General features: G+C 40.6%; 4 protein-coding genes across 8 annotated transcripts; 2 read left to right on the top strand and 2 right to left on the bottom strand.

Annotated features, from left to right (window-relative positions):
- Positions 1–45,565: 45,565 nt before the first annotated feature.
- Positions 45,566–48,976, bottom strand: LOC124074822 (stathmin-like). Of its 4 annotated transcripts, none has more exons than XM_046418102.1 (5): positions 48,862–48,976; positions 47,120–47,164; positions 46,846–47,012; positions 46,478–46,669; positions 45,566–46,384 (listed from the first exon to the last, which is right to left on the bottom strand). In XM_046418102.1, exons 2-5 carry the CDS (start codon positions 47,133–47,135, stop codon positions 46,322–46,324), a joined length of 438 nt encoding a protein of 145 aa, XP_046274058.1. In that variant the 5' UTR covers positions 47,136–47,164; positions 48,862–48,976; the 3' UTR covers positions 45,566–46,321. The 4 variants fall into 4 exon arrangements, with proteins under 4 accessions (XP_046274058.1, XP_046274059.1, XP_046274061.1 ...); XM_046418103.1 differs by having other exon boundaries at positions 48,797–48,939; XM_046418105.1 differs by lacking the exon at positions 48,862–48,976 and adding an exon at positions 48,404–48,495.
- Positions 48,977–65,260: 16,284 nt separating this feature from the next.
- pkib (protein kinase (cAMP-dependent, catalytic) inhibitor beta) lies at positions 65,261–87,667 on the bottom strand. 2 transcript variants are annotated; one of them, XM_046418106.1, is made up of 4 exons: positions 87,352–87,667; positions 81,157–81,253; positions 68,280–68,433; positions 65,261–67,224 (listed from the first exon to the last, which is right to left on the bottom strand). In XM_046418106.1, the coding sequence occupies exons 2-4, from the start codon at positions 81,241–81,243 to the stop codon at positions 67,142–67,144; spliced, it is 324 nt and encodes a 107-aa protein (XP_046274062.1). In that variant the 5' UTR covers positions 81,244–81,253; positions 87,352–87,667; the 3' UTR covers positions 65,261–67,141. The 2 variants fall into 2 exon arrangements, with proteins under 2 accessions (XP_046274062.1, XP_046274063.1); XM_046418107.1 differs by lacking the exon at positions 81,157–81,253 and having other exon boundaries at positions 87,352–87,646.
- A 5,954-nt stretch (positions 87,668–93,621) lies between these two features.
- serinc2 (serine incorporator 2) lies at positions 93,622–100,985 on the top strand. Its single transcript, XM_046418100.1, has 10 exons — positions 93,622–93,777; positions 95,525–95,686; positions 96,040–96,227; positions 96,364–96,443; positions 96,689–96,826; positions 97,256–97,425; positions 97,688–97,778; positions 97,976–98,135; positions 98,536–98,748; positions 98,847–100,985. Exons 1-10 carry the CDS (start codon positions 93,739–93,741, stop codon positions 98,983–98,985), a joined length of 1,380 nt encoding a protein of 459 aa, XP_046274056.1. The 5' UTR covers positions 93,622–93,738; the 3' UTR covers positions 98,986–100,985.
- Positions 100,986–101,048: 63 nt separating this feature from the next.
- Positions 101,049–141,786, top strand: hivep3a (HIVEP zinc finger 3a). The gene is given in 8 exon segments (XM_046418099.1): positions 101,049–103,475; positions 126,224–130,463; positions 131,351–131,529; positions 134,303–134,472; positions 134,559–134,633; positions 136,153–136,484; positions 136,486–136,776; positions 140,240–141,786. Coding segments are annotated over 7 exon segments (5,418 nt in total). The 5' UTR covers positions 101,049–103,475; positions 126,224–126,605; the 3' UTR covers positions 140,753–141,786.
- Positions 141,787–144,179: the final 2,393 nt, after the last annotated feature.

The following is a 144,179-nucleotide window of genomic DNA, read 5'->3' as shown; positions in this document are numbered from 1 at the left end:
TACTGAGTTTTGCTATCGCTGCTTCTGTCCTCTGCTGTCTGTCTGTGTCAGAGTTTGGTACACACGCAGGGACAGGGACTTCATGGTGCATTCATGGACACCTTGTACACTCTGAAATGTACGCTGATTTCAAGTATATCGAATGCACCTCATAAACTCAGAGATCTATACTCAAATGGCCAGGAAGGTTGTTTAAAATAGGAAAGTTTTCATTTTTACATTTGATAAAGGGGGCATTGTGGTGTCCTCTTCTTCTTCTCTTTTCCTCTTCTTCTTCTTCTTCTCTTTTTTTTTTAGTTTAAGGCAACCAGCCTTCAGGTGTATTACAACCACCTGCTCTGATAAGGCTAAAACAGGAATGTGTGTGTGTATGTATTGTTAGCATACTATCAGTATTTCATTTAGTAAATATCACAGTTTATTGTAACACACCAACTTAACAGTAACAGATGTTTAGCACTGCAAGTTTAACTGCACGTAATGTACACGTAACTGTAACCTGTCGCTACCGACCTGTGGTTAAACAGAAGCGATACATGGAAGGACTGTTGCCGTTTCATTGTGTACTTGTTTTACCTCTACTCTCTTTTTAGGAATACTTTATTTCTATACGAATCTAATTCAATTTTGCTGAGTTAACATCGGCTCCATGGGTTGAGTGAAACTGCTTTAATGTTTCCAGATGACTCAAAATGAGGAAGAGCCTTTAATATAAATTTATTGTTAAAAGCCTGAGGTCAAAGCTTCAAAAAGTCAAGTAAACCCCATTTAGAAGGCACTGAATAAAGAAACATTATTTCGTTTATCATATTTTAGAACTAGTTAGTCCTGCAGTGATACGGAAAAATTGAAGACCATACTTACTTCTTTTTAATATAACCCTGTTTGGCAGCTTAGCTTACATTTGGCTTGAACCTTCTACTTATTTCACGTCTAATGTTACAAGGTTAAAGGACATTTCAAGATGACTTTGACATGTTCTTTGACTTTTTGATTTGGCCCATGTCCCCTCTGCTTGTACACTCGTTTTAACAGCTTACAACATTTGAAAATTTTTTTTTCCCGCCCACCAGGCTCAGCTGGAGCGTCACATTTTGCAGAAACCCATCAGTACTTTTCTTCATGTTGCCTGGTTATTTTTCTGTAATAGCACATGCGTGAGGACAAAAGCTGAAATGGGCCCCCAATGGCCAATAAAAACAGCCTATTTCGGCCGGTGAATGAAGTACCACCCCCCACACCCCCAAAAGATGGCTCCCTCAGCCCCGACGGCCAGGCCTCTAATGCATTTACCAGCAGTGAGGAGGAAAAGGCACACTGACAGGAGAGAATCAGCTTTCTCAAAGATGGTAATGGGGAGAAGAGGAGCCTCCAGCCCAGTTCCAAATCCTAATGTGGAGGGTAAGGGCTGCCAGAAAGGAGGCAGTCATGGTGAGAGGCTGTGGGATTGGTGGGATTATAATGGCTTTTGGAGAGGATAAGAGGTGCAGATGGGCTGTGAGAGGAAACCGGGTCCAAACCCAGTGCCGACAGTAGACGTCAATCGTGGAGGTGGCGGCGTTTCACTCAGCAGTGCATCATAAATCCAATTAAGCACTCAAATCCAAATTAACACATGCACAAACATGCACAGAGGCACGAGCAGACAGCCGGACCATAATGCAAGTACAAAACATTTGTTCTGAGATGCAATGAAATTCACCAACCAAAACTGGCATCTGTATTTCTCAAGTATTGAATGTGTAAGTGCCAACAAATGTTTTCTTCTGTCTTTGTGGCCTTCTTACATAAAGGACAGAGTTGTTGCTTTATCATAAAGTCCAAACAAACTGCAGTTCTAAATCAAGGATATGCACAAGCAGACAGAGACTCATAAAAGTGTTTTTTTTTCCTTGCACAAAGCCAAAACAATCAAATTCCAACAGTTTCATCTCATCTGAGATCATAAACTGAGTAAATGCGAGTGGCGGATTTCTGTGTTGATGTAAACCTGCAACATCTGGGTGCTCCTGATTCCTCCATCACAAACAAAGATCTCAAAACCTCAAGAGAAGTGGTTCAGGACGTAAATCCAAATGTCACTGACCATATGAGCTCCTGAGCTGGAGCTCCCCTCACTGGTCACTGAAAGGATGAAGGATCATTCTTGGAGTTATTTTTGTAGTTTTTATTGGAAATAATAACATTGTATTTATCAGTTGCAAAGGAGCGTCAGCCAGGTCGTGAAATATTTTATCTGAGCAGTCAGATGACCAGACATTTAAATAAATTAACCAAGTTAACCAAAGTTATTTACCAAACAAACAAATGTTTTTACTCACACCGTCTGTTGTAAACATCCATAGTTTACAGACCAACAGTTTGCATATGACTGGAGACCTTTATTGCCTGACATTTCCAATCTACATTCATCTTCATTTCCTATCATCTCTCTACCGTCAGCTACGAATAAAATGACCAAAAACTGAATTTTGAAGAGGGATTATTATTACTGATCTGCTCGCTGTGTTTACCTCCAAATAAAGGGGTTAAAATAAGCTGACTGAACCGCTAAACTGATTTCTGAGTTTGTTGTTGTCATAACTGATCGGATGAATGAATATATGACTCAAGTTGAAACAAACCAGATTTACTGTATCCTAATAAATGGTAATCCAAAAGCGTCTGCATTGGGTTTTAGAAGAAAACTATACCCATGTAGCATTGCAGTCCTTTAACATTACATAATGGACAGCAGCAGAACCAGAGATATCATCTTCTTTTACACACATTCTTCTTTCTTGTCCAAACCTGCCATCTACATTATGAGGCAAAAACAGAAACAAAATTCGGCATTGAAAACATTTTTAAACACAACAAAAAAGATCTCACTTCTCATTCTCACATATATCATTCCAAAGCCACGCTTATCTCTACACCGATGGTAACCGATAAGTGATGACGAATGGTGTGGTATTTTGAGGACAATTCGAATCACAGAGAGGGGAAGCAGCTCAGATCTTCCCAGCCAGCAGCCAGTTATTCTCCCATCTCTCACGTCTGTCACAGTCACTGTATGGTGTATGCTGGTGTGCCAGGAAAAGATGCGCGTCTTTATTGCCTTTCCAACATCAATTTAACGTCTCAGAAAAAAAAACATGGCAAGCATAGTGGGCTGAAAAATCACCTCAATGCAAAATGCAAAATATATTCATGTTTAATCCCCCTGCCTCCTCTTGGGTGCTTTAGAACATCCAGTCCTGATGTTGGAAAGGTGTTTTGCATTTCGAAAGCTAAAAAAAAAATTTAATAAATAAAAGGTACTCTGTCTCTGTTACAGAACTGGTTAGATTGATTGTACATATAGGGATAATGCATTGTTAGGTAAACAACCACTCTGTCTGATGCCTCGCCAGCACTGCAGTTTAATCACACCAAGAGTAAATATATGAATTCCTGCTCCTGAACACTCATTAAAGATGCTCACCATACGGCTCCTTCCTGGAATGAGGCATTTGCAGCTTCGGTAGCTAGAGTAATGACCATCATTCATACTGCCAGCTTTCATTGCCTGGTGGCGTGTTTAGCTACACATACTTGAGATTTGGAGGAAGGAAAGGCAATTGTATTTAATCATCCCCAGGGGGAAATTTGCCTTGAAAAATCACGTTCAAGTGATCAATAGCTCACGCAGACAAGCAAAGCATTCCATCCAGGCATTACTCTCCTAACATCTCCTTCCAAGTACTTCTGACACCCGTTTTCATGTGTACATATTATGGGATGAGATAACTGTGCAGTATGGCATTATTTCAGGATAAGATTAAACCTTTGTACAGGAATTTAGCTTTTTACAGCTTAAATTAAAACAAAAAATCAAATTAAAAATAGCAATAAATGAGACTGATATTCTGAACTCAGAATGGAAGCATATCATTAAAATAGATCAGCGATAATGACTCAGTCATTAATGACCGTAATTACACACTTCACCCCTCGATACCTCATCCAGAAGTGTAATGCATGGCTTCTTCAGCAAAATGTTCTGTCAGATGATTCCTTCACTTCCTCCGCCCCATGTTTGAAAACACTGACTGATGTCACCTCGTTTGTTCTGTATCTGTATGGCAGTACTGGTATTTTCTAACAAGCACATGAACAAGGCTGCAATTAAAGCCCCAACAGCTGACAGTCATGGAATTAGCTTCTTGAACTCAAAGCTGTTATTCATTCCCTGTGTTTCTGCGTTAATGGCATATTCCCTCCATGTGGCAAGCTAACTGACATATATTTTCACTTGTACTATGTGTTAGAGTACTAACAAATGGCATTAACTAATACACTATATAAACAAAAGTATTGGGACACGTCACCATTACACTTACTGGGACTTTAATGACATCACATTCTGCAGTAGAGCAATAGTGAGGTCAGGGGCTGATTTTGGATAAAAAGGCCTGGCAATCTGACAGTCTCCTTTCCAGTTCACCCCAGGGGTGTGTGTGCATATATATATATATATATGCATATAGCAACTGGCTTACCTTTACAGTTACTTTTTTACTGTTACTATTACAGGTACTGTGAGCCAGTGACCTCAAGGCACCACCTGTGCTGAGTGACTTCTGTAGGGCACCCCCTTCCTTAGTGTTTCATTGATTCAGGCACATGACATCCCAGGATGGCTCAACAATAGAATGAGCATCCTGATATTACCCCCGTCTGCTACTCAACTCTGTGATGTTTTCACCAGGTTGGTTCTGTCAGGCTCGTGCCTGATCCACAGGGATGCCACCTCTGTCTGCTTGGTGATTTTTAGCTATGTGTCATATGGTGTTAGGGAAGTTGATGATGGTTGGCTTGTCCAACACATTATAAGCCCAGGCTGTCAGATACAGACACTGCTTTGTCACACTTTGGTGTCTCATCCAGACACCCAAGTTAACCATTACCGTCTGTTTCTGACAGGGAAATCTTTCCTACCTACTGTGTCCAAAACATGGAAAACATGAAATGGTACTTTATTTTGGGCACAAAAGCTACATGATCAGGTTTTGGGAAAGATCTGCAACATCTGATTTCATTTTCAGAACCCAGTGTTTGTATCGGTATTTGTTGAGTCGGAAGATGATTTGTGTTTGTATTCAAATAACAGTGGAAATTAGAAATGGGCATAATAGTCCTGTTTTAGTTTTTGTCTTCGAAACTGTTAAGATTGCTGATGTAGAAGAGTCATTTGCAAGGATAGGACATGACTGTGTTGTTGAAGTGGTACTTGTGAGGGATTGGGTGGATACTAGGAAACACTTGAAAAGCAAGTGATTGTGCATTGACATTGTGATTTTAAACATCTTTTCCTCTGCTGAATTTACTTTTGGATAATTTACAGATCATCTTTGTTGAATACTGACTGTGAAATGCTGCTCGGCAGTTCTGAAATACTGCATGAAATAAATATTTATTGAAATAAATATTTATTGAAATAAATATTTCTAAAAACACATTACTTGTGCTTTGCAGAATACCATATTTGAATTTAGTTCCTCCACTATGTGAGTGACCTGCCACTCAAACCAACCTCCACCCCTCTTGGGACTTTGTGACCTTCTAAACTAAATTGTGCAGTTGCTCTAAATGTTTTCGCACAGCCATACATTGGATCTGGTTTTAATCCTGGTACCTTCTGCATCTATATGAGACACAGAGGGGCAAAAAAATGGAAGTATTTGACACCCTGGGAATAATACCCAGCTGGTTTGTCTACCATTTTGGTCCACACTGAAATATATTAAGAAGTATTTGATGGATTGTCATGGAATGTTGTGCAGACATTAATGCTCCTCAGAGCATAAAGAATAATGACTTTGATAACCACACGAATTTACCTGTAAACACAAGCATTTCAGCTTCTCAGTTGTAAGGATTTCTGATTTTCTTTGTCTTACAAGATTCAAAAACTATATATTACAGTTTCTCATAGCTCAAACAAAGAATCAATTAATTGAATGGTTGGTAAAATGGTAAAATGGTTCCTCTTGCTATTTTGTGCTAAATGTAAAGTTGGCAAGCTTTTTTGTTATAAACCAAAGCTAATATTAACTATTATTATGGTTATGATTACTGTTACAGTCATGAAATCTGTTGAAGACATCTGTGTTCCTGTCAGGATCAGTTATTATAACTTTTATGATCTCCTGACTTTTCATTCAGCACTGAATCAGTCAGAATTTTTCTTTATTTTATTTTTCTGTTAACAAATACCAGTCTATTGACATTCTCATCGATATCAACCATACTTTTTTTTTTACTTTATGGTACCACATAACTGCAACATCCCTGTTTGATTACAACTGTTCTACCCAGTGGTGAAAATAAGAATTCAACTTTACGCTTTGTACTGCATCACAATTATTTTTACATGAACTTTTACTTGTTTTCTTTTTTTTCTATTTTGTTTCAAAAAGATTCCCTTGGAAAATACGTGATAAACTGTGTGAGAATGAAAGAAGAAGCAACCTTCATTTTGAGTACATTTACAAGTACTTTACTTCCATCCCTGGATATATCCCCTTCTCTCCACACATTTCCTGTCTGCTTCTGCACTTCCCAATATTCAACAAAGGTGAAAATGCTAATAAAATTTAAAAATAAGAACAGAGTTTCTTGAGTTAAGGTCATCCTGTAATGAGAGTGCAAACTCACTGCACATGCTTGAGTCAAGGCTGAGTGAGGGAGGAAACATAGAGCTGAAACTAATTTAAAAGATTTGCTCTCTTTGATGCTTCAGGACAGCCTTTTGGCTTGCATGTCCATACAATCCATGTCTGATGGCGAGACGGAAAGAACAACCATTTCAGTTCTTTCCCTTCAGTCCTTTTGGTTAGAATGTGATGCTTTAGCCTTTCTTCTTGTGTTACCTTTAAAACATGTCAATACGGCACCTGAAGTGTTATATGTGATTTGGAGTTGTTTTTCTTAATTTTGAACGGAGGCAATATACATAACGCCTATCAGGTGTGTACACAGGGATATGATACATTCAGTACCAAAGTTCAGCACCGATCCAGCTGGGAAGTACTGGAGGTGTTGGATATGCATGTAGTGTATCCAGCAGGGCCACCAACTCACACACTGAGTGTGAAACCCAGTTGACACAGATATGACACTCTCATGCCATACATACCTTTTCTCTCGCAGTCGAGATTGCTTTTTTGTTTAGTTTTGTTTTGTCTTGTTTCACTTCAGGGCTGAGCATAACAAGGTTAAGCAGCATTTTTGTGTTAGGATTGTTTCCCTGTTTCTCTGTGTTTCTCCTGATCCCTGCCTCGCCTACCTCCTGTTGTGTTAGCGTCCATGTGTGTGTGAGAACTTACCTGGTCCAATCCGGAGCAGAGCTGCCCACATCATCATCTACTCACCTGCGCACCTGTTCGTCATCTCCTCCAATCAACTCAACTACCTTCCATGGCTACTCAAGACGAGCTGTCCCTCGCCCACATCACCAGATTGTACCAAGTGGTATTCGTGGTATCTTTTTTGGGCCAGTTTTTCACTAATTCTTTGCTCTCGCTGTTTTTGTGGATCTAACTTTGATCTTTTCTATTCATCTTCATTCCCTCATCCTGCCTGCTCTGCTCAGCTCTGGCACCGGTCGTTTGCTTCCTGCTTTGTTTTCTGAGTTGATTTGTCAGCATTATTGGATGAAGGTAGTTGTTGGCCTCACTGGCGTACAGACCTGTGCCTGGACTCGCCGTGGGATTCTTCAGTGACTAGCATTGACAAATGCTAGTACAGTAAGCATTTTAACTGGACATGCTTCATGGTAAGTGCAAAATAATTTTGATTTTTCTGTTTTGCAAATAATAAACAATAAAATGTTTTACAGTGTATGGCTACACATACCGCCAGAATTTCCCGCGGGATCAATGAAGTATCTATCTATCTAGAAATCTACGATCTAATAACCAGAAAACATTTGAGTTGTTTCAACATCACATGTATGAGTATGAGTTGATTTGACTTTTCTCTGAATTTTTTGGTATTTGTGGGCACTCCATTATTTTGTAAAGATGCGTGTGTTTGTTTTCCTTGCTCCGAGCTTGACCTGAGCGGCCCTCCACTTTAACAGGGATACAGTATTTGGAGGCAAAGGCTCAAACTAAACAAAAAAAGTAAACAGGGAAGCTTTTCTGAACACAATGTACCACTGCACCTGAGGGCTGTTTTCATCTCCTCACAATGTTGTTTATCTCTCTCTGCAAATCTGTTTTTATATCTGTTTTCCTCCATGAAACCGTGCAGCAGCGTTTTTCAGCCCTGTTGTGAATTGCCTATATCTCTAGCTGTAACGCATGTGATCCATAGAAATAAAGGCAGGGTTTACTTTTCCTGATTTTTATGTTGCAGGTTCTTGTCATCAGGCAAATCTCAGTAGAAATAAATCTTTCACTGTCTTATTCCTCTGCTTGATTTCGTCAGGCGCTGTGCTTAATTGTGGCTGATTGATCTATTGAAGAACAACACTCTTTATTCTTTTTGTGTTTGCTATTTCTGATGCCAGCAGAGCCGCATGAGCTGTAGAGAGGCATTGTCACAAATCTCCTGGAGCATCAACAATCTACTGGCAGGCGATCAAAATGCCTCCCCCGGTGCCCCCCCCTCCCAAGAGCTATCGTCAGAGAAAGTGGGTGTTGGGCAAATGGAACAAATGTGTTTCAAAAAGCTACCTGAGAGCTCTGAGCACAGCTCTTTCAGTTCTTGTCCGCGGCTCCTTGAAACTTTTCTTTGTAGAAGGGCACTTTTTACACAAGAGAGGCCACCCACGCTCTGCATTGGTACAATCCACCTCAACTAGGTCACCAGGGTTAAGATCACCAATCAGAGAATGGTGATTGAGCACTCGGGAAGAGAAACAGTGAGAGCATCCGAAGATCCAATCAAGAGTCCGCAGGCAGGATGAAGTCTGTGCTAACTCTATCACACAGGGATTGAATCAGGTGCTTTGTGGTGAGATGGGGAGCCCTCTCATGTCAAGGTTAGGGATGGTGAAAGAGAGAGAGATGGATACATTTGAGTTGCTCTTAAAAGGTGTTAACAAGGAGCGGCTGAATCTTCCTTTTGAGCAACATCCAAATTGGCCTGCCGTTATCCCGGAGTGAAGCCACATCAAAGTTTGCCCCTGGGCTGATTGACTCTCGAGACTTGCATTTGAAAATTATCAACGTGTCCCTTTTCTCCCTGTCTCTCCCTCCCTCTTCTCTTTTCCATCTCTTCCAGGCATTTTGCTAAGCTGGACAGATTGGCATGCCCTTAATTCCCATTATTCTATGCATTTTCAAACAGCTACATGGATACTGCAGGTGAATTTCAACCACAGCCACGGCTGCCAAATGCAGAGTGCTAGTTCTATTGATTTCCAACTTCGGAGTTTGCTTTGTCGAGGACTGAGGCAAGGAGTATCAAGGACAACCAAAAGCATGTTAAGGGTTTCCATGACAACAAGCACTAGGCTGGTCATTTTTCTGCCAGCGGTATGTGAGAATGGGCAGGTTGTCACAGATAGGTAAACCCACCTGGTGTTGGGATGATTGTTGTTCAAGCTTATCTTTATTGTTTTTGAGCACCAAACTGCAAACTGCCTGTTCTGTGTCGCCCAGTAACCACTACAATTGTTCCTCACAAAAATCCCTTTGTTGTATAAAGTGATTTATGACAAAAGGTTCACAAGTTCTGCTGTGGGGGGAGTAAGTTGTTCATCACAATAAATTTCAGCAATCTCAGCTTGTAACACAATTATCTTGCTCCCACATTAAGCAGTACTATACAAATGAAAGCACAACAAACTCAGATTGACAAAGAAAGTATTGCTCACGCGGTTCATCATTGAACCACACATCTCTTTTCTAAATACAGCTACCTCTTACTGAAAGATCACCCCAGCCAATGTCCTATTACTGGACAACCATAACAAAATGAGTTCAAATTGTCAGTGCCAACTCACAGCCGAGTGCAGTCTTAATTGGGTGGAAATGAAGTCCAATATTCCCAGTCCGATTCGGTGTAGATTTTTTGCACTGCCAGCGTCACAATCAGAAAGGCTCCTCGGTCAGGGCTGGAGCAGCTCCAGTAAGGCATGAACAAAAAACAGAACAATTTAAGTGACCTGACCAGAACATTGAGCACAGAGCTGGCAGCGGTGGATGTCAGGGATGGAACAGTAAATCCCAGCAATCCCAGGAATAAGGCAAGCATTGGGCAGCTGCTCCTCCAGAAAGGCAGCGAGATGTTCAAACCATTCTGTTGCCACCGCGGATCTCTGTCCAAGTGAGCCCAAAACTGCTTGATTCGTTCTCTTTTAAAGCCCCCTCGAAACCAGTTCCAGGTTGATTCACCCATAATAAGACAAAGACAGTTCACTGTGTGTGACATCGCAGCATACACACAATGTTTTCCTCAAGCTCAGGAAGACCAGGTCAGGCTCCAGATGAGTTTAATCGTTCATGTACAGCAAGGGTCACCAACCTTTTTGAAACTGAGAGCTACTTCATGGGTACTGAGTCATACGAAGGGCTACCAGTTTGGTACGCTCTGCTGAAATAACACATTTGCCCAGTTTGCCTTTCATTATACATTATTAATAATGAATAATGATACTCATCTATGTGAAGACACTGATCACGTTAATGATTTCTTACCTAAAAAAATCTATAATGAACATATTTTTAAGATACTGTTATTTTAAAATCTACATAAATGCAAGTGTATAGCAACAGAACAAAATTAAATTTTAGACGCAGCTCACTAGTGAGTTGTACTATTTTTAGAACAGGCCTGCGGGCAACTCATGTGGTTCTCGAGGTGACCTGGTGCCGCGGGCACCGTGTTGGTGACCCCTGATGTACAATCAGTAAATTGTCTATCATAACACATACAGGAAATTGAATTTCATGACACAAAAACAAACAACAAAACAACAAACTAATGATAATTTTGATGGTTTGAATCTTTTAATTAACTGAGTACGTGATTTTTAAATTAAGCCACTTTTGAATACTTAATTCTTTAATTTAAATACCACTGAATTAATTTTTAAAAAAATGTCTTTTCAAAGTCTTTTTCTTTGAAAATCATTCATGTGGAATCATGTGGATTTGAATTTCCCTCTTGCCATTTAATTTCAAGATTCTTGTAGGGCTGACAAATGACTCTTTCAAAAAACTTTACTTAAGTTCTTGCTTTCAGTCAAATTCTGATCAAAAACATCTAGTTATGATTGATTGACTGATTGATTGACTACTGCTCACCCCAGCTCAGAACAAATGATAAGAAAAACCTTTTTTAGATGTTTTTAGAGAAAAGTTCAATTGAACATTTAACCAACTGATCAGTTATTATCATTATTTTACCTGTAGTCAAAGACAAAACTCTTTCACATCTTCATAATCAAAATGTTTAATTACCAAAACAGGTTTTTGACCAGGTTTTTATATCTCCTGTTTAAATGTTTGAATTGTACAAAACGTTTGTGAAAGAATATGTGTTAATTATGTTTAATTATATGCATACTCCAAAACTTACACCAAAATTCTGCTTAAGACTAAAAAACTTTAAATTAATAGTCAAAGGAATGTAAATATAGATGATGTATGTAAAATGCACAAAGTAGCCAAGCCATAATGTCTACATAAACTGTCCAGAACATGTCCTCCATGGAGCTCACAAGTGCAGAACTGAGCTTCTAAGGATATGTAACTCATACAAAGTGTCCATAGCGAAGTAGTTTGTCTGTCCAAAAAAGTTTGGCATTACAGTTCAGTTTCCTCCTTCCTCCCTCACTTCACTGCGGTTTGAAAGCCCTGCTCTTCGTATTCCTATAAATTTAAAGCAAACTCTGAAGAGAAGATCAGCTGCTCCAAAGTGGAATTAGCCATTTAGGATCAATCCATTTTTATTTGCTGGCAATAATTATAGTTGCTGTTGAGCTTGTAATGAGGCTCCTGTAGTGTGAGACAATCAAAAAGGAAAGTTTTGGACTTGTCTTATTAGTTGGAAAAGGACATGGCAACAGTCCTTTTCAGAAAAGTTCCGAAACACTGAAAAGGGAGTACAGAAAGAAAAAGGACATTTTTCACCTCCAGGGATAATCTTCTCTTCGCACAGCAACAGTTATTCAGCCTGATGAGGTTATGGACAGAGTAGAGGACACACGGAAAGCCTGCCTTCAGCATTTTGGAAGAACAGAAGAAGCTTTTCTGTGCTCTGCAGTCTGCATGAGTTTTTGTTCCAGCACTTGTTTATTCTGTCGCAAGCCTCTGAACTGCCTGTGAACACATCATGCAAACATCATTGATATTTGTTACTACTGACTAAGAAGAGATTTGAGATGAATAGGCTTTGTCTAATCTTATACCTGAGCAGAAGATAAACAGACATCGGAGGGATAAAAGTGATCGAGGTGTTTCTCACAGCTGAATAACTCCCGCTGGTTTACCCAGTGGATAAATTAGAATGAAAAACATTTACAAGCGTAACAGATATTCATTATTATCAGGCTTTGATTCCAGGGCTACTGGAGTACATTATATTGTGTAACGGTGCCAAATGCAGAAGTTGAGCATGATGTTTCACAAAGAGATAGGAGCGTATGGTTTGTGTGATGTGACAACGTCATGACTGGGTATGAAAGGGGCATCCTCAAAAGACTCATTCATTCACAAGCAAGGATGTGGTGAGGTTCACCACTTTGTTGAACACATGGTTGTACAAACCACATGGGTTTAGGAACACTTTGTAGAAACAGTGTCAGTAAACGGAAATGACTCCATTCTGTTTTTATTTACATTTTATACAGAGTTACAACTTCATCAGGGTTGAACAAGAGATAAGTGTAACATATATAGTTGACTGTTACAGGTTACACTGTCGAATAGTACATTAAGTCATGAGCACCTTGACTAACTTCAACATTTGGATACAGTTTACATATAAATACATTAATAACAATGGCCTGTGATAAAAATGCTATTTGTTGCTGGTGTTTTATAGTATGGTAATGCTACATTCATTTAGATAATTGATTTTAATGCTTTTTCCACAGCACGACTTCACACATAGTGACACCTCATACTGAGTAGAGATTGCTTTGTAAAAGCCGAAATCAGTAGGGTCCTGAAACTTAATCACTGCTTACTTTATGTAATGTCATGGCAGGATGTTAACAGTGAAAGATATAGCCATGAAACTAGACTGTGTGGTACGTTTGTGTAGACTTCACTGGGTTTTACTTTGGTCAACTTATTTGTGCAGTATGGCGTCAACGTCTTTGGTGACATCTGTGTCATGATGCAGCATTTCATGATGAAAATCCAGCTGTTCTCCAGAAAGCAGCAATTTTATAGACACAGTTTTGTGTGTATTTAAGGTCTTTCCATAGACCAGGGGTTTTCATAGTCCCAACAGACAAAAATGAGACACCTGCACCTCCCAACAGGTTATGATGGCTATCATTATTGTCTGTTGTCATTAGCACATGCAGAATTAGCTATGAGCAGTAACACGAGGTACAGACAGCTGGATTACTGGGTTACTTTGATACTGAAGAAAAACACCTGATGATTCTCAGGATTCTCAGGCTTCTCAGGCTCTGTGTGAGGACGTGAGGATTTTTCCTCTGATTCCAAAATGGATATCTTAACGTTTATTCACTGTAGTGTTTTCAGAGATAATGACGTCACCTTGAAGAGTAAGTCTCGCTGAATATAAAAATGCATGTATCATGTTTCTGTGCTCGAATTTGGGTTATGACTAAAAGGAGTGCTATTCTCAAAGCAAATAGCAGCAATCAGGCACTAAGGGTTTTAAAATACCTTAATTGCCTCTATGAATTGTGTGTCACAGCCAACTGTAGCAGTTCCAACTACTGATTAACTTCCTGTTGTTTTTACAGTTACTTGCACATGTCCCTTTTGCCTCAGCACAGTATGTTCGATGCTTGTCTCTCTTTCGATGCCCCCCACCCCCCTCAACTTTACCGTACAGTTAAAAAACCTTTAACATGCAGTCTCAACTGAACAAACAGCATCCAGAGATGGAGACGATACAATTGGGTGAAATTGCGCCAGTCAACTCACTTTTGGGCAAATATCGTTCTTTTCATAGGGGTTGAGGGATGACTGACAAATGTCCTACAGTGTATTTCTGTCACACACATAATGAGTGAACTGCATTTAGCAAAAAAATCTGCTCAACCTTCAGCACCTCACACTCCATTACTTGTTACGTGGCTGTTTAGTCTTGCTAGCAAACTCTAGGAAGTTTGTCGGTGAACAAGTCAGATGCAGCCATCTTGTCACACTCATCCAGACACACAAGGTTCCATTTAGCAACTGTACAGCATGTTGCTTAATTAAACACAAAAACTATTTGGTTAGAAACAATCGGTTGTGTTTGGTTTAATGTAGGATGCAAGCTCCAGTCTCCTGGGTGGAAGATGCGTGCGTGACCCACCACTCGACCCTGACTTCTCTTGGGACCTTCTCACTTTGCAAACTATGTCAGGTTGGGCAGTTGCTCTGATCGTCTCATATTGACAGACATGTGTTTGCATCTGAGTGAGATGCAGAAAAAAAAATGGCAGTATTTGATGTCGTGGGAATGACACAGGTTTAGGTGAACGCTATTTCTGGCTCTCTTTGAGGCAAGCTGTGAGATCTACTGAAGTAAAGACTTTTAATTTACGCAGATTCCATCGTACTGACCACTGCCCCTATCAGTACTGGAGTCATTCTTACTTCTTTGGATAACTATGCTAAGCTACTCCTCATTGAAAAAAAGATCGACTACATGCAAACTATCTTGTGTAAAATTATCACAGTCTAAGTCTGAAATCTCATACAGTTACACAGAGGTACAACTGAAGTGGCAGAGTAAGTTGTGATAGTGTTGGGTTCAGTAACAAGAGCACTGACATTGTTGAACACTGTGTTTAATTAATCTACTGCCTCCTTGCAGTAGTCTTTTTTCCCGTTTCCTTGAGTTTCCCGTTTATTTTAGCATAAAGCACCGGCCTTTGTCTCTGGGTTAAATTATACATTCTTTTCTTTTTTTCTTTGCTTTAGATAGCTTTCTCTTTTTTCATCAAAGATGTGTTCTCTATCCCTGTCAGTACATGTCAGGAGATGAATATGCAACACGCAACAGTAACCCTTCATGAGAAAGAAATGGTCTGGAGGATGATCAAGGATTATTTGGCAGCTGAAAAGCAGGCAAAGGTGTAACTTAAGCCACTGCGATTACCATCGCTCACTTTGAAATGATATGGATAAAAGCTGTGTGCACTTTCCATCATCACTAAGCAGGGGTATGATTCTTTTTCACCTCCACATAAATTTTACTGCACGTTATTTGAAGTGGTGTCAAGACCAAGTAGCACAACAGAAAGCCATGCTGCACCAGAGGCAACATATTATCATTTTGTCAGCATACGAGCGCACTCAAACTCGTTTGTCTCCGGGCCAGGAGCCATCATCGTGCTGTAGAGGAGTCGCGTAAAGCTCACACTAACTCAAGTGATAGTCTCCCTACAAGCTCTGACAAGTTCATTTGGGTATAATTACTTGCCCCGCTCAGGTATTCTGTCGACATTTGTCACAGAGACACCCACATTATCCGATGAGATTAATTTGTCATATTCCTTGTGTTGAATATTTTTCCTTCCTGAAACTGATCTAATCCCCAAAACTCAGAAGAGTACAGGAGCACAGGGCCTTCCTTTTACCTGCAGAGCTGTGGTGCTTTTTTTTCCTCCCAGCTTATTTATGTGAGTGGTCCCTGCACCCGTAGATAACGTCATTTAGCAAGACCCAAGAGAGTGGCCCCTCCACTCCTGTTCAGACCTGACACCGGGCAGACGGATTTAGCTCCTCTGCCCTGACTCTGCACCACTTAAACTATGGGCCATTCCAGTCTCCATTAAGAGAATCGCTTCCTAATGAACCCTCTTCCTCAGGAGGAAGTGATTAATAGGAGTGGCCATCCAGGATTGCATTACCCAGCAACACAAAATGGGGCACACACAGGAATACAAAGAGAGTGGAGTGCTAGCATACTAACAATCATCCCAGTGTTGTCAGGAAAACAGAGGTAGTTTTATTTGAAACACGTGTGTGTCTGAACACTCTATCACAGCTTTGGACGTCCCATTTCTACTTCACACAAAATGGCAAGTTATCTGGCAGTGCTTATTTATTAATCCTTTGATTCATAGTTTCTGTTTGAAGTCTAAAACCACACACATCTCAATAATGATCACATGAGACTTAACTTCAAGCACAATTGAGATGAAGGGATTACGTTGGAAAGGATCATTAGGTCCTTTTAATCAGTTTCACTTTCACTAAAGAAGCTGCTGGGCCTCAAAACAAAACAACAGTGCATCCTTTGGAGTCTAGTGTTGTACAGCGACACTCCACAACAATGGAAGCCATCAGACAAAGCCACAGGAGCCATATGTTTGTGACAACAGGACACCATCTCCACTGCCTACCCTTCCCTGGGGCTCAAATCATGCCAAACTCAGCAGTGTGCTGCCTCCATTTTGCTTTAACATATGGCAGAGCAACGTCTGGAGAAGATCATGTGTTGCACAGGGGAGAGTTTTGACAGTCGCACAGCTCTATTGGCTCTGAGGGGCTTTCATTTGCTGGCAATGATACAGACAAGGATCAGGCAAAGTCTCCCTAGGAATCAGCTCCGTGCTGTGGCGAAAAGCTGTTTTCTACAGTATTAATCTACTGATCTATGACTTGGACACAAGCGTCACAAACTCTGTGAGGCCAAAAGACTGCGGGAAAATACATTTAAAGGTGCAAGAGTTTTTAACAGACTTAACGATGTGGTTGTCTGGTAAACTTTGGTGATTCTTGATGTCATGACCTCGTAGAGTCTCGCAGGAAATGAGTGAAAACCTTTGCCCTGGACCTTTGCATGGGGCTCTGCCATATGTACACCTCCATGGATGATTTCATCAAAACAAAGAAGGATATGGACAGCCTGATCCCTTGACATCTTTGATGAGGTGGTGAGAAAAGCAGCAAAGACTGCTCAAGAAAGTGGAGAGGCACCAGAGAGACTGATTACAGCGACCGCTGGGGCTTTTCAAGTACATCTGAGCGCACTGGCAGCCGTTACATACTCCATGACCTGCAGCACAGCAAGAAACGACATGAAAAACCTGCTGCTTCACTCTAATTCAACAGTGACCTTTAGCCTGCATGCATGAATAGAGCTGAGTCTGATAGAAATGACACATCAACCTGTTGGTGGCTTCCGTGCAAGAGTCATGTAGGTCACTCCGGCTGAGGTTCTGATAGAAATGTTCATCGGAGGAATGGAGGCTATTGTTCACACTTCATTTTCTGGTCAGTTGGCATTTGCTCTCTGATTAGCTCATTATGATATTCAACGAACAGCAGCCAGCGAAGGTGATGGAGTGCACTGGGCCACAAAAAATGGCTCCTTTCACAGATGTGGGTGACAAGACATTCTTAGGCACTAGCATGCTGTTAATGAGCTGCAAATGATTATGACGCTGATGACTGTTATTAAACCCATTTTGTACGTGCATGTTTGCCCACAGAGGGGAACAAGCAAATGATCTGTTGCGCCTAGGAGGAAATGGCACTCTGATAAAGGGAGTAACTCTGTAACAGATCTTTATAGGGTTTATTGTAGTTATTGCATGGTTGTATGCTGTATTACTACAACTTCCCCAACCCCTGACCCAACATGCACAAGCCCTCATTAGCTTTAGTGAAGCATAAATCGAAAGCAGCACTCTTAGCCACCACAACTCTGTCACTCTCTGAAGTCATCTGCTTGCCTCAAAGGAAACATTAAGTAATTGTCAATTCAGAATACGGCCTGCAGTGCTCTGTGGTCTTAACAACATCATTTTCTGCTTTTCAATTTGGATGAAGTGCTTTATCACCACCGAAAACTGTCAAGGAGAGCCATAAACAGCGCCTCATTGCGCTTAAATGTTTTGTTTTAGCACCTTAAGTCCACATTGAAACCCAAAGATGAGCTTAAACTTGAACTTAAAAATATCAATAAATTAAGGGTGTCGATCAAACAGCGTCAATCCACGTGTGATTGATTGCCAGCGAGCTGCTGGATGAAAGCTGCAGCACGAGCACAGACGAGTCAAAACGGCAGATCCGTCCTTGGACACTGTGAGGGCAGAATGAGTGATTTCGGTTTGACCTCCACTGTTTTTGGCACAGGGAAATATGCTCTGCTGTGTCACGAACACAGAGCCCAAAGTTGTCGAAGAAGGGAAAATACCCTCACTTTGACACCTCACTGAGAGCTTAGCAGTGGAAATATAGATATCCCTCTGCAAATCCTTAAATGACAGTTACTCCTCCTCTCCAAAGTGAAGATAATCCGCTCCTCTCGGCCCACTGGTCGCTGTCTGGTACATATTAGCGCTGCCTGATCACCAGCATAGGTGCCTGCTGCTGCTACTGCTTCACAGTCTCAATAAAAATTCACATTTATTCAGCAAGCAGGTTACATAAACTGAGAAGCTGCTTTTCAGAATTTGTTTTTGAATGTAATCATGAATGCATGAAAAACAAGTTGTATTCAAAGGAATACATAATAGCTACCCACTTGAACATACTGGTTCACTAATAAAACCAAATGATATTTATCAGATACTGCAAAGGTCTAATAACAGATGGCAAACATGTCTATCAAAAAATAATGAAATATGGTGTTTCTGGCTTTTCCCAGTACAAGCCATTTTTCATCACCTGTTCGTTCTCTAGATATTGTATGTTCAATACCTTGTTATAATGCAGTGTTTGATTACACATTAATTGTAATCACCACAGCAGTTGTTGCTGAAAACACTTGAATGGAGTAATACAGTTTAATGAGGTTACACATGAATAAATGTTAATATGGTTAGTATTAGACCTAGAAGTAGTGGTGGCAGTGGTATTATTCTGGGCAAATAAAATCTAATGATCTGTTTTCCATGTTGATTTATTTTATGTTTTATCTTTAGTTACCAGCAGTTTCAATTAAAATCACTTAATAATTAATAATAATTGCACACAATTATTATGTGATTGTGGGGATGGAATATGTAATATTTACAGTGAGGCAAAAAAGTATTTAGTCAGCCACAAATTGTGCAAATTCTCCCACTTAAAAAGATGAGAGGGGCCTGTAATTTTCATCATAGGTACACTTCAACTATGAGAGACAGAATGGGGGGAAAGAATCCAGGAAATCACACTGTAGGATTTTTAATGAATTAAATGGTAAATTCCTCGGTAAAATAAGTATTTGGTCATCTACAAACAAGCAAGATTTCTGGCTCTCACAGACCTGTAACATCTTCTTTAAGAGGTTCCTCTGTCCTCCACTTGTTACCTGTATTAATGGCACCTGTTTGAACTCGTTATCAGTATAAAAGACACCTGTCCACAACCTCAAACAGTCACACTCCAAACTCCACTATGACCAAGACCAAAGAGCTGTCAAAGGACACCATAAACAAAATTGGCTGGGAAGACTGAATCTGCAACAGGTAAACAGCTTGGTGTGAAGAAATCAACTGTGGGAGCAATTATTAGAAAATGGAAGACATACAAGATCCCTGATAATCTCCCTCGATCTGGGCCTCCACACAAGATCTCAAAATGATCACAAGAACGGTGAGCAAAAATCCTAGAATCACACGGGGCAACCTAGTGAATGACCTGCAGAGAGCTGGGACCAAAGTAACAAAGGCTACCATAAAACGCTACGCCGCTAGGGACTCAAATCCTGCAGTGCCAGACATGTCCCCCTGCTTAAGACAGTACATGTCCAGGCCCGTCTGAAGTTTGCTACAGAGCATTTGGATGATCCAGAAGAGGATTGTCATATGGTCAGATGAAACCAAAATAGAATTTTTTGGTAAAAACTTGTTGTGTTTGGAGGAGAAAGAATGCTGAGTTGCATCCAAAGAACACCATGGCTACTGTAAAGCATGGGGGTGGAGACATCATGCTTTGGGCTGTTTTTCTGCAAAGGAACAAGGACGACTGATCCATGTAAAGGAAAGAATGAATGGGGCCATGTATCATGAGATTTTGAGTGAAAATCTCCTTCCATCAGCAAGGGCATTGAAGATGAAACGTGGCTGGGTCTTTCAGTATGACAATGATCCCAAATACACCGCCTGGGCAACAAAGGACTGGCTTCGTAAGAAGCATTTCAAGGTCCTGGAGTGGCCTAGCCAGTCTCCAGAGCTCAACCTCATAGAAAATCTTTGGAGGGAGTTGAAAGTCTGTATTGCCCAGCAACAGCCCCAAAACATCACTGCTCTAGAGGTGATCTGCATAGAGTAATGGGCCAAATTGACCAAATACTTATTTTCCACCATAATTTGCAAATAAATTCTTTAAAATTCAGACAATGTGATTTTCTGGATTTTTTTCTCATTCTGTCTCTCATAGTTGAGGTATACCTATGATGAAAATTACAGGCCTCTCTCATCTTTTCAAGTGGGAGAACTGACTAAATACTTTGCCCCACTGTATCTACTCTCTCTCCCAGGTTTTATTATTGGTGATGATAAATTTTCTCGTGAGTTATATCATTCATTTTACAATACATTCTGCTGCCTATTTTTTCAGCGTTGCACAGCGCAGAAGGACAGAATAGGCATTCAGACATGTATTCAGTCTCTCTCTGTATGTCAAGCTGTGTCACTGTAACCTTCATGTTTATCTGAGGAAATGCACCTCGAACTTGGGCAACAACTCTTCCAAATGAAATGACCAAACAAGCTGTTAGTTTGTGAGCTCTGTTTTTCTGGTCCAATGCCACTAATGTGGTTGTTTCAAAAGCACATTTAGTGTCCGAAGTGACAATACTGTGTGTCAAGGATGGTTAAGGTTAGAGAAATATTGTTGTTTGGGTTAAAATGACTACTTTGGTTAGAGGACCCTTGTTGTTGGTTATGGGTAGGGAATGATTGTTGTCATGTTAAAAGAAGAGGAATCAAACAGTGGTCCCTGTGATATTGTCCTGTACCTTTTGACCTGTCCGTCAACCCAACCTCTTTCCAAAGCAAACTCTGTCACTCTATAATAACTCTCTTCTTTACTCCCAACCGACCAGAGTCACAGTTACTATGACTACTAGAGGTTTTAGCCACTTGAATATAAATATGCATTATTTGGGGCAAGCCGCTGAAATGATACCTGGAGCCTTACCAGCACCACATTTACCAACCTCTGTCCAATTTCTCAACCAAATTTCCTTTATATCCAGTGCAACCACAACTTCCATGCCACAAATTTAAGTTTTTAGTAATTTATTTAAACACAACTTTATCTGGAGTGTACAGAAGCCGAGAACAGCCAAAGGTGCATTTTATTTTTGTTGTTGTTATCTTGGGAGGAAGGTTTGTTTTCTCAAAATTACAAGATAATTTATCAAACAACTTCATAAGATTCACAAGAGTTGATTGTGTGACATACAAACCCAGTCTGTGGGGTGGGTTTGGAAGTTTGAAAGCAACTTTTACATGAACTTTTACCATTTGATGTAAGTATGTTTCCTCTATTGATTTGATTATTATTATTTATTGTCATTATGGTCTGTGTAGAGTGAGACGTGTTAGGAGCAGCTGGCCTGAATGTTTTTTATGCCATGTACATAAACCTGTGACAGATATATATATAGACAATAGCGTAAGCAGTTGAAAATGCTTTAATCATTGTCTCTGTATAGTGTGGTGTCAGGGCAGAATGAAACAATAGCATTTCAAACAGTGGTCAACCTAAAGTGTGTGTTGCTGTCCAGTAGACAACCACACAGGATTCATTTCCAAGCCAAATATACTTAGCTGTTGCAGATTACCTTCAATGAATCAAATTACAAAAACAAATGACCTGCGTTTTTGTGGCCCCACTGTGTCTGCGACCCTTGGGTAGAGTCCCCTTGACAATTCAGTCTTGAGTTTGACCTTGTAAGATTGTCTGTCTAGTGCTCCCGTCGTTATTAACACGCACTTGATGTTAAATCGCTACATTTATGTAACAGTTACGTGACAATATGCATGAATGAAAGGACTTACAGGTTGCCCTTTTATCTCTGTGTACCTGCTAGTCTACCAGCATACTGTAGTATTACTGCCACAGTGACCACCTCAAGGAGCCAACGGACTAAAACACAATTAATATTCTACACATGAGGGCCGTAAAGGCCTACATATACAGAATCTTGTACCATCCTACAGCCGGTGCGCTGCACAGTATGCTGTCTGAAATACAAGTAGCGAAAGGGATGAGAAGAACAGAACAATGAATCCAACATTTTTCACACAGTGTGTTGTAGTACATTCCTCTTGGGGCAGTGACAGCACCCAGCACAGTGACCCCTACCCCCCCCCCTCCACTCTGAAACAGTAAATTATTACTGTCCATTGCATAATTACAAGGCTAAGTGCAGTTATTCCAGTCTGCATGTACTTACCCAGAAGACAGCACTGTAAAAGTCGGGTTATGCAGAGTGTGCATGCAGCCTTATGTCTGAGGAGAGAAGACGTGTGCTTAACAGTACTATTGTGTATGATAGTGGGATCAGATTTCCTAATCAGGCAGCTGTGAGGGAGTATCGTGTGGTGAAACGAAAAAAGGGGACAGAGAGAAGAATGGGAGGATTAAAAGAATAAGCTGAAATGTGATCAAATGTAAAGAAAGAGATGAGATAGAATGGGAGCACAGAGATGAGGGGAAGTAGAGGTTTGTATTTGTGAAGAATTTCTGACAGCAGCTCATACAGCTCTTATGGGATAGGGTAATAAATCAGAAGTCACCCGGCAAGTCCCCTCTATCAGTGGACTTTTCTACATGGCCAACTTTGCATCAATGGGGGAGCCAAGCATGGAGCAGAGCTGAGAGTGTCATGATGGGATGGCAGGTCTGCGTTCGCAAGATGACTGATAGGATGAGCTCCCTCATGCACTCAAGTTACACCTCAGTAGGTGGTGTTGACTAGCTGGCGGAGGCTGCGCTACACTGCTGTACTGTTCGGTGCAAAGGTGTACTCACACGCGCTCGAAATAGAAAGACAGTTCAACACATACCTGCTTTTGTAGTTTGCTGTAACTTTCTTTATTTACACCCCACATGAGAGAGGTGGCACAAGATTAAAGTGATAACTATAAGCATTGGGAAGCAGGGGTGACAACAAGTCAGACAGCATCAAAAAAAAGCCGCAGCAGCTGTGGTCAAAGGCAAAGACACAAAGACAGCCGAGGGACTGTGAGGATTCAGATGCTGTTTGATCGGCCACAAAGTTGCAGAAATCCTCTAACAAGCTCAGCAAGCCAGGCCTGCGGAGTATTCGTTTTGAGCGAGCCGATCACTGAATGTTAGCTCGCAGATGGAAACAAAAGGCGATGAACTGGGAAAAGAAATGAAGATGCTCTTTCCTACAAGCCAACACTACAACTTTTTTTTGTGATATTTTTGACCAGTTGCAGATGGTCACCAGTGGATACTGGTGTGTGAAGAATTTGATTATTTCAGTCAGTGAGCCTTTCTCAAAGCAGAGTATGAAACTAATATGGCGCCTTTTTTTGGCCTCTAAAAACCTGCTGAATGTACAGCAACATTGTACTCCTGTCTACATAAGAGCACCTTTAAAACACAGCTCCTACAGTGATTTGATTGAATGATTTAATCACCAAATCAGTGGTTCTTTCAGTTCTTGAGAGCTCTCGAGTGGGACCCCCAGCTCAATTATACATCTTTTCAGTGTAATTTAATTCATAAGAGATGATCCCAAATCTGGAAGAATGACTACAGCATCATAATCATCGTTTTCACCCTCATCTCTGTTATCTTGCACAATCCTATAAAAGGCTAAATAAATCTATCACACATGAAAATCTTCTTACAGATGTATGGAACCAGCATTGTCTATCATGCAGGGGTGATGACACTAATGGGCTTTATGTGTCTGTAAAACAGGAACAAACCAGGACCAAAATAACTAGTCTGCAGTGGATATTAATGTGTTATGATTAAATCATTCTTACCCTCCGATGAGAAAGCTTTGACTCTGCTACAGCAGAGTACTGGAGGCATATGACGGGGCTCAGCTGTGTATACGTGTCCAGCTACTGCCCCCTGCAGCATGTAACAGGAGATTTCTGCATTGCGACTGCTTGTTTTTTGTTTTTTGTTTTTTTTGCTGTGCTTTTTTCATTTGTTGGGCAGGCAAGACAAAAGGCAACTGTCTTAACAGGATTAAGTAAGGATGCAAGTATTTTTGACATTATTAAATGCTGTTAATGAATCAGCTAATCATTTATCCTACAAGATAAAAAATAGTGACACATACCAGTCACATACTCATCCCAATTTTACAATAATCCGAAAGTGTGAAAAGAAGAGAATTTTCATAGCTGAGGTGCTAGACCCAATATGTTTTGTATTTTTACCAAATAAATACCGAAGAAATGGTTCTTTACATTATTACATTATTATTATTATTATTACAGCCACTACAAATGAACCTTTTTAACGTATGGTGCTTTAAGAACTATGTGTTTTATGATTCTCTAAGTTACAGGATGCAATTGCAACCAGCTCAGTGAATCTGTCTAACATACTTATTTCTTTTTTTTTTTTTTTAAGATTCCTAAAGAGGTAAAAATTCATTCAACTGCAATTCACATTTCATCCTGTCTGCCATGTGTGCCATGCTCAAAGAGACACGGACCTAAAGTTCCCGAAGTCACAGAGGCACAGGAGACATGGGGGGTGGGGGGGCTCATATGTAGCCACATCATCAACAGGAACCTTTGTCAGGTCACAGGTTTCTAGTTTTTGGGGTTTTTTTTTTTTATTTTGTTTTGTTTTGTTTTCAGATGAGATTTGAATAAATGAGGGACACTACTGAAAAGCCTTTATCACTTTGACATAATTGTGTTGGGTTTTGACAGTTATTGAGACATTCTAATTCTGTGTGTCTCAACTATTTTGACTTGTGGCCTGGTAAAATGATTAATACTTGAGACCCTGGTGCTGTGTAACAGACACAGATCTTGTCTGTTTACTTGGAGGAACTGCCTGTAAAAACACAGTACGTGAGAGGGAAGTCACATCATTTGGCGCATTCTTAGTAATGCCCTAAATTCAGCTCTCCCTCCCATAGATTTAAGACACAGTGACATGAAAAATACATTTTCCAAGTCATAATTTTGTGTCCCTGTGTTAACAGTTGATTGATCTCTTATAGCTAATTATGCTAACAAATAAAAATGTTTTGATCAGTCTCTCCTTGAATTCATGCTGTTGCATTTGGTTGTATGCGTGAAACGTGACAAAAGAAGAAGAATCAGCTTTATTGACAGTATATATATTTTTACATACTGTACACACACTGAATTCGTCTTCTGCATTTGACCCATCCTTAGTTGAACACACACATGCAACACCCGGCAAATTACATGCAGTAAAACACACACAGGAGCAGTGGGCTGCGTCAAGCGCCCGGGGAGCATATTGGGGGATTAAGTGCCTTGCTCAAGGGCACATCAGCCAGCTAATGGAAGGGGGAGCATTTTTCACATTAATCACTCCACCACACCCAAATTTTTCCTGCCCGTCTGGTGGGGGAATCCAACCGGTGACCCTCCGATCACAAGCCGCTTCTCCAACCTCTAGGCCACGGTTGCCCCCATGAGCATCACGGGTTGTCCTTGTGATGGCTAAACCCCTGCTGAACAATATAAGACCCTGAAGAATTAAAGTGAGATAAAACAGCATAAAGCTTTTCAATATGGAGAGGGCCAAGATGCCATGAAATGTACAAATGTGGATAAACGTCTCTTCTCACTGTTGCACAAAAAGTGACTGAAATAGTTGTAGTAGAAGAGCGAAAAAGAAAAGCTTGAGAGTGACATTCAAATTCGACTTACCCTCACACCTTCACGCATGTGGCCAATCAGCATGCAAAATGAGTGGGCGTGACTGTTGGATTGTTAGAAAAATTGTTGGATGCAGCCTCAGATTCTGACATTGACTAGTTCAGACCCTCAATGTCAAACAATGTCAAACAGAGAGTTTGAGATACTATTATACGTTTGAAGCGTACTGACAATATTATCTTTGCTACATGAGCTATTTGATAAAATAGTACAGAAGATATATTTACACCCTGCTGATGTGGGCCATTGTCCATTGGTGTTATTTGTTCCGTGGGTAAAAAGAGATGATACTAACTCCCTGTGGCTTCATTGATGTTTCACACCTCATTAAATGCATTTGAACAGATGATTTCTGCTTGAAATGGCAGGCCTTTCACAGGCCGCGCATCTTTAGATTAAACCCCAGCTGATGCACTTCACAATAGGCAAGCCAAATATACCTGCTTAATCTACTCACCAAGAAATTTGTCAATGGGTAGATTTACTGCAAAGGAAGAATATCTTCTTCAACACCTCAAGTTCTAATCATATACTTTTGCAACCTTCCTGATGGTCCATTCATGTTTCCAATTTGCCAAATATATTCTAACCATGGAATTCTTTCCCTATGGCGTTCCTGCCTCTGAGGAGGCAGAAGTTGGCAAACTTTTGGTTAGTGAGAATTTTAGCCATGACCACTGCGGTGTCATCTCAGTCCAATCAAAATGTTTCATTTTCATTCCCATAAGAAGTCAGCCTCAGAGGACGCGGTCACGGATGGGAAAATAAAATAAAAGTGGTTTGAATTGCATTGGTGATTTTTGTCTTGATTTGCTTGTGGCCACCTGAGTCAGCATTTGTCACAGCACATTTTGTTACAGACCCAGTTGAATTTATCTTGCCAGTAATCTAATTCAAATGTCGTGGGAGGAGAAAGAGGGCTCTGTGGCGCATACTATCATGGCCCGAGTGCCAAAAAGTTGATATTCAGACCCAGCTAAGGGGACAAAGATAGAACATAGGCATTAATATTTCATGAGGAAATGCCATTTTCTTTGTATAATCAAAAGTGTTCTTATTTTGCAATGGCATATGATAAAGCATTATCAGAACTGTAGCTGCCATGCATAAAGAGATATGTCTCTTGTGTGCATCTTAATTACTGTATGAATATATTACATCGCTTATGTTAGAAATATTCAGGGGAGAAATTATGAGCCTTTCTCCGCAAAAAATGTCCTTGCATGGTCAGAGGCTTCGCGGCTCCTCCGAGAGAAAGATTTAACACTCGGATGGATTATTCATTCACATGATGAGTTCATCTATTGATTTAACTATGAAAGGCTTCCATAGATGGAAGGTGACAGCATTTTCATCCCTGAAGCGAGGCAACTTCAGCTTTAGGTCACATCATCAGCTCAGTAACAACAGTTCAACTTGCTGATTGCGATGTTTTTAAAGTCACCTGTTCACAGCCTCTGCTGAAAGCTTTATTGGTTTGAAGTTTGATCGATGACATGTTTGTTGTTTAAAGTGTTGGGTAGGTGTGTGACTACAGTGCATATTGCTTCTAGGTGCTGAGAAAAAGGGGGGGGTCAGATAGTTTATTGGCCCATCGCTGGTAGTGCAACAGTATTACATTCCATTTGCATTCTAATTTTGTACAAATCCGTTGCTTGTTCAATGAGCCTTAGTGAGATGGATGCCCAGGTTTATAATAAACAGGGGGACATCATTATGTAAATGAAGGAAATATTACACCCAGGAGTCATAAAAACGTCTGTGATGTGTGTTGCGGGCGGTGGTGTCTTGAGAAAGCGTGGCACAACGCTGTTCATTGCCTTACGCAAATGTCATTATAGTCAGATTAGAAGGCGAAGGGTACGGAGGGCAGTGAAGCAGCCACTGGCTTGGATAACAGACGGATAGGTTCGGCATGGGAGTCTATCTGTACTACAGCATCGGGTGCTGATTGCATGGAAGATGTACATGGCTTTTAATAATCAGATTTACTGAGCACAAAGTAGCTCTAATTGGTTTTAAATTTTTGCTAATTGGCATTTATGGAGAACTGCTCAGCAGGAAAGAGGGATGGCGAAGAGAGGCAGGGTTGTGAATGAGCCGCTGCGTTTGTAGAGGCTGTCTGTCAGCTCGGTGACTCTCACACATTAACTCCTCTACGGTGAAATAAATAAATAAGAATAGCCAAACATTCAGTGGAAGAGACACAGCGGTACTTAGTTAAGAGCCCCTAGTTAGTATTCTGAGAGAAAAGTGTCCATTAAGGTTAATTTTTAGTCTTTCCCCTGAGCTAGCTTAATGGACAAGAGCTCCCAAACTGAACTGAGCTCTGACACAAACACACGGCTGTGTGAGAAACTTAATCTGCATCAAACTGTGTGCCTTAAAAGCAGCCAGAAGGAGCCTCCTGAGACTTTATACCCTGGGGGAGGCATGCTGCTGCTTTTAGTGGCTTTACAGTACCTCACATTATAGTCACAGTTCATGAAAATATACACACCAAGATAACCTCGACGCAGATTGCTTATTCACTGCTTCTATTAAAACTATCAGTCATGTTGTCACTGTTTTCTTTTAACACATTCATCTTCATGGTCACAGTTGAATTGGTCTATATTAGTCTTTATTTTAGCCCACCGTGTTCATGTTGTATTCATACATCTCTTTATAAGCAGTGCAGCAGGGGCCTCAGGCTTTCTTGCTTGGTGGGACGGATGTGATGAATGGCTGCCGGGGGCTGGCACTACCTGCTGATGGATGGGGGGGGGGGTATGCTAATGGCCTATTGTTTTAAGGCCTTCACCCGCAGTAACTTAGAACATTGTGAGAGCCTTTCACCACAACCCCATCAATTTGTCACAACTCAAAAGTTCAGAGTCAGAAAATAAAAAGGGAATAGGGAGAAGGGCTGCTGGGTGATTTAAAGTCAAATGTGCAGCAAGAGAGCACACAGAGTGAAGTAGGATATGCTGGAATGCCTGGTGTGCCATATGTTTCATGGCCTGTGTTAGCATAACATACAGCTTGCTCTTGTAAAATGGAGATTTTGTTTATGGTGTGCTGAGTGCCTAGCTGATAAAACATCTGTGCAGATGGCTGTGGGTGATAACTCAGTGGATATATCATTAGAAGAACTCAGAAATAAACCAGAACATTATATTCTCTCTGAAGTTTTTCTTACTGTGCAGTATGTCACACAGTGTATATGCCACGGCTTATACATTAGCCCCAGAGAAAGAGGGGTAGACCGTGTAGGAAGTGGATTCGAGTTGAAACCTCTTCCATTCCAGTGTCAGTGTTGTACCTGCAAGGAAGCAGGAACATTCCGGAGAGATCAAGTCTCTCTGTCCTTGGCAGGCCTCCCTGCAAATTTTATGAGTGGCAGTACATCTACCTGTTCTGCAGCTCTCATTATTACCACAGCGGCCAGCAAAGTCTGTCTCTGTCTTTTCGGGGTTGACATCTGATCACCCTGCATTTTAGACAGATGAGATTCATAATTTAGTCTTTTTAGGGGGCTTTTATTGCACTTACAGTACTGACTTCATTTCTGCTCTTCTCTGTATATCTGTTCAGTGATACAGACAAGCTTGTTAGGCTAGTTAATAGTCTACCACTTACTAGTGAGACTAACTTCCAAACAATCTAACTACTAAAGCATAAAAAAGCAGGCCTAATAGGGGTCATACTAGAGTTTACATCATTTGTAACAGTCCCTCATAGGAAACCTATGGCAGCAACACTGAAATTTGACTGATGGTTAGGCTGTCTGGGGTCCTTATTACCAATAAGAAGGATAGATAAATTCATTAGCTTCATCAGCTCTCCTCATCTCGTATCGCACTGGCCTTGCTCTCACATCTCGGAGAGACAGGGTTCCATAAAAGCCTCGTGACTACTCATCATGACAAAGAAAAATCTGCTAGGTTTGGGAAGTTTGTCTCCAGACTACATGTCAGTTCCACTTTTGGCTCTTAGAAAATTTGAATGGCTGTCTGAGCAAACTACCAGGCTTGTTATACCAGGCACAGTGTGTGCAGGCCCATTCAGCTGATCATGCTGTACTTGGTGATCTATGACATCTTGACTTCATTTTCAATTTCCACCACTCTCTGAAAAAAAAAGTGAGAAAAGAAAAAAAATATCTGCTTCTGCAAAATTATCCCTGCGGAGCTGCAGTGTACAAGGTTTCAGTGACTAACTGGGATCACATCCAGGAGAAGTGAAAATCATTTCAGTGGTAAATTGTGTAGCATTTCACAGCTTTCCATTCTGCAAGAGAATATGCTGCCTTATTTCTCCTAAATTTATCCCCTCCTAAATCTCACCTCCTTCCGTTTCCATTTATTTATTTTCTTCTTAATCTGTCTCTTTTCACGTATTCACTGCAGACATCCAGATCTGAGGAGATATATGCTAGTCACTGTGTGTTTCTAATAGGGAATTTTGCATAACAAGGAATATGATTTTTGATATCAAAGACATTAATTGGCTGAAGAGCTTCCTGATGGAAAAAAAAACACATTCTCTCTTTCTCTATCTCTAATTCTGTATCCATTGAGGGATTTAAGACCTTGAATCTCTACAAGAATGAATAAGCAGAGATAATAACCTAGAAAATCCATTCAGGGGAGCAGCTGTGACCCTTGATTTTCTCCTGGACCCTGCAGTAATCTCTTCCCGGAGGACAGTGCTGACAAAATATGATGTGGATACCCTCCCTGCCCGCAATTTATTCAAAATAACTGGTGATGTAATTTGGTAATGTAGGCATCTGTATATCATTCTGTATTTTCAGAGAGCAAACTGATAAGTGTTTTCTCTCTGTTGGACACATGTCCTTGAATATACACTATATGTTATCTCAGAGGGCAAACTGATTTAAAAGTCTTTGGGGTTCTTTGGATTTGACAAAGATTGTGATGTTGGCTGGTTTGGTGGATAATTTGTCTGAATCCCTATGCACAACAGAAAGTAAGAGCAAAGTTTGCTGGTGAGCTACTGTAGCTTGAAAACTAAACACTAACAGTAATCCACCCTGAACATGCAAGGTTGCAAGGTTAGTATGCTAGTTAGCAAAATCCATCACTAAGGGACTATAAGCTCATAGTTTGTTCTAGAGTTTGACCTGAGTTAGACCTGCTCTAACTGGAAATTGTCATGAGACAACTATTGTTGTGATTTGGCGCTACATAAATATATTGAATTGAAAAACTGAATTGGTTTTATTCAAAAGAACCACTGAAAATCTTGGGGTGGCACCTCAACACCAAACCACCAAACCAGAAGTGAATTTCTATTAATGCTGTTGTAGAGTAGTTGACAACTACGTCATTGTGAGAGTTAAGGAATCATTTAGCTATAAATACTATAGATACTGGTACTAATACTGGTACAGGTAACATTTTCAGTTTCACAACAATGCTTTTTAAATGTGTTACATCTATATATTCTGTACATGTGTTAGACAATATTTTCTTTTCTATTTTCTTTAACATAACAGCCAGTTGCACATGCAAGTCGTCCCTTTGCCATCAACTGCTCAACTCAACTCACATAACTGTCTGCAAAAAGCAGCATAAAATTAACCATTAATGTCTGACCGATGGGTGCAGGAAAAGGACGGTAAGACAGTAGACAAAGTAAGTAAGACAAAGTGTAGACACATAGGTTTAAAAAAACCGGTAACAAGACCAAACAGAAATGACTGATAATGTACAGGTAACTGGAATGGGGCAGACAGATATAACTCGAAAATAGTAAATTACATTGGTTTAAGTACTGATGAGGTCATCAGGGAAATCAGACACAGTTAAGCAGGTGAGGAGTGAGGTGAGTCTGAGGCCATGAACAGGTGCAGAAGGCAATGACTGCAAGGCTTCAATACAATAACAACAATAGCACAGATTTATGTGGGAGCAAATCAGCTGATTGCAGTGATTCAGTGATTTATCTTTGGTGACCTCCCTGACCTCCATACACAAAAATCATCATAATCTCAAAGTGATCTCAAAACTACCAAAAACTTCACTGAGCCCATTAATTCTGCCCAGATTATGCACCCTTTGAATTTTTAATAAGACTATGACCTTTTCCTTTGCACCCTCAGGCCAAACTTTACATTTTCAGATCCACTACCAGTCAGGTCATGCAGAGGTGGCACAGTTATATACATGGGGAGACGTGGAAACACAATTCTCCCTGGACCGTCTAAATTTGGTGAAAACACTTTTGTCCAAGTGCCTGAAATTTTAATGAAAAAATTGCATTTTTCAGGAAGCTTTATCACTGAAACTCATAAACCTACATAGACAAGAGGAAAAGGAGCAGTCTTGCTAATCGGGGCCTGGATAAGAGACAGACATTTTCTTTAATTAAACTGGACATAACTGTGTCACACTGCGGTGAAGTCTTGTTTTGGGTTTATGTCTCGTGATTTCCTGTTTTATTTTGAAAAGTGACTCTCCTCTCGTTTCAGGTCACTTGCCCTTCCTCATGTGATTGTCTCCCTGATTGCCTGAGTGTGTTCACCTGTTCCCCGTCACCTCCATGTGTTCAAATAGTCTGCGTTCCCCCTGTCTTGTGCCAGTGTGTTTTGTCTGTGTGTGTTCACTACAGCCTAGTCTTTGTCACAGCCTTGATTGATTGATTTTGCCTTGCATTTCTTTCTTTCTTTTTATTTTGCCTCTGCTTCAGAGTGATTTTGAGTTGTGAGTTTCATAGTTTAGGATTTATTCATTTGTTTTATTTTTTCCTCCATAGGAGTGATTATTAGTTCCTTCACAGATTTATTTAGCAGATAGTTTCTCCTCTGCCTTCAGAGTGATTTTTGGTTCCTTGTTGATTTTCCCTTCCTTTAGTTATTTGCCTCCTGTTGGAGTGATTCTTAGTTTTGAATTTATTGTATATATCATTGGTAACTTCTCATAGCTCTTTTGTTTTCTCTCTTCAGAGATTTATAGTTTTGATAGCTGCGTGCCTTCTGTTTTGACACTCTGCATGAGGTATCATCCGGTTGCTTTTGATTGATAAAGTCAGCCAAATTATCCACCTTCTCTGCGTCTGAGTCCTGCCTGAGCCCGATCCTGACAAACTGCAACAAGACTTTGTGATTTTGTTCTGTTTTTTTATATGCCGGTGTTGACGTTAACCATAATATTTAAAAATTAGATTTTAATATTGTGTTAATAATACACATAATAATACGGGTGTCTGATTTTCACAGTTCAGTACGTATAATCTTTTGTACTTCAGCGGACTTGGCCGTAATCATTTGATTGACCCGTGTAGGCAGACTAATTTCATATAAATTGTACAAAACTTTTTTTTTTATGCAGATTTGCCCCAGTGACCTCTGTCTTAACAGTCCAAGTTCAAACTAAAACATGCTGGCATATTTGCAGTCTTGCACAACCAGTTTTGAATCTAGCACATGACATGTCCATAGAACTTTACCCAGTTACCTCAGCTTCATAGTAAGTTTCTCATGGACATCCATATGACTTGCTATGCCACTTTCTCACGTGGCTTTTGTTTTGTTTTGCTTTGTTTTTGGGTGTACATTTTCTCAATGGACATTGTACCTTTATAGCAGCCAATAATTAACTTTTTCTGAGACCAAGGACTGGCAGTGTTTTTAACTGGCAGTGAAAAACGTTTGCATAAAAAATTAAATTTACATGTAGCTCAGTTACCCTGAGCTTCAATCCTGCTGCTCGTTTCACTTGGAGACTAAAGTTGTTGACTCAAAACTTAAAACAGTGGAGTGGAAGATATGGCCCACCAGCAACACTCACACCTCAACATAGATTAAACTGCCTCTGCTGTATCACAGCGTCCAGAAAGCACAACTGCAGAATGAAAGGGAGAATCTCACTTCGGGATGGTAATTGGAATCACGTTTGCTTTTCATATTTCTTCAGATAAATCTTTATCTAAAACTTGCAGATGTAGCCTCAATGTATTTGGATACATGCATATTCACTGAAGCAAGCTGTGCTTGATGTAATTAGGCGCTCTTCCAGTTTAATCAAGTAATCCCAACACCACACACACACATACTTTCTTCCACAGTCTTTGAAAGCAACTCAGGCAGAAACATCACACAGCATTTCTGCCTGTAAAGTTCTTCCCATTCACATTTCTGTTTATCTGCTCTTCATTATAGGCTCCCTCTATCATCACAGCTCTGAGCTCTGAGACTTGACACCATTTTCAGGAACATGCTTCACCTCTTAGAAAAACAACCCCACATTCACCAGTCGGGATTTAGTTGACTTTTCCGCAGTGGCTTTGCATAAATCAACTTTGGACGAGATCCCCGAAGGTTCATCACAGGAGCTGAACAGTGATAAAACCCAACAATCAGTTATTATTTTTCACAATGGTGGGAGCAAATTGCAGCAACGGCGAGCTGTGCCGGAAAAGTGGGTGAGATTTTAGCTGCTTAACTGTGGGTCATCTCCTCTAAGTACTGAGGCGTTTGGATTAGCTACTCCTACACTGCTGTACAGTGCGGCTGCTACATGTGAAAAGTATGAGAAGTATGCGTGACTTGGTGATGGCACACACACACACACACACTGTAGGCCTCTTTGGATACACAGTTCAGTATGTGTAATGCAGCCTCGAGTGAGCAGATATTTGGCTTGCTGACACCTACACGAAAACCAATGCTTACAGAGACATGACACTAAAACATCCTCCTACACTTGACATCACTCATCATTTAGTGTATGTACAATGTGGATGAGTGTTGTTTGCCGATACTATCAGGATGGTATTTTGGTAACATAGTTACAGACAACAATTTAAAGACCATTTTAAGTGTACTGGTGCATGAAATGGCAGCTCACCACTGCGACAACACTCAAACTTTAAGCCTTGTTAGCAGTTAATTTGCTAGTGAAAGTAATCTATCCATGGGTTAAACTAACTAAAGGGACACACCACTCATCTCTAACAGCATGAATGAGAAGTGCTCACACATCCAAGCCTCTCTCTTTAATTGCTGTCTGTGAGCTTTGGCAAAGTATCCTAGTGCTCATTACGAAAATTCTCCATCTTTCCCTGGTCTGTGGTCTTAAACTATGTCGAATTAGGTCGTTGATTTGAACCCAGGAAAGTCCTTGAAAAGTCAGTGCGTTTGGCGTTTATGAAGGAACCCTAAGCTGCAGAAGTCATGTCCTTTGAATTATGTGGAGGGATTGGGATCTAGACTTATGGTCTCAGCAGTTACAATACCTGGCTACAGTCCTGGCTAAAAGCAGCAATTTCGCTTTCCAAAACACAACTCCCTGATTATCTTGGTGTGGATTAATTTTTGCATTTTTTTATTAGGGATTAATAAAAATTGAATGGACCATCTGGGGCCTTTCAGTGTTTGCCTTGTCTCCCCTCTGTGCCTCCCACTGTCCAAAGAGTTGGCAAATCTAAATTGCCCGTGGGTGTGAATGTGATTAACAGAATCAGGAATAATATTCTCGGTGGAGAAATAGTAATTTGCTCATTTGTTTATTATGCTGGCAAGTTGTTTTAAAATTTTAATTTACTGAACCCATACCGATGAGTTTTGAGAAGTCATGTGGTGAACTCCTTGTTTATGAATGACTGAGCCTTCATGACACTATCACCTGGTACTAATGAACCTATTTACCTGTGGATTGTTCCAAACAGGTGCTTTTAGAGCAGTACAAAACTTTCCCAGTCTTTTGTGGCTCCTGGCTCCAGCTTGTTTGAGATGTGTTGCTGGCATCAAATTTAGAATAAGCATATGTATTTTCACAAATCAATGAAGCTGATGAGGTAAAACACTAAATATATTGTCTTTGTGTACGTAAATGGAGTATATGTCAAAAATAATAACATTATCTTTTATTTGTGTTTTCTACAGTGTCTCAGCTTTTTTAGAATCATGGTTGTATGAAACAAAGTAAAACTAAATCTAATAGGGCAACAAACAACAGTGCTGTCACGTTTTATATGTGCCACAAATATTCAGACAAGTTGGGGTGGTGGTCGCACTGCTTGGGTGTGCAGCATGTATGAGAGCTTCAGCCCACGGAGAGCAGTGAAGCAGCACTTTGTGGTTCAGCCCTGATTTACCCATCAAGAGCAGTTTAACATTGCCGACAGACTTTCATTAGCCAGGCTGTCAGTGGAGACTTCAGACCATTGTTTCAAGTCTTTTCAATGCTGACATGAACATTGTGGGGGAAACCATGAAAACTTTTTGACATGAAAATGGTCAGATTCAAAGATATTTAGCAGAACTACACTTGGAAAGTATTGCAAGTAATTTTTGGTGTTATTATTAAGTTTTTCAATCAGTTCAATGTCAATGCCTAACCTATATTATTATATCCATTCTTTTTTGGTGCTGAACAAGGGTTGACATTGGTTGTCTCAGACTTATTCAGGTTTAAGTCAGCACTTTTCTCAGTGCAAGGACAACATGCACAGATGTCTCAGCTATTGCCTTTAATTAAGATACTGAAGAAATTAATTTTTGCTCTTTGTTTATGCATTGAAACAAATGAAAGATGAAACTTTAGCCTTATTTCATTGAATACCTGCAATTATTTCAAAGATCAGGAGTGAAATGAGATAGTGAATAACAATTCAAAAATCACCGTTTGAAAGCATTAATCTCACCTTTGTGTTGTTTGTCCAAATAAGCTTTTCACTGAGACAAACAGCTGGTGGCCAATTTTCCAATCAGGTGCCATTTAAACCGCTGCTGAAGAAGAGGGCAAAACAAGGCGACATCATCAAATGAGCTTCAGTTAAACGGTGAAAAACAACATAGAAAAGATGATATAGCTGATATTTCTTTTTTATTTATGTTTTAATTTGATGAATTTGATAAATTGTCCTCATCTCTCCACACACTATTTTTGTTATGTTCCCCACCGGCAATAAACAGTAGCACACAGCTCCTTCCCTCAACTTTTCAATGGCAAATGTCCAATAATATAACTGCAATGATGTCCATCCAAGTGTCCATAAAGTGGTTAAAAAGTTTATTAAAAGTGCTAATGTAATTATCTGTCTATAAAGGAAAACATTTTTAGAAAATAATCGAATATCTTTTTTTTGCATGGTACAAAAAGTTTAAGTTCTTGAATTTCCCTAGGGATCAATAAAGTATCTATCTATCTATCTATCAAAAAGGCAAGCTCAGTTGATATTTTAGGTTACTGACCTGACCACAAGTCCTAATTCCCCAGATCGAGACAGTGGACAGAGCAGGGGTTAATGGGGGCCCGGCAGCTCATTTGAGCCCCAGGGCCTCCTGGCAGGTTAAACCCACCCGTGTGGTCTGTGCATGTTTTCAAACAATGTTGAAAACATCTTTATTTAACTGCTGTCAGTAACTCCCACACCAGTGAACAAAAGTGCTTCAGGGGAATAATACAAGTGGAAACATTTCTAAATGTTAAATTTACAGCAGAAGACATCATTTAGAAGCAGCTGCACTACATTAGAATCTGCCTTAAAAAGCTGACATTGGTCAAGCCCTGGCTGATATCACAGTGTAGCCTCCCATCCCCTCCATATCAGTGCACATGTTCAGCCACCTGCTACTTTTAATATTAACAGCTTCTTTTTGCTACATTAAAAACTCAGTCAGCCCTGTAATAGTATTTTCACGTCCGAATTCGTCATTCCAGCTCCTGTGCCTTCCCATCCGGGTTTTATCTCACTCTTACTCATCATCTCTGCTCATCTGTGTTTTTCAGCCTTAATGTGCCTTCTGCTCTGCCTGTGCTGACCTCGCCCAGCTGCGCGTGCCTTATCCTCCCCGCCTCAGCCTATCTTCACACCTCTACAATCCCTGTAGTCCCAGTCTTAGCCTGCCTCCATTTGTTGTTTCCCCACAGACATTTTCATTAAGATGATGTCAGGATAGACTCAACTCATTCTGCATTATGTTTACTCAAGGAGATACGGGCCTCAATGTCTTTCTTCTTTGTTGTGATCTTAACAGGCTCTACATGGTTCTCTTTAAATAAATGGAAATAATTGAATAAAAATTCAAATGGAGGAAGATAAGATGAGCATGTGGAAGAGAAATGATTAAGTTCTTTAAGATATACTGAGAAACTGTGTTTAAGATGCAGAAGCTTTACAGTTGACTCAAATTGCGTTGGGTTCCGTCGGCGTAAGGACCCTTATAACAATAAATCTGAACGATCACGAGATGATCAAAAAGAAAAAGAAATAAATATTCATACAAAATAATGCCTATTTTTACAGACTTTTCTTGTGAACTGTTAGAGATTTCTTTTACCATCTACCTTAGAAGTAAAAAACACACTTTTCTTAAACTGCCCCACAGCTCATGCACATCCTAAGGAATTTGAAGAGACAGATTTTACAAAAGAATGAACAACACAGGGGTGGCACGGTGGTGCAGTGGTTAGCACTGTCGCCTCATAGCAAGAGGGTTCCAGGTTCGACTCCCGGTCTGAGCCCTTCTATGTGGAGTTTGCATGTTCTCCCTGTGCCTGCGTGGGTTTTCTCCGGGTTCTCCGGCTTCCTCCCACAATACCAAAAACATGCACATTAGGTTAATTGGCTACTCTAAATTGCCCCTAGGTGTGAGTGTGAGAGTGTGTGGTTGTCTGTCTTTGTGTGTTGGCCCTGCGATTGACTGGCGACCAGTCCAGGGTGTACCCCACCTCTCGCCCGTAGTCAGCTGGGATAGGCTCCAGCCCCCCCGCGACCCTGACGGATAAGCGGTATAGAAAATGGATGGATGGATGGATGAACAACACAGTAATCCTGACATTTAGTCTGTTAGTGAGCAGGATCCTACATTTTAAGTTGCATCTCCGAACCCTCTTGAACCCTCTTTCCAGCGTAAAAATCTGCATCTCAGGAAGGTGGAAATCAGATGTGGCATAGGAGTTAGAGCAGGTCGTCCACTTAGCACTTAGCAGAAGACCAATGGTTCGATCCCCAGCTCTCGCAGTCTACATGTCACAGTGTGCTTGAGCAAGACACTGTACCCCAAATTGTTCCCTATGCTGCACCGTCGCTGTGTGAATTGTGCAAATGGTTTGATCATGGCTTTCTGTTGGATTGCCATGATGGGCTATGCGACTGTGAATGGTTGCATGTGATAGTAGTTTAAAAGTGCTTTGAATGGTGAGTATGACCAGAAAAGCATCTAAGTACAGTCCATTTCCAATTATCAGCAGAATATAGATTAACCATACATATATAAAAAAAATACAATTACCAAGTTGTAATCCTGTTTGATGGTGTTAATTGTTGTTGGTATTGGTCAAATAGGTTCAAAAAGTGCCTCTTTCTTTACTTCCTGTCTAATGTTTAAGAGTTTCAGTGACTCATCTAGAACTTGTGACTGGGGTGACAAACTAATCCAGCCTATCATATAAAACTTCCTTTAGCCATAAGCTAGCATAGGTAGCTAGCACAGAAGTATACAATTGAGTATAACCTAATTTTTCTAAACCACCTTTCTGAATGACATAAAAGCGTCAAGCTTTGTGAAGTCCTCCACAACCAACTCTAACTTCACATTTCTGTTCATTTTCAACCCACTCATCCTCTCTTGTCCCATTGCCTTTCTATGGTTTTGAACTATGCAAGCATTATAGCTCTATGATGACAGTTTGTTTGCCCAGAGTGGAATGTCTTAATTTTTAGATGGATTGCCACGAAATTTTGTATAGACATTCAAGGTTCGCAGAGGTTAAATGATCTACTTTTATGTACTCAGTTTTCTGATGTTAATGACGTCATCAGGAGTTGTTTTACAAAGCTTGCCCAGCACCACAGAAGACATTATCAAACACACAGTGATAAACAGTGGAGCACACCTGTGAGAGGAGTCATAGGCCATAAACGATGGGACCTATGTTATAAAAATCAAGTTACAATGACGGCTCTACTTGTGAGAGGGAATTGCTTTGTATTTCCTTCAAAGGTAACCACAGCAAAAAGTAAAACAAGGTTTGATTGCAGTAGATGCATGTGATTAGTACTCAGTGGGCTTTGCACTGGTAAGCAATAAAACATAATTAGCACCCGGTCTATACTGTCAACACAAAGTAAAATCAAGTTTAGACATGCAGTGTTGGGCCAATTTTTACATGTAACTTTGTAGAGCTAACCATGAGTGTATTTAACATTAAGAACAGTTCCCTCACGCTGTGCGTATCCATAATTATAAGCATGTTTGTGCATACAGAGCATTATTGAGCTGTCCCTTAAAAGGTTGTATTGAGTCACTCTACTGTGATAACAAAGCCAACTCACAGATGGTTATTACATTCCATTTGTCTATAAACTGGCCTCTATTTCTAGCCATGTAAAAATTGCACAGTTGGAGGCATTAATGGTGCATTTTTTTTCTTTTTAACCCACACATTTCTACTTTTCTTAAATGGTGTCAAGTCTCAGTAGATTTTTCTTAATTACTTTCTCCTGCGCAGGAACAGCAAAGCAAATCAGGCATGAAGAATGAGTTATCCGACAAGGAATTTAACAGCAGTGCTATTTCTTTTGTCATTCCTTTTTTCGTCACAAATTTCACATAACTCGAAGGCTTAGCAGTGACAGTGATTGCCTACCTGCTTTACGTGCAGCAGGTGCTCAGGCAGCTCCTTTGTGTTAGGAGCCAAGAGTAGGGCTTTTATATAGCCTTATAAAGTTTGACAGGAACTCTACAGGATTTATATGGTATCTTACAGTTAATGTGTACAGTGCGACAGCAGCTCCCACACTGGGACTCCCTGGGGTTCTTGATGGGGTTTGGGGAGATCATGGACCCAGTGAGGAATATTTAATTTTTAGTTTCTGTTCTTATGTATTTATGTCACCACATAAGAACTACTTTAGTCAAGTTTTGTAATTAAGTACAATTTAAAATAACTGAACTCCAGTATTTACATTTATTGATTTAATACTCATATTTTCCTATAGCTCAGAGAGAATTATTTTCACATTTGATTTTTCATTTCACAGCTGTGATTACTGGTAGTTTGATGAAATGTGATGCATTTTTAACCATGCCGATGGTGTGGCTGGTGTGAATAGCAAAATCTCGCAGATTGCTGGTCAGCCACCTTTGTCCAGGCTCAAATATCTAACAGCTTTGGCAAAGATTAAGAAGAGGTTCATGGTATTCAGAGGGTGAAATGTACTGACTTTGATGATGCCCCTGACATTTCTTCTAGTGTCCCCTGCAGATTCAGTGTGTTTTGGCTTTTACTGAAATATCTTTTTAAATGAAAAAAGAAAGCCTTGACTGAATAAAATAGCATAAAATGACATGTAATCTGATAATAAAACAGTGTGTTTATGATGTAAATAAATAGTAGGTTGGGAGAATCCACATTTGATAACATCTCAGCATATTAGTGCACTGCTTAGTAATGTGAAATCATTGTGGAGTCTACTGCAGTGAATGTGGGTGAAACAGTAGCTGACTTTGCATTATAACTATGTGCTTTTGACTACCTGTCTACATTCTTACCTGGTTCTCTGTCAGTGCTGTGCTGACTCCATCCTGCTCTCTCTTCTTCTCTCCCTCTCTGACTTCCTTTTTCCCCACAATGCCAATGTAACAACCAGATTAATAACAATATTAATAGTATTTAATATGAGATAGGAAGATGGAGGAGAATCAGTGTAAATATATAACATTCTCCTCATTAAATATTAGATCACTGTGGGCAATGCAGTTACATGAAAGCCTTACTCTCACCTGAACCTGGCTGTTATTTCTCTGGGGTATGAAACTGAAAAGGGGGTTTAGCATAGCTGATTCACGCTCCATCTCAAACAGAAAAAAAAAAAACAGGAGGAAGTAACGAGACATTACGATTTGTCAACGCAGTGTTATCTTTACCTGTCTCTCCTCGGGTGTGTTTCCACCCACAGTGGAAAAGAGAAATACAGCAACTGTAAATCAAAGCAAAAACAAAGTATCAACTTACGCTGAGCACTTCAAGTGGTGTTAAGTAAATAAATAAAGGTGTTTCTACCAAGGGGTTGAAAATAATAAATTCTAATTGGAATAAATAATGATGAATAATGATCATCACTATTATTTTTAGTGGTGCTAAGATGAAATCTCGGTGCGCTTTAGTGCCTGCTAAAAAAGAGTCCATAATTGTCTGTGCAGTTTAGTGACATGCATGGAAAATGTTCCTGCTGCCATCCACAGAAGTGGATGGATTTGATCCAGGATTTTAAAGATAGTCCTAATTTTAATTGATATGATAAATACTTTGAGAGACGCAAAGAGAAGAAGTAAAGAACAACACTGCCCTCTACTGGGCTATTGAAGTGATTACTAAAAAACCTTGAGCAGGACGTGGATCACAAGGGAGAACCATCCTGCTGATAGTCGGCCGGGTGAAGGAGGAGAAGAAGAGGTAGACAAGACAGAGAGGATGAGAGAGAGAGAGCGAGAGATACATTACAAAGGACAAACATGACTGGTTGTTTTAATTGAAATGCTGAAGAACTATGTATTGTATGTATTTGTTTTTTAGCTGATATGCTGTTCAAGTTAGTTCTAATAGCACTACATAGAAGAACAACATAGGCAGATGTTGACAGTAGACACTGGGTTTGTCAGAGGGACAGATGCAGGTCAGCATGAAAGAAACAACTGCAGAAAGATACAGAGAGAGAAAGAAAGGGAGGGAGGGAGAGAGACAAAACTACAAGGAACACACAGTTAATGACATAAAATAATGAATCATTTGTTGACTTGATGAGAGGAAAGGAGGGGAGAGGAAGAAGAGGAGAGGAGGTGGGGGAGTAGAGATGGTGGTGGTATTGGGGAGGAGGGGAAACTGCTTGGTGGATCATGTTTGTGTCCCCCGGCAGCACAGGCCTATAGCAGCATAGCTATGATAGAGATTAAAGATTAACAGTTAGTCAGACCTATTCTACCTGTGGCTGTCTGTCAAGAAGTGTAACTATGCCTACCAGCCCTACACACTTCGTTTGAGGCTAACTATACGCTTTACTAAACAGAAAGGTTTTAAGTTTAGTCTTAAAAGTGGAGGTGGCGACTGCCTGTCGAACCCAGACTGGCAACTGGTTCCACAGCAGGGGTGCCTGATAGCTAAAGGCTCGTCCTCCCGTTCTACTTTTCTGAATCCTGGGAACTGCAAGTAAACCTGCACTCTGTGATCTGAGTGATCTATTGGGAATATATGGGACTATTATATCCTGCAGGTATGATGGGACTAGTCCATTTAGGGCCTTATATGTAAGTAGGAGAATTTTAAAGTCTATTCTGAATTTTACCGGAGGCCAGTGAAGAGAAGCTAAGATGGGGGAGATATGGTCCCTTTTACTGATTCCTGTCAAAACTCTAGCTGCTGCATTCTGGATCAGCTGCAGGCTGTTAATGGAGTAATTCAATGACACGTCCACACCACCACATTCCATCAATATGAAAATGGAACATTGAGGTGTACCATTAGAATAAAGAGTTATTTCCTCAGATTCCCAGACTATTGATAACAATTTTAACTAAACACCATTCAGATCTTGTAGTTATGTCCACACATTGTGCCTATCTAAAATGCAAATGGGAAAATAATGAATTAGATTTATACATCACTGTACTTGAGTATAGTTTTGATATACATTTACTCTACCTGAATATTTCCATTTTTTTGCTGCTTTATACTTATACACTTTTTACTCCTCTACAGTCATTTAACAAATATAGTCACAAGTTACCTTTCAGATCTTACAATGAAAATATATGACCAGTTGATCATTTATGATATAATGTGACAGATACCTACCCAGCAGACCAGCAGTATATAAAGCAGTTGGTAATAGCTCTGCCTCAACCTGCTGCTTACATATGGTAATGCATCAATAATATTGATCTAACACTGACAGAAGCTATTCGGCTTTTTACTATCGTCACATTTAATAATTTCAGTACACTTTGTTGCTGATTCTTTTATATTCTTGGCTTTAAACAGACAGACAGACTTGTAATGTCATGTGGTATTTACTTTTAAAATAAATCTCAATACTTCTTCTGCTGATCACAGTAGCAGCTCTCATGGGTCTGATTTTGTTTTGTTTTGTTTTGTTTTGTTTTTTGTTTTTTTGCAAAAAAGTTTTTTTCTTTATCCAAATGAAGAGTTCATGGATAAAGGGCACCATATAGTGTATTGATTGTGCAGTCTTCTGAGGACATTTTTAATACGCCTGTAAAATGTTAACTCCACTTGACCCGACACAAAGATAGCCTTTATTTTTGTAACTTACTCATGGAATCTGTATACTATAATTAGTTATTTTTCAGCTTTCTCAGCTGAAATACAAGTTAAATATATGCATGTATGCAGCTCACACACACCAGCCTATGGGGACAGTGAAGTGCCATCTAGATTCATTATATTCAAGATAAAGCAGACAGTTCTACAGCCAATAAGTCCAAACCTCTAAAACAATCTAGATGGGTAAATCTAGTTCAACTCAGAAAACTCGGATAAAGATACCAATTTATAATACTGTATGTTCAACTTTGTATCACAGCGTCATTTAATGGAACCTGTTTCTGTTACTTTGGGTTTTATCATGATCTTGGATTGAGTCATCTGTAGCAATAACTACCTTCTTGGGGTGTTTTTAACAGACTTCTATCCCCAAAGATGATGTCTCAATAATTTTGATTCAGCTTTTTACAATACCTGTTTGACACCCAGGACTTCAATCAACCCACCAGCAGAGGGAGACAAAGACTGCAGTTTAGGGCAGCTGCTTCACAGATTTGATTGGTAGGTGATGTCACCAATACATAGCCTGTGAATATTCTCATTCATCCAGGTCATGGTTCTCTCAAGGAAGTTCAATCGAATGCGACTGGACTTAGTTATTTGTCTTTGAAGACGTTTCACCTCTCATCCAAGAGGCTTCATCAGTTCATGCTCGCTTGACTAGGCTGGGACTAGTCCATGTGTCACCAGAAATTTGAGCAGTTGTATTCAAATTGTTGGGCTTCATGGTTTCCAAAAGCAGTGTCATTGACAAGTATTATTTCACTGTATCTATGAGGATGATCCACTACTTTAAATGAAACGCTATGACTAGAGAGCATGTAGTGAATACTGTATCCCTGGCAGTCTTACCAGCTTTCCTCCAGCAGGGAGCAACATACATGTGTGCGTTCTTACATAACAGTCCAGTGTAGCTTCAGGAGACTCGCGTTCATTAACAGGATCATTTATACTACTCCACAAGGATGCATCTGTATCCAAGAAGTGGAAATCCCTCTGGTTCAGTGTCATATCATTGAAACTCATTAAAGTCAGACCAATCAAGTCCACTCTCATCAACCGTAAGCTTCATTTTGTCTATTCATTAATTCTGTTTTGGAAAAAGTTGCTATTGTCAAAACTCTGAGAGTTTAAGAACATATGCCAACCCATCTTGATAGTTGAAAGGTTGAAATAACTCAAATCCTGCATAACCAGCACTACTTGTATTAAGTTGAGTTTACTCAACCATCCACAGCTGGACTATACCAATCGAGTAGTACAGGACACCAATAGTCGAAGACAGTGTGTTTACATTTTTTTTTTTATTTGTTTTAGTACAACAGTTCAAGTCAACTAGTCACTGTATCTATTGAGACGGCCAAGTGTATTGCTCATTTGCATTCCATGTGTAGGCCCCTGTTGAGTGATCTTCCAGATGACATCAATTTACATGTCTGGCATGTTAATTCACAGCTATACAGCAAGAAGTCATGTGCTTTGAAGACAACTCCATATTTTTACAAAAGCTAAGAATCAGCAGCGGCACAAAACATGATCTGCAGGAGCAAACTAGCAGAATCTGGGTAGCAAAGCTGCACGAAAACATCTGCATGTATAACAGCCGACGCCTTGATCAAACCTTGTGCTAATTTTTTTTTTTTTTTTTTTTTTTAAATATACATTTAGTGCCGACAACAGGTGTGATTCACAGGAATATTGTCAAAAACCACTATGAAATAGGCAGGGAAAAAAAGACCTATGCATAGAAACATGCTTCCTCAAAAAGGATAAGTACACACTGCTAATTTTCAAAAAGGGCAGAAGCTGCACTGACAAGCTACATCGAATGGATTAGACTCAACAACGGGGGAAGATGATCCACATGTAAAACCAGCGCAAGTACACTTATAGCAGGAGAATTGAAAAATTCACAAAGTGGAACTTGTATTTCTTATTTCAAAAAGGTGGGTAGTGAACACAACAAAAATACTGGCCAAACAAAAAATAAATCAATCTTTGGATACGTAAAAAACCCTATACAATCCCCTGTTTGCAACTTTCAGTCTTCCGAAGTTCCCTCTTTGGTTTCCTTGTTCTTTCGCACCTCTTCCAACTTCTTGTCCTATTAAAGAACAGGAAAAGTGAGAAAGGTTAAGTTCCAACATCCAGCAGATAAAAAAAACATTCAAGTTGACTAAACAACTCCAATAACGACCTTCTCCTTGAACTTCTCATTCATCGCTGCCATAAGTGCTGTGCGGTTCTCTTTGTTGGCCTCCATCTTCTGATTGAGCTTCTCTTCTGCCATCTTACTAAAGTTGTTGTTCTCCTCCATAGCTTTCTGCAGCACCTCCTTTTCATGCTCACGCTTCTCAGCTAAGTGCTTCAGAACCTCAGCTTCATGGTTCTGAAAAAGGACGTTTAAAACCATAATGTTAGTGACGAGCTATCACATTCCTGCTTCACTGCTAACATTCAAACACTGAAGAACTCAATGACACCAAAGAGGTTAATATTTAAACAGCAAACTAATAAAAAAAATGTCCATTTAAGGTTTCACCATCACTCTGGACTACATTTTACCTTGCGTCTCTCTTCTGCAGCATCCAGCTTCCTCTGAATTTCTTCCAGTGAGACATCCTTCTTCTTGGGAGGAGACAGGGGGAAGTCACCCTTGGCATCTGGGGCAGCCAGGATGACCTCAAAGGCTTGGCCAGAGGCCCGCTTGTCAAGCTCTTTGACCTGGATATCTGAACACACAAAAAGGTTAAAAACAAATGTATTAAGGCTCAATGAACCATGCCAATGTTTTCAACCAGTATTTTATTTTGAAAACTTAAGTTATAGAAGAATTTACCTTCAGAGGCTGCCATCTTAAGAGTTTTGCTGCAGGTCAAGTTACCTGAAAAGGCATATAGGAAAAGAAGAACTATAAGAAAATACTGTTGTGAATCACTGATAAATTCATATAAGCAGATGGCTCTATATTTAGTGACCTCTAGCGGGTTTTTTACACCACTTCCAATGAAACCAGCGTCACCTAAACAAGCCAAGCTTAAAAAAAAAGTGAGGACACCTTGTGGCCATTTACAGGATTGCAAGCAACCACCGCCCATCAATACACACAAAAAAACGGCCCTGCTTATTGTACATACACGCCATTGTTTGTTTGCACTTTGCTTTAACGACGACATTCAGATACATGCGTGACTACATGAACTATCTCATCAGATATGAAAGGGGAGAGTTTTTCCAGAAGCCTACCAATCGCTGCGTTAGATACTAATGAGCCACACAAGCCACATTTTGTTGAAACAAAAGGCTGTGATCAGGGTGGGCACGGCCGGCAGTGCCAGGTGCAGGCAAGCCCGGACTCGGCCCACTAAACAGTCAACATGCACCATCTCAAATGAGATTAGTGAGCCATGAGCATATCCGGGGGAAAATGATCATCAGGGAGCACCTGTTCCTTTGCACCATGTGTTGGAGCCGCAGGAGCGGAGGGAGGGGGCACATTCAAGTGTGCCACAACAGCCGACTACACACGCAAAGACTGGATTCCATGTGCACAAATATAATGTCAGTAATATCATTTGAAAACTTGATACCGAATTGTACCTTGTAGAGGCGTAGGGACAATGACAACAGCTGTCATGTCATTTGGTCAAGAGGTTAATGTGAGTCATAAACGATCAAGAATTTAGTGAAAGGACCCCTCCCATAATACATTGTGAAGGCTATTCAATAGATAAACTTGGCATTTGTATGAGGTTTACTTTCCACATACTGCCTTAATTTTTTTGACTTTACTATCCTCGTAAGGTTTGGTGAATGCCCACACCTTGCCATACCACATTTACACCCACTGTTGGCATTTAGTGAATTGCTGACTGGCATCACTTTGACAATATTCCCCCCCCCCTCACTGAAATTCAGTCTTCAGTGGGCTTTCTTGTGTCATTAGCTCAAGCAGCATCAAACAAAGGGGCTTTTGACAGCAACGTGACGGGCAGCTGCAAACAAAGACGGCAGGTTATTTCCATAGAAAATGTCGAATAATAAAGCTTTGTTGGTACAATGGTGCCTTTGAAGAATGAGTAAGTATTAACAATATGTCACTACAACCCACATATTTACCTACACGATCAAAGAAGTCGTCCGAGTCTACCCCTCGTCTGTCTCCCGTCTGTCTGTCGGTGCCAACTGTGCCAGCGTCTCCCACCATACAAAAGGCTAACAACCCGCCGCCAAAATCTGCACTAACAGCCGCCGTCTCTGTCTCATTTTTTCTTTGAAATAATCCCCAAAACACAAAAAATGCATCACGAGGTCGACGATTTCCACCAACAGCACTCGTAATGGCAGTTAGCTCACGTGCTACGCTAACAGAACCCATACACACCATTCACAACAACAACAAAAAAACAGTCAAAGAAAATTTGAGTGTACAAAAACACCAACTCCATTAAAATACTAAACTGCTCTCGGCTGCATCTCTTTACAAAGTTCTGGCTTCAACAATGCTCGTACTTACAGACGAAAAAAAAGATAATTCCTGTGGACTTCTTAAGTTGTAAAGATGTTGTCCGTCACACCCACCTTCAACAAGCTGTGGATGCTGTGCTCCTCTCTCACAGAAATTACCCTCTGCGCGAGCGTAACGAGCGCGCACATAAATGGACCAAAGCGACTGCCGTCACGCCAATTGCTGCCAATTATTGGTTGGCTACTCACTCCCAGGTGCTTCTGGGAATTGTTGTTTTTTTTTGTGAATTCATCTTTAGACAAGGAGCTTCAAGTATTCCACAAGTCAAAATTGATATGATGTGTTTACTGTTACAATGAAGAGCAAATTTAGTGACGCAGCAATTCATTGTAGTATAATAGAATGCAGTTCACAGATAAAAAAGGACATAGTATGGCAATGTTATGGTGAATGTTCCCTCTTAAAGTGATTGCAGTCACTGCTCCACCCAGTCCCCAAAACAAAGAATTTTGTAAGTTTCACAGCCACAAATAGTTGTATATTGGCATTTTGGTTTAAATTAATTTTAAACATCAAAACATTTTTGTGACATCTAACGACTGGTTTGGAAGTCAGTGGTGTTCCAATATGCAGCTTTTGTAAGTGAAAATGGACTTTTCAATGAAAATGCATGATCGTAGATTATGGATTTCTCTATGTTGTTCTCTATGTTATTGTTTTTTTGTTTTGTTTTGTTTTGTTTTGTTTTGTTTTGTTTTGGTTTTTTTTGTTTTGTTTGTTTTTTTTGATGAAGTGATTTAGCAGAAAAATCAAGTCAGACATAAATACATTTTATAATAATCAGGGGGGCAACTGTAGCCAAGGTTGGAGAAGAGGCTTGTGACCGGAGGGTCGCCGGTTCGGTTCCCCCACCAGATGGGCAGGAAAAATTTGGGTGTGGTGGAGTGATTAATAAGAAATGCTCCCCCCCAGTTAGCCAGCTGATGTGCCCTTGAGCAAGGCGCTAAAGGCACTTAACCCTCAATTTGCTCCCCAGGTGTCTGACAGTGGCAGCCCACTGCTCCTGTGTGTGTGTGTTCACTGCATGTAACTTGCTGGGTGTTGCATGTGTGTTCAACCAAGGATGGGTTAAATGCAGAGGAAAAATTCAGTGTATGTAAAAATTTTTATACTGCCAATAAAAGTTGATTGTTATTATTATACAGTTTCAAAGCAAAGAATTGTTTATGTCTTAAAATATATTTATTTTATTATGGTCTAAAGCAGAGATCTTAAAAGTAACATAGCAGCAAGTAAAAGTAAACATAATTCTAGGGCAACAGGAGAAGATATCACTATAAGACAAGGTGTAGAAAATAGGATACACAAGTAGGCAACCATAAGACTGAAAACTAGCAACACATATTTAACATTCAAATAAAATCAAAAGGAAAAAAGATTCCAGCTCAACAAACTACAAAGCTACCAAACAAATACTTCTGTCTATGCCACATCTACCCAGTCTTTTAAAGCTGGTGCTATAAGAATTCTTCCTTTAGTAAGTGATCCAGAAAAGAAAAGGATGATGGGCAGTCAATAGGAAAAATGTAAAAAGACAAACGTCATCTAACACTGAAATGCAAACAAATGCAAACTGAAATGTAACTGTAGGTGACAAATTCAACACTGGAACGAATGGAATGATAATGTGCTGCCTGAAAGCAGACTGTTGTACAGGAGTCTACTGGGAGCAGTCTGCTGCAGTTTCTTTCTGCTGATACGTGGCAGTGGCATCAGCATCAGCATCAGCACACAAAGCTCTTACTGTGTAAGTTGCACTAACAAAGTTGAATTAGCAATAACAACTGGTGCATGATTTAAGGGCTCTGCTGTCGCATTTGAAGGAACAGCATGCGGGAAGGCCCTAGAGGTGGAGAGGCTGTACAATCCAGCCTGCCACAGGTATATCATCTCAACAAGGTCAGAAGGTCACATCATAAGGCATCCGTTAAAAACTGAATCCTTGGAGAAACATACCTACACAATTTTTAAGTTTACAGCTGTCATTTGTAGACCAGGAAAAATGTGGGAGCCAGGGGTGTTTTGACTTTTGACTGAGGTGGTTCAAGTGAAGGCACTGACTTATACAGGAGTGGCATGAAGTACACACACGCACACACACACACATAAACATAAGTCAGAGCAGAATTATTTTATTGCTCTTGGTTTTTTTTTTTTGCGTTTCTCTTATATATTTAATTACCAATATTACAGTGTTTTGCAATTTTTTTGCATTCCTGAGCTTAGTTTTTTTAACATTACTTAAAAAATGACTCACAGTTAGTGCATTAAATAGAGAAGAAGAAGAAGAAGTTTTCATACTTTATGCCTAAAGTCCTCAAAAAGAAACTATATCTTCAAATGTATGCTACATATAACAGAAAACATACATATTCAAAACTACTCATCAAACAGATTGTTTAAAGCTAACGTCCTGCTTTTCATGGGAGGATAGCCAGTCATACTTTAGAATAGTGGGGTGGCTCTCTATGTCCCCCTTCTGGACACACCCCTGGTAGCTGCTCATATTAAGTTCTGAAAATGTCTTGGAGTAACGAGAATTCTAAACAGTCACATAGGGAACAACATCTGATACTGGTCCCTCCTAGATCAAATGTTTTGTCTCCTTTATTATGATTAATTTTTAGAGTATGTGTTGGCCTGTGTTTCTCAGAAGTTAAACTATCAGAAGTTAAACTATCTCGTGTGCTGCTGCTTTTTTCTTAATTTATTTATGTGCAAATCCAATTTGGCATTAAAGTGCAGCTTTTTAATGATATCTCAGAATCTATGTGGCTCCTGCTCCACGTTTTCAAACATCCTCCCAATAAAGTTGCCAGGCGTTATGTAAATGCCAATGCTTGGACTGAATTCAGCTTCAATCGACCTAACCCGGACTATTTAGTTTCAGACTATTTTTAGCTTAACATTATTCTGACAACAGGAGGAGCAGATCAGTGTTTGTTCAGTCACATTGCTGCTGTGCTGAAAATATTTGTAACCAGGGCCTACAGTTAGATCTATTTTTACTGTTGCCATGTGGATGTCATTTCATCTTGTGATTTAGGCCACTGATTTATATATTTGTTGAAGGCACTTGCAGTAGAATGTCTGAATGCAGAGACAGAGAAATCTGTCCATGCTGCACAGTGGAGGTGTGTTTAACATCCACTCCTCCAGCAGGTCAGTGAGTGAAGCTCTGGCTAGATGGATCAGATGGTTCCAAACAGTTTGATTCAGGCTCACATTTCACAATAGCAGAGTCATTGCGTGGTTTCACAGTCTGAGGGGAAATGTAATTACTCACATCAGCACTCAGACAGGACTTTTCATTCCCCCAAAGGTCACTGGTATAAATCCAAATCTCCAGGGTCTGGGTGGTGGGAAAATTGCGAGAATAACACACTTAGAAAGATAAGAAGCAAGGTGCCTTTGAGCGCTGTTAATGCAGCTCTTTACTGCAGGACCTGTACACTGATATTAAAACGAGAATTTGTTGTACCTTGCCATTAAATTTTGCTCTTTATTTCTATGAAAACCAGTGCAGCTTTTGATAGACTTTTTTTTTCCTGTTGCTCTTTTACTGAGTGGGTGGAATGGGTAATTGGAGAAGTAAATTTGGAAACTGAATTTTCTTTACAATTTACAGCACAGATGTTCTTGTTATATATGAAAATTAAAACTGTAAAAGAAAAGGGAATTTGTTACTTATTAAACTTATTAAAACATTAACTACCACTGAATCATCTCTTGTACAGCCAATAGATGAGCTCACCCATCAGGCACACAACATCACTCACAATCTGACCACATTCTGTGGTAGGGTCAAACTGTTTAACTGTGCTCAAAGTGTTGTTAGCTTAGCATTAGTCATTTTTACAACAAACCAGATATAAATGTGGACTTGCTGGGAGGTGGATTCTGTTACCTTTTTACAGAACTACACTAGCAGCTAGACCCCTGTATCAAATCTTTATGCTAAGCTCACTGTCACCTGGCCTTAGCTCCATCTTCACTTTACAAATATGAGACTATCAACAAGAAAATGTGAATTATATCCGCTATTCCCTTAATCAGGAATGATTCATTTCCTCTATTGCTAGATCATTCTTACACTGCAGTTTCTCTGCTTGTTCTACTCAGCGAGGTCTGTGATTGCTGTTATGCATAACTATTATTATTATTTCAACTATCAATAGGAGCCTGTAGAGACCTGTGTGTTCAGTTCCAGTCAGTTCAGTAAGGACGAGCTGTTCTGTCTTATTGAAGAGCAGCAGATGGTGGTCATGGCCTGCCAGCATCGGTTTCCCCCACTAACTGGAACTGTGGTGCTTCACGGGACAAAGACGGCTGAATGAAAGAGCGACAGAGCAATGGGGAGGGTCTGAAGGGTGCATGGGAGGGCTTTGTGTCAGCAGAGTCCAGTGGCAGCAACAGCCAAAATTTGCAGATGTGTGTGTGGAAGAGGATTTGGGTCTTGTAAAGTATCAGCTGTGTCTGGGGAGTGAGATTCTAGGCTTTATTGGTGTGTTTTCGTTGCTGATTATCTTTTCATCAATTTTGCCTAGTGGCTAAGATTTTAAAAAATCAGTTTTATTCAGGGCATTAATTAGATCATGAAATGTGTTTACTAATTTGCATTTTTTAGTTTTCAACAACAAAACGTAAGCATTTTCTTTCACTTACATCTTACATTGCAATAAATGAAACTTTGACTCAGACTAATTCGTGCCCCCTCCTTGGAAATCAGTCTTGTGAAGTCCGATGAATGGCACGCAGGGTTAACTGCATGGTGATTTGTAAGCCTTGTGATGAAAAAGAGGACAAGTGGTTGCATGATGGGAAACACAGGGGGTTGTTATTAATCAATGCATCGCCTACTGAGCTGCCACTGTGCCACACACACTTCAGCAGCTGATCCGCAGGAAGCATTCCTGCTAAGACAGCGGAGGAGTGGGACCCTCCTTTCAGAGGCACTCAGCCATGCTGGTGTGTGGTGTGGCTGGAGTTGGAAGCCTGACCCATTTTTAGTCCACACAAACATAGTGCCCCCCCCCACCCCATCTACAGAGGCAGCGGGATCCAATAGCGAGCAGATCAGGGAACGGGGGGCCAGGAGTTCTCCTTGCCCTCCTCTTTCTCTTTATGCTGTAACTGTTCTGTTAAGCAGCCCGAGAGGTGTGATGTTTACAGCTGGGGCATGCAGGAAGCTTTTATATGTGCAGGTAGCCAGAACTCAGCAATTATACACCTATTATCAAGGCTGGAAATGTCAAGAAAAACAGTCACATTTGCTGCTTGTGATGAACGCAGATAAGGTACGGAGAATTTAAGCCTCTGTGTAATCAAACACTGATTCACAAAGAACACAAAACCCCTTTTTTGTATATATTACATGCAGGACAATACAGTATGTCCCCTGTTGCCATGACGGTAAATCTATAGGGAAGTCATGTTTAAGTGTGGCAATAACTTTTATGTAACAGTGAGTTACATAATCACCAACTCCGCTGCTTTCCTCTCCGGGAGGCTGCAGGCTGTCTAGAAGTGGTTTCAGCATCCCTGCCCCCAGCCCCCATTTGTTCTGCATGTGTGTACTCTGTGTGTGCACAAGTGTGTATATGTCTGTGTGATGCATCCTCATGTGGAGGATGTCCTGTAGAAATATGTTGTGTTGTTAACTCAAAACAATGGAGCAAATGCAACCTTGTGTAATAGTAGATAGCAGAAATCATTAAACATGTAATATCAACATTTGTAAACTGTCAAATAATATTTAACTGCTGATAATTCTTCAACAATCAACTGTCTTTCTGGAGAAAGACAGACAGTCAAATACAGATGCTTTGGGTGAATGAGAATAAATCTGTCCCCAGAAACGGTTATTGTACCTTTAAATATATCAACATCATAGATTGTGCAAAGATGAAATGCCATGCTAAGCACAACCTAAATAAGTTTTCAGAAGTGATTAATAACAACGTAAGTGCAAAGTGTCTTTCATTTGATTCCTTTATGCTGGACAATGAAAGGCCCAGCACATGGCACATGACATGAACGCATGCAAATCATAGTCAGTGTCTCATGTGCCATTCTAAATAAAAGCCCCTGCATGGAACAGTCTGAAACTGAACATAAATGATACTGTCACCAATGCATCGCGTGATGCCCATAAGGTCTGCTTAGTCCAGAAATATCTTTATATGCACATCTTAAAACAATGTGGTGTACATGCAAGCAACCAGACAAATGTTCACACATTATGCAGGCACAGATCAACAGTAACATTCTGTTGTCTGCTGATCACCTGAAGCTCTAAGGCCATAGTGCAAGTTATAGGTGGAAAATTTAATACAAGTTGGTCTATGAATAATAATAATACTTTTTAGGTATTCTTGCACCTGCTGACCATTGAGGTCAAAGCGATTGTCCTTGTCAAAATCATCCCCAGCCTCAGCTACCGTCCCTTTTTACCCCTCCAACCCCACCCACCCCTCCACCTTGCCGTCGACCCCCCGCTGTCCCATCGTCTCAGTCCGCACATAATAGTCCTGTTTTGGGATTTTTCCTAATGAGGCCCAACAGATGGGACCCACACCTGCTGAAGCAGGGAACATGAACAGAGCTGAGAGTGATAAACCTTTCTGTTGTGCTGTCCCACAATGAACAACAGTCCTTTGTACAGCTGCAATGAGAGAGAACATCAACCAGGAACAAAACATCAAGCAGTGGTGGATATTAGTCTTAAATGCCTGGATTAATAATTCATGTTAGCAGCATGGAAGGTAATGGCAGTGTGCTGGCTTTGCCTCATCAGCAGTTTTTGAACGTAAACATTAATGTCTACTTTGGAAACAGAGCCTTAAGACAGCTATTGATCTTTTATGAGCATTCCAATCTTAGGCAATTTTTTTCAAATGCACACTGGTGTTTCAGTTATACACCTAGCTAGCATTCCTGCAATAAATCTTACTTTCATACACCTACAAGGATCAGAAAACTGAGCTAGAGAGGCGTTGGTTCAACTTTATGGTCATTTTGGAGGCCACATTGTAATTTGTTGTTGAACTGAACTGCGTTATACTGAGAGTTGTTTATTTAGTGTACCCAGATTGACAAAAACATCTCAGGTGAAGTATATAAAGACAACACAAAAATGTACTACAAAATACATCAAATATATTAAAGATAGTAATTCCAGCCATTAATTCAGCTGAGCTGTATATGCTTTTGTATTGAGAACAAAGCTGGAACTGGAGGATGATTAGCCTATCTTACTAATTAAAACATTGTATCTTGGTTACATAATGTGTACACAGAGATGTAAATGATGTGATTTTAGGATTCACATGGTATTTCTAGACAAACAGTTTTTATAGGACACCAACCTGGTACTTGTATGGTATAGCGGTGTAGTGCTGCCAATAGATTGCAAGTTACTCTACTTTAAATGGAGCTTCACAACACCCAGGACATGTAACAAGCCATGCCTGCATGTAGCAGTATTGCAGTCATCATCTCAAGGATTGGTGAGTGATATCACCATCATAAGGAAGTGCTTCTATCTGCTACACAAACTGCATGGTGCAGTTTGCTACACAAACACATACATGTGTGGAGTCTTTAGCAGTTATATTTTAGACTGTAGCAGAAAGCTCCACCGTGTTTAGGCTTCCCAGAAATACTCTGGGAAAATGTAGCTTGTGTGGTTGCTACAGCACTATTTGATTAATAAAAGCACCAAGCTACTGAAAACTATTTGCTTCACAAAACAGTAATGCTATCGCAGTCATGATAAATGTAGTTAACTAGTAACACCACCACTTGCTGCCCCACTACTGCCCAGCACTGATGATAGCTCCATGCATGGATTCCAAGGTTTTGCTGTAGGTTATATTGTAGCTGATGTACACCTTATATCTACAATATTAAAGATTAAAGGTTTTGATATTCTCTCTCATCTCTCATCATAAAGAAAGCAAGCAAACATTTTGCACACTGTTAATCTACTTCTTTTTGTTTACTTATTTATGAATTCAGAAAAAAATATTTAAAAGTACAATAAAAATGTTTTGTTCTTAATACTATTAATTTATTAACCCATCCAGGTAATTACAATTGTTCAATAACTTATGGACATGGAGATGATTCATAATGTCGTAAAGATTGTTAGAAAATACTTTTAACTATTATATTTACATTTTTTGAATATATAAAATATTTGTACCTCAATTAAACCACCCAAGATGCAACTCTTCGGCTGCCATTTCTTTGGTGCTTTGGTACCCGAAACACTCTGCTATGAAAATGGGAAGCTATCTAGTCTGAAAAGAAGGTGAAATGTAGATGGCAATACTTTGATGTTCTCCTCCATATTCATGATTTAGATAAAATTTTCATTTTGGTGTTGCTCTGATGTTGTATGGCAGTGCAGTTGTCCCAGGCAGAGCCTGTGGTGAAATATGAACCATGCCCACTTGGGAGAGCTTGTTTTCAGCACAGTTAAAGGAGTCTAAGCCCTGGAGCCGACTTAAGGCTGGAGGGGCTGGGTCATTTGGGGAGTGGCAGCAGGGTGTGGGGAGGAGGGATAGGAGGATAAAAAGGAAGATGAGGAGAGGCGTGCAATATAGATGGTGAGCGACTGCTGACTGAAAAGTGTTGCAGGGTGGGGGCATAGATGGGACAACCTGGTGCTGAATCATTGCTTGTTACCATCCCAGGGCTCCTCTGGGACCATGATGTCAGCCCCAGAACAGAGAGGAGGGGAAGCAAACAAAGGGATGAAAAGGACAAGAGGGAGGTGGAGGAGAACAGGGGAAACCACAAGGGGATTGACAAAGAAGATCTGCAGAGATGATCCACAGATGGCTACTAAAAGCTGCATGGTGGATGTCAATGGAGATGTATTAGAGAGCTACAAATCAGATTTTTGTACTCAATGGTGAAATTAGCTTTATGAATAGAATAAGGTGAGCTGATGAGAACAGATGAAATTTGGAACAGGGAGTTGAGACTGGGCGTGGTCTCATAGCCAGTGTGTGATCTCACAATAACCTTATAGAATGAAACCACGTGTAAATCATTATCTGTTGTATAAAATTCATTCAAAGCTCCTATGTTAGCAATGTCTGTCAATGAATCTTTGAGGACCTCCGGTCAATCTGAAATAGGAGAATATTTGTTATTCATCACTTCTGAATAACACAGATTGGCTTAAATAGGTGGTGCTAAAACATTAATGTACGTGTTAGTGACGGGCCCAAGCTTTAACTGTTTCAGCTTGGGAAACTGATATGTTTGGATTAGTGCTGAGGTATGGAGGGAACTCTGTTTGTGCGCTGGTGAGTGATAATCATAATCCTAATCTGGGCGATTAGTGTTATCCTGATACTATCATGCCACCATCCGCTCATGCAAGGCAGATGTCTGCATGTGAGTCTCAGCTCAGTTCATTTTGGAGTATTATTTCAGACTGTCCAAGCGCTTTAGTCACCCTAAGTGCTCAGCTCTTAGACATGACACTGATCTTTTTAGTCATGTTGTGAGATGAAAAGAATCCTATACAGCTGCCTCTGATTGATGTGAGGACTGAAATAAAGGTGTGGAAGGAGAAACCATTATCTCAATCTCACATAACTTTGACTGCTGCTGGACAAGCACGAGCATCAATTTGTTGTTCCTACAAGTCTCTGCAACATTCAGCAGAACAGGATATCTAGTGTCAAGCTGATTAATCAAATGAAGATATTGTTACAACAAGGCACGACAGCTGAAAATGGAAATGATGGATGGACATCAAATGTATAATTTACATTTGAAATAGTTTAAGTAAATAAAACTTTTATTTAGTCAATGTCCCCACCCTTTGATTTTAATTTTTTTTATTACTTTTCTGCAAGTAGTTCATAAAAAAGTAATTTCTACTGTCAAGAGTGGTGGATGCAAGGCAACAAGGCGTTGATCCAAAGGCAGCTAACAGAGGCAGATCTTACAGTGCAGTTCAGTATTTAAAAGGTGAAGGTACATGCGCTTACAAGATAGTGAGGCAGGCTATGGTCAAGGCCAAAGGGCAACAGTCCAACATAGGCAAGCAAAAACCCTACAAAAGGGGCAGGCAAGAATCCAAAATTCAGTTAACAAGCAAAAGAGTCAATCAGGCGAGTCAGGCAGGCAGAAGAACTGGGGCTTGAGAGTCAATAAGTAAGACACACTGCAAACACAGCATAACAAACAGGCAAGAAACAAAGCAAGAAGACCGCTATAAATATTTGGATAGATTCCCATGAAATGTTATGCAGACACTCATGTATTAATGTCATGACAATATTGTCACTGTGAGAATGCTTAGCACTTAGCTCAACCTCACAGACCTGCTCACCTGACTACAGACTTCAGGCGGCAGCATACTCAACCAAAACTGCATGCTGAATGGTTGAATATCTTCAGTCTAGGCAATGAAAAGCATTATAGGAAATGTAAGTTTTGTTATTGCTCATTAACCTAAGTAGATGTAAGCCAGCCAAGCTAAGAGACAGTTGAATTCTAACACTTCGTCCCAAAATAGCTCCTGGAGCACATCCGACATGACAGATTTTTGATGTTCTGCAGGAAATGTTTGTTGTTTCTTTGAGAGGACACTTCAGTCATGTTTCTAACAGTTAGAAGGCATAAAATACAAACAGTAACTGCTGGTTGTCCAATGTGCTCTGCCCACTAAAAGTCAATGAAAGCCAATCTGCACATAGTGAATCCACTGGCCTATTGCTGTGCAGAGAGAATATTGATGAGATGAAACAGGCTCAGGGGCAGTCCTCTCCTCTCTCAGAGTTGATAACTAATTAAGAACAGTTGAAAGATAGAGGAGAGGTCAGAATTTGGGGTATGGGAAAAATCTGCCCCTGTCATCTGAGTGTATTTTTATGAAGACTAGGCTGGATAAGAGGAGGGAGATGGGATATTAAAAAGGCCAGACAGAGATAGCACCTCATACTGCTTGTGCAAAGTGACTTGGTGTCTGTGAGAACGGGGTCAGACTAATGCTCGGTTCATCTTATTGGGCGAGAGTGATGCCAAGCTGAGCTGTCTGACAGAGAGCTTATGATGGGATGGAGGGAGCAGTCGTGCTATCCCACTGTGTGTGTCTGTGTGTGTGTATGTGTCTGTTTGTGTCTGTGTGTGATGCTGGGCTTACGCTGCCAGTCTCCGCCCTGTCACTGCTTGGGTGATGTCATACGTCTGTGTGTGTGTGTGTGTGAGCAATGTGTGCGTTTACAGCCTTGTGATTTGTCGCCAGACAAAGAGTGAAGCCGCTGCCAAGCTTGGACGCAGCAGAAAGGAAGGAAGTGGGGAAGCAAATGTTGGAGAAAAAAAATGCGATGGGCAAAATAATAAAATTGACCTGATTTTTAGCACATTAGGTTTGCTCAGTTTCAACTCCCCTCATTTATTGTCAGACTTGGTATCTCCCATGCATTAAGGACAGGTTAGAATGATGTTTTGGTTACACTTACTTAACTCAGTTGCTGCTTGGCCACTGCTCAGCAGCCTGTCCATAGATTACACAGTGAGTGAGGTCTAATCACTGTCAGTCTGCTTAATTGTCAGGCACCAAATGCTTTGAGTTACTCAGGTCAGAATTAGTTGGGAGGCTCTAACATCAACAGTTTGACATTCACACTCATGTCACCAGGTGTGTGTGTGACCAGGTGTGTGCAGATGTTTCAGTTGTTATATATGTTACATCTATTTCCAGCTCTTTCATGCAAATACTGGACTGTAACACTAAGAATGCCCTCCTGGAAAAACAACTGTCTTAAAATGTGTATCATTATGTGGCTGTGGCTGTACAGAACAACTTATTTCCTTAATTAAACACCTTGACAAAATAAGTACACATTGTCTTTATTTTTCTTCACAGAAATTAAAAAATAAGCCGGCACTAGTTATTTTTCCTATTGTCAAAAAAACCATGAAAAGACAAAAATCAACAACAAGTTGATTGCAAAATGGAATAAGCTAAATGTGTCCTGCTTTGGTCATGAAGGTGACACCACTCTATAGTTTACTGTATAGGCTACAGTATAGTAGAATTGCATGTTTATAGTATGTGGTTTAGAGAATATTATAGATCCAAGACTAAACTAACAGAAAGGTGGGACTTAAAGAAAAATGAGCAAATACAAATCCATCTGCTACTTCAGTACCACATACGACACCATGGATTTATCAATACACAGCACAGCTGGGCTGCTGATATTTCACAGCCATCGATTCTAACTCAGATAAAGGATCAGCGAATCAGGCAGACGGGTCTAGTCTAGTCTCTGCTCTCTTTCTCTGCTTCTGCGAGATGAAGTGGGTGGGTGGCAGGATAACAAGGGGATGCATTTTCATCATTTTTCTAACAAGGGGGATGTGTCACCCTCCTGTCAAATTGCCTACTGGTTGTAGGTAATTGTAGGTCCCAGAGGCTCACAGAGGGACTAACACACACTTTTTGTACAAGTGGACAGGAGAAGAAAATAAAATGAGAGTGATAAGAAAGTTTTACATATAAGTATAAAAGACACAACTATGTGAATGTGTCTGAAAGAACCTGGTACCTGTTTGATTGGAAAACCATTTTACAGCCTTGACAAGTATCTGTGCACTCAAGGCTCCAAAGCATTAAGAAACCAATTTGTTTGTTTGTTTGTTTTTGTTTTTGCTTTTTTTGCCTTTAGTTTTGTTCATTTCACGGGCTTTGTTGAAAATAAGAAAAACGTAGAAAAATGCCAGGCCTATCCTTTAAGTTGACATGAGTCGGTGAGGACATGTTGGTGCTGAATGATGATAAATGCCGCCCCATCAGCATGGCTGCTCCTGCAGCTTGCACCTTGTGTTTCAATACTCCCTCCCTGTTTCTCACAGCCACTTGCTCTCTCTCATGTCTTACATCTCTCCTCCTCTGCATCTTTGCTCCTGAGGCTCCTGTGTGTCGGAAAGGGCACGTTGACTTCCACGTGAAGGCTTTTCTATTCGTCTGCCTGCCTGCCTGCCTGGCATCCCCTCTGTGACCCACGTCTGCATGGCTTCAGTCTTATCATCCGTCCTCCCCCCCCCCCCCCCCCTTTTTTTTTTTTTTTTTATCTCTGTCTCTTTCTGTACCTCTCTCTAACACTCACTGTCTCCTCCACAGCAGCAGGATCACTCACTCACTGGCCTGGTCATTGGGGAGAGAGATAGTGGCCGAAAAGGAGAGACGGTAGAGCTGTATAAAGTCCACTCCTGCTGTTCATTCACTTAGCTTCGATTGTTAACAGAGCATTTAGCTCTAACCTGTCTGTGAGAGAAACCAGAATGCATTTGTGTGAGGCAATTACACGATAGATTCCTTGAGGAAAGCCAATAGCTAACCGCTTATACCATGCTATTCAATTATGTAAGAGAGCTTTCCTGTCTGCTGCTTTTCTGTTCTGTGGAATTAGAAGCAAACTGTCTTGTTATTTTGCATTTGTAAAACTGTGAACTTAAGGCAGCATTTAGGGCTGGCAATTTGCTCCAACCAAAGCTATTTTTGGATATTGCTTCCATGCTGACTTCTTGTTATCTTGGTTTCTTTTCTCTTCTTCTATTTTTATATAACTTTACAAAAAACTATGTCAAATTTGCATTCACTTGAAGCTAACAGGATTTCACACCTTATCATATCCAGCTGACATCATGCACATCCCTCCTGTCCTTATTGCAGCCAAGCCTTCCAATTCCTCATCTTCCCTCTTTCTCATAAAAAAGCATGTCTGCATACAACGAAATAAGGCCCAAGCTTTTCTCAAGGCTAGGTTACCCTAGCAACAAGTTACGTAGAAGCAGTATGGGCAAAGGAGCTAACTCATAGGAGAGGAGGATGCCTGAGAGTGGAGGTGGAGACTAACAGGGATATTTCAGCAAAAACAAAAAGTCTCAAATGGATAACACATTTCTTTTTTGCTTGAATAAATGATCAGTATTAATAAATAAAAGCATCGTGTGCCGTGGAGCCATTGCTACGTATTTAATAAATAATGCTTCAGTTACATAATCTGAAGAGAATCAGCTAGCAAACATAATGCATTACACACAAGTGCTTTACTGTGGTTGTGTCTGCAGAGAGACAAAGAGCCCTTGGGTGTATGGATGGTCTCATCTCCTGTCAGCAGGGATGCTGGGACGAAGCCAGACAAGCAGCCTGCACGATTACAACGGTTTACTCATGAATTACAAACACATTCTGTGCAACACCCCTCCTCCTTCATTGTCAACCTCCACCTTCACAGGTTAGGAGCAGTATTTGAGTTGACGAGACAAAAAAAAAAATTTGTTATAAAGTCGTCAAATTGCTCCCTGCTGCTGTATGAGCACCAATACAGCACTGGGTGTGTCCCAGTTCAAGTCATTACAGGGTTTAAACTGAAACTTGCGTGCAAGAATGTGAAAAGAGAAACTCCAGATTACGATTTTTGATCACAATATTTCTGTAACTTAAGGTATTCATATCAATATTATTGTAAAATTTGTATTTCAGCCATTTTCGTTGAACCAGACATAACAAAGAAATTCTCCCGTTGGCGTGGAAGCATGACAAGGGGTGAATTATAATTTGGTGAATGTCTCCATCTGCTGCACACCCACAGGAACTACTCCATTATGTAACGAGAAGACCAGTGTGACTGTTCTGGAATGAACAGAAGGAAGGCATCTCGTGCCTTCTGATGCCTTCTAGGGTTCATTACACACGCTTGCTTTACACGTCAGAAGGCATAAAAAAATGACTGGCTCTGTTTCAAGTACCTGTCATCAGAGATGATGGCTTCTAATCAAATGGAATATAGCTATGTGTTATACTCAGCAATAAACCTCACCAGACAACCACCACCATTATAATACCTTCATGTTTCTACATCATAAAAATGTCATGCTTTTCCTTTTATATTTTAGCCACAACTAGATGCTAACATGACCTCCAATATGAAACTGTTGTGGAGTGTGAATATGAAAGCTGCAGAGCCAACAAATTCAAAATGGTTCATCCTACGAGAGCATGAATATGTAAGCTTTCTATATTTGGCCATCTTAATGTTTTGGGTTTGGGCTTGTCCATTACATTTTGAAACATCAATGACACTTCCTACAAAGTTCTTGCTCTCCATCAGTCTTTTTGACAGGTTCATTGGAGCACAACTTTGAAAGAACCAAAGTATCTGTCATTTGTATTCATTTACAACATTTAGGTCCAAGTTTTACATGATGATCATGAATTCTTTCATTTTATTTGTTGAACGATTAAGGACATAACACCATAAATGAAGCGAGTAGGAGATCGGCAGTGTACCTGTTTCCCTGCTAGCTACTTTCTTGCATACAAGTCAAGCTCATCTTCTTTCAAAATGCCCAAGATTGTTTGTTTTTTTCATTTTCAGACTTTTGCAATCAGCCACAGCCAATGCTGATTTAAGTGACATCACTGAGGACATTTATCAAACTTTCTATCGAAAAGTATCAACACATTGCTCCCTGTGAAAAAGACTGTGAAGATTGGCTCCTCATAACAAATCTTTCTGCTTCACCCGCGATTAAGTAGTTACTTAGTATGCAGAACTCACTCATTCTTTGAACAATATTACTTTACATTGGTTACAGCTGCCATAATGAATTTAGGGATTCATCAGCTGTTGGTCCATGTAGACAAAAAAATGTCTACAGCCATGCTAGCAGCTCTAGAGCAGTGGTTTCTGTGAGCTAAATGCTAATGTCAGTGTGTTACAATGCACTCTGTCACTATGCTAACATGCTGATATTTAACAGGTAACATTTACCATGGTCATTTTAGCCTGCTAGCTAGAGTTGAGCAAGTACTCAGCTGAAACTGATACAGATAATGTAGTTTTTACAAGTACAAATATCATCCCAGTAGTATGTCAATCTGTAAGAATAATAATAAAAAAAAATCCTCATTGGGTTGCTGACTGAATTATATTCATTCAAGTTAATAAAAAACTGTACTTGTTCTTTCAGTTTAAGCCCCACCCATTTCAAGTACAGATATGGACAGATAGGATACAGATACAAATAAAGCTGTATTCAGCCTTCCTTGATGCTAATGTTTGCTAATCAACACTGAGCAAAAGTACAGCTGAGGTTAATGATAATGACATTTAGGTATTCAGTAAACTGCTGGAGGCTTGTTTGGAAAAACAGATGATCAATACTGCTGAAACTATTTGTCCTCTGGGAAATATTCATATCTGTACAGATACAATACTCTGTACTATTTGACCTCCATCCAGTAGTTATTTCATTCTCAATCAAAGTGGTGTTGCTAGCATGGCTAAAAACATTCTGCTGAGTTTTATCACATTAACTTAAATATTATCCTTATTTCCAACATGCCATGTGTTTGCCAAAATGTAGATATCAAGCACTAGAATAGAAATGACACCATTCAATACACAGATGTATAAGTAAAGCTTGTAGATTTAATGGCAATTGTCACCACCAGATAGAATCAACATATGGGATTCAATCCAGCTAAGAAAAATATATGCACCACTTAGAGATCAGGACACTACAAAATACACCTCTGATTAATCAGCCCCCCAAAAAAGTGTTGATCATACAGCTTCTGATCGACCAGGAACACATCTCTCATCAGCATTAATGCAGAAGTAGCACAGCATCAAAAACAGAGCCTGGGCAGCAGCATTTGTGAAACATCCACATAAAGACACAGCCACCGGCACAACATTTTTAAATAGAGACAAATACAGAACATCATTTCTTAGTGGGTACAGTATGTAAATAAAGTCTGTTAATCATACAAGCAGCATGTATGACACATATGGGTTATACTACAATACAGTATATATACAGTAGCAGTGAATGGCTAGCTGACAAATGTGGACTCTGTTTCTCGCTCTCCATCTTGTATCCTATTCGCAGCTCTGCGTATGTGTCGATGAGTGTGAACAGACTCTTCTCTCTGCCGAGCACTCGAAACACATTGTGGTGATGGTGTTGCTTGATGCTTGCTCCCGGGCCAAGTCCACGGGCATATGCTGCCGTGGCTATAAGAAGCATGTGCGGGGAGCCTCACGCTGCAAAAAGCCCTGCTGAAGTTTATGCAAAACTGAACTCTTTTCCTGACGGAGTGTAGAAACTGCAGATGCAAGTCTGTAGAATGTTACAAAAGTGTTTTTTTTTCCTTTTTATATTCGATTTACAGTTCAAGCAGTAAAGAGGTGTTATGATACCTCCTTTTAAATCTGAGGAAAGATCAGTAGCCCAAAGTAGTCGATAACAGTACTTCACAGAGAACGAACACAACACAGGTTTTCGGTTGTGGACTGCCACTAGGCACATTTTCAGAGATTTGGAAAATGAAAAGACTTTTAAAAGCAGCCTTGAGCAAAAAACAAAAGGAAATCTCTTAGCTTTTCTCAGTATTATGATGAAGCAGTGTGTACACCGCTGGCAGTGGGACACTATTCTCCACAGGAATGTCTCAAGATATGGACGTCTCTTTTAAGTTATCACCTTGCACCATGTGCACGCCTAAAACAAGAAAGAAAAAAAAAAAGGATCAAATCCCTGGTTGTTCTTGCTAGGATCAAAACAGTCTGGTAATGAGGGGTAAAAACTGTACATTTACGGTACAATATAGATATACTGTACAACAGCCTCAGGTTTGAAAACATACAATTAGTGTAAAAGCACAAGTGAATGAGACAACAAAAGGACTTCCCAGTTTTCTTAAAGCTACTGCTTTTTTATGTCTTATTTCTTTTTGATTTCACATGTGCCATTTGAGTCAAGCTACAGAGCATCGAGTCACCACAGGCTGCTATCCCTTCTACTACTGTCAATGTAAAATAACTCACATCACTATAAAACAAAAATCAGCAGGAGATGATACACATTACAGTTAGGACATCCTGTTTTTCTTTAATGTTAAATAAATCATACAAAAATAGTAGTGTACAGTATACAATCTGTCATGGTCCCTTTGATTCTCAGTGTAGTGTCTGCAGCGAGTGTATAACTCACCTATAAACGCACACACACACCCACACACACATACACGCATTCACTCATTGGTTCATTACTAAGTGACGTTTCACTCTTTTCAGACAATGCTGAGTGTCCAGCCGTCCGAAGCTCCTGGCTCCAGTCCTCGGGGAGTCGGTCCGTCACTCTCCCTCCATGGTTCAGCTGCTTTGCAAACAGACTGGCTGTCCACAGATAATCACTTTTTCTCCCACAGGTCTTCCTCTATCTTGTTCCTCATCCCGTCTCCCAGGTTATCTTTGCTGGTCTCCGTGGAGGTAAATAAACGAGTCCCTACGATCCCTCGTTGCCCTCTGAGCTCTCCGGCACTGCCGGAGGCTCCTCCGCTGAGGGTGACTGGGCCCCTCCCGGACCATCTGCACGCAAACCCAAAAAGTCACAATAAGAAATATGTTGCAGTCACCCTTCACAGTTTCAGAACCAGTAAAAGTAGCATTAAGCCAACTGCTTTAAAAATAAGCTTTTTCTCATACATCTGAGACTAATTTGTGGCTATAGGGGGAACATACATGGTGTCCAAAGCTCTAGGATCATGTGGAAAAAAAGGGGGTGCATGCTTAGGGTGTAATGATTTATTGAGCTGGCTATATTGATATCGTGATCATGGATCCAATATGATTAATGCAAAGTGAAAACAGCAACCTGTATCATCATCTTTAAAATATGCCTTTATTTTATTTTTCCATGGCACATCTGTGTTTCCTTCCTAAAACTTAGGAATGGCAAGCAGCAAGAAAATGACATCTATGGGTAGAAATGGTACACATTATCACTGAAACAAAACAAACCTAGCTGGGTATCTGACACTGCAGTCATCGATGTTAGTTTGGGAACATGTCATGTAGGCTAAAATTCAGTTGCGGCGTTCTGTCAGTAGATGCAGTGACTTAAATCAGAGGTGAGTTAGAAAATGTATAAATGATATATGTAATTTGATAAGCTGTGAGTTGAAGAATAGTTTGCTAGCCGCTAGGCTAATTTGCAACGCAAAATGTCACAGCTTTATCTTATTTTTATTAAATGTTGTAAAGCCATGTTCTGTTAGTGGAGTCAATTTAAAGTGAACTTTACAGCACTTAATCAGTTACAGTTATTTAGAATCATTGATGCTGTTTTTTTCTTTTTTCTTGAAAAGGGTGGAAAAGAAAGTTGTGACAGCATCTTCTGTAACACACACACATACACATACTAACTAATCAAAATCACATTATGACTTGTCAAAATATAATTGACACTAGTAAAAACTTTATCACTACTAGTCAGCCCTACTGATTAAATGTTAAAGGAATCTATTAATCTGGCTATACCGACAGATTTTCAACTGTGCATATGATCAGGATTTGCTGCAAATACACTTTACAAGTTGATTACAGTTTCCCCGGTGCTCAGTAGATAACATTGTGTACTTTACCTTTGAGGGATAGCTCAGCCAGTTTAAGAGGCAGGTCGCCAGGATTTACGCCCGCCGGAGAGCCCAGGATGTCAGGCAGAGCATTTCTTCTCCCTGAACGCCCTGAGGAGGCGAAGTCCAACACTGGCTCTACTTCCGTCATCTCAGGACCCCTCTATGATAAAAAGATTGTATGATCTTAAATTTCTGCCTGCTATAGAACATGGTGCTCCAAAACAAGAAAGAAAGAGTACTTTATGATTAGCTCAAGCGAGTAATACTGTAATAGTAAGGACTCTAAGAACCCTAGATTTGTTACAATATAAGACCTTGTAAATTAAAGGACTGTATATTGTGCTTTATAAATAATATATTTCACTAAAATAAAATTCTGTACATATTTTTCTGTGCTTAACATGTGACAGAAACATGTACTTCTACAAGACTAAAAGTTTTATCCATGAGATAGACATTAATAGTCTGTTGGACGGCTTATTAGCTAATAGGAAATGAAACAGCTACAATAATTTGTTGAATATTAAGGATGGGCATTTGATATATCACATAATGACAGAAATTCAATGTCTTTATAACTGTCAGTGATGTTGATGTGTTTTTTGTTTTGTTTTGTTTTTTTAACCAAGCATGTGAAATCCCATGTATACCTTTTTTTTCAAACATGGAGTTAATTCAATATAATTTCACCTTTTTCAGTGTAAATTCTCAAGTTGTGATAATAACTGTGTTTCTGTAGCTGTCAGTTACATGCAACTGTTTTGTTCGTTAGCTTGCTAGCTCTTGCTAATTAGTTTCTTGGACATGGCTAAGTGCAAAACAAACAAAATAATGTTGATTTTACATATGTGCAAGTATCACACATGTGAACTAATTGCAAGAGCTGTAGACTTCAACATTTTTTCTTATACTTTTGTCCTGTTTGCATGAAACCCCATGAATAGTAAAGTAACTTTGCATGCATTTGCAACACGTGAAGGAAATTAACATTATTGACTGAGGGTCACACCACACCACATTATTAACATTACTGAATGTAACTGACTAGTTACATTACTGATTGCTTGATTTGTCCATCAGTAATATGGACAGTAGTTGTCAAAAGAAGTGGAACTGTTTTAATGGTAAATAAAATGTGCATATTAGACTGAACAGACTGAAATAAATTACCTGAGGTTCAGGTTTATGCAACTGTTAAATTAGTCTGTGTGCCTTTGTCTTGTTAGCATGTAGGCCTATAGAGGAAGAACCCTGTACAGTACAGAACAGTACTTCAAGTACATTTTAAATATATCTTAGATATATCTTAGACTATTATTTTTCCCTCCATGTTTACCCTGGTAATTTTAATGACATTGTAATAGTATTGATTTTTGAGTAATACAAAGCACAGTAGTAGCCATTTATCCTGACATATCTCAAACAAGATGTACCTAATCTGTTTAGTGATTTGAGCATCAAGAGAAAAAGATTTATGAAGCGGAGGATGTGTCTGTCTGGTCTCATGGCAACCAGCAGCTGGAGATCCAGCTCCAGGCTACATTGGTGACAGGCAGAATTACATCCCTTGTCTCTCTCTCTCTCTCTCACACACACACACACACACACACCACTGTGAGTTGTTGTTGCTATGGCAACAATACAGAAAAAGCACCACTGGCAGGTAAACATATGACTCAAATCCTTTCTATCACTATCTCACTTTCTCTTCCCAGTATCCCTCTTTTGTTGTGGTGCCTCACTTTAAATAACCACACCAATCTGTAGAGAAAAATCCCATTTCCAATTGATCTCTTTCAACAAAGGAATGATATGTGAGGTAATGCAGCTATAAACTCACACAAATACACACACTTGCACACGCTTGCAATCTAGATCTCCAGAAAAAAAGGGCCACAGGTTGGCCATCTGTTAGCCTCAAGCACTATTGTAGCTTAGCCATTGAGCTCATATGAGCCACAGTAGAGCATTGTGGCCTATTTTTAAAATAGTTCTTTGAGCACAAACATATTTCCCCCCTGACACTTCCACATAATCACATGTTGCTAACAAAGCTCATGACTGCATATAGAGGGAGGAATTGGCAAGGCCACATTAAAAACAATGAAAGTGTAGCTTTGTTAATCAAACAAAGCCACACAGCAATTAACTGTGCTAACTAAGATTACCACCACGATTTGCTGTGAAGGATAAATGTAAGACATAAGACACAAATGTTTATCGCAATAATGATTTAATGGTGTCAAAATGCTGTTGCACATTTGATTTTGAGATCTGTCAAACACCTTTGCACCATTACTTAATAGTTCAATGTTTGTTCAGTTTGTGACAAAGCCTGATGGAAATAGACCAGGTTTCAAAGGAGACTTTTAATTACGTCATCTTGTTGTATCCTATTCTTCTGCAAAGCTCCAGTGGCACCTGACTGGACAATGAGTGACAACTTTTTACCAAAACGTTCCGGCTCCTACTACCCCTCCTAACAACAGGGTCAAACTGATCAGACTCATAGTTCACTTTGGAAACCCTACACCTGTATGAGTACAAAGGACAGCCTGTGTGGTGAATTAAAACAGATAGTTATTAACATTTTTCCATTTTCAAAGCTTTTGAGTTTTGTTTTGAGTTTAGAATAAACAATGAAAGCCCTAACCAAGCATGCAGACTGAATCCTCTCCATGTTGCTAAACACTCTTAAAAATACAAGAACTTTGACCTCTATGAAGTGCTCTCTAGTGAGCTATTCTGTAGTTGCAGCAGTAAAACCAGCCTTTCAGTTGGATCTTACTGTAGGCATCCTGGGTAGTCTTTATCTGCCCCACATGAGAAAGCTGCTCTTTGTCCTAGATCAGTGTCCATCGTTCAGCTCAGTCCAACAATAGGAGTCTAATCAGAGCTAAGCAGCATCAAGGACACTTCACACAGCAGGCCTTTCCTTCCTGCTTCAGGCTCAGCAAATGATCATCAATGAAAAGCTAGGATTTGTCTGTTAATCTGGATAAATAAAACAACTGTAGACTGTGGCTGAAATAATGACTTCCTATAATGTCAGGTCCTTATTGACATGCTATTAAAAACTGGCCATAGTCACCCACTGCTGATGTGATCAGGGTTTTAGTCTGTAAAACCTGGAATGGAAGATGCCTCACTCCACAATAATAAGCTCTTTCATCAGCTAAAAAAATATTGGTTTAACGTCCAGTGATGATTTAAATGTAGCTAACCCGTTCCTTGTTTAATTCTTTTTGATAAATATGAACAATTGAATATGAGTACACTGGCTTTAAATAGCCTTAATCTAAAATTGTCATTCTCTATAGCAGCCAAACCATTACTGGGTTATGTATAAATTAGAACATCTGTAATATTCATTAAACCATGTGATAACCTCACTCAAAACAGAGAGTGACCCATCATCTAAACGGGTTTATTTTAACTGATAATCCAACAACAGTTTAGATGGGATAATCTTGTCAAGAACATTGACCTAGATAGTGTGAAGCCTGTGCTGGCTCAGTGAGACACAGGAATAAGTAACAGGTACATTACACAACAAGGTAGAGCTCTAACAGCCTTTTGACCGAAGAACTGTCGTGGTCAAGTGTTGTTTACACAGAAGGCGAGTAAAAAAAGCAAATTATCTTTCCTGTTTTCTTCAAAGTTACACACATATTACAGCTGTGTAATTAATCAAAACCCAGAGAACGCTGCAAATTACCACCTGGGCTATTTCTAAACACAATAAACCCTATAATTTAGCAACAAATTCTACACTGTGTACTTGAAACATTCTCTGTCTTGCAGGGCCTTCTTGTGTATAATCATGCAGCCACAATTATCCTCTCATATGAGTTGGTCATGTCCAAATGAAAACGTTCCACTCACCTATGTTTTCTTCTATGCATGTCTGTTGTTTAGGACTTAAAAGATCACATTCAATGTTGAAGGGTAATTCTGCCCATAACAGCACAGGGCATTGTCTCTGATAAAACCTCACAGCACTCTCAACGCCTGCGAGAGCGGCTCTATTCAGAAGAAACCTTGCTGGCTTTTTAAGAGAGTGCATGTTTTTCTAAATGGAAATGGAAGTCCAAGGACTCTGAGCAAGAACGTTCGTCTCAGAAGTGAATGGAGGCTTTCAGCACCACGGACAGAGCAAGAGAAAGACAACAGCAGAAGCAGCAAACTGAAAGACATGCTGAAAACACAGTGACATGGACTTTGAGTGTCCATGTAACCAACACAGACGTATTGCCCCTTCTAGTGAGTGTAGAAAATGTCAACACCAGTGAAAAACTGTTCCTTGGGAGTTTTTCCTTAGTTGATGTGATGGTCGAAGGGCAGAGGATGTTGCTGATGTTGTGTTAAGCCCTTTGAGACTGCTTGTAAAAATGGGCTATACAAATAAAGTTGTCTTGTCTTGTCTCTGTTATGGACGAATAATACACATGACTGGAGACCTTTCAGAAGCAGTCAGGAGCCACTCTTCCCTATACATCAAAAGCTCTCATAATGTTCCGATCCACTCACACACAAATAGCAATTTGAACACATGTAAAACAGCTGTACAAATCTCACATCACAACCTGATTACAGGTGATGAGTATTTCTCTCTGAGGTAAGAGGAGTTTCAGCTCTAAACCAAAAGCAATAACAGATTAAAATAAAAATGTAGCCGACATTGCAATGGAAAAAAATAAATTATTTAAAAACTATTCTTAATATTTATTTTATTTATTATTGCTATTAAAATATCAATGTTTTACAGACATATTTGTAACTACAGCTTCCAAGCATGGATGATTTATGCAAAAAAGTTTCCTGTGAAACAAATGCAAATTATTTTTGACATTCTTTGTACTTACTTACAGATGTTTTCTTGTGTTTGAACTGTCAATTTCCCTCCTTCTGATGTAGTTTTGAGACATTTGTCAGGGTCTCCTGCTCCACACAGATTGCACATGTATGCTGCATTTCAGCGCTGGTGAAAAATGGGGCCAACTGGGCTTTCAGTGAATTTGTGCGAAATTTAAAGACAGTTTTCTATATAAAATCACACGTCACATGTACATTTTCCAACTGTAGAGTCTGGGATAGGCTGAGAAAACCACCCTCTAAATGGGTCAGGAAAACCCCAATGTCTTATTCTCAACAACTACATTTTTTATGAAGCCACATACTGCAATAACTTAATGCAAGTGAAGTTCACAATTTCAGACAGTCCAAATTTTTGCTGGATTGAGAAAAAATTTGATTCTTGCGGCAGAGAAACATATTGACAGTAATTTTTTTTTACACCTTTGAGTGAAAAGTGTAAGTGAGTGAGACCAACTTGTTTGGGTGACTGCTTGCTCCAAGGATTGCGCTTGCATACTGTTTTTTATTCAGTATATTAGTATTAGTCTATGTGTTGTGTTGTGTGTACATCTCTGACTGGAGCTATGAGAAAACACTACCTTCTACTGCATTCATTTAATTTTTCCAATGGTGTATTCTTTTAAATTAAATAATAAATTCAGAGCAGAACATACTCTCATGTTCCTCTTGAGGAACTGTGAAAAATAGTTATAATGCAAATTTGAGCATGAAAATTGATTCTTAACATAAAATATTGAACATTCACTAAAGAAGGCCTTGCAATACAGTTGAAAATTCCAGAAAAAAAAAAAGAAATAAATGAACTTAGACTGTATCTTATACAGAAATAAAAATCAAGTTTTGAAATTTATTCTTGATATACAACAGCATGTTCAATTAAACGTAATCAGTTTTCATATTTTTGCATACTCAGTTGATGTAACGTGATGTGATTCTGCACTATAGGCCCCCCAAAAATTGGATTATTTAGGCTAGTGCAGACATTAAAACTGTGGTATCACTTAAAAACATTGGCTGGTCGTACTGTGTTTAACATCAACACGTGACATAAGTATGGGTTTCACAAACATATGTGCCATTACTAATATCTGCAATAAGCTAATATCAGGCAAGACATCAGGCTGGCCTATACATGAGGAAATAAAAATCATTTTATGACACCAAACTGTAATTTCTAAATTTTTGTGTTCAGATTAGCAATTTAAGTTAAATAGTACTACCTGTTTTCTGAATTCATTTTAGGTATGAATCCGTATGAAAATATCAAATGCTAGCACAAAATATAAGCTATAGGAAAACTCGTTGCAAAAATATCAGCATTTTTACTGGTCTTTAAAACTCAATTCACAGCAAATTTATGTATTTAGTACATTTATACCCATAGGCAGCCCAAAGTTCTCTGTGGATTACACAGGCAAGAGCACATGATAAAAATAAAAACAGACAGGCTAACAAATACATTTGCTATAAAAGAGTAAGTAATTAAAAGCAATGATTAAAAGGTTGCTTGCATTTGAATGTAGTCAGCAGTCTGTTTTAGCTCTTGTGGCAATTTGTTCCACATTTGACAGTATAGAACATACAGGCTTAATCAGCTTTGATTCTGAGAAAATCCAGTAATCCCGACCGTCGACCTGAGAGGTCTGCAAGGGCCATAGTGGGTCAGGAGATCTGTTAAATATCTAGGACCTAACCCACTCAAGAAAGAACCTTTACTGAAGTTGATTCCATGAGAAACCTGTACATATTAAGTACAGACGCCAGATTAGATTAGCCTTTTAAAAAGTGCTGTAATCACATCACTTCTTTTAGGGCTTTGGGGAAGACCCCTGAGAGCAGTGAACTGTTGCCTGTATGTAAAATATCTGTAGTGAGGTGACTAAAAACTTTTTATAAAAACAAAAGTAGCAAAGTCATTCCATGACTGTGGGATTGAACACCATGGCAAACAGTTTGTGTGTATTATTATTCTCTGAACTGACACTCTGAGAGACGAATTACTGCATTTTTCGGGTCTAAATAATATTTGTGGAAACTGTCTTCGTAGAGATCATAGTGAATTTGGAGTTTAGTCCTATAGATATTTCTAAGAATAATTTTAGCACTGCTATTCGGTGTAACAGAGAAGGAGTTGTATGCATGTATATGCCAAAAGATAACTGTTGAATATGATGGCCACAGCACAGAACCTTCCTTCTCAAACTACAGCTAGAAAATTAAAATCAGCAGGGATCTCAATAATGCAGTTCTGTCATTTTCATCCAACCTAGTTTCAGTTAAAAACAAAGCATCAAGTTTGTGATGTGAAATAAAATATAAATTAATTAAAAAGATGTGCCTGCCAGAGATCTTACATCCAACAAAGCCAAATGCATGTGTCTCTTGGTGAGGAATAGCAACCAGATTAAATAAATGTGCAAATTTAGTTGGATGACCTCTGTGACCTCTAAATCTCATCAGGACAGGGTATTTTGAAGTCACATCATCAGGGCTGGTGATTCTGAGGCAGCAGATTGAAGCAGCAAGATGAATGGAGCCCCCCCCCCCCCCCCCCCGTGGTTTGGATGAAGGCCATCCAAGTTTAGAGTTTCGGTTTTATTGTCAAAGAAAGTAAAATCGCCCACATATATAACATTTGTGGACCTGCAGCTGTCTTCCAGCTGAATGTGGAGCTGAACTTAACACCATAAATGACACAAAAGCATCATCTAAATGACACATGCAGCATGTCCAGGAGGTAAAGGAAGTCATCTTTGAGTGTTTCAGATTGCTGTGAATTTATGTCACTTAATCGAACATGTGCAAAGACTCTAGGGATGGAGGAGTGATACTGAATGCATTTTGGAACTGCATCAGTGATGATTCAGTAGATGATTCGACCACCAGAGCGGTCTCCAGCCAGCACTGCTTTGGGGTCTGGCCAGTTCAGATGACATGAGGTCAGACTCCAGTGCGGGTCCAGTCAAGAGTAAACGATCAATGCGTTAGTCAAAATCCAAATGCCAGCTGAGAAAAACCTTGTACCTAGTTACAACATATAAATAAAATGACAAGGTACCAAGAAGTGAATCATAAAAATTGTGGCTTAAAAATCTCAATTAATGAGAAAACGTCTGTCTGACATGCACCACACTGACACATGCATGGTGCATGTTGATGGATATGGCTTTTTAAAGCCATATCCATCAACATGCAACAAAGCTTTCTCTTCTTCAAACAAGAGAAAATGATATATATATCAGTACTCCGAGCCAAGAAGCCTGAGGCTGACCTCTATTCTGCTTCGCATCAGTCTGAGAGCGGCAGTGTGACAGACACAGAGAGGCAGCCGCAGTGACTGCACACATTACAGCTTCACTACAGTCTATACAAATCAGCCGATATAATACTGGCAGTAATGAAATTAAACATCATCGCATTTAATGGTCACGTGTGGCATCATTTAGATAGATGTTTAATTACAAATTGGCAAGCTGTCACTGTGGATGATTTCGGTGACAAAGCAGTTGTGCTCATTTCACTTCCTCTAATGCACTCTCATTTTTAACTCTCACGCTTCATCTAATAATAACAAAGTAGGTACAGTGATAGATTGCTTGCAATAATTCAGAGCTGATTTCTCTCAACCCCCATACATCCGACCACAGTGTGTTGTGTTTGTGTTGCTACTGTACCGCCCCCACCCACCCTATAGTCTTGGTATTAGTCAGTAAGACTGTGGGGTTTAGGAACTGCAGAAGAATTGATGTTTACACAGCCGGCGCAGACACGAGAAGTTTCAGATGAATAAATAATGCCTGGGATTAAGTCCCTTGCTATTTTTAGTCCCTCATACCCTGTGATTATTCCCTGTCCTTCTCCCTACTTTTTTCACTGTTATCCTAAAGCTTAACATGCTCTAGCTGCCATGGAAACCGCACCATTGTTATAAAGGCAGCTATATAGTGGAGGAGGGGATCCAAAGAAGAAGAAGAAGAAGAAGACAATCGTTATAATGCATTGGTATTGTTTTTTTCTTTCTCTCTTTTTTTCCCTCATTGAGGTGTCTTTTGTTAAGATGTCAGATTTAATGTGAACATCCAGCTTGGGTAAACTGGGATTAATTATTTCTGCTTGTGTAAGCAGTGAAAATGATAGAGAAACACAATACAAACGCAACAGAATGTTGTGTAGGAATTTAAATATATATATATATATATATATATGTATATTACTATTCAAACAGCTTAAATAGACAATGATTGATGTTAATTTCTGATGTGAAAATCTGACATGTATGCAGTGCAAAACTATCATCTTATATGCACAGCTATTTAGGAAAACTGATGAAAAGGATGGAGGCTTCTCTCGTCATATTCCCATTAACAGGTGCACAGGAGGTCATGCATATGCACAGAAGCTGGAAGGTGAGGCACGACTCTGTTATCAGCAGCTGACTTTGAAAAAAGCCGTGCAGCAGCATTAGAGTGAGAGAGACAGAGACAAGCAGAGAGTTGAGGCTGATCTAATGAGACAGCGTGATCACAGCCTCCCTTCAGATCTCGCAAACATCCCAGGCACATCTTCCCGTCTTTTCTGCTGATCCACAGAGCCCTTTTTCTCACCATAGCTGCCTGCTTTCGTGTTTTACAAGCCAGGACTCGCAGGCAAAAACACACTTGCAGAGGCTTTTACTTTGTACATAATTTGCTTACATGGGTGGGTGAGTAGGCGGGGTTTCGGGGTTGGGGGGCAAACATTGACGGCCAAACATCTTCCCTGATCAGCAGCTGTCTAAAGTTTAAGCTAATGTTAGCGGCTTTGCTCTTCGTTTGGACAGAGTTGACACCAGCGATTCTAGCCAATAGCTTTATGTCTCACAAACTGATCGCTCTGAAATGTTTTTCTCTCAGGAAGGTGAAACATACAGTTTGAAAATACAAACAAGCAATGGTAAGCATTTAGCCATTTGTGCAGATTTAAAACTTTTTTCAGGGTGTACATCAAGTCAGCCTGAAACATTAAGAAGTCAGCTAGAGACAGAGTTTCCAGTCTTGACTCATGCTGCTTTAACCAGCCAGCTCACTACAAATGACACCAGCAACCACAATTTATTTGCCAAGAATTTTAAGAATAGATCGATTAAATGTTAAATCTATAAAATGGCAAAACAATTGCGAAAAATGTTCATTGTAATTTCCCAAACTGCATCTTTTGTCCAACCAACAGTCCAAAACACAAAGACTCTTCATTTACCATCACAAATGACACAGGAAAACAACAAATCCTTACATTTAAGAAGCAGAAAACAACATATGCTTGACAAACCCTCATTTGTAGCCCAACAAAGGGCTGCTTTTGTTTCCTTCTGTGTAACATTGAAGATAGAAACACAATGAATATGAACATCACATTTATCAGCTCTCAGTTTCAATCTGCTGAATGCTAAATCTGTTATAAAGCTTTAAAAGAAACTACCCACAACACTACAAGGAAGTTACAAGCACTCACTGATAACATTTGTATGATGGTGCACAGGTCCAAAGAGCAGCTATTCAAACAGCACCTGCGTTAAAAGCAAACCACCCTCTCTGCAATTAACTGCGTTTAATGTGCAATACCAACAACAAGCCATTATACAAAAAGAGGCTGAGAAGCTGCCCACCATGTTGCCAAATATGAGACAGTTTGAGTGGCTTTTCATAAGGGTCACAGCAACAGTGTATCCAACTATTTACAGCAATTAGCATACTTGACAGAGAGCTGTAAAGAATGGCTGGCAGGCAGCGCTGGCAGAGGGAGGAATGATCTGAAGACCAGAACACTTGGAGCAAGAACAGACTGTACGACCTTTACACTTCATGTTCTGATTCAGCTCTGATTATCACTGAGGATCACAACACACAAATGGCCCTCCAATTTGCTCCATTTCAAAGGTCAAACATGTAAAAACCACATTGTCCTCACCCTGCAGAATGTCCTATTTTTACCTGGTAGTAACCGCACACGTGACAGTGTGGCCGTTGTTGTGACTCTGCTCAGTCTACTTACGATGAGTGAAAGTGAGCATAGATTGGAGACCTCCGAATCTTTACCTGTTCAATGCCAGTACTTTACTGTGAACTTCACCAACTTTACACATTAATTTGACATTCATTTTACACAACAATAGAAGGACTACTGAGGCAGATCATTTGGGTATTTTATCTATAGGGCTAGACGAATATGGTGCAGTGGTTTGCCCTGTCGCCTCATAGCAAGAGGGTTCCAGGTTCGAATCCCAGTCTGGGCCCTTCTATGTGGAGTTTGCATGTTCTCCCTGTGCCTGCGTGGGTTTTCTCCGGGTACTCCGGCTTCCTCCCACAATCCCAAAAACATGCACGTTAGGTTAATTGGCCACTCTACATTGTCCCGAGGTGTGAGTGTGCAGTTGTCTGTCTTTGAGCCCTGTGATTGGCTGGCGACCAGTCCAGGACGTAACTGCGCCTCGCACCCGTAGTCACCCCCGTGACCCTAATGGATAAGTGATATAGAAAATGGATGGATGGATTCAAAATTCAGCATTTTTGCTATTATTGATTGTCCAACTGATAAGGATATCTCAGCCTTTGCTGCATCACCTGTGACCATTCTGTTTTCATCAGTCTCCTGTGAGTATCTGTGGAAGCGTAGTACTCACTGTAGTACTCGTTAAATCCCAGACCGATTCCAACTATCAGTCATTTAGACTGCAACTTCATTTTGCAAAGGATGATGAATTAGTGAGAAGAGGAACTAGGCAGCTTTGAAAAAGTATTTGTACTGCAGTATTGTAAATATCTGATATGAAATGTGTCAGTATTAATGTGCCATTACCATACTGTATTTATTATATAGCAAATAAATCTCATCTTTATAGGCACTGATTCTAACTGCACCTCTTCACCACAAGACCCTGTGATAACACTGTGACTGTTAAGCAGAGTAGCCAAAAACTTACTCAAATACAAGTAAAAGTAGTCATCAAAATAACTACTTTAGTCAAAGAACAAAAGTATTGACTGAAAAAAAACAAACTTGAAAATACTTGAGTAATGAGTAACCCAAGAAAAAAAAGGAAAAACACAAGTGAAGTCTTTTACTTGATGTGGATATAAGTGGAATTAATTCTTCATCAGGAAAAGAAGTGAACATATACCTGTATGTATTTATGACAAAATCATCTCCTGATTAGACAGCCTGCCACATACACATGATAATATTTGTCATGAACTGCTGTCGATCAGTCACTGGTTTTTCTGTTTTCCCCTGAATGCTTCATCCATTTTCACCTCAATCAGCCTCACTGCTTTCACCTGTTCTCCTCACAGGTTATAAAGGCAACCCCTGTCCTTCCCTCTTTGCCAGATTGTCCCTCAGCTCTGAATGACACTCCAGCTCCACATACCAGCTTGCCTTGCCTGTTGTAACCCTGTCTGCTTCCGTTTTTGCCTCCTGCCCTGTTGTTTGGTAAAGTACCCTGATTTTTTCCCTTCGTTTTTTTTGAAGGTGTTTTTTGTTGTAACTTTATCTTTTGCTGAAGAGGTTTTTGTTCTGGGACTGTTTGTTGAGGTTTTTTTGAATAAGAAGATATTTTTGTTGTGGTTAAGTTTTGCTGAAAAGGTTTTTTTTTTTGGTGTTATTTGACCTTTCAGTGGACTCCATTCACCAGCCCCGCTACCTGGTGGACATTACTGCCTCAGCTGCCTTGCTTGTATTAACAAATAAAGTTTTGTTTTTGCTCCTTTCCGACCTAGTCCAGTGTGTTGCATTTGGGTCCATATACTCCCTGGTTTCAATATTCCCAGTCTGCATCTCTCAAGCATGACCACAAATGTTACATTAATATTATACTATATCAAGTACACCAATATGTTAAAAAAAACAAACAAAAAAAACATTCTTTGCTTGTTGTCTCCTATATTATATTATGATATGGCAAATAAATCAGCAAACTGTGTGCATGTACATAAAAGATCGATAAGTATATATAAAGACAATATCTTACAGCGCAAACTTTGATAATTCCAGTACAGATGTCCCAAGTCCCAGTTCCCATCACAGACAGCCACAGACCAGGTCTGAGCCCCCACATCCAGGTCTCTCTGATCACACGGAAACAATAAGATTAGAAAATCAGTCTCTTGTCATTCTTAGAGCCTCCTATCAGACGTCTCATTTAGGCTAATCATCAGCAGATACTGCTGTCACATTTCATCACTGTCTATCAAATGTGATGTGTGTTCACTCTCTTCACTTTTACCTGATGAAAACCATCTGCGTTTGAACCGAAATGAAAGCATCCCACTAGGTCTTTGTTCTATTTATCAAGCAACACCAAAGAACGTGACCACTCACATACAGTTAGCTTGAATATTTACATTATGACAGAAAAACAGCACTTTATGTACATACCACCATATAATGTTATGTTAACTTGTCAGCATTAAGACGACAAACACATGGCAACACGGTTTTCTACATGTTCTACTCAGCACGCAGCCCGCTGCACTGTGCACGCTCAGTTCATCTGTAAATATTAGCTGCCAGCGCCGTTTGAAAGCCATACTTCAGCCATTATGCTGCTCTAAACAATGTGAAGGCATGGCTGTGGCAGGATGACAACCGAGTGTGTGAAGGCAGAAAGTGATAGGTAAAAGTAGTGCGGCGAAAAGTAAATGTAGCGAGGTGAGAGTAATTTCTACCTAAAAGTCTACTCGATTGCGACTACTTTGAACAGTTTACTCAAGTAAATGTAACAACATTAATTTCTGGAGAAAAAACTTAATACTAACATTATACTACTTAATATTATACCATCATATAATAAAAAAAATTCAAATAAAAATCTAAAAAATACTCAAGATATTACTGTACAACATTTTAATTGATTCATATCAACAATAATTAAATTAAAAGAATTACAAATCTAACCAGACATTCCAAGTACTCAAGTACTGAGGTTTAAAAAGTCGCATGTCGAAAACGAGTGAAAAATCCCCACTGAAATTCCCCAGAGCAGATTTAGCAGATCAGTTTTTTTTGGAGCAAAGTTGCAAAACACAGACATATTTAATTCTCCTTGATAAAAACCTGAAAAGAAAGGAAACATTCACATTGGAGAAGCTGCAAGCAGAGAACACTTGGCATTTCTTCCTGACAAATGAGAACTACGACCAATGACGTAGCCCATCCGGAACTCCATATATCAGTCAGCCCGTCGTAGCTGTGCCAAGGCCAGGAGAATGAATCCAGAGTATGTGTCACACATGTCCGATACATGTGTGACACTGGGAGGACAGTGTGTGCTGCTGTCACATCAATATTTCAGCACAAAGACTGTTGTTTTAAAGAGTGCGAGCGAGGCCGACCTCCACCCCCGGGCGCTCAGCGAACCAGACCATCGTGTCAACAGCGATGCGGCCTGGGTGGCTGCAGCTGCACGTGCTGCTCTTGCATGCTGGCTACGAGCGACGGGCCTCTGGCACTCTCTGACAACAACCCTGGCAAATGGGGTATCGGCTGAGACACACACACACACACACACACACACAGACCGCCACCCTGCATCAGCACAAGTGTCAAGCTCTTGTGTTTGTGATTAAAGCTGCACAAGGGGGATAAAAGAGGAGCTGCAGCAGCAGAAGAGGATTTCATCTTCACCAGGAGAATTTCCACTCATCTCTTCATTCAAACAAGTCTAAAATGAACACACACACACACACACACGTTTGACAAACCTTTCTGGAAAATACTAGTGTTGCAAGACCAGTCAGGACATACAGTCCCACCAACATCAGATCTGAATCTTACCTTGTGTATTAATCTGGAAGTTATGTTCCTGATTGATCAATCATTTAATTATTCCATATATAAGAAAATGGTGGAAAAACATCACAGTTTGATGGTTTCAGATTGCTTGTTTTGTCCGACCAACACTCCAAGACTCAAGACTAAGTGACTTAACACATAAAACAACACAGAAGAAATCCTTAAAGTTTCTTAAAAATGACCTAAACAATTCATCTATTACCAAATTAATTTCTGTGTATGAATTAATCACTTCAGCTGTGGTTTCAATAAATGGATTCTGACGGCAGTAGAACAAGTGCAAAAGCACACCATCCTTGCTATGGGAAAACGTGTTAGCAAACAGCAGTCTATTTACACACCCAGCAGACCCTGAGCAACCATGTTTGATGTTGCCCATTGAAATGCAATTCAAACGGAATTTGCGCCTCTCAACCTCTTCCAGTCTCCCCATTTACCAACCAGCAGAGCGAGCTCGTCACGTGGCTGATGCCTGACAAGGTGCTGTGGCCGTTTCCACAGCAGACGGAATTCCACGCGCTAAATGCAGGGGGCGACAGAGCAGCTGATTCTATTGTGTGGTCCGATACACTGCAAAGGTCACTGATCTGAGCGCTGAATGGACGACTTGGGAATTACAATAAACCCTTTGTCTCTGCAGAGGAACCATCCCATCTCACCTACTGTTCCCTTCCAATCTAATCAGTACGGGGAGGCTGGCAGCAGGAGAAATGACAATGACGAACCACAGTCCTTTCCCATAGAGCCGAGGCATGCTGGGGGCAGTCTACTGGGTTATGCTGCCAACCCTCCCTCCTCTCATCAGGCTGGGCTGCTGGGAAAAGAGACTTAGGTCAGCCTCTTAAGAAACAGGTCTCCTCTGTCCCTGTTATCATCCTCTGTCCTCTGCATCTCTGCAAAACATATCCTGTGTCTTCTGTATCCTCTAAACCATGGCAGAAAGATAAAAGTAGCCGTAGCCACATGGCAAACACCCATAGGTCACAGTAAAGGGCAGCGGCCTTTAAAGACGCACCGGCTAGGACTAAAGTCTTATGATCACTGGTCAATACAGAGGAATGATGAATGACTAGAATTTAACTTGGGAAATTACTGTTTCCATCTTCAAAGTGGCGAGGGCCGCAATCAATGGGAATTGAATTTGGTGTAAGATTGTAAGTGACAGGCGGCACTTGGCCGTCGTCTATCTTGCTGCAAAGAGACACGCTTAAAAAATAGAGGAGCACTTTTCTTTCAAGAGATTTTTTTTTTTTTTTTTTTATGGCAGACAGCAGACATTAAAAAGAAAAGGCCCATACATGCATTCCCCTACAACTCTGCAGCGAGGATGTGTAGGGCAAAACTTTTTTGGATGCTACAGTACACAATCCTGAGTCTGCTGTTATTTGATTAGGGAGCAAAAGCTGGCATACAAGAGCTGAACTGTTATCTGCTCTAGCCAATCAGCAATACCTGATGTGGCTTAAGTCGCGAGGTGCGGTTAAGTTCTTTCGAAGTTCGTTCGTTGCCAATTTAAGTGCGGCTACTTCTGTTGTGTTGACTTACAACATGTACAGCAGTCCCATCCGGTCGCGTCACCGTTTTCGTGGCTATTTTCCTGTGACTAAGCTGTCACACTGACAGACTCGACACACACACAGTTGATGTGTACATTGCTAGCTAGGCTACAAAATGGCTACAAAATCTGAATTCGTGTCATACTGATATACTAAATTCAGGTCACAAATAGTGAAAATACTAAATATTGATCTTTTGGTCCAAAAAATACATGGTACAGACAAAAGTACTGAGACACCTGACAAGTTGCACCAACAAGGACTTTAATAACACTGCATCCTAAATACACAGTTTTGCAGCTAAAACAGCTCCCACTTTCCTAGGCCTTCTCCAAACTGTTGCCACAAAGTTGGAAGCATAGCATTGTCCAAAATGTCTTGCTAAGTCTTCCCTTCACTGGAAGCCAGGGGACGAACCCAACCCCAGAAAAACAGCCTCATACCACACCTGAATTCAATAATAAAGAGGTGTGTCTGAATCCCCTGTCTATATAGTGTATCACACATAGGTACAGATTGGTCAAACTCTAGTTGAATACACAATTTATATGTCAGTCTTTTCTCTTCAATGAAGGTAAGCAGTGGACAGGCATTGGAGATAAGCTGCTCAGTAGTGTCAAGGTAACTGGAGAGTAAACAGATTTTATAGGTAAAGCAGTTGGCTGTTTACTGATTATAGTGGAGGCTTAAAAAAGAAGGTAGATAAGGTTGGTCAGGAGTTAGTAATAAAAGATTGAGCAGTCAGTCACGTCTGGCACCTCTGGGACTCCAGAATGAGAGCGGGCGGGTGAGGGGCATGCGGTGTGATGTCATCATCTGTCTGCCATCATGGCATAACTCGCAGTGACATTGAGGCTCGACTTCCAAGAAAAAGCAGGATGCAGAAGGAGAACAGATGATAGGAAGTCAGATGATTCACCCGGAGATGACAGAACAGTGCAGTATGAGCAAAGAACTGCCACGTTCCATGGCCAAATATCAACAAAGGGAGTCGAAATATTACTACAGCTTACTGTATTCCTCTGATTACAGTACTGCTGCTCCTGTGCACCATTACACAGGTCCATTTACAAGATTTTCCCATCTTTAGCTTACTTCTTTGTTCTCTTTTTATCTCAGTTTCTTCTAAAATACATTCATATTATTGGTCAACTTAAAGGTACACTAATCATTATTTTTTTGTTGTTAACAAATGATCAAGTGGTTATGCGTAATGTAAAAGATGACGCTCACAGTGGCAAATCCACAGAAAACAGATCACCGAATTCCACAGTTCCCTTCACCTAGCCTTTAGCGTCTTTTAGCTGAATACGCAAATATACTAGTTACATAAGGTTGGTCAATGTTGAGTCTACAACTTTGTCTGTTGCCCTCAGATGAGCAAAACATTCTGAACGCAGCTTTAAGTGATCATGAGAAAGGTCACCCAAACCACAGCAGCAACACCAAAAAAAATAAAATAAAAATAAAATAAAATAATCAAAGGCAAGTTGGGTCCCAGTGCTGCCCACACAGTCTGATCTACAGGTGAACACTGCATCACACAGCAGCCAGCCAGGAAATGAGTCTGATTTTCAAAAATGACCCCTTGCATATGTAATTAACATAGGGTGAAGTCATAAAATTAAAGGAAGTGCCTCAGAGCTAAGATGAATATTGAAAATAAGACGGGTCTGTCTGGGTCTGCCGGACGCCCTAGCTGTCCCAACCTTCGTCTTCCGTACTTGAAATCGTTCATTACATTGATGATTCACTGTAAAGCGAGTTTAAGAAGACCAGGATGGTAACAACTACACAAAGATCCCCAAAAGGATTTTTTATTTAATTCTGAGCTTTTTTTTTTTTGGAAACATTTTCTGCACCACATTCAACACCACATACAGACTGAGGCTTCTTCAAGGCCTCCGCACACACCTGGAACGGACACTCGTCTGAGTGGGAAGAGACACTCTGAAGGACAAGGACACACGCACAAAACACACACGTACAGTATACCTTTTTTTTTTTTTTTTACATCAGAGATCACATCAAGATCACTTATCACACAGTTAGGGTTATGAAATATAATTTTAGTTTAAGTTAGGTTTTGTTGCTCCAGGTGCTAGACTGAGTCTATTTTTAGGAATGAAGCATTCAAAGTGCTGAATACTGTCCGTTGGCTTTCAAAAAGTGATACTGGCTGAACCAGCAAGCCACTTTTTTTTTTGTTTACTGCAGGGTTACTGAGTTTAAATTACATGGGTATTTTAGAGTAAAATAATGACCAAAAAGACACTTTTCTGACGTTATTACAGATTAAGACTGGTGATTTCTGATCAGGGTTTCACTCCACATTTCATTATGTTCATCTCACCTGAAGGTCACACTTTATACACCTTTTTAATAAACCAAAGCAGATAATCCAGGCGCCATAGAGCTCTCTGCTGGGAGCCAGTGGCATTTTCAATTGAACAGCTGATACACACAATGCTGAGTCCATATGGAGGTGACAGGTAGACTGCTGGAGCTTACCGTCGTTTGGTAGTGATAAGTTCGAACAAGCCTGCAGATGATGCCAGATATGACTGATGCTGGCATTTAAGTTTATGACTTGTTATTTCTCTCCCTGTTGTTTTGATTTGCAGATAATGGCCCAGCACGCCTCATTAATTCTTCCCTGCCTGTAATATATATAACCAACAGCTTGTTCTCCGACAGTCATTCCTGTGTTTTGGAGGTTTGTCGACGTGTTAGCGCACAGCAGCAGAGGCCAGACTGATGTCCTACCTGTGGAGCAGAGCAGGTGACAGCGTATGTGCGCAACGACGGACACTCACCAACACAATTCAGTGCGCTTCGATGAGGAAATAAAAATAAGGAGTCCGAAGTTGGAACTAGCCGCCAGCCACCATCTTCGGCATGGACGAATAGGAGAAAGTGCGGAATGTCAGGGGGTCCGTCCCGTACGACACATCACATTGCTTCATTACAGCTGACACCGCTGGACCTGCAGCATACCGGACCACTCGGCGCCGACAACCGCACGGACAGCCGAGCGCTTCACTGTGCGCTTCATTCCCAGCAGCAACAGGGAGGAGCATAAAGTTGCACACGCGTAGCTCGGGGATCACAGGAAAAAGAAGGGATTTTGCCTTCAAAGTAAAATCATAGCAGCTGTCGAGGAAGAGACGATGCGGGGTGGGGGCTTTAAATATGTCGATGAAGAAAGGGGGAGCAGCATAAAAATTAAATCGTATCAAAACCATACGAATAAATCATAACACACACACACACACTCACTGAGGCTATACACAGAGAATATACTGACTGAAATGAGCTATTAATGAAGTGTGTAACATGTGACGTCATAAATAGGTCACTTATTTCCTTAGAAAGTGGTCATTGGCTGTTGTGACAAGCAACTTCAGAATTTTGACGTTTTCTTTATGTTCATACAGCCAATCAGTCAGATTGCTTGCATTGGGCCAGCACAACTAACACCGCACAGCTGAGCAAAAAAGCTAATTTTTCTACTCTCTCAGATGAAGAATGTTCACCACAATATAATGTTATGCATCAAGAATACCAATGTGACTTAGTGTGGCCGATTTTACAGTCATATTGTCGTTATTAACGGCGGTAGTCCTTCTAGTAAAAATGATGCGCTGGAGGGGCTTTATACCATTTTATATGTCTTTATTTTGAAGTCACGGCGGTTGAGTTTCCTGTGTGGTTCTCGCTAATTGTGTCTGGTTTGTCTTGCCGCTGCTGCTCAAAGGTTTGTACCATTGTCTTTTTAGTAAGGGGGACCCTATATTTACACGTTCAAGTATTAGTAAATGGACTCGCCTTTCACCTGTCATTTGAACGAATCCTGCAATTTGTTCTCACTCTTAAGGTATATCATTGCTCATTTACTTTATCCCTTTATCTTAATCTTATGTCAAAGATAGTAAAAGTGAGGCACGTGTATTGCGTGTAGCCTGCTACCACCTTGAAACAGAAACAGAAAAACAGTGGCCCAGTGATAACAAAGTCAACTGCGTTTTCACCAAAGGCTGCATTTGTTTGAGCCAGAATTTTCAACCTTTAGTTTTCTTTTTCTTATTTAGTGTTACCAAATGCTGAAGGCCATATTGTGTACCATTAACCCACAGATAATCGCCTCAGGTGCATCACGGTGAACTGAGTGGTGACACTGGTGAACTTCACAGCCACAGGATAATGATAGGGTACGCGTTGCACTGGAAATACTATTGACTCAGTAAAAGGTAGATGCATAATATGCTGGGACTGTTATGAAAATGTCAACTTGAACAACACCAGTCGCTTACGAGTGTTGGCACAATATTTTAATGAAGGTGTTACCTGATTAACATTAAATCCATTCGACCGCTCATTACCTCACACTCACAAGCCTTTAGACTACAGAAACATGACAGTGGAGAAGCAGAGGTTTTATCTTTGCACTGCTTATTCACAGTGAACACCTTCGCCATATTTCTGAAGGTCACACACAAACAGATGGAGGTTTGCCCCCCCCCCCCCACCTGTGCCTTTAAACTCACTGTCTGACCTTTGTTGTCATGCCTGTTTACTCACTGTGTGCCAGGCTATGACTGCTGGAACTATCATTATTTATTTTGCCCCCTCATGGCCATATACAGTAATTGGACTCTACAGTGACTTTGAAATGGCCTCATTGTGCTTGTGGGCTACCAGTGATTTTCTGTACATTTTTCCCTGTAGTAGAGAAATATATATTCTATTGTGTCGTACATATTAAGGGTCGTATTGTTTAGCCTTTGGGTGGGGTCTACACTGCTCCTCTAGGTATGCAGGTTAAGTAGAGAAACGCTAAGTGTGTCTGTGTTGCTCAACACTGAGACAGTATTTTTGTACTGTATTGATAGTACAATAGAATACTCAGATGGGATCATTCTCATTCTTTTTAAATGCAAATCGTAAAGTGTATTGAATAGTAAGAGTTAAAAGTGAAGTGGAAATTTGCAAAGCAACACCTTTAAACAAAACACTGTACCTTTATTGTTTAGCTGCTGGTGTTACTCTGACTTCTGATTCTGCAGACCTCATTATGTCATTTGGAATCACGTCACTTCTTTGTTGCTTAATAGTTGCTAGAGAGAGTTAAAGTAAAGTTTACTGGGGAATAGGAGACCCTATAAGAGTACTCACCTATTTAGCTTTGCACTCCTCTAACATAGCTGGACTTATGATGGACGATTTAAATTAAAAAAGGATCAAATCGATGCAGCAGAATCAGAGATAGTCTTTATTGTTTTCTTTTTTCTCGCATTCTCCTTCCTTGTCAGGGCAGGAAGTGAGGCGTATTTTCAGCCCGGGAGTTTCATGCCTCAGAGACAGTGGTGGATTCAGGTATTCCCGAATCGTCAGGGGTGAAAAATGTAAAACCGCGTTGGGACACCAGCACACTGAAAGTCATGATGCATTTATAATGACAGTTAAAAACCCTGGTTAAGATTTAAAATGTTTTATTATGTGACTCAGGTGTGATAACTACTACACCTCTGTAATTTGGGATTTGGGGTTTATATAATTGGTTTCTGGCCAGTGGTGAAATCATAGCTGGTAAACAGAGTGAATAATATGAAGCCAGATTGTTTTGAGCCACACAGTGTAGACAAGAGAGCCTTTCTCACCCTCAGCTGTGCCTAAACTGCTGCTTATGAACTTCTTTTTGAAACACAAAAATGTGAAATTATTGATATGGGCCATTGGTTATTATCCAATGTAAATATTTACAAGTAGATGGAAGGCAGCTAGTTTTCTAGCGTATAAGGCATACACTCACATTTTCTTCACTCAAAGGGCACCCTAGAGGGCACATTATCACAGTATCTTGCACACTGGGACACCTTAGAGGGTGCCTTATCGATGTTCCATCAAGCCATCCGAGAGGGCACTTTTCCAGCATGTTTCAGGCACAGAGACAACGGTGGCCTAAAGTTTACAAGAGCGACTTTGCTACCGGAAGGTCATTGGTTCAATTTACCAGACAGGTGGAAGAAATCCGGGTGGGGAAATTAAAAATGCATTTCCTCAACCCACCATCACCACCACTGAGGAGCCACCTGACCAAGGCCTGACTGTGGCTGTACTGAGCAGCTTCCAGGTGTGAATGCGTGTAACTGATTTTGAAATTATTCTCATAATTTATACACATGCAGCAGTGATCTGTGTGGGGCCCCCAGTCGATAAAGGAAGAGAGCCAATCTCAGCAAAACACAAGGACTATATGAGGACTTGTCATCTACATGCACACTGTTTTAACTGGCAATGTTGCCAGGAGGGGGCAATATTGCTGTATTTATTCATGCTTTATGTATATTTCACAACTTCAGGTGCGTGTTGATACATTTGAAAGAGTGCACTCCAGTTTCTGTGGAATGACTGTTGTCATGCAAGGCTCTGCTGGTTGTTGTGGAGTACAGTCAATTTCTTATGATAGGTAGATGATGGCTGTAGGTGATGATCGAGTGTGTAACAGTCATGAACTGTAAAGGAAACAAACCCTGAAAAAATGAAAAAGATGACTTGATGAGCCACCTCAGGTTATTTCAATCTTAGCAGGACTCTTCTAATGGTAAATGAATTTCACATAGTTTCAATGGGCATTGAAGTTGTGTGTTTACCGAAACCACAGACATCAGATACACGTTAATGTCTCTGCGGGCCTGCCCCAGCTCCACTGCTTGAAGGATTTGTAGCTCAGATGTTAAGATGTTAATCTGCACAGACGTGGCCTCTGTTGTCATTCAACTTTTATTACATTGTATGATGGCTGTAAATCATGAACCACATTATGTGTATTGGGAGCGTCAATAGTTAGTACCCAGTGAAATAACATTTGGTCATTCCCACTATGGTATTGTTTAAATTGTACAGCTTTTTGCATTTCTTTGTCAGGGGGCTTCCAGCAATTCTGGATCAGAATTTATATTCAATATGCCCAATTCATTGTAATCATCCGTTCCTATATTGCCGGCCAGTTTGTTGACGCTGAGGAACACAGGAAGCTGTAGACCAGCTGCGTGTACTCCACAGCAACCTCTGTTTGTTCAAGAGTTGGTCAGGAGTGAGTGAACGCACTTGGCCATAGCACTTACTGTTCAGCACATATTTAAGAGGACCACATGGATCATGTAGGGCTAGTGGTTGATGATGATTTTTTTTTTGTTGCCTGGAGAGACAAGACAAAGAAGCATCATATGTAAAACATTCAAAAAGCAAGAAAGTAAACTCATATCCTAGATAATGTTAGTCCCAATCATAAAAAACGACATAGGGAAAGAATTCTATATCATAATATACGAGTTATAATAAAATACTTTGAGTTCTTACCGGGGCAGCTTGGTGGTGCTGTGGTGGCTATGGATGGATGACTTTGATTTGTTGAATGCCTGCTAAACTAGTTTTTCCAACATTATCCCAACACATCTTTTTTTTTTCTTTACTCCACTTCTTTCTCTGTTCCTCTCTCTACTTCTCTGTACAAATGTGCGCCTTTGGGAATTCTGCTGACATTCTTTATTTCTCTGAATCCGTGTCCTTTACAGTGAGCGTTGCCCTGTCACTGTGAGGACCAGCCTGAGTCTTTAGCCACTACCTCATCAGTTAAACACATTTGATTTTATTGCAACCTCAAGACAAGACTTCCCTAAGAGAGCTCAGATGTGTCTATCACTGGCTCTTGGAGCCCAACGAATGGCCTATAGGGAATTTTCCCCTGGTTCCACAGTAGACACCTCCAGGTCAGTTCCACCTGGAAATAGACTGTGCTAGCTAATGTGAGGTTCACCCCTTTTTAACCCTTTATAAAGAATGGCATAACTTCACTGTATTGATTAATGTAAAGTGACTGAATACAGAGTGATTAGGACTTTGTGCAATAGTGTTGATGAACAAGACATTGTTTTTTCCGCCATTGCTCTGTTCTTTAATGATTCTGTTGTCGTTGTTTTTTTTTTGTTTTTGTTTTTTTTTGTTTTTTGCCTGTGTCTTCTATATGTGTCCACAGAAGAAAATCTAGTGACAATGTACTCTTATAGAGGACAAGCAGTATGTGTGAATCGCTGAATATAAATATTCATTACTGATGCATAATCACGTTTGGAAACACTGTAACCATGGTATCCATGAAAATCTAGAAAATTTACATTTCTGTGAATTAAAACTCAATTATTTTATTGGCTCAGCATGGTCATAATTGAATAGGAAATATCAGTATAAAATGTTTCAATATTTTGTATAACAATAACAACATATCTAAAAAGACTAAAACACATTTGCAGACTTTAATACCAATCAGTTCATATTTCTTAAATTAGAGTAATGTGAGATGCTGCAGTAAAAACTCAACAAAATATCGCCAGTAATCCACCATAATCAATTTTTATTACCAGAAATGCGTTGCAAAACCTTATGCTGAATACAGTGATGATAATGGAAATCAAATGTTAACAATAAGTTTAGTAAAAAAAAAAAAGAAAGAAAGAAATGAAAAACAAATTTCCTTCAGTCAATTACATCAATTACAACAGCTATTCCATACGAATAGCGATGAAATAGCACGAGTCTTTGTTGCAAAAACCACTGGTAATGAATGAAAGCATAAATATAATAAACGTAGCCTTATATTTACAATTGCATAAAACGTATTTAAAGTTGATTGAGGTGGCGAATGACTTAACTATGTTAAAGGGATGGGTTCTTATCGCGCATTAACATCCAACTGGTTAAACTTTTGGAGTGTCGATTCACTAAGCCAATCATAGTTTGGCTGTTAGTTTGTCGCAGAGAAAGTTGTGAACTCCAACGCCCTTTTAAAAGTAAAGTTACAGGTGTAATTTCGGAAATGGAGTGAATTTGCCATTAAAATAAAAGTGAGAATGTCAAATGTGTCGACAGCATTCGTACCTAATACTGGCCGGATTTGTTATATTCCATATGTATATGTATCCCGAAGTGCATTAATAAATATCCTATATCATATCCCTGTATTGTGCATATCATATGAACGTTATAGGCTAAGCAAGTGTGGACATGACACCACGCCTTTACTTTGAAGGATGATGGTTTCCCTCCCCTTATTTTAACACACTTGACGGCGCCATTTTAACTCAGTTTCTTCCTGAACTTTTTCAGCTGTTACGACTTTTGTCGGATTACTGAAATAAACACACATGGGTGCTTGCTTAGCACTGAGTTCCCTTGCCAGCTGTGTGAGTATACATTTACAAGTTTTAGTGTTTTTACATGTTATATGTTCGACTTAGCTTTTCTTCCAATTTCTTGGCCAGTTTTGCTCGCATTAGGTTTCGTTGTTTAGCTAAGACAACCATACGATGTCGACACGGGAAACATTCATGAAAATCAGGTATTTCCTTCTGCGTACGTTACTATATGTTATATATTTATTCTGAATAGTTTAACACTACTTAGTTAAACTCGGCAAGACAATGCCGTTAAATAGTTTGTTCTGGCGTTTCTTAATTTGTTATACAACCTTCTGTAAAGTTGTGAAAAGAAACGATCCAAACAAACAGAATTGCCACATTTTTTTAAATAGCATTTGGTAAGAGAGCATAGTCTTTGCAGCACTTTGCGGGTAGTTAGTTCTCTTATAGGGTAATTCGTCTGGTCATGTTTAGAAACAGTGCAGTCATCTCGTACCGCCGGGAATATAAACAAAATGTAGCGCCTTGTCTGTTAAATCTGCATGGTGTTTTCTGAAGAGGCGCAGTTTCCGGGTTTTTCTCATGATCTTTCCTTGGGAGTTGTGCGTCATAGTTTCGATGTTCTTTACTCAACTGCGTCCTTCATAGTCGTTTCCGTGATATCCAGTGGACTTCACGTTTTATTTGTTTATTTAAACAACGTGGATTCACAGTATACAGGTATATGGTTGAGATGTTTGACACTGATAAAAGTCTCGTGAAAACAGATTTATCAGTGGTTGTGATCTAATGAATCCGTCTTAGACTCTATATTATGAAAAAAAACCCCACAAATATAAAAAAAAGTGAAATGGTGGGAAAAATGGTGGATCTAAGTCATAACTGTTGAAGACAATTATTTAAAATTATGTCATAATTTGACTGAAGATCACCTATTTATAAACAATGTGGGGCAAGTGAATGTAGGTCAAATACACCTGTTTCTGAAATCCAACTGCTGCTCAGTCAGCTTCCAATCAAAACTTCTTAATGGCATAAGAGGAGATTCTAAACAACATCACCAGGTACTCTTCAGTACATTAAGGTAACTATTTAAAAAAAGAAGAAAAAAGAAATGTGGCCCTGTTGTAAACCTGTCTCAAGCAGGCAGATCTAACTTGAATTTTATTTATTTTCTGACTCATTTTCTAGAAATAGTGACATCCTCAGCATTTAATGTAATTCAGTGTGATGGCTGAGCATCAGTGGTGGTTTTGTATAATTTTCCTTTTGAATGTTTTTTTACAATTTGAATTTTTGCCAAGGCAGTATAAGCCCGGAAAGAACCACGAAAACTAGATTCTTCTTGTCATGGCAGCTGTTGACACCCATGTCTTGTGTACTCTGGTGCATATTTAGTGAACGATGCCTGATCGCAGCTACAGTCTCTATCTCAGTGCTTCATACACCTCTCAGCATATGAATCATGCCCGAGTCCTCTGCGATCTTGTTCACAGTTTTGGATAAGAAACAGAGAGGATTGGAGTTGTTTGTTATTATGGCAGCTCTAATCACAGGCTCAATTGGACTATTGGCACTGTACATCATTTGTAAGAGGGAGAAAGATTGTTGCTCTGACAGCAGACACAGTGTTACTTGTTTTGTTTTGTTTTTTATTCTCCCAACCACAGTCGTCGCAAGCCGTGCATACATTACCCTGATTATTCCACACCCTAGAGTCCTGTCCCTGTGTTTCATAACACATGAATCTGTATGAAATCCCTGCTAATTCTCTCTCTCGTCTCTTCTCCAGGCCTCCTGTTTGTGTGGCTCGGCCCCCTGCCTCCTCTCATCATGCTGCCCATCAACGTACAACTCCACCATGAGCCGGCTGGCTTTCTCCTTCCTGCTGCTGCTTGGGACCCTGGTGTCTGTCATTATGATTCTCCCAGGCATGGAGGAACATCTTAAAAAGGTACATTAGATAAGACCAGATTAGATCAAATTTAACGATCCACACGGGGCTGCTTCAGGCTCTCACTGTTTCATAAGACCCAAGAATTATAACATTTTCTGGAGCCACACATCATTTCTAATTCAAGGCAAAACAGGAAAATAGTTTAGATTGGTTTCATAAAGCTGTAACCCAGCAACAGTGATACTGTAGAGCAGCTGGATGCTTAGAGTATGTGTGTTTTTCAACCAGTCATCTCAGAAGAAGTGATCTGTTTTATTTAAAAATATACCAACATAAAAAGTGTTCCAGTTGACCCAGTTTAATCCTTGCTAGTCCGCCACCCATTACCTCCTTTGTGTGCTCTCTGTCAGATTCCAGGTTTCTGTGTTGGTGGCAGCACCATACCTGGCTTAGAGAACAAGGTGAACTGTGACATCATTGTTGGCTACAAGTCAGTGTACCGCATGTGCTTTGCCATGGCCTGCTTCTTCTTTCTCTTCTCCATCATCATGATCCGAGTGCGCAGCAGCAAGGACCCCCGAGCTGTCATCCAAAATGGGTTTGTACTGCATGCAGCAGCCTCAGTACCACAGTCATGCGTGATGAAAGCATGCTGCACTCTTGTGGCCAAACATGTGGACTGCAACTCCTGAGATTGAATTTACACTGGGACAAACTTTACTTTTTTTCCTCAGTTTCTGGTTCTTCAAGTTCCTGGTGCTGGTTGGCATAACTGTGGGAGCTTTTTTCATTCCAGATGGCATCTTTACTACAGGTATTGAAGAACTGAAATCTGGCAACAAATGCTTTCTCAAATGTGCATTGTCATTATTTGATCAGAAAGTCTTTGTTGTTCATAAATAAGCTAAACATCAGTTTATATAACAGTCAGAGCCGTGTAGTGTTGAGAGTCTGAGACTCCCGCTTTATGTTTTAGTACTGTAAATGAATGCCTCCCGCCACTGCACAGCTTAATAACTGCCTAAACAAATGTCCTCAATCTTTTTCTGTCTCTCTCAGTGTGGTATTACTTTGGTGTGGTGGGCTCTTTCATTTTCATCATCATCCAGCTCATCCTGCTCGTGGACTTTGCCCATTCGTGGAACCAGTCCTGGTTGGAGAAGGCAGAGGAAGGAAACCGCAAGTGCTGGTTTGCAGGTAGAAGGGTAACACATTCTCGGTTAAGCACGATAAACGCTTAAGTGCAAGTTTAAAAGTTAGGATTTGGCAGATTTTTTTTGAAGGACAGTGGCTGTACTTTGAGTTCAGGAGGGTCGCAGAGTGTGGAAAGACACTGCTCTGTGATCTGGTGGTACAGCAGTGGATACTTCTGTATCGCTTGTCACATGGTAACAGGGTGAACAGTCTGCTGCTTTTAGTTTACTTTATGCTCTGTGCTGTGATTTCACTGATGCTTGGATAATAGGTAACAATGATATTCAGGTCAATTTAAATAATCTGCCACAGAGCGTTCCTGTCCTTGGCTGTGCAATGTTTCCAGTCAGGATGCTTGACCTAAACTACATTTGGGTCCAATTTAATGTGATTGTTTAGTGACTTTCCTCTTTGCTCATATTTCCCTCGTAGCTCTGATGTCCGTCACCTTCATCAGTTTTGCTTTGGCTTTCACTGCCGTTGTGCTCTTCTATGTGTTTTACACCAAACCTGACGACTGCACAGAGCACAAGGTCTTCATCAGCCTCAACTTCATATTCTGCATCATTGTGTCCATTGTGGCCATTCTTCCCAAAGTTCAGGTAATACATTGACTTTAGAAGACAGCTGGTAATATGAGCATCTATGGACTAATCCTTCATGTATAATACTCTACCAACGATGTACTGAAAAGAAGACCCCTGCTGTCTGTAAAACAAGCTAATACGACAGTCACATTTTACCAGCTGTGACCTTTGTTGTTTGAATGTGAATGAAGACAAAATAACTTGAGGAATGAGGAGAGTTTTGTTTTACTGATACATTGATTTATTTCCTCACTTGTCCCATGCCATGTCTCCACAGGAGGCTCAGCCCAGCTCAGGCCTGCTCCAGGCCTCCCTCATCTCCCTTTACACCATGTATATCACGTGGTCAGCCATGACCAACAACCCAAGTAAGTCCAATGAATTTTCAGTCCCAACACATTAAACCCAACAGCATTTTATTCGGAACTTGCATAACTGACCTTGGAAAGGTGTGTAAAGACATGCCAAACCACCTCACCCTCGGCCTCGAGCCCCAGTAGCTGTGATAATTACTAGTTACCATATTGTCATCTATTTTCATTGTTTCCTGTTTTTGCAACCTTAGACCGGCAGTGTAATCCCAGCCTGTTGAGTTTGGTTCAGCCCAGCAGTCCAACTCCACTACCAGGACCTGCTTCTCCTACCCCTGCCCCAAACGTCCAGTGGTGGGATGCGCAGGGCATTGTGGGATTGATCATTTTCTTGTTCTGTACTCTTTACGCCAGGTATTTCTCGGTTTGCCTTTACAACAAGATTGAAGTCTTTTAACAAGTACGTTACATAACAGCAATTTGAAACCGCACATTACCACCAGAAGAGGTGCGAGTTTAGCTTGGCATACTGCTTTTGTCAGTGCAGACACAGCAGATGACAAAAAATGTATTTGGAATAGTTTTCCAAGAAAAAGTATGAGGAAATAGTTTGGTATTTGATGAAAATATATATATATCAGCACATATGATATGTGTGGTGAAATTAGATTCATAGTGCAAAACATAAAGGCTCAAAGATTTAGAATCCAGCTGGAAGCATACAGTATCTTTATAAAGAAGACATGATGACAGATGTTTTACATGAACAGGCATTGTGTGTCAGTATCACTTCTTGTGCTCTCACCTGCCACAGCATCCGCTCCTCCAACAATGCCCAGGTGAACAAGCTGATGCAGACCGAAGAGGGTCAGGGCCTGACTGCCGTCGAGACGGTCACTGACGAGGCTGGAGTCCGACGGGCCGTGGACAACGAAGAGGAGGCAGTTACCTACAGTTACTCCTTCTTCCACTGCAGCCTCTTCCTGGCCTCCCTCTACATCATGATGACTCTCACCAACTGGTACAAGTAAGTGTCTGTTATGTGTCAGTCTTGGCTAAATCCTTCAGACATGCTGACTTTCTTGCAACACTGACTTCTCTCTGACTTTCCTCTCGGCTCATCAGGCCTGACAGCGACTACCAGGTCATGCAGAGTTCCATGCCAGCTGTGTGGGTGAAGATCAGCTCCAGCTGGCTTGGCTTGGCCCTCTACCTATGGACCCTGGTGGCCCCGCTGGTGCTCCCTGACAGAGACTTCAGCTAAAAACAGTGAAGTCTTTCAGCATGTAGCCGCTAGCCTCTTGCTGATTGCACCTTAACGGGAGATAGCTTTAGCATCACACCGATCTGCTTGATTTTCTTCACATTCGAAGAATAAATGGGTATATAATTTGTTTTTAGCCGCAACCATGTTACCTAAATGCTGACTTTTTATGGCTCGAGTTGGAATTTGCAGTTTTACAGAATCATATGATTGTTTGTGTTGAGCTTTAATGACACATTCCATTTTGTTTTCCACCTCAGGTTACTTTTTTCTATTCCTTCCTCCACTGTTACAAATACTCTAAAGAAGAGCACTACATGCCATTAAGACAAGAGCAAATGTAACTTAGATGACTCCTGTAAGGAATTCATGTTTAATTTGGCTTTGTTTCAGTATATTTGTTATTTGTTTCCTACTTTATATCATTACCTTTATAATCTGAGATTTATATGTTAATCATTTTTTATGGCACAGCTTTGATTAGTGCCCCGTTTTATAACGAGAGTGCCTGATTATATTTTGCACTGAAGTTCTTCAGAGGGACCATTTTTGATATCTTTCAAAATTTATTTCAGTAATTAATTTCAGTTTAAAGTTACTTCCTTAATAGGCTGTATGTTGACTTTTCATTCTAATCAATATAGTTGACAATCCGTTTTGTCACTAATCAGTGTAGGCAACATTTCTGTCCTGTAGGTGGGGCTGTTGTCCATCAAATTAGTCTTTCTTTGAAGAAAATGCATTTAGTATCATGATGCTGATTCAGACATATGTGCTGTAGAGGTTCTAAACCTGTATAAGCTGGTCTTTTTATGTTCCTGTACTTTGGGAACTGGGAATATTTTTCCTAGAAACAGCAAACACAATGTCACCAAGTCAGGCCAGCAGGGGCTTGCAAATGCTCCACTGCCCTCCCTCCATTAATCACATGATCCTGCTAAAATGTGATTTATTGTGTTCCTTCGATGCAGGATTCCCCAGTGCAACACAAACGCATACACAGTTGGCAAGTAGTGTAGAGGGAATGTGTTTTTCCCCTATCACAAGATCACCATGAGCAGGGAGGCTAACACAGCACTTCATTATACTTCACAATGTTCATTCAAGGCTTGTGTTGGCAAAGAATGACCAGTCTCTGAAGTGAAGCTCAGAAACTATACAACACTATGTGTCTTTCTGCCCGCACAGCTACAATATAATATTTTCTTATGGGTTCCCTTGTTTGTTTTTGGTTCTCTAATCTTGTGTTTGATATTACAAATAAAACCAGTTTAAGTGCATTATGAGTCATCACAGCACAAGCAGATTCTATTCTCCTAAGAAACATAGAAAACCTGACAGTCTATGCATCAGCAGATATGTTTTTGTGGTTATTTCTGTCACAGCTGATGAATCAAATTCATTTGCAATACTTATAATGCACCACATAAACCATGGTTACGGATTAAAGTTGAGACACTCACAGATGAAACAGAAAATAGAAATCGGAGGAGGGCACAAGATGCAACATTACCCGTTATGCGGCCAATCTTGTCATTACACTTACTGCCTGAGAAAAAAGCAGATGCTGTGTCCCTACAATGTATGGAAAATCTTTTTGGTACAAAACTACTGTCCCTAATGTCTTTTCTAAAATACAAAATCCATAATTTCTTAAATAAATTGACCATACAAGCAGAGTGTTTTATTTATAAAGACAAAAAATACATAAAAACATACAATTTATTCAATAAGCTAAATGTGGGTGGCTCTGTTGCCATCTTGGCTTTGCCTGACTCCTGGCTAATCCAGAAATGGGTGAAAGAATGGATAGCACATGGATGTGAGGTGGTCTGGTGACTGAAACTTTACTGCCTGCCTTGGAGCTACCAAGCTAAGGCTAACACACTAGGTTCTATCACCACTGTCTGTATAGTAAATAGGTTCACACAGAATCTGATTTTGGTGTTATTCATGTGTTTGATCCATGGGAGTGAAAATAAATCCACTATTAACCCTGAGCTCTGCTTAACTATGGGTGTTATTTCTCCAGTAGGTCCATTAGGCATTGACCATGGCATTTCACTCATTAATCTAAACACCAGCCACCAGCTATTATTATAGTAAAATTATAGTAAAATTAACTGCACAGTTATTGTACATGTTATTTGTCTGATGTTTGCATGAAAAATTCTCTAAAAGGCACCAATAACACAAACGCGGCCAAGAGGTCAAATTCAGTGACTCATATTAGCTGAGTTGAAGCCTAGCAGGCAGCTAGGTATGATTTAAGGTATTCACATCCTTAATTATGCACAACTTAAACTTTAAAGTTGTCACAAACAGAAATATAAGCTACAGAGACAGCTAGCAGCAAAAACAGCATTTTTGTACCAGGCTGTAATAATGTTTATTTCTGGAGTAAGATTTAGAATTTTAACATGGGTTGTTATGGAGATAATGTTGACTTTTAGAGCCTCAAGCGGCCATTCGAGGAACTGCACTTTGTAGTGCTTCAGGGGTAGCTTTCCTTTTCAGCCCTGAGGGTTGCCACTTTAGATATGCTATAGGAAACAAAAAACATGCAATTTAATTTCTGGTTCACGCAACCAAAACAAAAACAAAAACAAACAAACTGATGTTATTTGTGTGATTGCTGCTTATTTAGTCATATTGTCATTGTACCGTATGATGAAGACAACATGTTTCTCATTGGAAATGATTCACTGGAATCATACATGTCAACATGGTGATGACTTCCATTTCACCAAGAACTACTATTACTTTTTATTTAATTCCTTTATAGTCTTCACTATAGGTATTCTACAGTCTACACAGACATGTGACAGACAGTAGTTCTAGTTCTTAAAAATAATAATAAACATTGAAGATGAACCAAAATCAGATGAATCAATCTGAGTTAGTGTTTCTTCTAAGCAGAGAGTTTTGTAGACACGAACAACATCAAAGAGGCTAATGTAGCACATGACCAGTTATGTCAGTAATCTGTCATTTGTCCAGTTTCTCTGGTTCTGTGTTTCGCAGTCATGTTTGATGATGAATGACTGTAGAAGCAGGGACATCCCTGCTGCACCTTGGCTCTGTCTTCATGCACTCAAACAATCTCTAAACAGTAGTTGTATGCCTAAAGTTGTGATTTGACCCACATTGTTACGTGTGACTGTGACATTGGTAGTCCCTGGCCCAGCTGTGAGCAGTGGGCTGGTCTAATGCTGTTATATAATACTGAATGAAGCTCTGATCAGTTGCATAAGCCAGTTATAGGCTCATGCTCTCATTGGGGGCTCACCACACTCCTCTGTCTGTTGTGGTTAGGTATTCTTGGCCCTGCCCTGGGGAACCTTCTTCATAATCATAATCATCAACACCAATCACACCACTCCTCCTTGGAGGGCTTGAAGCAACCAGGCAGAAAAACAAGCTAAATGGAGCCCTGTTTGTGAAGGGCAGCCCCAGTAGTCTTCATTAGATGGCTGTATGATGTTGATGTCACACATGTTATCACAGGTTTAAGAGTGTGAGGACAAAACGATGCCAGGTTGCATCTCACATGGAACATGATGACAGTGTTACTAGAGAGCAGAATACATTTTAAATTTGAATTCTCAAATCAATAAAATAAATTCAGGACTCTAATAGTTGTTGAATAATGGATGAGTGCCACTCTTGATGAATCTAACGAGAGCACGTCATGCTTGGCTGATGTGATTCCTCTTTTATTTGTACTTCATCTTATACGCATTATTTTCATTCATTTCAGTCTCCTGATACTATAAATGTTGTTTAAAAGACTGCCGTACACAAACAAAGCCAGACTTCACTGTGAAAAACAGTGTACAACCTGTTAGTCAAACTGATGAAGACGAGATGACATGGATGACTAAGTCTAAAAATGCATACACGTTAGATTAGGGGAAAGATTTTGAAGTTGTCCTTTTGTTTCTATTTCTAATGCTACTCTCAGGGGGCGGGGTCTCGTGGTAGTGCGCGTGGGATTTGGCTGCGGCATGTCACGCGCCCTGGCAGTGTCAAGCTATACTAATTACGACATCAACCACAATTAAGACAATTTTATCTTCAGAATAATTGCGCAGAACGGACAACCTTTTTATTAACATACCTGCTCATTCATTCTAATTGTATTCCTGACACATTATGTAACCTTAGCAGTTGTTGCAATTGTTAAGATAAGTGATATTTTTTTTAAGCTACTTTGTTGTTTGTTTCTCAGTGTGTGTGTATTATTGTCTCCGCACATACGTTTGTATTTTATTCAAAGTGAACGGGTCCTTTTATTATTACAAACAATGGTTACGTAGCTACAGCCATTGCCCTTTGTTGAAAAAGTTGTAACCGGAAATGCTATATGTTTACCGTACATTGACAGTAATGATGCTAGCGCGGTGGCAAATTGCACCATCAGTTTTCAGGATTTATTCCGTCCCGCTACCACTAGAGCATCTAGAGTGGACCACTCACGTTTTCAGTCGGTAAAAACTAAATTACTTCTTTGTATGAACATTATAATATGAGGCGAAAAACAACAGCGATAGACCTGTGCTAACAGGTTGTGGGCCGGATATCAGCAGCTGGAGCGGCTACGCTAAATTAGCCTAATTACTCTTGTCTGAGGTACCGTTGTACGAGGTGTTGCTACATATGCCAGTATCAAATCAGCTGAACTGAAACAGGGCGTTTCCGGTACAAAATGTAACCCGTGGCCATCAGAACATAACACACTGAATGAAGCCGTGACCATAAACAGTAGAATGTGGGTTAAAGTTTAAGATTTAAATAAATTTCCAAGGGGCCTCAGAGAAAAAAATAGAACATAACTGCTTTAGTATTTGATTTCCACCTAGCATTGCGCTTTTTGTCAAGACCCCAAGGTTTGAGCCGTTCCGCTTTTATAATGAAAGCAATATCTGTACATTTCCTGTATCGTCCTGACGCACCTCGGCAGACTTGACGCAGCTTGAGAAGCTGTGGCAGAACCGCAGAGAAGTGAAGTTGAGCATCCTGCAGGTAATGTAAGCTCATACATGGTGTCAGTGACGCGTTACTGGACATATTACCGTGTATTTTGTAGCTTTATTTTACTGTAGTATTTCACATGGTATGGCGGGATGGTTATTATTATTCAATGTGTTTTTCTTTGTCGCTATTTGTTCGGAATGATAATATAAAGATAGCTAAACGTTAAGATGGACAGCGTAACCAGAGGTAAGGAGGAGAGTTGTCTGGCTTCTGATATGTTTTTGGTTAACATATCAGAAGGATGTTAAGCTACCTGAACTGGTCCTGGGCTAGTCCATTCCCCAAACTGGCTTCATTCATTGTCTGTGAGAGGGAGGAGGAGGCGGTGAGCTGCAGCAAGTCAGGCAGAATGGTACATAGGAAGAAAGGAAGTATAGTGATTATGTGTTCAAAATAAACGTCTTGGTCTGGTCTCGTTTGGTAAAATAGGTACAATACAAAGGCGGCAATGTAAACAGCTGAGTTGGTTTTAAAAGTAGTTGTGTTACAATGCAGAGCGGGCTTCTTGGTGAAATGCTGGCATGAGTAGGATAGTTTGGTTTTGTGATGCGCTTTTATTTTGAAAACGCATTGTTTGGAGGCTTTGTAATTCCTGGTAACTTGACAGTGATTGTAGTAGCAGAACTGCATGGTTCGGTCTGTGGCACTACGTAGGAAAACTGGAGTAGTCTGCCTCTACGTTGCCGAAGTGTTGTGTTAATCGATATCGCACTGCTCCTGCTGTTGCTTTAAAACACCACGGTGCAAGCGTTTTCTGTATCAAATAACTGCAGCTACCGTCAGTTACCTAGTTACACCATTTTAAAATTCCCAAATGAGACAGGTGTGTGTCTTTTTGTCGTGGCTAGTAACGTGCTAGTAACGGCATGGCTGGTTATTTAATTGATTACACAGCGCGTTATGTTGCATTGGGCTACATCACCGCTATGCGCCCTGCTGGTCGCAAACCAACCTCCATTCAAAAAAATCTATTTTATTAACGCGTCTGCAAGCGCGCATGTCCGATAAGAAAATGACGTTTTATAATTAAATGTTAATTTTGTAAATATATAATCCCCAAAACTCTCACTTTTCTCCCCTCCATTTTTTCTTTATCCAGTCCAGCCTGAACTGTGCGCTTCTATTTTGCTGAAAAATAACTGTGAGAAGCAGGGTCCACATTTGCAGCATTTATGAACGCCGAATGTAAAAAAAAAGACCTTTAAATAGTTTTGAAATACCATTACTTGTTCTTTAATGCATGCATCTTGATGAGAAGTATATTTATACTAAAATGTATAAGTCATTCAACGCAATTCGGCTTATCCGTTCGTCACATGCAACAGAAAACGAAACCGATCTGCTCCGGCACTGCCTGCACATTACCTTCGCGCTGCTCGGACATTTCTACATAACCTGCTTGCAAGGGATCCAACATGACATCATGCGTGAGAAACAGGAGCGTTAGGGGCGTTTTTTTTTATTGTTATTATTTTTATTTTTTTCGTTGTTGTTGCCTCGGGGATCAGATCGCCGTTAATATTACATAATCACAACTGAGCTTAAATTGTTGGGTTGATTTGGATGTCAGTGTGGTGGCCAAGTGGATAAGCTTCAGCGTCCCATGACATAGTGGATTTCGGCAACCCCCGAGGTTTTACTATTTCCATCCCGGTTGCGATAAAAAAAACAAACAAACAAATAAACAAACAAAATATATATGTGAGGATGTGCCTGCAAAGAGCAAGGAAACGACCTACTGCACAGATGAACTGTGCAGCTCTATAACACTGCTCATTGCAATGATGTCCGCTGGATTAGAGGGCATGTGAGGACAGCTGTGGTTTGCAACATTGCTCTGCTGCAAAAACACTTAATACAACAGGCCCTTTTTTCATTTCCTCCATGTGAATGTGATTGGTTTATCATAAGCCAATTCCCCACAGGCTCACATCATAATTTGGGCGGAAAGTGGAACTCAGTCTGAGTCTTACAGGATTTCAGCATTGTTATGAAATGTCTGTTATGCTAAATATGGCTGCAAATGATCATTATTTTCATTATCGTTTTCCTGTTCAAAAACTCTTTATATGAGATCTTGCTAGGACAACAATAATGCATTTGTATGGTATATTGCTGCCACCTCAGCCACAATAAGAAAGATGAGATCCTTTTGGTGTTATGACAACAAGACATTTTTTATTATTGCTGTGACAAATTTTCTTGATTTTACTAGATAACAAATTATCATTTTTTTTCTTTCCACGTGCTAACAACATACCAACTTATATCATGAAAAGCAAAGATTGTTGAAATGAGAATAATTGATTTTATGAAATAATAAGACTATTTTGATAGAGTGATATATTGTTATTAGATTACATTCATTTAGCTGACATCTTTATCCAAAGTATGTATGCGTCTGATAACAGATACCGATATGGTTTTTCGGGGCCGATGTCAGTTATTAGCAATCAAGGTGCAGTGGTTTGCCCTGTCGCCTCAGAGGAAGAGGGTTCCAGCTTTGAATCCTGGTCTGGGTCCTTCTATGTGGAGTTTGCATGTTCTCCCTGTGCCTGCGTGGGTTTTCTCCGGGTACTCCGGCTTCCTCCCACAATACCAAAAACATGCACATTAGGTTAACTGGCTACTCTGCGTTGCCCCTAGGTGTACATGTGCACCTGTCTGTCTTTGAGCCCTGCGATTGGTCCTCCCGCCCGTAATCTGCTTGCCCCCCCCCCCCTTAGTGTCAAAATTTTGAATGACCAGTGCAGGTCAACAAGTACAGTTTGTTCAGGAACTGTACCTAAGTACAATTTTGAGGTACATTTATTTGATAACTGTGATTCATTAGATTACAGAGTCGGATTATTAGTACTAAATGTTAATCTACTATTATGAATGATAATTTTGAAATTAATTTATGTTATTGGCAATAGGGGAAAAAAAAAACAGAATACAGAAATACTGAATATTGTATCCAAAAACTGTATATAAATAACAAGAAAATATATCCTAATGTGAAAAGTATATTTTTTGGCAGGAAGCAAGCGGATACTTTCTGTCATGGTGACAGCATTACACATTAAACAGATGCGTGGAACGACTAGGCCACAGTCATCAGGGCGTATTCAGAGCAGAGTCTCGGTGTTTGCAGTACGCCTGGCGCTCTCACCCTTCACGTTGTCCTGCTTTCTCACTCTGTAGTGAAGGGGTCAGATTTTTGCCATTCTTCTGTCAGACCGCGTCCTCGACAGGGAATTTCTTTCCTCAGAGGCTCTGTGGAAAAGCCAGCGGCTGTGACTGTGCTTGTTTATTATCATTTTTCTTCCCTCTGAGTTGTCCTTCACCTCAGCACAGGGGACATAACAATCCACACTGACTGTATGTTCCAGCAGTCAGCTTTGACGACGTGTACCTGCATCGTCGGCTCACCCACATGATGAACAGGAGGCAGCTCCTGTTGTGGGATGGCTGACCTCAAATGACCTTTCAAAGCACAGCATAACATTTGTGAAATATTTCTTTATGCCATAAATCTGTATGCACACATATTTAAAGGGGCGCTCCACCAATTTCACACTTCAAGATCAGTTCGCTCGTGTAGGAGTACTTATTCAAGAGTCTGAACAAAATAACCCCGATGGCGTCATCAGGGTTATGAGCACTATAAGTCAGGATATCTCTGCTGTATTGATTTAAACCATTCTTGGTTCTTTGGCTTCATGCAGATGAGTTTCTGTCAACTTCTGTCCCTTCTCACATGAGCTATACATGCTTGCTTCAATCTGTTGTACTCAGATAACACAAGAGTGTTTTTCCCACAAGATAACAAACCTCAGGTGTTTCAACAGCCATTATGTTTACTGGATGTAGGTTGAAACATCATTTTGTTGTATCAGTTAATAAGTAAACATTTTGTCATCACTTTTACCCAGAAAGACTTCACCAAGCTCTTGCTGGTGCCTTCCAGTGTTTTAAGCGTAACCAAAAACCATCATCACGGCCATTATCGAGGTTATAGTTCCTGTTAGTTTGTTATGGATCCCTGTAGGTTAGGGTTGTCAATAGCAATGGTTCATGGGTGCTAAAGTAGGAGCATAATGGCCTGACTGTGGCACCGATAGGCCTGAAGCCCAAATGGCTTTCACTTGTGTTTGCCACTGGAGCCTGAATGGTGTGTGAGGTTTCTTGACACTGGACATGAGCAGCTCAGTTCAAAAGGCAGCCAGTCTCCGAGTCAACCCTGCCCAGCTCGTAACACGTACAGTGGCGGTATGGTAAACATTTATGCGGTGTGCAGAGTCTCAGAGTGTGTCCTTCAGTCCCACGACGTGCTCTCGCATTATGAAATGGCATACACTCTCGGTTTCTACTCCTGCCCTGTCAAAGGTTCGTCTGTTCAGCCAAGGGCAACAGAGACAACATTGATATTCATACAACCCGTTCCTATAGAGTCACCAGCGGGCGCCTCATCCCTCAAACGTCAGTCATTACAGTGTCCTTGGTAGCAGGTGAAATGTGAGGGCACTTGTATCTCTAGAGCTTCACTGACGTTGTCCATATCACTCGTCCTGGCACTTAGCGAACGGAGAAAAAGCCGAGCAGACGTACGAGCTGAACCTTATTGAAACATGAGGTGAACAAACCTCCAGGTGAGGATGTGGAAATGTATTTCCAAAGAACAAAGTGTTGACCAGTCCTTTAGAACCGGGCCAGTTTGAACCTTTTGAGGACGACAAGTGTTAATTCCAGCGTTAAGCTCATAAGGGCTGGGTATCCTCAGTTTAAAGTTTATGTTCTTACTTGGGCCAAAATGTTACTTGAGTTTAAATAGGATGCCAAAACTGAGGCTTTTCAGTGACTCCTTAGGGGGTCAGTACGCTTTTAAATGAAGTGCTAATAAGATGGAGGTGGGGGAGGGTAAGAAAATATTGATACAGTCAAGTGCCACGATATTATGTTTCATGATACTGTATCAATTCTCTAAAACACTGCAGCATTTAAACTTCTCTCAAAAGTCTTTTTATTTCCATCCTTTGCTCTACTACATTCATTACTTTCGCCTACAAGCAAAGTCTGTCAGGAAGTGTGCACCGTTATCCCCGTATTTAAAAGCGATCACAGGTCACTCGCTCTGTTTACCAGTGCGTGGCACTTATCGCTTTCCCGATGTGGTCAGTCAAACCCGGCCTTTATTTTGAGCAAGTTTTTCTTGTATTCGACAAAAGGAGTTCTGAAATGTTAAAACTCGGCAACCATGCAGAAATTGAAACGGAATTCATTTAATTTGCACCTGATCACAGAATTAGTTAACAAGTGCAGGAATCTGGATGCATGTAGTCCTTGACTGGTGGAGCCACCATCTCCCAATCCTCTGACCATCAACAAGTCCATGTGACTGCACTGAGGAGGAGGAGGAGGAGGAGGAGGAGGGGGGCTGCTCCTGTGCATCCCTGTGTGTGCAAGACACCTAGTCATCCAATCGCTGTCTATGGATTGGTGGTGGTGCGTCCGAGGCGATCCCTCCATCACCAGTGTGTAATAAGCAGAGTGTACACACATAATGAAGCCGCCTCTGTATGCATGGAGACCCTTCTTAATATGTGAAAAAAATATGCAGTTTAAATATTTGGGAAAATACTGCACCGCTGACTCTGGACCAGGCTTTTGTTTGTCAGAGGCACAATCGCTTTCTGCTGCCCCAAATAGCAACGAGTCAACCGTGCGTCTGACCACAATGCATTTTAAAAACGGCACAGCCCATGGGTGCAGACGTCGGCGCAAGCACATTTGCTCTTTACACAACGTGCGCTCAGGCTATGAAAACGACAACTGCGTCGGTCTGACGCTGGCAGTGACACTTGCGCTGCGCTGTGCGCCACTTTTCACGGGGCAGAAGATGGAGCCCATAGTGTTCTAATGTGTCCAAGTCTCTTCCTGTGATTCTTATGAAGCCCGGTCAGGACATCACAGCATTAATTCTTACAATCCTCTACAGTTACAGGAAGCAGGAAATGACCAGTCACCATTCCCTACTGTGGTTACTGTGCATAATGCTGAACTTGCATTATTCTTATTGGAACAAATCTCCTCTCAGTGCAATACATCATCAAACTCCATGTTCTTGTCTTCGAAGCTGTAAAATACCTTTTTTTTTCTTTTTTTTTTAAACTCTAAGCGACTATGGCTGTAATAAATCATAGATTTCGTGTGCAAAGCCTTGTTTTTATGATTTAAGATGTGTCATGCAACCAGCGCTCACATGCAAGTGAGAATGTGTAGTGCGCGCATATACACACACACACACACACACACACACAAGCAGATATGGGTGACAGCATTCCAGCAGGGGACTCCAGGGTGGCCCCGGTCATCAGTCTTTAGGACTTCCCCCATCCGCAGAGACACAAGCTTAAATGTCAGAACAGCCGTAAGCAAACAGATTTCCTCTCTGCCGGCAGCCAGTCTAAGACGACAGGAGCGGAAATTGACTCTCCTACTTGTTAATGAGAGGATGCGCTCACTTACATGTGTTTCTGTGTATGTTTGCGTCCTTGCCTTTCACTGAGCACAGGAAGGCGTGTTGGCACCAAAGCTCACACGTGTGCTTTGTGAACGCCTTATGCTCAGGAGTCAAATGTGGTGTTTACATGCAGTGTGTGTATGTGTGTGTGCGCGCTGAGGTGCATGGGAAGCGGAGCATGTGTGCACTCGCTACGACTTGTTAGGCCCTTGGCTGAGCTGCCGCCCTTTGCTGGAAGGGGTTGGATGCCGTCAGTGACCCTGGAGGCGAGCGTATGGACCCAGCTTGGGATGCTGTGTGAGGTGGAAGGGCCTCTGGTTTCTGTGACCCCCGCGGAGAGAGCAGCCTGTCAGGCAGAAGGCCTGTCAGCTGCACTTCTCATTCACAAATAATGGACACACACACACGTGCAACAAAACGTGCAAACGTTCATGTCCATCGCTGCCCCTGCTTTCTTGTAATTCACACAGCATCAGCATTGTATTAGATTGTGATTATGTCATCACTATGTCATTACTTTTCTTCTTATGGTTAGTAATATTATGATTAGCAGGTCTTTGACAAGTTATTGCAGGACACACAGGTGTAATTAATAACATGAATGATTTCATGCAGCTGAACCTGTTCCAGGGCCCTGACACTGTGTGCGACGGCTCATTGAAATGACTTGCTGCGACACTTCGTGGAACTACAATTAAATCATTTTCAATTATTCCTTTTCATTTTGTAAAACGGACAAAATAAGCAAATCAGAGTTGTTTTCTTTTACTACCTGTCAATCAGCTGACTGACTTGGAAGTCATGGAAGTTCTTTTCTGCCAATGTAATGGAAAACAAAAGATCCTGTAAATCATTAGCATTTTCTGCAGATAAGGTCTTAACATCTCAAAATATTGATATTTATTTTATTTTGAGATACTAATTCTCAAATACTAAAAAAAAATATGATTTTTTTGGCATACTAACTCATTATTTTTCAAAAAGTCCCCACTGAAAAAGCTCAAAAATGAGCTTCCATGCTTCAACATAGTTGTTTTGTTTTTTTTTCAATAGATTGTATGCACTAGATATATCTCAAATAAATAAATATCGGTCTTTAAAACTTTAAAAACAAAAGCTTCAGGGAAATAGTTACAATGTTGACTAGTATGGTATGTGTTATCACAGTATTTTAGAAGTCAGTTTTGAAAGCTTCATTCATAACTCTTTGTTAAAGCAGTATTCTTTGGCTTTTGGACACTTGGCCGAAGGCAACAAGCTGCAGACATTTTATTAACTTGTAAATATTTTACTGCTAGTAAACATTTACCTATTTACTGCATTTCCAGTCAACGGCCTGTGGGTTCATTCTTAGGAGTGACACCTTTCACATTACGCATAGTTATTTGATCCATTATTTATGTCAAATTGTTGACTATAGCAGCTTTAATTTAGTGTCGGCTCATGCATTATATATAGTGAACTTTCTGAGGAGAAGGAAGCTGACTGGGGTGCATCACACTGACGCACCACGCTGTGCGTCCTCTGCTTCCTCCTGTTGACATTGTCATCATCAATCAAGGTCTTGTTTTCTCCGAGCAGAACGGACTGTATGGTAGTAGACCGCGGGCTTTTGTGTTACGTAACAGCAGTTGTATCTCTTTTTCTGGATTTGTCCCTCAGTAGGTCTTTTGTCCATGATCCTCCTGTGATAAGAGACTGGTGATGGTCTTCACACGGAGCTACTGCTGACTCAGCAGAGCCCAGTATCACTTGCAGCCACGTCTCAATCATTGCTTTACATCGTGAGTATAAAATGTCAAAATATTACAGCTGCCTACAGTAACACTAGCTTCTCCCTGTGTCTCCGTGTGTGTGTGTGTGTGTGTGTGTGTGTGTGTGTGTGTGTGTGTGTGTGAGAGATATAGATTCTTGGACAGGCAGGTTCTTTGGCAGGCTGCCTCGTCCCTGTCTGTTGATCCACTGTTGGTGAAATAAGAGAACATATGGCTGCTCTCTCCCAGCATTACATCACCTTGAGATCCAAGCAGGTTGGTTTGCATTTTAAGGCCCACCTCGAGAAAACGGCTCATTTTATCTGGATTGGTGTCATCTGAACGGTGGTTCCACAAAAACTGGCAGGTTTTTTGTTGTTGTTGTTGTTGTTTTTATATAAGCAGGCTGGGGTGTCCTGTTTTGTACTCTGTATCCTGCTTAACCTAGCATACAGCCTAGCCAGATGCATCAGGCTCAACAGTGTTAGTATTGATCCATCTCAGTTATATCACATCACGCAGAGTTACTGCCTCCTGCAAGTGTTCAGGCTCCTGTTAGGACTTTGCATGTGGTTGTTATCAGCTATTCACTGGTTTCCATTAGCTTCCTGATTTGGCTTTTCTCCCTGGCTCTTTCCGTACACTCATGCACTGTGCACTCTCACTCCTCTGAAATGGGTAGTGATTCGGTTTGAAACATATACTCGATATGCCATCTCAGCCCTGGCCAAGTTATTTTGAATTGTAGAAATGAAGTATTGATATGAAGTATGAAGTCAAAGTTTAGTACTTCTCTTGGAACAGATTAGAATATATATCAAAATCAAACAGGAACCAAAATCTTTACTTTTTAAATAGGTAATTCCTCATTTATTTATTGAATATACTTTTGCCAAAGTCCTTCTATTTAAATAGCATTTCCAATTTGAGAATTAAAGTTCATTTTTGAGCAAGTTTAACAAACAAATCAAAACACAAGGTCCTCTTACCAGCTTCTTCTTGAGCTTTTTACTTGAGATTTACTTAGTTGTCATGGAGATGGATCTGCTGGCATGCAATTTTGGGCAGCTTTCTTGTCCACGTTAGCTAAAAGTTCTTTTTAAAGCAGTATGGTTAAAAATCCTAAAGTGTTCTGAATGAAATCATAACATTTACTTTTTGCTTGTCATGTGAAATTTGAACTTATGTTCAAATGTAGAAAGAAATAAAATGTCTAAATTGTATTGACCTGTGCGGATTCTGTAGTCATAATGGACAGTTTGAAGTAGTTTGCCTTGTGGTGCAGCAAAAGGTTGTACTCAAAGTTCTGCACTGAGGATTAGCTTGACCTATTGCTGATCAATAAACCAAGCCACTAAGTAAAAAAGGAGGAGAGCACAAGTGAGCAAAGCGATGCTGATAGTTTGATCACAACATCGAAGCCTATTGCTTGCCGACTTTGTCAGTCAGCTACGTTACTCTGCAACCACAACAGATCTTAGGACTCACCTGTAAGCTGAGGAAGCAGAGGCACCAGAAACAAGCAGAGCAACATCGGCTGTATGTCCTCGTCTGAAGTGCATCTCAGTTTGAATTCATTCCAACTTGACCTTTTGAAGAAGTGACAGCCCTAACAGCTGCTGAGGCAACAGTCACTTGATGACAGCTGAACTCCATGCTCTGACAAAGACCATGCAGTGCAGTCAGAAGCTCAAGAAAAAAGCTGATAACTTGGTTACTTGAGTTAGGACTTTGTAAAACAGTATCTCAGATGGTTGGTAAATGGTAGGAAAGGATTCTGTAGAGATACATTTTTGAATGACTCATAGCCACAGATAGCAGAGGCATGAGAAAATATCAGTACACTTGAGTATTGCGATATTTTCTTTTTTGATACAGTATTGATTCCCAGTCACACTGTATTGATTTTGAATGTGTGTGTGGCGGCTCAGCAGGAAGAATTAAGCACATATCATTAATATAAAGAACACAGGCCGATGAAACAATGTATCGCCTTCCTTACAGTATCGCAGTATATCGCAGTATATCAAATCGCAACCCCTGTATCACGATACGTTTTGTATTGCTGGATTCTTGCCAGAAAGAAGAAGAAAAGCACAGTATGATGTGGCCACGCTGATGATATCTAACTGCTGCACCTGAGTGGAAGCATACAGTGTACACTACACAGCCAGTTTTTTGTTTCTGTCATCGCTCTCGACCATGAGAAGCAGGTAATGATCGGTTATTGATATAGATTGAAAAAAAATCCACTTTGTGCATCTCTAAATGTTCCTTGTTAGTGGTCTGTCTCCAGCAGTTACTTGTTCAAGATCATAAATATTGACTCACAGTCTTAAGGAAATGTTACATATACATTTTGCTGCAGTATCCCTTTGTCATGATAGTGATGAGTGTATGCAAACAGTGTCACAGTTTTAGTAAGCGGCCTTACTGAGATCCACTTGCAACACCACCCCCAAAACCACAGACGCTCACAGAAACAACCAAACTTAGAATTGGGGTACGAATATAGCAAGTGTCTGGTCATTTTTCCTATATTTAGCATTTCGTCTATTTCTAACTTGTTTTCTCTTCATTCGCACAATGCCTCCCATTCTATGGCTCTTTGTGCCTCTTTCCTTGTTCCTGATTTGGTTTGCTGCTGCTCTAAATAAATGCTTTCCCCACCTTTCTATGAATGAACCTGTTGTCAGTGAGCCTCAGTAAATACCAATATAACACTATTTTCATTTATAGAGTTATTACCCTTGGTTTAGCTATAGGGTATACATTGGTTTTAGTGAAGATTAAAGAACAGAAAAGGAATCTCCAGTCAAATATTCCAGCTTTAATGGCATTATCAGAATTACTGTAAACTGTGTCATTATTTGAGAGTTCATAGACAGTTTGCAGCTAGTTATATGAATCCTTTCCTCTGCTGTTTCTATCACTTAAGGCCAGAAAGTATTGACTTTTATCAGGCTGTGCTGCTGACCAAAGAACTGCAGAAACATCAGCTGGTGTCTGGCACAGCTTTCAGAGGCCTGTAAGCAGGGTTTTTCCTGGCTCAAAATAGGGCTTTGGTGGTGGACCACCCATGCAGATCACTATGTGGAGCATTATTGACTGAAACTTTTAAGGGGTTGGTTAATATTTTGGTGGTCCATGTCAATGCACACGAGCTTCCTGTAGGTTTTGACAAGGATAATGCAAATCATTGATTGATATTTATTTCTGATAACGAGACATGTTGTTGAAAATTAGATATATGCAATCACAATCTTAAACACATCATAAAAATAAAATGCAGAGAATATTAATGATAGGACTATGAGACATATCACACAGCTGGACACTATTTCACTGGCAGATGATTTGTTGGCAGCTCTCACACATTGATTTGTCTACAAACTACAAACTCGTGAGTGTGTCACCAACACTCAGACTCACCCACTCACTCACTCAGATGAGCTAACTGAAACAAAACTGAAATAACTGCTAGATACACTAAGACAACAATTAAGAATTCATTATTACTAATTACTATATATTTATTTTTTGGGCAAAAAGCTCCTGAACAAATATCAGTCAGTGAGAAATGAGAACAAATAAATTTGACAATGTAATGTGTAACATGTCCTCAAAAGTGCCAAATGTTTCCATCAGTGTTCAAAAGCTGAAAAATCAAATCTTATTCAAGCTAACGCTGCATTTCATTTGGACAGAGAGTCAGAGAGAAAGGAAGTTGGTGAATGTGACTACACATAACGTGAATACAACTTTAAAACATTATCTTGTCTGTGGACATTTCTGCATGAGTCATTTCAGATAGAGTTTCCTCAGCAATAGTGGTTGTTTAACAACAAAGACAACAACTGATCCTCTGACATTTACGTTGGAATATACCAGCTATGTCATCTAAACTGAAGTGTTGACCAGCTCTCAGTGTCTACTTTGGCTGTTTGCTGTTTGTAAAATGTAAAAACCAAACCAAAAAACATAAAATACAACTTATCCAGCATAATCCAGGTCTCAGAAGTCCAGAGATCCTAAACTGATTTGTTTAGACTTTATTTACACCCTTTTTTAAGCCGAGATCTTTACTGCAGCTGCTAAGCTAAAATCACAAACCTCATTGGTATGGAGTCGGCAGTATGGAGCCAGTTTAGTTTTATTTTATTTTATTTATTTATTTTCTGAAAAAGGCTCCAGTTTGTTCAGTTGTTTAGGAGAATGCTGCTTCGCTATTTTGTGAACTAAATAAAACTTCACCCGACAGCAACCGCGACACTTGACGCCATTAAAACATACACACTGGTACTTCTAGTTTGTTTAGGCTCAACAAAGACTGAAGTACAAAACGATGATGATGTGTAGGTGCATTATGGTCATGGTGCTGTACAGTAAAAATTTTGTTAACTGCACCTCGAGTACACACAAAAGCCTCTTTGATCCATAAAGGTACATTTGTACATACATGGAATTGGTATGTTATTGGAACATTTGGTAGTAGGGTTTGAACCAGCGCCGCCCACCACAGCCGAGCTCTGCATAACATCTGTCAGCATGCTCTGCTGTTGGGATGTCAGGTCGTCCTGCAAGCGGAGCAAGCTCAGATGACTTTTTCTCTCCGTGGACTCTATAAATTGCGGCAGCGAGGCCTACCGTGTGTTGGTCATACTGCTGTTTTCTGTGGCCATCGGGGCACGTTGAGGTTGAGAAGGGCATCTGTTCTGTTCTAGTTGTTGGTGGTATGGGTGGAGGGGGGGAGCTCTCTGGTCTGTCTGTGGCCGGCCGTCTGGAGGGAGGCACGGGGACCTGTGGTTATGGTTATATGTTGGGATTTATTACCCGGGTTTACCCACATATGCACAGACATACTCATGAAAAACATACACATCAACCTCCTCGATCCAGACACAGTTATTTTTTATAGCCAGGTACACACACTTCTTCTTTTTCTATACTCTGAACCTACAGTGTGTACTTCCATCAAACATGTGCATTTTCAACACACAGTGATAAATCAGGTAGTACAGGATCACATGGTAAAGACCACCCTGTACTGTAGGGGTTAGTGGCAGAGATATATTCTGCTGTCGGTGGTATTTAAGGGCCATATGTGAAGCCCTATACTGCTGGGATGCTAAGGAGGACATTGCCTGTGTTTTCTCCCCCCCCCCCGACAGGTGGCACAGGGCCCAGAAACACCCTCTGTGGCCCTGCAGGATGGATACTCCACCAAAAACTAACCATGGTCATACCAATATATGTGTCTGCCAATATTGGCCTTTTAGGTAAATCTCTTTAGAAGTTACAGATGAAAAACAGTTCCCATAAACACCACAACTTGCTTGAGACATTAAGTTTTCTTCAGAATCAGTGTATTCCAGTGACAGATGTCTGCATGTACATGGGGTCTTTACAACGGACCAGGGAATCCTAATACCTGACCCAGCATTCTTTTTGTGGTACCAGTTTGCCAAAATGTGAAAAATTCACTTGTCTCAGTTTTGTCTGAGGGGCAGCCCGCCGAGTCTGCCCTTAAAATCCCCTGCTTTAGACCATCCCTTTGAGGGATGTTTATTAAAGTCACATTTCAGCATGGTAGCTTAGTGGTTTAGCACTGCATGATGGTCCTGGCCGGGTCGGGGCCTTTCTGTGTGCAGTTTGCATGTTCTCCCCATGCTCATGGGGGTTTCCTTCAGTAAACCAGTTTCCCCAAGCATCAAAACATTCACATTAGGTTAATGCTCTGGTCAGTGGCTTAGATCTGGAGTTGGCGCTGTACAGTGGCTGCCCACTGGTCCTCGGGGATGGGTTAAATGTAGGGAACAGGTTTGAGTATGTTGTACTGAGTGTGATTGTATGAGGCAAATAAGGAATCTTTGTTTGTAACACACTCTTTCTGTTACAAAGTTGTGGTCGCTAAGGTCTTAAAGATGATTGACTGTATGAAAAGATGAACAACACTTCTCCACTTCCTCATATTGTACAAAAATACAAGGTTACAAGTGCTACCATCTTGTTCTGGTGACATCATATGAAGCCAGAGTCTGCACAGTAGCGACTGAGAAGTGCAGTCGTAGTATCAAGTTCCTGCCCATACATCTGCCCAACTCAGTCATGAGAAGCTCTCAGCTTTCAATCAGGATGTTTCACCCCTTTTATTATACCATTGAATAACTAATTAAAACCCAACTAGATTCTCTGGCTTCACTTTTGGGGAGTGCTCATGTCGTATATCTTTACATAGCCAATGGCCATAATACTGAGTCCGGTCATTTTCTCATGCACACAAACCAGGGACAACCACGCCACCAAGTGACAGTCCTCATGCTCTTCTTGGGCATATAGCAGCCATGTGTGCGTAGCAGAAAAAGTGCTATACCGTACTAGCATGTATAAAGTGTTTCTTCACCCAGCCAGAGGCATTAACAGCCTACTTTGCTCCCAGGCTTGAGTCATGTGCTCTGTCCCCTGTCTGAAGGTTATTTGTCCGGGCCTTGTCCCACTAAAGCCTGTTCTAATGTAGATCACTGTTAGAAGTTACCCCGGTGATGAGATTGACAATACAAAACACAATGCTTTACTGTAAAGAGGTCTTGACATATTTTAAGCATGGTCATCCATAGATGATGATTTTTGCATGCACACCTGCCTTTGTTGTGTTGCAGTTTTACAGTAGATCAGAGGCAATGAAGCAGGTGCTGCTGATGATGATTATTATACAGTGTGTCTACAAAGTACAGTACAAAAAACCCCTTTCAATTTCAGAAAAGCATTATTGTGTGCCTTTAAAGACCCTTTCTCCTCTCCACAGGTGTATGTCAGCTTTAGAAATAAAATGCTAAAATTAGGCAGATTTACCCTGTGCATTTTTTAAATAGCCCATCTCTTCTGTTCAGCCGCGGCTAAATGTTAATGTATTGTGTAGCTTGAGGTGCAAAAATGATTTCACAGTGTTGTTGGGTTTTAGGGAAAAGAGGACAGCGTTGCGAGACCTTATCTTTTTGTTTGCATCCCTTCCTCGTCCTACATTCCTTACAAAAAGAAATATTCCTGTTGAGGAAATGTGTTTGGTAGCAGGATGTTCACACTGTGACAAGGCCATCCAGACAAGCCCCAGCTGCACACAGGCAAACCTCCCCTGTGAAAGAGCTCAACACTGGCAGCTCTGTCACCTCCAGAAAAGCTGACTAGTGGAGTAAGACTGATTTACTGAGCCAATATTAGTCTTCATGTCATACTGAAATAATACGACAACAAACCAAAATATGTTGAAAGCAAAGCCCACCTTTATTTTAAGCAGATTTAGGCCTCAATAAACAGCAATTTGTCAAAAGTGGAAAGGTGTTTAAGATGTATAAAAAAAACTTCAAATGACAAAAATACTCAAACATCAAATGTTCAGCGTTTTTCACACAATATGCAAATAATATAAACGATCTGTTCATATACACAGACCAAGTGCAAATTCATTGCGATGTCACCTACTGGTATGAGGGTTACTATTTGGAAGTCCTGAGTTTTAAATTGCGACCAACAGCGTTTTTTGGAGCCAGAAGTGACCATATTTAGACAAAAGGGTGGAAGTGAGGAGGATATCCTCCTCATCCATGTTTTACACAATCAGTATGATATCAACAGAAGTGCAGTTAGTCCCAGTGAGGATTTAGTAAGTGACATAAAAATTATACTAGTCATTTATATATTAAGAAGCAGTTCAAATTCAGAGCCAGTTCTCAGTACTCAACCATACCAATGATACGATGGGTGAACCGTTTATTTTTGTTCTTGTATCAGGGTCGAAGATTTTAGCACCTGTGATGGGAAGCAGTGTTGCCTAGTGTTGCATAAACCAACATACAGACAAACAATCCAAAATTAGTGTATGTTTGGACGCTATTGTTATACAGACTTGGCCATCCAGGACTGAGTTTGCCATGTATTTGAATTTGAACCAAGTTGACTGCAAGGGGTTCTTAATACAGGCCAGTTCTTGTTATACAGTCTGTACAAAGGCAAACTATGTGTCCTAGCATGTAAGGAAATAGGTTATTGTTGGTGTACTTTGTACAGTAAACAACACCAAACTTAACTCAACAACAGAAAAATAACACGCAACCATCCAAGCCACAACCAGATGAAAATTACTGTTTGGTTCCAGGTTCTCATTTGTGACATTTTGACTTTTTTGGAATCACTGATTGTACAGAGCGCTAAATTATTAGCTATATTATAAATGTTAGTGATTATTAGCTATCCAGTTTATTGGTATCTGGTAGCTTCTTGTTTTTGATGGAATTTATTGCTCCTTGTTAACTTTCTTCAAAGTGTGACATGCAAGAATCCATAACCGTTATCTGAAAATTTGCATACAGCCAAACATTTCATCAATACAGCTTCTGACTAGCGAGGATAGTTCAAGTGACTGGCCGACAAATCGTGCACATCCCTTATTTCATGCCCGCTCTTCCTCCCACAGTCACACAGCACTTTTTTTTGCAATATTTTGCTTTTTTTTTTTTTCTTTTTAAAATGCATTAATGAGTTTATTAATCCATAAATGCATTTAATACTGAGTGTGTCTGAGAAAAATGCAGGTAGTATTGTATGTTAAAATTACTTCCAAACTGATGATCACTCATCAGGAGAGGCTGTACGTGTGACTTTTAGGGTCAAGTGATGACAAAGAATTGTCTAGCAGCCGCCTTAATCCTGAAATGTCAGTATCAGAGCTGGCCTTTACGTATACCATTTTCAAATGTGGAGCTGGAGTCACAAAGACTCTCTGTTGCGTGGCGCAGGATGGACACCCTGGGCTCTCTTCCATTCCCCTCTCAGCTTCCCCTTTTCACGCCTGCCCAGATGAGCGGCTGACCGCCTGCCTTCATCCCACCGGCTGGTGTTCCCTCAATGCTCCACATGTCTACAAGCTTTCAGGCTGCTGAAAGACGTCAGTTGGCAGAGAGTAGGGGGGGTGGGGGTGGGTGGGTGCACAAACCCATGGCATAAAGGAGCAGAGAGTGATGTCAGAGCTGCCTGGACTCGTTTCAGCCGGCACCAGTGTGTGGACATTCTCCAGAGCAGCTCTTAAAAACTGGATCCCTGTGCTCCTTTTTTTTTCCATGCAGGTCCTTATATGCTTTCAAATTTTCCAGGGTTTTCTCAGAATGCAGCAGCAATAGCTTTCCACCTATGCTGGAAAAGGAGACCTGAATGGAGAAACTGTGTTTTAAAAATATGAAGTAACCCCCTCCACCCTTTCTCCCAGTTAAATTAAAACACCGACCACTCACCCAGCCCCTCTGCCTCTCACCGCTTTGCCAGCTGTGCAGCCCGCGACTACTGCCAAAAGAAACACAAGCTTACGTCAACTCCCAAATAAGGAGCTGCTACTTCACTTTGACCTGGAAGACACACGTGTGGGGGGATGGAGGTGGAGATAGACGGGGAGAGAGTGTCCCCTCCTCCTCATTCATACGCATAATACACTCAGCTACCTGTTTGTCAGTCCAGTGCACGTAGAGCGGAGCCTCGATTACCCCTCTCTTCTCACCATCACTCTCATTCATCCTTTCTCTCTCGCCCCCTCTCTCTCTCTCTCTCTCTCTCTCTCTTCTTCCCTTCACCTCTCTTTGCTCTCCAGTCATTCACAATCGGAGGACAGCACCACCTGCTACCAGGTAAAAAAAAAAAAAAAAAAAAAAAAAGGACAAAAAAAAGAGAATCCATTGATATTCTTTTTGTCATCTGCAGTGATGTTGATGTGTGTCAGTTGACGTGATTGAAGTGATGTGAGGGGATATTCTCCATTCAGATCTTTGTTATTGCAAAGAGGCTGCTTCATCAGTGAGCCAGTGAGTGGTGGTGGTGGGGAGGGCAGAGATCATTTGTGGAAACATACTCTGAGCAACCTTTGAAATGAGCTGGATAAATTTGCTGTTTCATGTTGTAAACAAACTCAGGCAGTGCAGCTTCTGCAGCAAGGGTGTTTATGCTGTGTGTGTGTGTGTGTGTGTGTGTGTGAATGGAGAAGAGTGAGAGTGCGTACAGTGAGTGGTTCGTGGGTTGTGTATGTATTAATGCTCACAGCTCAGACTGGGAGTGAATGAGCTCCCTGTGTTGTGCATCCTACCTCCTATGCTTGGCATGTGTGGACTGGGGTGCACTCTAGAGGTGCACACACACACACACACACACACACACAGGATTGGCTGTGTTGGCACTGACTCCCAGAGGGCACTCCTCTGTCCCTAGACAGCGCCACTGTCGGGCTGCCGATGAAGCTGCGCTTTCTGATTTGACAGCATTGATCATGCTCAGCTGACACTGTGGTGGAAAGACAACAGAGGAGGGCATTTGTTGCTTTGTTCAAATGAGTGTGCAAGATGATGACTTAAGATGAAATAAGTCCAAAAGCAGCATACTGTTTTAATTGTATTTGATCATAAAATTATTGAAAATTAGATGCAGTAAATGTCATTGTATTAGTTGGAACATAATTTTAGAAATTACATCTTCAGTAGTTTAATGTATATATTTTACACATAAATGTGTTTTTTAAATGTGCCTTTTGGACTACTGGACTCTTTTCACTTAAAATGTCCTTTTAGGACAAGCTTAGTCGATTAAAAAGAAGGGTTTAAAATTACTTATGTGGTTGAATTGTTTAGAGTAATGTAGTTTTTTTTATGGAGGCTGGTCCAAGGTTCTTTGTCATCCCCATGTACAGTACAGTAGGCATTTCTGCTTCCTCCTGAAAGAATGGAGAAGTGTCAGTGTAGTGCGAATTCAAGACTCCCAAAGTATTGATTTTTTTTTGAGACGCGTACCGTTCTCTCCTCAAAAAGCCGTGGCTTCTAGGAGGGAGGCACCTTCGCCTGCTTCGCTCTCTCCCTCTCTCTGTAGTTGGTGAGGATGCTGGGAGATAAATTTAGCCCTCCAGCTCTCCTTCCATCTGCTACCACATGGTTTAGGGCCGTTACCATAGGAACCACCGCTGGGTGCCCATTAGTGTGAGAAGAGGAAATTGACAAGATTTTTAAAAAGCCATTTATACAATATTCTCTTTTCTGTGTGGAGTGTGAATGGATGCAGAATTTCACCATTTTATATAAGAGAGTTTCTTTTTTTTTTCTTTTCTTTTTTTTTTTCTTTTTACTTGTGATGATGTGTTGGAGCACCTGCACATTCTGAGCACAGACACTGCTAATATGTACACTGCAACTATTAGACAAACACAACACAACAGAGAGCTACTTTTTTATTGTGTCATTTTATACTAATAGCTTGCTTACAGATTTTTGTTATGTGCACCAGATACAGTATATATTTGTATTGCCCACCTTGCTCATATCCTTGTCTTGTGCCTTATTAAGCTGGCTGTAGGCTAATGTTAATGTAATTCTCGACACTGACGGGAAAGCCCAGGTGGGATTAGTAACAACCTTAATGGGTACATAACATTAAATTAAGCGGCTCTCAAGAGTTTTAAAACGTTTTGGATTCATTTTGTTAGAATTTGTAATTTTATTTATAACAGGTTTTATTTTTATGTCATTAATAATGATAGAGGAAGCAAATAATTAAAAAGGATCCAAGTTGAATTTTAGTGATTCAGCACCAAAGCTTCATCAACCACTGCATTAAGATGTGCCATGAACTTGCTATTGTGCACCCTGACTCTGTGGTAAGGCTTACAGGAAAATGGAACAAGGCCATTGGTTGTATAGAAACTGTCAAACTTCCTTCTGAGAAAATGGTCTGGGGTTCTTTTGTGCGAAATTAGTTAAAAGAGCTCCCTGCCCATTTAGTGCTGCACTCCTCTTACACTGTTGAAATGGACAGTTTATAAAAAGCATCAAAATCAATGCAGCAGAGCCAGAGATTTCATCATGCTTCTGTCTTATCAAATCATGGCCTACATTACCCAGAATGCAACGTCACTCCTGACAGTTTGGTCTCACATTTGGGTTTTTTTCTGCTCGTAGCAGCTAATGTAGCCTCAAGCTGCTAGTGTTAAGCAGAGATGAGGAGTGCACTACAGACGTCTGGTAAGCCCACTTCTTTCTAAGTCCACATCCACAGATTGTTTCCATTTTCAGCCTTGTGGTCTACAAATGCAACACGACGCTGACAGTCAAGTGACCATTTGAAGCAGTTTAACAGATTTCACACAGCCACTTCTGAGGTCACAAAAGATCGTGTACAGCTTCTTTTGACAAAGCAGTACTACTTTAACAGTGAGAACATTACACCTAGATTTGTGTTTGCTATCACTGCCTTGCTGCAGTTCAGCCAAGAGAGAATCGCTGAGGCTGGAAGCCAAGGACAAGGGGAAAACAGGACCTGTGAGGAGAGAGGGGTTGAAGGAAAAAAAAAAAAACCTGCCTGCTAGGTTCATCTGCACCCTGAGAGGTGCAAATGAATAATCTTGCGTTAACGCTGGAGGGTGTGACACATGCAAGTGTAAATGAGCAGATGCATTGCATGATTTTAAAATTGTCACTTGGTTTTAGGTACCAGCTCTGTACTGCAAACGCTTCACCCGTTGTCACCCTCACGCAGGGTATGCAGGGTCTCACAGTCTGAGCTCTGAGGTGTTATTTTCAGAAAGATGACTGAGTCTTTGAGTCTCCTGCAAAAGCTCTTAGTCCAGTTACACTACCTGTCTGACCTACATTTACCACTTACTAGTCCGACTGCAGGAGATTTAGGCTTAGAACATCTGAATGGTCTTCTGCATACAGATATGCATACCATATATAGTATGCCTGAGGTTGTCATACAGAAAAGTAGTGTTGGTTTTAGTATTCCTCCAACCCTGGCATGTGTGCTCTTCCCACAAGTTAAACCAAAGATGGTTATCAACCTGTTATCAGTAATTTGGATAAAATCCAGCAGCTTTGCCGTCTTCCACCAGAATGTGGGTGTAGAAACCAGCTGGTCAGTGCGTGGGATGCCTTGTTTACTGTTTCAGTATGCTGGCACAAAAATCATTGGGATTTTTCTTCAGTATCTCCACTGAGTCACCTTGTGTATGCAATAACAGACATCCATTGCCTTCATTTGGTTTGGCCCTTTTAAGTGTTGGAGTCAACATTCATTAGATAAATGTATCTAGTTATCAAGTTAGAAACTAATGGAGCTGGTAGAACCATTGACATTTGCTCTAATGCAACGGTACTGTACTGCACAGCTGTCTGGTGATCATTTGGAGGACGCGTGGTCTGATACTGCACGACACAACATGTCAAATAAGCAACATTAATCAGAGCGTGTTGAGGCACTCTGTGAGATTCACATGCTACAGTCCCTTAATTCATCCCAATGTAATTAATAATGCAAGGAAAACTTCAATCAAAGCAAGACCATAAAAAAGGTGCTCTTATAGCAACACATTTTAATATAAGTAACTCCTTCTCCACCTTAACCTGGTGGATCTCATATTTCCTTGTGAAAATGACAAACTCTTCATTGGGTATAATTTCTTTTGGTCGGTCTTGCAGTGAGAAAACCTGCCTCATGTGGGAGTGGGAGAGATATGTAATGCTGTCTGGCACAAAAATAATGTGGTACTGTTATGAAGTAACTAATGCATGCATGGGCTATTATAAATAGTTGACATGATAACTGAAATGATGCTGTTGTTGAAATGTTCCTGCCACAGTTATTGGACATATTGCCACTTTCTTGGAATGGTAGCAGAGTCATCAATAATTATGACATGCTGATAGAGTTTCATATAGAAAATATTATACTGAAATATTACATAAACCATTCAGATTTAAAGGTATTCAGCAATGCTTAATGCTGAATATTATGACACATGCAGTGATTATGTAATGTGAAAAATCAACATCCATATTTGACATGCAGAGGATCAGAGGGTTATTTGTATCTCAGAATCGAATTGCATGTGCTGTTCTATATAATAAGTTACTTATCTTCACAGATTTTTATGTTGAGGAGACTGAAGAATCGTGTAATCAGCTAAATCAACTGAGCATCCGAGTGTGTGGCAGCAAGACTGACTGAGTTCATCATGATGAGATGGTCAACATGGCAGAGGATTTCCTCCACAGCACATGACATATCACAGCCGCATCCTCTGATGCCACTGCTCTGCATTTGATGGCATCATTCTGCTGTCACGCAATAAAGTGTATGCAAAACAAGTGAAAATTATGCAGCATGATAGTCATCTAAAGTGGATATAATCCGATAGAATTCTTTCACATTCAACCTATTATTCAGTTAATGATTTGGCTTGAACTCTGTAGCCTGGCACAGGCGGACACATCCCACTTGTCTACCTGAGGCTGTCTTTCCATTTTATGGAGGCCTTGCATAATTGTCTGAAGACGGGGGAGCAGTCCGGAGGTCAAGAGCTTTGTCAACCAGAGTCTCATCACCGAGGCCCGCAACCTAAGTCTCCCTCCCAGCCCAGTCAGCAACAGCAAACTGGCTCCCCAAAGTCCCATGGCACACTACAGCAGCCCAAACAATCCAGAAGACAGCATCCTGAACGTAAACGTCTCAGGTACCAGCGACAGAGCATTGACTCAGATGCTGCACTGGAACACAAACATGAGGCAACAAAGGCAACCACAGTCTCTAGTTTGTCACCAGGAGTTCCACCTTCCTCAACAGGTAGCCCCAACCAGTCTAAACCAGAAACCCAGGAGGGCACCCCGAAACAGAAACGTGAGCGTAAGCCTCAGAGACCAGGCAAATATGTCTGCACTTACTGTGGCCGTGCATGTGCAAAGCCTAGTGTCCTACAGAAGCATATTCGCTCGCACACAGGTGAAAGACCCTATCCCTGCGCCCCATGTGGCTTCTCTTTTAAGACCAAGAGTAACCTGTACAAACACCGCAAATCGCATACACATAGGGTGAAGGCAGGTCTGGCACTCGGAGAGCCAAGATCTTTAGAAGAGCAAGTAACTGAGTCAGAAGATGAAACTAGACATCTATCAACAGCATCTTCTCATACAGAAACACAAAGCAATGTAACCTCAGTCAAGAGTCATGAAGCAGACAGGGTCAAAGATTGCACTGGAGGAAGCGATGACTCCTATGCAGTGAAAAAGCGACTGGCCCTGCGTCTAAGTAGAGGAAAACATGGTCCTCGAGACTCATCTGATGAAAAGACCTCATCTCTAGTTTTAGGGAGTAAAGGCAGCACAGAATCTGGCTATTTCTCCCGCTCTGAAAGTACTGAGCAGTCACAGGACAGCCCCCCGAACACAAGTGCCAAAAGCTATGCAGAGATCATCCTCGGAAAGTATGGACGTCTGGGACACCTACAGAGGATGCCTCAGCACCATAACCAGCAGCCCTCCGGTCAAGAGGACAAAACTATCCCATTCACAGTTCCCAAGAAGCAGGTCATCGACCATATCACCAAACTCATCACTATCAACGAGGCAGTGGTGGACACCAGTAAAATTGACAGTGTGAAACCGAGAAGATTCTCACTATCCAGAAAGAACAGTTCAGAGTCCCAGAAGAGTTCATCTATGAAAGAACCACTTATTCATAATCCTAAAGCTGGAGATCTGGGCTATAAAAACAGTGGTTCCATCACCATGGGAGTTCCATGTGAAAAATTTCATCATCCATCCCCAAATGTGGAGCAGCCAGCTGGCCAAACGTCAGCTCCTCTGGTGAGAAGTCACTCGATGCCATCTGCAGCAAGATCATTTGATGCCTCCAGTGGGGGCCCCAGTAAATTCCGCCTAAGTCAGTCTTTTGACGAACGAAAGCCTTCAGAGAGGCAGGCATCCCGTCGTTATGGGATGCTAAGACGACAGCCAGCTATTGAAATCCCACTTGGTGCCGAGATTACAAAAGAGGAGCATGAGGGTTCTCATTCATTTTACTCTGACAGCATAACCACTGTGCCTGACCACAAGCAAAGTCAACCACAGCCTTATGAGTGTGAGGCCTGTGGCACTGGATGCAAAGATTGGGAAGGTTATAAGAAGCACAAGCAAAGCCTGTGCTTGGTACATCATCCCAGAAATGAAGTGGTAATTAGTCAAATGGAGTGCTCACAGTTAATTAACCATGCAGTCAGAGCAGGAGGTTCAGCAGTGCGCAAGAGAAGGAAAGAGGACAGTTTTGAATTTGATGACCCCTCTTCTCCTTCGTTGCCCTCTCCTGCTCTCTTTTCAGGACAGTGTAAAGATGAAAGCGGTGTAGTTTATGACAGTCCCAGAAGACCTACACTGCAAACCTGTTCAGTCATTCAACATACTAGTTCATTTGAAAAACAAGAATCCTCATGCAATGAAAATCAAGGCACTGAGGCAACAAATAATTCTCCACCTCATGAACAGTATCACCTGGTGCCTCAGAAACAGCCCCAACCAGAATCGACAAAACTAACCAATCGAAAACTGGTCCGCCAGCACAGTGTGCAGGTACCAGAAATACTGGTCACAGAAGATTCCAACACAAGCACGGCAACCTCAGTAGAGCCAAACTCCACAGGAAAACATTCAGAGAAACCTGATGAATTTCAGTGGCCACAGAGAAGCCCATCTCTGTCCCAGCTTCCTATTGAAAAGCTTCCTCCAAAAAAGAAGCGTTTACGTCTAGCTGAGGCTGCCCAGTCCTCTGGAGAATCTAGTTTTGATTCTATATCCCTGCCCCGCAGTCCTAGTCAGGACAGTAGTGCATCTTATGCATCCAGTCGCTCCACATCTTTTGAAGAGTCAAATAGACTAGACATGGAAATAGCAACATCAACACCACTGCGAAAATCAAGAGCTCCTCACATGTTGACTGTACCTGGGGTGCATCAACATAGAGAGATGAGGCGCTCAGCGTCCGAACAGGCGCCTCATGACCCACAACCAAATGTCCTAATGGCTGAGACCCGTAGTAAGTCTTTTGACTACAGTTGTTTGTCCCCTGAGCGCTCTGCAGTTGGTTGGAGGGAAAGAAGAAAGTGTCTCCTTATGAGACACACTGCTATCAGAGATCCAGATGAGGAAGAGGAGGAACAGTGTACCATACCAAGACGTAGTCCTGAACATGTCAGCCCTAACACATCTTCTCAAGCAAGCCCAACTTCTGTGTACTGCAGCAGGTCCTCCACTTCTCCTTTATCAAGTGAGACAGTCTTGCACAATCCAGTAGGATTACAACCCAAAGAGATTTTCTCTCGGTGGAAACTCAGTCAAAATGTTCATTTGACAGGCAGCACAGAAACCTCCTTTACTCAGTGTACATCTGTAGATCCCGTAAAAGAAGAAGTCTCATACATTCCTGCAGGGCAGCCCCCTCCTCAAACACCACAGCCCTATTCTACACATGGACCATCAGGTGCAGCCAGAGCTCACTACCTCCCCATGTCTACAGGTCTGAAGCTAGAGATTCCTTTACCACATGATAATTATTCAGAGGTTCAAGTAAGTCACTCCAACATTCAGCACCCTGTCCCTCACATCACATCCAGCTTAGAATTACTGAGGCCAGTCACATCTCAAGCAGTAGCAGTGCGTCTCCAAACAGACACCCTCACCTTAGCATGTGCCATATACACCACAATGTCTCAGTCCACTTCCCCCAGGCCCCAGGAGAAGGTTGATGCTGTTTCATCCAATATAGGCATTGCAACAGAGTACAGTGACCATAGGGACATAAGTACAGACCTTCATTTGTGGTCTGAAGATGGCCTGAGGATATCAGGTTCAGGTGGCAACAAGCGCATGCTTTCTCCTTCAAACAGTATAGAGATCCACCCTGAATCACAGCAGCAGCAGAAACGAGTAAAAGAAGAGGAAAGGGAGGTGGATTGTGTTAGCAAGGCATCAGTGGACACATCCAATCAGGAACTCAAAGGAGAGAAACAGTCATGTCTACCCAGTGTTTGTTCTCCTATCACACATGTTGGGCCATCATTCCCCAGTCTGCTTTCCAGCACCTGTAATAGCTGGTGCTATTTGAACTACATAAAACCAAACCCTTCTACTCTGGATGAACAGAAGCCCTCAGTGTATTCATCGTGGTCCACTAGTGGCTATGACCCCAACCCCCCTGGCCTCTCCAGCAAGACAGCTCTGTCTCTGCTACACTGTAAGCAGAGGCTCAGTCCCTCCATCTACACTGTATCCCCCATGTCAGTCAGGACAGCTGAGGCAGTCGAGCAAGAGGGCAACAAAAGACCACGCTCCGCTGAGGTAATTACAGTACTTACCACTGATTGCAATAATCTGTAATACTTTGCATATAAAAAGATTTTCTGGGCACTTCACATTTATCAGACTGGTCAATGTGTAGAAAGAGAGATGACGTATAATAAAGGGTGTGAGTCGCATTTGAAAACAAAACACCAGATTTAGATTGTTGGTGCCCAAAGTTAAGGAATCTTTCACTGCATTATACAACTCGACGCACACGAGAAGGTGTAGGCTTTATTTATTGACAAACTAGAGATTTAAAAATGCCAGGTTTGTGCAGGATGTCCCATGTCACAAGCAACAATTCTAGTGACAATTTTCTGGCCAATCAGTAGTCTGCAGTGTTTTCATGTCACCATTTAGTATTAGCTGAGATTGATTGAAACATTGACCAGTGATACTAAAAAGTACCACTACTATCAAGTACTATTCACAATGTAAAATCAAAAAAGAGCAAGTCAAGTCCAGTCAAACCAAGCCATACCTAGTGGAAAAGTGAATATTGATTCAAGGCATGGAATGGTTTACCTTTTCAGCAGGTTCACATAGCAACCCTCTGCTTTTTCCTCTGTTCTGCTGTATACAGAACATGCAGCAAAGCGTGAGTTAGTATTGCAAGATTATATCTTGCAATTCTTATGGTAGCTTAACACCCCCCAAAAATGTAGGAAAGATATTTTGTTAAGTTTAAGTTGCCTTTACCAGCCCTAAATTTATGATGGTGGCATGAGTATAAAAATCTTTCATTATCAGACCCAAAGGAAAAACAAATATGTGCTTTAACAAATGCTATTAAATACAATGTTCAATGAGAATTCCCAATTTTTGTCTCCCTGGGCATGCTGGAGCAGAGTTGGTGAATTTGCCCATGTCTCTTTCGAGTATAGGTCTCCAACAGCCAGTCATACTGCAGAGATAATGAGCATACCGGGACGGAACAGCAGTCAGCAGATGACAACAGGTCAAACCGAAAAGAAGGGACGGAAGAAGAGAAGAGGAAGGAGGAAGAAGTTCAGTCATGCTCCAGAAAGAAACAACCTCCCGAAGTCTGGAGTTCTGAGCGAGGGTGAGCGTGATCTCCGTGTAAGATACATAAGAACATTGACTGGTGACATCTATATTTTACAGCATTAAATGTGATGGACCTCGCTACTTACAGTGTTGAGGGCTTACGTCACATATTGTGGTATGTTGTGGAAACTGTTGTCTGTCCATCGCGTTGGAGAGGCCAATGGTTGGCTGTCTGCTCCAACAGAGCCCGTCTGTTGAGGGGCTGAAGCCAGAAAACTACCTAGCGTCCTTTGCGCCTGCAGAGATTCATTTAAACCAGCCATCACAGCCATTCACATGGAGCAGCAGCACGTTTCTTTTCTCTGACACTGACACCAAGGTAATGAGCAGGAAATGTACAGTGTGCACATGCACATACGTGAAGTAAGTCGTTTAAGGGCGGAAAAACAGTGAAACTGATACAGGATTTACTATGAAAAGTTATCAAGAGAATTTGAAATGCTATGCTGGTTTATTAAAAAACTGTATTGGCAAACACTTCATGCATTGAAAATCAAGGATAAGTTCACAATTTTTCAAGTCTGTCTTAAAAGAATGAGCACGTTTCCATATGAATAGTAATTATTATTAATGGCAGTAATTGGTGACAAGTCTTCACTTTGTGGAAAAATCTATTCCAGAACTTATCCAAAGCATATACTAGGCTTCAACAGTCTGTGTGTTTAAACTCCAAAGTTAGTCTTTTCAGTGTAAAAATTCTGTTTTGTTTTTTTTTTTGTTAATATCCCTCCACTGCAACTCAGCAGGAAAAGCTGACATTGGAACCACTGAGAAGAAAGTTTATACTAAAAAGACAGCAACTTTTAAGGATATTTGATTTGTGGTCTTCAGACTGCTGAAGCCTCATATTAGTATGAGCACGAGCAAAATCGAGTTTAAATGTTCATGCAGGAACCAAACAGTTGAGACGGGCTTGAAAAATTGCGATTGTGTCCTTTAATATATGTTTATAATTATGTTTCTTCTAAAAGCAATCAAAGGTGAAATGGGATGGAAGTGCTGCAGTGCTAAAATTTAAGGCATGACAGGTGTGAATATGAGATTTTCCATCCCTCACTTAGACTTTAACATAAGTTATTGGGCTTATTAGGTTACTGTAGATGGTTCTAAGTAATAAATGCAAACTTCTGGATCCTACAGTTATTTCAAAAAGTTTTCTCTGAATGGGCAGAAATTCACAATACGCTTTATGCCCTTAGACATCTTTGGTGATTAGCCAGCAGGTGTCAAAAACTGTCAAACAGGACACCTCATGCAAATGTGAGTAACTGTAGCAACAATGCACCTCCATGATATATCACCAGATAAAAAAGTCTCACTAGCATGTACCTAATAACATGTTAAAACTAACTATGATCAAGTTGAAAATTGAGTTTTGATATTCTTATACTTATTTTCTCAGTGCCAGTGTTGTAAGCACAGTAACACATCCTGTGGTGTACTGACAGGAAACAATGCCACTTTGCTTTGTGTTATTTGTCCCGGTATCAGGGTTCAGCCCACCTCACAGTTCATTATCCCTTGCCTTGTTTGTTATTTGAATAAATATGCCGTGAAATGTAAACAGTCAGTCAACAGTTGGAGATCAGAAAGGACTCATTTAATCCATGTTAGAAAGACAACAAGAACAGCAGTGATGGCAGAATGCAAACATGTAAAGTGAGAGACAGTAGTTCTGTGATTTACTTGTATTAGCTGAAGCACACAGACACAACTCAAATGAATGCGGAGTGAGGTTAAGCACAGACACCCTCAGTACTTCTGATACCCATTAGAATTAAACAGTGCTGCGATGTGATGCAAAAGAGTGCAGAGAGGTGCCATCTGTGTGTCTCTTTATGGTTTGGGAATGTGTCTGTGAACAAATCCCTGTTGTGAGTCATGTTGACGCTCATCGCAACCTTCCTAAAAGAGTGAGTCATCCTCACGCCTGCTTGCCTCTCTGTCTGTCCTGTCTGTCTGAGAGACAAAAAGACTAAACTGAAGGAGCAAAGCAGGCACCCAGACTGAAATCTTGGGTGTGAATATGTGCTTCGCGAAAGGCAAATGATCATAGCCGCATTATATTGTAGAGGTGTCGTCTCCCAGCAAAGCGTTCCTCTGTCGTGAAGTTTTTCCAACACTAAAAGCCGCCATTTATGATACCTGCCGAGAAAGCAGTAAAAATAGTGAAAATAGAAGAAAAAACAGCCAATTAGAATCAGAAGGATTGTTTGTTGTAGGAATGAGTTTTCTGTGTTTTTTCATGCTTATTTGCAGCAGCAGCTGGTCTGGGCCAGGGTTTCCCTCCCTCTCTGGTCTGTTTTTGCTGGCTGGCTGCAGCAAACCCCGGACCTTGGGCCACATCGTAGGCTCCCCCTTGTTTGTACTCGGTGGTGGTGTGAGCTGTGATGGGGTTATAAGGCAATGGGAGGGGTGGCGGGGGAGGTGTCTGGTTTTGGGTTATGAAAGCTGCTCTGTTGAAGCTGAAGTGGGTGCCTCGCTGAGGGACCCTCAGTGTACATGGAGGGGGTGGACCCCGGGCCCAGCTGCCTCGGTATGAGCTCACTGTGAAGTAGAGGCCAAACAGATAGCGTACTTACACTGAATAAATACAGGCACTAAAAAGCTGCTTACAGGTGCTAAAGGGCCTGCAGCCTCTCAGTCAGGTCCAGTTACACTCACATTGATTGTGACTATCATCCCGAGAGGAACAGCATCAATAGACAACTGACAAGGAAAGCCTCTGAGGATGAAACTGAAACCTCTTGCCCTCTTCACACCTACAGATCAAATGAGAAATATGCTATCGTGCATGGCGGAGGGAGAGGGAAGAGCCCATGTGAGGACTGTGGACTCCACTCCAAAAATACCAATGTGCTGCAAAAATGCACCCATTGCATCACAGAATCACCACCGTGTAACTGCAAACACCGCAACGTTTCTTTCAAAGCCAAAGGTAAGGACAGCATAGATGAAATGCTGATGTTTGTGTCATGACGTTTGTGATGTGTATGAGCTCAAGCTTCCTTTTGTATTTTACAGAAAGCCTTGCTGAACACCTGAGATCTAAGGCTCATGGAAAAGAATGCTGTTGTTACCCAGATGGCACAGATCAAGGTATGCTATGTCATCCCTTATCACAAGTGTGTTTGATAAGTTATTTTTGTATTGACTGTACAAGTAACTTGTATTCTCTGTCATTTTCTCTGCTAAAAAAATGTAAAACATGGTCACCGACTGTTTAAGTCCAGCTGAAACATAACTTCATGCTCTTGTTTCTAATGACATATCCTGTGCTTCTTACTGATTTTGTCACATAGCTTTACAGCAGATCAGCTTTTTGGTTATTGTCTGTCACTAACCGATCTGGACTGCAGCTCTCAACAGATATGAGAATGGTGCCAAATGGCTCACTCGTTAGCTACTTCAGTAATCAGCTCCTGTGTTTAATTCAGAGTGTTATTAAGACTTTTTTTTTTTCAAATAAATTTTTGATTTTAAGTGTTTCCTGTAAAAACAAGAAGCAAGGAAGGGATTTGTTGGAGATACTGATTGATGTTTACAGTAGCCAATAGTGCTGGTGCGCATTATGTGCGCCTTGTCCCTATCTTGTTTTCACAAGAAACATGTAAATATACCTACATTTAAAAAAAAGTCAAACATTTATTTTAATCAATAACATCCTAAATTAGGGTCTTTGTTTTTTCTGTCAATGTAGGTTCTCAGTCATTCGGGTCATGGTAGTTGAATTGCTAAAAGGGGAGGCAATGAGAAGTGAAACGTCTTCAAAAACCTCAAAAGACATCTGGTCTTTTCAGGTTCTTCAGTTCTAAAACTGATGGGATGACAACCCCACCAGAGGTTAAATACCTGGGACTCCCCATCACTTTTTGACTTAATAACTTAATAACCAGCCTACAGATAAGTTTTGCATCAAAACTCTTTCACCATAGAAACATCAAGCTAATGTACTGCTGCAGCACACAGTCAGCAAGTTTAACCTACACTGAGCACAGCAAGTTACGGGATTCATTTTAATTGGTTAGAACATCACAAACAGCACTTTTATGTTTGACCTGGGAATATAGCCACTGCTGTAACCTTTCTCGAAGACTTGAGCTGATTAATAGCCTCGAACAGTGCGTTAATTCTGTTAGCTTACGTACTTTGTTGCTTTAAATGCGTGTCAACATTTCCCATTTGTTCAAAGAGAGATGTAAACATTGGTTAGTAGCATGTCAAGATCATGAGCATACCAGATGGAAGATGATGTGTTTGTGACAAGGAACAAGGGAGAGGCTCTGATACCTTATACACAGGAATGCCTCAGCTGAAACGAGCTGGCCACAACTCAGCCCATTCATGCCTAAACACTTCCATATAATTTCCTGGACATCTCTACACAATGGTGCATTTGGGAAAGCTATGAATGAAATAACACTGTGAAATTTCATTCACAATGAAATACTGAATTCTGACTGGGAATGTACACAGACCTAATTCTGTAGTGTTTCCACTAACATTTCATGTTTGAAAAACATCCTCCTCAATATTTAGAGTTGGTTGGTAGTATAAGGAAAATAGAGAGACGTTTAAGGAAGCAAATGTGTTGAAAAGTGAATTTTTCCTGTCCCAGGGGTATGTGAAGAACCTTCAGTTCACCCAGATAAAGTAAAAGATCATCAGTACTCTGATCAGGGGAAAACTGGACATGACAATGATGACAATGTAAAGGACAAGGACTGCGGACAGGATAAAGACAACAGGTCCAAGGTGTCTGAAAGCTTTCACACCACCTCCTTTGGTAGTGAGAAATCTCAGCCAGGAGGGCAACTAATGGAGCCTGAACCCAGCCAGTCTGCCTCCCTTCCCCCCAAGGATTCTACTCAGAAGAAGTCGGCCAGTGCCAGGAGGGCCCTATTTGCCCGCAGACGCCTTGATGCTTCAGCATCGGCATCCTCCGGAGGCCCCCCCTTCACCAAATACTCCATCCCTGATCACACAGAAGGAGACGTCTCCATCCTGCAGCCCGTCCCCCCGGCCACCCCAGTCCTCTGCTCCCCCTTCCACACTCTCCCCATCCGGTTGTCATGTCTCCACCTCCACTCTGAGAACAGTCTCCCCTGTTAGAGGTCTTTCTCCCATAATACTCCAGTCCCGCAGGTCTGAGTCTTTCAGGCCTCCAGGATCCTTGGAGGACACCTGTGCTCAGTGTCACACCTGTCTTCACCCAAGAGACCGACCGTCTACAGCAAGATCGGTGAGTCACTTCACCTTTCCGTTACTTTTCTATATCTAACCTAATCCAGCCGTTGTTTTTGGCTTACCGGTAGTCTGAATCCGTCTTGATTTTCTGTTTTTGTCGTGTGTGGTCAAAACATGGCTTTTGTTCAAAGTCTTCACTTACCTGTGACTTGATCCATCTCTGTTACTTTAGCCTACAGTTTTAAATAAATCAGCTTTTGGCTCACAAAGCTAAACTTGTGTGGCTCAGTTAAATCCCAGTAAGTCAACATCTAGAACAAATATAGATAGGCTGGTACATGAGGTTATTTTAAAGTCGCACATTTATTGGAAAAGGAAGGAAAGGCAACTCTCTTGTTTTATATCACTCACAGACCAAGCCTGCAGCTCCCAGCCCTAAAATAATGCAGGAGAGCTCCCAAATAGACACAACATGTTTTCCCTGGGTAGCCACTGATAAAACGAGAAGCAGGCCGATCGTTAAATACCAAAGATTGGGACCGCATGTCGACGACGTAAACAACGTGGGAACCAAAAAAAAGATAGAAAAAAAGTTAAAAAACACGTCTACTCCAAACTAGTGGTTATGTTATGGTTTAACCTCTCCACCTCCTCCTAACACTAATATAGGTCTCATGGGAGCTGATAATACTTCACATTCTCTACAGGGTTGTTTTTCACATCTTTGCTCTTTTCTGTTCACGATAGGTACACCAGTGTCTCAGTTTGCTAAGGGCAGCTTTTTTAAAAAGTCTAAATATTTGATGTGTACAAATACATATGTGACCTTCTGTAGACCGGAATATATGACTTTATTTACACTGTATAGACAAAAGAATTGGGACACCTGACCATTACACCAAAGGGACCTCAATGACATTACATTGTGAATACATGGACAGCTTTGCAGCTTCTGCTCTTCTGGGAAGGCTTTCCAATCCAAGATTTTGCAGTGTTCCTGTGGGATTTTTTGCCTATTGATGAAGTAGAGCATTTATGAGGTCAGACACTGATGCTGGACACAAAGGTCTAGTTCACAATCTCTGTTCCAGTTCATCACAAAGGTGTTGGATGGGGTTGAGGTCAGAACTCTGTGTGAGCCAGTCAAGTTCTTCCACCCCAAACTCATCCAACCATGTCTTTATGGACTTTGCTTTGTGCTCTGGGGCACAGTCATGCTGGAATAGAAAAGGTCCTTCCCCAAACTGTTGTCATAAAGCTGGAAACATAACATTATCCAAAATGTCTTGGTATGCTGAAGCATTAAGATTTCCCTTCACTGGAAGTAAGGGGCCGAACCCAACTCCTGAGAAACAGCCCCATAAAGAGTTCGTCTGGATACTTTTGTCTATATAGTGTATCTACACACAGATTTTGTTTCTTTACATTACAACAATATGAGCCCACATCACTGTTTTTGTATATGTATTCCAGTTAATTACAAGGGATTGCAATACAATAATGCTGAGAATATGTTTGCTGCAATTAAGAAAATGTTGAAAAATCTGATTTCAGTGCTCTTACCTATGCACTTCTGCCGTCAAATATTAAAGATATGTTCTAAGTGTTACCTTGACCTTAAAACAAGACCTTTTGATAATGCAGTTCCTAAGCAAACATCTGGCTACTTTATCCGTTCTTTCTGGCTATGTTTTAGCATATCACAGATGAGCATTGGAATAGATTTAACAAAAAATAAAAAATCAAACTAGACTTGCACTCTTGGATGATGTGTTCACCGTCATCACATCAAGTCTGCTGGGGTGTGAAATACGCTGTTAACGCGCACTTCCTCAATTGTATCCATGCGTATTAATTTAAGATATATGCAGGGTGTGCTGAGTTAGAGGATAAAAAAATAGGATAAAGGTTGACATGCACAGTTAAACTGAACCTTTATATTGATATTCAAATGAAATGAAAGAATGGGAAGCAATTAAAGCAGTAAAATTAGACTCCCTGTTTAAGTTTTTATCATTTATATAGTTTTATTCCCATTTCTTTTACATTGTCGCATCCATATATGAAGTATGGCTAATATTTCGAGCAAATTCTGGTGAAGTTTGCACCCTCATCCTCAACAGCCCTCAGCACTTCTCAGGAATGTGTCCGTTAATTTACTGAGACTGCAAGTGTGGGGAAGTGCAGACATTTGGATTCAGCCCGTGTACCTGAACAGGAGAGGTGTTTGTTTGTTTTTTCTGCCTGCCATCGCATTCCTCTCGCTCTCAGGCAGGTACCTTATAATGATGTCTTTAAAGAGGAATTTAACAGCAGGCTGAAAAGCAGTGTTTCACCTCTCACATCACTGTTGCCAAAAGTGTTTTGTTGCACCTCTAAAGCACATCCAGCGGTGGTGTTGCGTGGTCCTTCGGTACACCTGCATGTCACAGGTGAGGTGAGGGGTTAAAAGCAGCGGAGTTCAACAAAAACAAGGTATTCAAGAGAGTGTTAAGAGAGTGACTGGCTCAAAGAATTGTGTAAAACAAAAGAAAATTCAGGTAACATTATCCTGTAACTGTCACTCGTGGCCACAGTGTTCACTGTTTAGCAAAGTTACATAGGCTGTCTCTGTCCGCTTCATCTTATTACACATGTAAACATACAAGACGACACTGACGGAAAGGATATCATAATGTCAAAACATAGTTTAGTTCCTGTGCCCTCAGTTCAGATTTCAGTGGGTATGTTTGCTCAAGAGATGCTCTGTGTTTTGTTTGGTAGTGACGCTTCACATGGGAAGAATGAACATGTAAGAGTGCATTTTGATGAAGGTTTGTTTTTCCTGTCTACCTCTCTCTTTTTAGAGCACAGTCTGTGAAATTATCTTCCTCTGACTCACTATTTTCTCAGTAAGAATAGTGAGAATGTTGTCTCTCATCTCCCTGTGTGTGTGTGTGTGTGTGTGTGTGTGTGTGTGTGTCTGTTCACTCACCGACTCCACTGCAAACATGAGCTTATCAGAATGCTTGTATTTGATTGGTTGAGTAGCATCACGTGAGATGATTTACAACACATGCAACTGGTCTGAGTACTTCCTGGGTCGCTAAATTAGAAGCAGCTACTAGCTCGTTAAAGCCAAAGGAAACATCTAGTCAAAATATAACCCATATTATTACTTCATTAAGTAGCAGGTGCTTTTATTGATTAAGAATAAGACTTTTTATCTTCCAGAGAAAAAAAAAAGTTTTTCACTGCTGGTCGTTCACTCATAGCACCTCCCCAAAACTCGGCTTTTTAAAGTTGTTTTCTCAGCAACAAGGCCAAGTAAATCGCTGAGTCATTGCTACTCATTAACGCCATCAGCAGTTATGGGTATGGTTGCTAGAGCACTTTAAAGATCTTACTCACTGACCATTTAAATCTGCCTCATTGACATTCTGTCTTTTCTCTACTGTATCCTGTTCATTTTGCTGGTGGAGAGACCTCGTTCACCCAGCACAACCATTCATGTTTGATTTCATCTTGCTTTGTCACAGTCTGTGGATGAGGTTGGTCTGACCCACATCAGCCCACATCCCACGCGCCCTCGGGGAGTCCACAACCTCCTGAGTCACCTCCCTCTGCACTCCCAGCAGCCAAGCCGGGCCGCAAACCTCCTGATTCCCATCGGGGGGATTCACATGATTCAGCCCAGGTCCCTGCTTCCGCTGTACAGCCTGGTGAGCAGCCCCACAGCTCACCCTGCAGGGACATCCTGGAGACTAAGTGACACTCGGAAGGGGGGGTCTTCTCTGCTGCAGCGCCAGGATACTCTCAAAGAGACGTCGCCCAGCAGTCCAGCCAGCCCATTACGGGGAATGTCTGGAAGCAGCCGATCGGACACTCTAGTACACGGAAAGAGTCAGGGATGCTTCAGTGTTCAACAATCGTCGAGTCCCGGGACAGAGACCAGGCGTCCAGAGGTAAACACAGATGTCACAGAGAGGTGTGTTTACCCCGAGACCACCCAAGGCCAAAAAAAGGCTCCTTCCTCCCAGACACAACTCTGAAAGGAGGGAGAGTCTGAAGGGACAGTGCAAAAGTCTAAAAACCAGAGTCTGTTGTAAAAACACAGCATTGGTTTGGAGACTGAAAACAAAAAGCAAGAGCACTTCAGCACCGCTTCTGAATGACGCTATAATGTAATTATATGAATAATATATATAGATACTATGTTAGATATGCAGTAAGTTTTGTAAATCTTTTTTTACCCTCTTGTTTGATGTCATCGGTGTTAATTTATTTATGTGCTATTATGCAAATTCTGTACTATATGCAAAAGCAGCTGGAATGAAAATAGACAAAGTTTTAATCAGTTTCCCTGTTAACCCCTTGGACAGCTCTAATATAATATTGCTGTGTTAATGTACTGTATTACCAAAATGGATATAGAAAGGTACTACAAATATTTATTCACCCCGACCAGTATTTTGAAGTGCAATTTTATGTCAAGATTGTGGTTTGAAATGTCATTCTTAAAGGCTGTGATTATTATTATTATTATTATTATTATTATTGTTATTATTATTTGTCAGTTTTATTTTGTTGTCGTTGTTGTCTTTGTTTGTGTTCGAAGAAGCAGGGTTATGCTCACCTCCTTTTGTAATGTCTTAAGGAAAATAAGTTCCAGATAAAGACATTTGGAGTGCACTGACAAATAATTTGATATCCAGAGGAAACCTGTTTCACGTACATGGTAGCTACAGTACCGTTTTTTTCATAAAAAGATACATGTATTTTTGTGTTGTTGCTTTTATAAATGATACAATCACTCTGTCATTTTCATGTTTACCATTAAACTTCTCATTTTTACAGATTTATATTAAAACTATGTTACACGTATGGTTTTTTGAGTTTGTTATTGGTTATTTTTTTTTTTTTCAAATGCTAACTTGAGAAATGAATAGAAATCAATGACTGCATGAAAGGAAAACCACATTTAAAAAATGGGAAGACTGTAGCTGTTGACCCATGAAAGTAGTTTTGGTCTTATTTGCTCATGTTTTCTGATAACGAAGTCTCCAACAAAATACAGTGAAGGTAAATGGCATTCCCTAAAAAAAATTACACATACAAATTTAACGGTGCTTTTCCAGGAAAAAAAATGCTATTATAATATAATATTGGCACAGCTGTCACAAAGACAACCGGATCACTAATGCTAAGATGTTTGTTTAGCTAGCGGTAATGTTAGCAACGTGGCCACCACTAGCAGCCTGGCTAATGTCGAGGGCAAAAACTCTTCCTCCTTTATTATTTTTCTTTTGCAGGGTAGGGTTTCCACAGTTGTTCCACCGTCACCTGCGTCACCACCCATTTTCTTGCACAGAAATAAGCCCCTTGACTGGAGACATATTTAATTTTTTAGTACATTCTATGTCTATACATCTTATACAATAATTTCCAGCACTAAAAACATTCCCAGCTCTGACCTTATACTGCATTCACAGTAAAGAACAGAAGACTTTAGAGGAATGTCCTAAACAGCATCATAAAGTTCGTTTTGCATGGTAATCTGTGGAATTAGATTCTTGAAGAAAGCATTGGATGCCGATTCTGGAAAGAAATGTTTCTGTTTGTGTTTCTGATTCAATGATTGTTTTTCAATGATGTGAATGCCAAATTACATCTACTGCTGTTGTATTGGGGAGAAGGTATAGCAATTAAAACCAAAACTACATGTATGTTTTAATAGCATTTTTTAAAAAGATGGTCTTAAAGAGCTTAAACATGAACTCCACTTGTTTGGTCTGTGCATATAATGACAGCTTATTTCTGTGCATGTCCACACTAACAATAGGGTCAGTAGTATTAGATCTTTCACATTTGTTTACAGACCTGTGTTTTTCTTCTTTATAGTATTTTCTTTGATGATGTTCAGATGCAATCAGTTTTTTCTGCTTTTTTTTGCTATTCTTTACAATTCAGTTGTACCCATATAAAATGCAGAAAAATCTGCAGATACTGTGTTGACGACTGGCACCATCATGTGGTTATTGTAAGGTTGTACTCAATGCTGAAATTTCACCTCTCAGAAATGGAAACCCCTTTTCCACCTTGCAATGACTTAGCTTGATTTACTTCTTTTTGTCATATTGTTGTGTTTCACCATGATATTTCTTTTCTCCTCTGTACTGATGAGGTCACCCCCACCACCCCCCCACCCCGGCTTTGTTTCCCAGAACGGCAGATGGCACATGTAACCACTGGGTGGCAGGAGAAAGCAGCTTTCTTGGCTCATGCTGGCTGTGCACCCACAGGGATGACGTCATACACTGAAGGTACTGGGTCATACATACTGAAACCTTCTCATGTAATAAATCATCCAGGAGAAGGCACACACGCATAACAGGCATAATCAGACAGCAAGACAGGAGGGAGAAGTCAAGGACAATAGAAACCACAGCCAAGAAAGGTGTGACGTGTGGAGAATGGAAAGACGTTAAATGTTTTATATCTGGAGCTATGATTCACTTCTATTATTATTCCTCCTTTTTACAGCACTCCACAGATAATTGAGGAAGCAGGTGGAACTTATCAAATGTGTTAGATACGTGTGCTCCACAGCAACTGATAAAACAAAAGCCCAAGATTCCCTTGAAATTGGGTGTCATCTATTTTTCAAAGAAGCGGTCCTGTGATAAGAAGAAAAGAGCCATAAAGTATAGTAATTCAGTAAGGGGAATTTCTTCTTTGTGCTCAAAAAGAAAGTGCATGGACATCAATGAATAGGAGTTTCCTGTGATTTAATTCAAACAGGGGATATTTATCAGCAGATTGTCTTGTGGTGATACAATAGTCCAACAGACCACTGACAGCAGCAAATATCCCTGACTTCTGTATGTCAGCAAAACTGTGAAAATTAAAGACCAGAATATGTGAATATGTTTCACTGTAACTGCGGCCCTATCTCTCAGAAATGTATATACAAGTAACTGTTTACTTTATATGACTTTATATGCAAGTAATTTACAATAGCGGATATCTTTATGAGAGTGATATGTTTTCACTAAACATAATGAATTAGTGTAAATTATTAACCTTCATGGCTAAGTTCCAAAAATGTTGATACAGAACACATCAGCCATCACATCGCCTAAAAAAGGAATGTTTGGTTTGGTTTAGGAATGTTAACCTGAACCGAAGCACTTTTATTGCCTCAACTTAATCAAAGACTGAGGACTGGATTTAAAGTGTGGTTTCTGGTGTCGGAGTCCTGTGCTTTGTACGATCACCAGCCAGCCCAACCAGCTACTTGTGAAGCGAATAACTCTAATGTAACTCTAACTCTAATTCAGTCAAACAAACACACACTTCTAGTGTGTCATAAGTGATTGATTGATAGGGATTATTTTTGTATGTGTCCATACATTGTTTTATATGACATTCCTGCGACTCAAAATGGAAACCCCAAATACATACCTGGAGCCAGTTTCT

The sequence above is a fragment of the Scatophagus argus genome, chromosome 17 (genome assembly GCF_020382885.2).
Source record: "Scatophagus argus isolate fScaArg1 chromosome 17, fScaArg1.pri, whole genome shotgun sequence".
Lineage (NCBI taxonomy): Eukaryota > Metazoa > Chordata > Actinopteri > Scatophagidae > Scatophagus > Scatophagus argus.
The sequence above is the reverse complement of the archived record's forward strand: the minus strand, read 5'-3'. Positions and strand labels throughout refer to the sequence as shown.

What these genes read in the sequence shown, in the direction of transcription:
- pkib (XM_046418106.1), bottom strand. Translation starts at nt 81,243, where the DNA reads ATGTGGGGGCTCAGACCTGGTCTGTGGCTGTCTGTGATGGGAACTGGG. An exon ending in GAATTATCAAAGTTTGCGCT is followed by an intron (nt 68,434 to 81,156) that starts GTAAGATATTGT and finishes TTTTTATCATAG; the next exon opens with AGGGGTCCTGAGATGACGGA. An exon ending in GGCTGAGCTATCCCTCAAAG is followed by an intron (nt 67,225 to 68,279) that starts GTAAAGTACACA and finishes GTTTGCGTGCAG; the next exon opens with ATGGTCCGGGAGGGGCCCAG.
- LOC124074822 (XM_046418102.1), bottom strand. An exon ending in CTGCAGAAGAGAGACGCAAG is followed by an intron (nt 46,670 to 46,845) that starts GTAAAATGTAGT and finishes GTCCTTTTTCAG; the next exon opens with AACCATGAAGCTGAGGTTCT. An exon ending in ATGAGAAGTTCAAGGAGAAG is followed by an intron (nt 46,385 to 46,477) that starts GTCGTTATTGGA and finishes GTTCTTTAATAG; the next exon opens with GACAAGAAGTTGGAAGAGGT.
- serinc2 (XM_046418100.1), top strand. Translation starts at nt 93,739, where the DNA reads ATGGGTGCTTGCTTAGCACTGAGTTCCCTTGCCAGCTGT. An exon ending in TGAGTTCCCTTGCCAGCTGT is followed by an intron (nt 93,778 to 95,524) that starts GTGAGTATACAT and finishes TCTCTTCTCCAG; the next exon opens with GCCTCCTGTTTGTGTGGCTC. An exon ending in CCATTCTTCCCAAAGTTCAG is followed by an intron (nt 97,426 to 97,687) that starts GTAATACATTGA and finishes ATGTCTCCACAG; the next exon opens with GAGGCTCAGCCCAGCTCAGG.